The 115,963-nt window shown below is 46.7% G+C and overlaps 1 long non-coding RNA gene and 6 other non-coding genes across 7 annotated transcripts; 3 read left to right on the top strand and 4 right to left on the bottom strand.

Annotated features, from left to right (window-relative positions):
- Positions 1–15,386: 15,386 nt before the first annotated feature.
- On the top strand, positions 15,387–15,476 carry trnar-ucg (transfer RNA arginine (anticodon UCG)). Its single transcript is given in 2 exon segments — positions 15,387–15,423; positions 15,441–15,476. It is a non-coding gene; the product is annotated as a tRNA-Arg (tRNA).
- Positions 15,477–22,121: 6,645 nt separating this feature from the next.
- On the bottom strand, positions 22,122–22,213 carry trnap-agg (transfer RNA proline (anticodon AGG)). Its single transcript has 2 exons — positions 22,178–22,213; positions 22,122–22,157 (listed from the first exon to the last, which is right to left on the bottom strand). It is a non-coding gene; the product is annotated as a tRNA-Pro (tRNA).
- A 7,748-nt stretch (positions 22,214–29,961) lies between these two features.
- On the top strand, positions 29,962–30,032 carry trnak-cuu (transfer RNA lysine (anticodon CUU)). The gene has a single exon. It is a non-coding gene; the product is annotated as a tRNA-Lys (tRNA).
- A 7,698-nt stretch (positions 30,033–37,730) lies between these two features.
- trnak-cuu (transfer RNA lysine (anticodon CUU)) lies at positions 37,731–37,803 on the bottom strand. Its single transcript has one exon. It is a non-coding gene; the product is annotated as a tRNA-Lys (tRNA).
- A 9,958-nt stretch (positions 37,804–47,761) lies between these two features.
- trnap-agg (transfer RNA proline (anticodon AGG)) lies at positions 47,762–47,852 on the top strand. Its single transcript is given in 2 exon segments — positions 47,762–47,797; positions 47,817–47,852. It is a non-coding gene; the product is annotated as a tRNA-Pro (tRNA).
- Positions 47,853–53,796: 5,944 nt separating this feature from the next.
- trnag-ucc (transfer RNA glycine (anticodon UCC)) lies at positions 53,797–53,868 on the bottom strand. Its single transcript has one exon. It is a non-coding gene; the product is annotated as a tRNA-Gly (tRNA).
- Positions 53,869–56,198: 2,330 nt separating this feature from the next.
- LOC140400020 (uncharacterized) lies at positions 56,199–109,535 on the bottom strand. The gene is made up of 3 exons (XR_011937975.1): positions 109,459–109,535; positions 109,083–109,167; positions 56,199–57,079 (listed from the first exon to the last, which is right to left on the bottom strand). It is a non-coding gene; the product is annotated as an uncharacterized lncRNA (long non-coding RNA).
- Between the last annotated feature and the right edge of the window lie 6,428 nt (positions 109,536–115,963).

Genomic DNA, 115,963 nt, shown 5'->3' on the forward strand with positions numbered 1-115,963 from the left:
TCAATTAAAGGGAGAGGTTGGTTGAACTCCATGTTACATTTTGGGGTTCTGAAAACGCCTTGCCCATAACAATTGGGGGCTCGTCCGGAATAAAAGTCTGTCGATTGGATTGGCTTTTGTGAACTTAAAGACAGTGAAGGATTGTTGCTTTTCCGGTGTGGTACTTTAGTTTAAGTGGGGAGAGTGTTGTGAACAATGGCCCTTTCAGAAGCTCAGAAGTTTTTGGGGGTGGAGAATGTCACACGTAGTACTTTACGGACAGAAACGAAAAGCAGACTGTTAGATTTGGCAAGAATATTGCAGTTAACATTGCCTGACAAAATGCGGAAAAGATGCGGTGGTCAAGCATTTACAGTTGCCTGAGATAGGGTTTGACTCATTGGAAATGGCAAAAATTCAGTTGCAAATTAAACAAATGCAACATGAGAAAGAATTAAAGCGGCTTGCATACGAGAGTGAGAGAGAGGAGCAAGAAAGAGAAAGAGAGAGAGAGGAAAAAGAAAGAGAAAGAGAGAGAGGAAAAAGAAAAGGAGAGAGAAGAAAGGTGAAAAGCAAGAGTAGCCCTAGCAGAACAAAAAGAAAAAGAAAGGGAGATACAGATCAGGGAAAAAGATAAAGAGAGGGAGTTTGAACATCAGAAAATGGCCATGTAACATGACAATCAGTTAAAATTGGCAGACGTAAAGTGAAACGGACAGTTGGATGATAGCGATGAAGATAGTGAGTACGAGCGTCAGAGTCGAAGGCTTGGTAAGAATCTATTTAATTCTGTCCAAGCATTGGGAAGGCTTGGCGAGAAGGAAGTGGAAGCCTTTTTCATTTCATTTGAGAAGGTAGCTAAACAAATGAAATGGCTGCAGGACATCTGGGTGTTACTGATTCAAACAAAGCTGGTAGGCAGAGCGAGTGAAGTGTTTGCATCACTACCGGATGAGGTATCTGGAACGTATGAGGAGGTGAAGAAACCCATCTTGAGTGTATATGAGCTAATGCCTGAAGCTTACAGACAAAGGTTTAGAAATTTAAGGAAAGAATTTGGTCAAACATACATGGAGTTTGAAAGGCTCAAACAGAGTAATTTTGATTGGTGGATAAGGGGTTTGAAAATAGAACAAAAATATGAAGCTCTCAGAGAAATAATACTTTTGGAGGAGTTTAAAAATTCAATTCCTGATCTAGTGAGAACTCATGTGGAAGAACAGGGGGTTAAAACTGCGAGATTAGCAGCGGAAACGGCAGATGATTATGAATTAGTTCAAAAATCAAAGATTGGTTTCCGACATCAGTTTCAGACGGTGAGGGATAGAAACTGGGGACATGAGAAATACTCAAGTGGTAAAGGTAAAGGTGATCTGATGGGAGACAATAAAGAAAGTGTACCTCAAATTTAAAAATAAATCCAGGAAGTTGGAAAAGAAATGAAAAGTTTCAAATGTTTTCACTGTAATAAATTTGGCCATGTAAAGTCACAGTGTTGGTGGTTGAAGAAAAGCACTGAGAAGGCTGATGTGGTAAAGCAGGATAAGACGGTGTGGTTTGTTAGAGTGGTAAAGAAAAGCCCAAGGGAAGCGAAGGATGTGCAAACAATTGTACAGCCTGTTCAAGAAGTAATTGTTAAGAAGGTGCCAGATGTATTAAAACAATTTACTTGCGTGGGTAAAGTTTACTCATGTGTATCAGGAGGAGCAGGTAATGAAGTCACAATTTTAAGAGATACAGGGGCTAGTCAATCTTTAATGGTAAGAGATGAGGAATTATGTAGTTTGGGAAGAATGTTGCCAGAAAAGGTGGTGATATGTGGAATTCAGGGTGAGAGGAGTAGCGTTCCATTATATAGGTAATGTTGGAAAGTCCAATGAAGGGTGGTGAAGTGGTAGTAGGAGTAATAGATAAACTATCTTGTCCAGGAATACAGTTTATCTTGGGTAATGATATAGCTGGATCGCAGGTGGGAGTGATGCCTACTGTGGTTGATAAGCCAGTGGAAAATCAGTCAACTGAAGTGTTGACGGACGAATATCCTGGGAGTATTCCGGGTTGTGTAGTAACAAGGTCGCAAAGTCACAGGTTAAGACAAGAGGAGAAATCAAAGAGTGAAGATGAAGTTGAAATGCAATAATCAGAAACGATTTTTGATCAGATGGTTGAAAAAGAACAAGAACAGGTGGAGGATGAGGCGGATATTTTTAGTTCAGGAAAATTGGCGGAGTTACAACAGAAATCTGTAGAAATAAAACGGATATATCAGAAAGCATATACGGAAGAAGAATCTGAGAGTATACCAGAGTGTTATTACCGGAAAAATGATGTCCTGATGAGAAAATAGAGACCTTTACATATGCAGGCGGATGAAAAGTGGGCAGAAGTTCATCAAGTAGTATTGCCGGTAGGGTATACAGAGGAGGTGCTTCGAGTTGCACATGAGGTACCAGTGGGAGATCATTTGGGAATAAGGACAACTCAAGTTAAAATCCAGAAAGAAAATTTTGGCCTGGACTATATAAAGATGTAATTACATTTTCTCAATTATGTCGCACATGTCAAGTGACAGGGAAACCTCAAGCAGTGATGTAACCAGCGCCCTTAATACCCAGCCCAGCATTTGAGGAACCTTTTACAAGGGTCCTAATCGATTATGTAGGACCGCTTCCTAAAACAAAAAATGGGAATCAATATTTTTTGACTGTAATGGATGTGTCTACTATGTTTGCAGAGGCCATTCCAGTACGTAATATTACAGCTAAATGGATGAAAGTAAATGAAAATCGCTTATTGCCACAAGTAGGCTTCAATGAAGTTACTGTGAAAAGCCCCTTGTCGCAACATTCCGGCGCCTGTTCGGGTAGCCTGGTACGGGAATTGAACAGTGCTGCTGGCCTGCCTTGGTCTGCTTTAAAGGCCAGCTCTTTAGCGCTGTGCTAAACCAGCTCCTGGCTGATTGTGGAGGAGTTACTTAAATTCTTTACGAGATATGGACTACCCACAGGAATTCAATCGGATCAAGGAACGAATTTTACTTCAAAGTTATTCAAAGAAGTTGTGGATACCTTCGGAGTAAAACAATTTAAATCAACTGCGTACCATCCAGAATCGAAGGGAGCGTTAGAAAGGTGGCATCAGACATTAAAGACAACGTTGAGGGCGTATTATCAAGATTATCCAGAGGATTGGGGTAAAGGAATCCTATTCGTATTGTTTGCAATTAGGGATGCACCTAATGAGTCTACCAAATTTAGTCCTTTAGAACAAATTTTTGGTCATTACACTATTTGGAAATTACACTATTGGATTACGTGTCAAATTTTAGGGAACGATTAAATAGAGCAGGTGAATTGGCTGGACAACATTTGAAAGTTGCACAAAATGTGATGAAACGGGTAGCGGACAAGAAACCAAAGTTTGTAGTTTTGCCAGTGGGGATAAAGTTTTAGTGTTGTTACCAGTGGCAGGGGAGCCTTTAAAAGCTACGTTTTGTGGACAGTATCAGATTGAAAGGAAATTAAGTGAGGTGAATTATGTGGTAAAAACACCAGATAGAAGGAAGACTCACCGAGTGTGTCATGTGACTATGCTTAAAAGGTACTTTGAAAGGGAAGGAGAGAAAAAGGTTTTAATGATTCTAACTCAAAGTGACGAACCAAATCCAGATGACTGTGAATTTGACATACCTCAAATTCAATTGGAAAATGAGGATGTTCTTAAAAATTGGGATGAATTGTGAAGTTACCTGCCAGAGGAAAAACGAACTGACCAGAAAGAGTTATTGATATCACATGGGCAAGTTTGTAGAGATAAATTGGGAAGTACTAAAATGGCTATACATGATGTAGATGTGGGAAATGCTGTTCCTATCAAACAACATCCATATAGACTTAATCCTTTAAAATTGGCACAGGTTAACAGAGAGATTGAGGGTATGCTGAAGAATGGCATAATTGAAGTGGGGTGCAGCCAATGGAGCTCACCCATAGTGATGGTAACTAAACCAGATGGTACCCAACGGTTGGGTGTGGACTACAGAAAGATGAATGCAGTTACAGGAACGGACTCTTATCCTATCCCACCATTGAGGGATTGCATTGAGGAAGTGGGACAATCTGATTTTACTTCCAATTTCCAGACATGGAAAGAACATTTAAAGCATCGTATGGAGTTCTTCGATCGACTTCAGGAGGAAGGTTTGGCGATAAACCTAAGCGAAAGTGAATTTGGAGAAGCCAAAATCAATTTCCTTGCGGAGTTTCCGATACCCTCAAGACAAAGGGAAATAATGTGATTTCTTAGCATGGGTGGATTTGATTGAACAGCTGTGCAAAATTTTTGTAGCATGATTACTCCACTGATGGAATTACTGAAGAACCGTAAAAAAAATTCAATGGACAGCGAACTTTCAACAGGCATTTGGCTGCCTGAAAGCTGTGATCACCAATATTCCTGTATTGGAGAATTGTAAGGGACTCTGTGGTCAGATTGAACTAAAGTATCTGATTCTAAAGAGAAATGCCGAGGAGTAGAGGAATGGATGGATCGTGCAGAGACTTTTTTCAAAGAGACTGTCAATCGAGAAGGATTTCGGTTGGAGGAAGAAGAACAAAGAAAAATGGACTATGTTATTATACCTGTTTGAGTGTGTTGTTTTCTTTAAATGAAAATGTATATTTACTGTGTACATTTCTTAGTGGATGGTGCAAAAGTGAAAAATTAAACCATCTTGAAGTTGATGGGTTTTTTTTTCTTGGGAGGAGGTGTCATGCGAGAGTGCCTTTAATAACTGGATGTTTAAGCAATGTACCTTTAAGAAAACAGTGATGTCATAGAGTGGGTGGAGCTCAGCTCAGTTCAGCCATTTTGCAGTCTGTGTTTTGGCAGGTTTTTAGTTTCAGTTTAAAAGCTGTGTCTGTGTGTTTCCAGAGAGCTGCAGGTTTTGCAGTTTGGTTTTGCTGAGAGCAGCTAAAAAAGTGCCTGGCTGGTTTTGCTGAGGGCAGTTTAAAAATAGAAAGCAAGTTTGCGACAGTCTCTGCCATTCTACAAAATATATATATATCCTTTAACCTGATGTGATACTGTTTAAAAGTGTTAAGTCTCTTGGAAGTTTGAAGGAACATTTGAATGAATTATTTACTGTTGCAATATTTTCTGAGTTATCTTTCAAGTAAGGGGTGTTAAGAGATCCAATGTTTATTTAAGCTGTTAAGTTGAGTTCATGGAATAAACAGTGTTTTGTGTTTAAAAACCCACGTGTCCGTAATTGTTATATCACACCTATGGAATAAGCCGTGTACTCGGAAAAGAAACCCATTAAAGGGTGAGGTTGGTTGAACTCCATGAGACATTTTGGGGTTCTGAAAACCTCTCGCCCATAACACAAGAAATTTGGAAATGGTCAGAGACAGTTGGAATGAAATGGGATGAAAACAAATGGGTCGAGATGGGGTAGAGCCAATCATCTGAAGTTGTTGAATTCGATGTTGAGGCCGGAAGGCTGCAGCGTCCCTAACCGGAAGATGAACTTCCTGGAGTGATTCCAGGCTGGTTTTATAATGTATTCCATTGGACTCTGTTCAATTCCCCACTGAGTCGAAAATCAATCGCAATCCCGGTTGGTTGTCAGTAAATAGTTTCAATTTATCGAGTTCAGTCTGACATTTAACATTTTGTTGCGAAACTAAACGAAATATGAAGATGAATAAAAAGCTCACACTCAAAGCAACAATCACTAAATAATAACGTTAATAATAATAAATAATAAGTTCCATTCCTGGTTGTGAGGTGGCTCTGAGATAAAGGGATCGAGAGAGAATGAGGTGACTGCAGTCTGACTCTTACTCTGAAAACCAGTTAGTGCGCCCTTGTAGAAAGTGGATGTGTCTGAGAACAGGAGGAAAGCACATCATGGGCCTGTGATTGATTTTATTGAGCCGGATCTAGAAAAGTGAAGCAAACTTCTAACCAGTCGGCGCCTGTCTGAGTAACTGGCAAGGATTGACGGCTGACATTGAGACAGTTCAGAGGGAATTCGCTGCAGCAAATCCATTCTTTAGAGATGTTGGCATATTGTTTTCAGAGAGACTGTCATACTTTCTTTAATTATGATTTGTGCTTGTTTTTGTTTTGTTCAGTAATTTGGGGAATCTATTTGGGGCGGGTGCAGTTGGTCAATATCTGTACCTCTTGCTTGTCCAGCTCCCCGGGCAGCAGCCGCTCCATTCCTATCCAGATGTGTGGACAGAAAAGGCAAACCCACATTATTGTATCCCCGCGGAGGTTCGAACCCCGCTCGCAGCGGCTCTGCTCCGGAATATTTACTCAGCTCCATAAACAAACCACTGACCACACAAATGACCGGCGCTCCCTTTGCCTCTCATTGATGGTTTTCACCCAATTTCGCTGTTTGGGAATGAAAGTAACATTTTATCGCGTGTGATAATTTGCATATTTAAAAGAATTGCACTAAACATCTGAAACAATTCTTAATAAATGATAATTAATCAAAATTAAGCAAGTGTCCTGAAACGATTGGAAGGAAAGGCCCATCCCACCAGGACAGCAATGTTGGGAATGGACCGGGGTGAAACAATCCCAGACCATGTCCAACATGTTTCTCCTCAGCATGAAAACTCCCCGCGGAAAGACTGAAACAGACACACATTTGATCACATCACGATTAACATCACTCACACCTTAACCATGAGCCACTGATGACGTCATGATTAAACAGACAACATTTGCAGTGGTGTGTGAGTATTATTCCTGCCAATATCTCATCTCCACTGACTGGAATGGGTTCTGTTTATTATCACGGTGACGGCATTTGGTAACGTTAGAATCACAATATCCAGTAATACCCCACAGAGGGGCAATAAGGATATTTAACAATATCCATTAATACCCCACAGAGGGACAATAAGAAAATTTACAATATCCAGTAATACTCCACAGAGGGACAATAAGGATATTTAACAATATCCAGTAATACCCCACAGAGGGGCAATAAGAAAATTTACAATATCCAGTAATACCCCACAGAGGGGGAACAAGGATATTTAGCAATATCCAGTAATACCCCACAGAGGGGCAATGAGAATATTTAACAATATCCAGTAATACCCCACAGAGGGACAATAAGGATATTTAACAATATCCAGTAATACCCCACAGAGGGACAATGAGGATATTTAACAATATCCAGTAATACCCCACAGAGGGACAATAAGGAAATTTAACAATATCCAGTAATACCCCACAGAGGGACAATACGGATATTTAACAATATCCAGTAATACCCCACAGAGGGGCAAGAAGAAAATTTACGATATCCAGTAATACCCCACATAGGGGCAATAAAGATATTTAACAATATCCAGTAATGCCCCACGGAGGGGCAATAAGGATATTTAACAATAGAACATAGAACATTACAGCGCAGTTCAGGCCCTTCGGCCCTCGATGTTGCGCCGACCTGTGAAACCACTCTATAGCCCATCTACACTATTCCCTTACCGTCCATATGTCTATCCAATGACCATTTGAATGTCCTTAGTGTTGGCGAGTCCACTGCTGTTGCAGGCAGGGCATTCCACGCCCTTACTACTCTCTGAGTAAAGAACCTACCACTGACATCGGTCTTATATCTATCTCCCCTCAATTTAAAGCTATGTCCCCTCGTGCTAGACATCACCATCCGAGGAAAAAGGCTCTCGCTGTCCACCCTATCCAATCCTCTGATCATCTTTTGTGTCTCAATTAACTCACCTCTTAACCTTCTTCTCTCTAACGAAAACAGCCTCAAGTCCCTCAGCCTTTCCTCATACGATCTTCCCTCCATACCAGGCAACATTCTGGTAAATCTCCTCTGCACCCTTTCCAATGCTTCCACATCCTTCCTATAATGTGGCGACTAGAATTGCACGCAATACTCCAAATGCGGCCGCACTTTAGTTTTGTATAGCTGCAACATGACCTCATGGCTCCTAAACTCAATCCCTCTACCAATAAAAGCTAACACACCGTACGCCTTCTTAACAACCCTCGCAACCTGGGTGGCAACTGTCAGGGATCTATGTACATGGACACCGAGATCTCTCTGCTCATCCACACTGCCAAGAATCTTGCCATTAGCCCAGTACTCAGTCTTCCTGTCATTCCTTCCAAAATGAATCACCTCACACTTTTCTGCATTAAACTCCATTTGCCACCTCTCAGCCCAGCGCTGCAGCTTATCTATGTCCCTCTGTAATTTGTAACATCCTTCTGCACTGTCCACAACTCCACCGACGTTAGTGTCATCTTCAAATTTACTCACCCATCCTTATACGCCCTCCTCCAGGTCATTTATAAAAATGACAAACAGCAGTGGCCCCAAAACAGATCCTTGTGGTACAGCACTAGTAACTGGACTCTAGCCTGAACATTTCCCATCAACCACCACCCTTTGTCTTCTTCCAGCTAGCCAATTTCTGAGCCAAACTGCTAAATCTCCCTGAACCCCATGCCTCCGTATTTTCTGCAGTAGTCTGCAGTGCGGAACCTTATCAAACGCTTTATGAAATCCAGAGACACCACATCAACTGCTTTACCCTCATCCACCTGTTTGGTCACCTTCTCAAAGAACTCAATAAGGTTTGTGAGGCACGACCTACCCTTCACAAAACCGTGTTGACTATCTCTTATCAAATTATTCCTTTCCAGATGATTATACACCCTATCTCTTATAAAACTTTCCAATATTTTTCCTACAACAGAAGTAAGGCTCACTGGTCTATAGTTACCGGGGCTATCTCTCCTCCTCTTCTTGAACAAGGGGACAACATATGCTATCCTCCAGTCTTCTGGCACTATTCCTGTAGACAAAGATGACTTAAAGATCAAGGCCAAAGGCTCAGCAATCTCCTCCCTAGCTTCCCAGAGAATCCTAGGATAAATCCCATCCGGCCCACGTGACTTATCTATTTTCACACTTTCCAGAATTGCTAACACCCCCTCCTTATGAATCTCAAACCCCTCTAGTCTAATATTCTCCTCGACAACATTGTCTTTTTTCTGTGTGAATACTAACGAAAAATATTCATTTAGCAATACCCCACAGAGGGACAATAAGGATATTTAACAATATCCAGTAATACCCTACAGAGGGGCAATAAGGATATTTAACAATATCCAGTAATACCCCCACAGAGGGACAATGAGGATATTTAATAATATCTAGTAATACCCCACAGACGGTCAATAAGGATATTTAACAATATCCAGTAGTACCCCGCAGAGGGGCAATAAGGATATTTAACAATATCATGTAATACCCCACAGAGGGGCAATACGGATATTTAACAATCTCCAGTAATACACCACAGAGAGGCAATAAGGATGTTTAACAATATCTAGTAATACCCCACATAGAGGCAATAAGGATATTTCACAATATCCGGTAATGCCCCACAGAGGGACAATAAGGATATTTAACAACATCCAGTAATACCCCACAGAGGGACAATAAGGGTATTTAACAATATCAAGTTAAAAACCACAATAAAACTCGAGACACCAGTTTCCCCTCTCGGACGGATGTGAACAATCCAACCAGACTATTTACAACCAGAGAAGAGGAGATTTACCCGGAGTCCTGCCTGCAGCTGCCTTTCTTCCTCCAGCTCTCTCCCTCTGTTCCTTCTTCACTCTCACACATTGTGCCATCCTTCGATTTCCCTCCCTTTCCCCCTCCCTGTCTCTTCCTACCCCACTCCCTCTCTCTAATGTCTTTCTCTTTCTCTGGGCTCTCCCTTGTCTCCGGGCTCCCACTGACCCCGGGCTCGGGGACTCTCATCCCGGCCAGGGCTCTTTAACCGGCTCCATTCACAGGAAAAGTTTCCACAATAACATCCGCTGTCTCTGAAACCCCCAAACTGAAATTCAGACTCACCGTTAAGGTGAAGACTGCGGACTGCGGTTCCCGCTCCTGCTGTTTAATACAGATCACTATAACTGTGTACAGTGAGCAGAAAGAAATTGCTGTTGTTTGTAAACATTTCTTACTGACATCACTGTCATTCTGCTTTAACAGGACGAGGTTGTGTCTTCTGATATTTGAATCGATATAAAACTGTGCAAAGATATAAACTGAACGGGTAAATCTGAAACATCCTGAAAAGATTATTTATATTATGCTTCTAAACGGAGTCATTTCATTTCCACACAATGAACTTTGTCCAAATGTAAAATTGTGGAATCAGCTGTAGATAAACTCAGTCAGCCTGACGTGATTTGAACAAGCAACCTCCTGATGTGGCAAAGAGTCATTAGACTCAAACCATTAGATTTTACTCTCCCTACAGATGCTGCCAGACCTGCTGTGATTTTCCATCATTTTCTCTTTCGTATCAAGCAACCTTCTGATCTGGAGTCAGACGCGCTACCGTTGCGCGACACGCTCAAGTGCTGGTCACTGAACCTTTCTCCTCATAGATTTATTCATTATCAGTCAATGACTGGTACTGCACGTGAGGGTGGAATCCAGCCTCTGTCAGATATTGGTGCTGAATATCAGTGTGGAAATCTTTCTGTATCTACCAATCACAATTACTGTTTGGGAAAAGTGGGATTAATTCAGTATCGGTGGGTATGAGTGTTTTTTGGGCTGTTGGGGCACTCAACAGCGGATCAATGGTTTCCTGCTTGAACCAAGCATAGAATGCATTGAGTTCATCGGAGAGGGGTGCTCTGCTGCTGGAGACGCTGCTCGGCGTCGCTTTGTAGCCCGTTATGGTGTTTAAACCTTGCCACAACCGACGAGAGTCTGTAACACTAGGCTGTGACTCTAGCTTGGTCTGATATTCTCTCTTGGCATCCCGGATGGCTTTACCGAGGTTGTACCTGGATTTATTGTATAGGTCAGGGCCGCCTGACTTGAACACCTCAGATCTGTCCTTCTGTAGGGAGTCAATCTCCCGATTAAGCCATGGTTTCTGTCATGATATCCTCATTAACATATCTTGGTGCAATAACACACAAACACTGATGGGCAGGTAGATGGACCAACCAACACACACACAACATCGCAGCCAATCAGCAGTGAGAGCACACGCACTATAAAACAGGGAACACCACAGTTCCCGCTCATTCTACCAGGAGAGAGCTCAAAGCACAGAGCTCACAGCGTGCCACTCAGACATCCACCATGTGCTGAGTGTCTCACTAAGATAGTGCTAGGGCTGGGTCCACAGGCTTGCTGGTGAAGTACGAACCACAGCCAGAAGTTAATAGTTATTATTGTACAGAATAATAAAACAGAGTTGTACCATCTACAACCGTGTTGGTTTGTTTGTTTATCGGAACACCCAACACGACATGATACCAGGTCTGGATACTCGCCAGCAACTGTGAGACCTACCTGTACCTCTTCAGAAACCCGCCATCCTGCGCCATTGAAACCATCATCCCGCCACATCGGATCGCTGGAAACCTTCATATTCCGGATCGCTGGAAATCTTGGCGTCAACTGGAAGCTGTTTAAACAGAGCTTCCAACTCTTCCTAGAAGCCACAGGCAGGAAGAATGCATCGGACACCAGGAAGATCGCCCTCCTCCTCTCCACGGTAGAGCAACACGCCATCCACATCTACAACTCCCTAGCATTCACGGAAGGCGAGGACAAGTCGAAGTACAAGACGGTCCTTCTAAAATTTGAGCAACACTTCAGCGTGGAAGTAAATGAGAGCTTCAAGAAGTAGCTCTTCCAGCAGCGCCTGCAGGGTATGGATGAGCCTTTTCAGTCTTATTTGACATATCTCCATATCCTCGCGCAGTCCTGCGGCTATGAAGCCACCTCCGACTCCATGATTCGGGATCAGATAGTTTTTGGGGTCACCTCGGACACCCTACGCCAGCAGCTCCTCAACATAAAGCGCCTCACCCTAGCCACCGCCATCGAGACCTGTGTCCTCCACGAAGGCGCAACCAGCCGGTACTCCAAATTCCAGGCAGCCGAATCGGCACGGCAGGGTTCCTATGAGCCGAGCAGGTCCAGTCAATTGAGTTCCTCCCGGCCCGCGGCCCGGACGAGGGCGGCCATTTCGCGCGCTTTCCGAGGCCTCCCGCGCTTGTACACGCCAAAAGAGGGGACATCGACACAGAGAGACGGGATGCGCAGGCATGCTCTATGCAGGACCGCACCATGTATGCACGGTGGCGCGACGAACGCCATGACGTCACGACGTGCGGCAACTGTGGATTCGCACACTTAAAGCGGCAATGTCCAGCCAAAGCGCGACAATGCCTCTGCTGCAGCAGGGTGGGCCACTACGCTGCCTGCTGTCGAGCAGCTCAACGTGCCAACTCTCTGCAATTCTGCCAGCCTCGCAGGGACGTGCGGGCCATTTAGCCCCCATACACCGAATCATACCCTGACGACGTGCAGACCGGTGATACCGACGACCGGGAAGCCTTTTGTGTTGCGGTAATAAACAAGAACTGGATGTCCCCAAGTCGGACCCACCAGCCGATGCCAGTGCACAGCATTAATCCGGGCGATGAATGGTGTGCCACCCTAACGGCCAACCCAAATCCGTCGCCCACCTAATAGACTGGACTTATGAGCCTGTTTGCACATTGGACTCACTGAATTGTTTTGCAATACTGTTAACGTGTTTCTTTCTTGTTGTTCCAGAAGTTCTGTTTTGATATTTGCTGATTGCACTTGTTTTGTTTGTGCTACAACCTCGTTGCTCTGTTGCACCTGACACCTTCCGATGTATATAGTTTAGCCTCACGTACATGTTGTAAATATTGCACATATTCATATGCACTCAGTACACACCAATATTTATTACCATGTAGGCACATTACCTTGTGAAAAGGGGGGATGTCATGATATCCACATTAACATATCATAACATATTCTCTGAAGGTAAATTTGCAGGTTGAGTTCGTAATTAAGAAAGCAAATGCAATGTTGTCATTTATCTCAAGAGGCTTGGAATATAAAAGCAGGGATGTACTTCTGAAGCTTTATAAAGCACTAGTTATTCCCCATTTAGTCTTCTGTGAGCAATTCTGGGCCCCACACCTCAGGAAGGACATACTGGCAGTGGAGCGGGTCCAGTGGAGATTCACACAGATGATCCCAGGAATGGGAGGCCTAACATACGATGAACATCTGAGGATCCTGGGACTATATTCATTGGAGTTTAGGAGGTTGAGCGGAGATCTAATAGAAACTTACAAGATAATGAATGGCTTAGATAGGGTGGACGTAGGGAAGTTGTTTCCATTAGCAGGGGAGACTAGGACCCGGGGGCACAGCCTTAGAATAAAAGGGAGTCACTTTAGAACAGAGATGAGGAGGAATTTCTTCAGCCAGAGAGTGGTGGGTCTGTGGCATTCATTGCCACAGAGGGCGGTGGAGGCCGGGACGTTGAGTGTCTTTAAGACAGACGTTGATAAATTCTTGATTTCTCGAGGAATTAAGGGCTATGGAGAGAGAGCGGGTAAATTGAGTTGAAATCAGACATTATTGAATGGTGGAGGACTCGATGGGCCGAATGGTCTTACTTCCACTCCCATGTCTTATGGTGTTATGGTGCAATCACACACACACACTGATGGACAGGTAGTTGGACCAACCAACACACACACAACATCGCAGCGAATCACCAGTGAGGGCACACGCACTATAAAACAGGGCACACCACAGTTCCCGCTCATTCTACCAGGAGATAGCTCAGAGCACAGAGCTGACAGCGTGCCACTCAGACATACACCATGTGCTGAGTGCCTCACTAAGATAGTGCTAGGGCTGGGTCCACAGGTTTGCTGGTGAAGTACGAACCACAGCCAGAAGTTAATAGTTATTATTGTACAGAATAATAAAACAGAGTTGTACCATCTACACCCGTGTTGGTTCATTTGTGTATCACAACACCCAACACGACAGTTTCTGGTTGGGAAACGTACGTACTGCTTTCTTTGTCACGCAGTCGTCCACACAATTGCTGATGAAGTCTGTGACAGTGGTGACATACTCATTTCAGTTAGTTGCTGAGTTCTTAAATATGGACCAGTCCACTGTCTCCAACAGTCACGTCAGAGCTCTTCTGCTTCCTCGGACCAGCACTGCACGACCTTCTTAGCTGTATTCTCCCACTTAAGTTTCTGCTTGTATGCCGGGAGAAGGAGCACAGTCCTATGGTCTGATTTTCAAAAGTGCGGCCACGGGATGGAACGGTAGGTGCCCTTGATTTTTGAGGAGCAGTGGTCAATCGTGTTGTCTCCCCTGGTGGGACAGGAGATGTGCTGGTGGAATTTTGGCAGTACACTCTTGAGGTTGGCCTTGTGGAAGTTTCCGGCCACGATGAATGTGCTTTCAGTATGGACAGTGTTTGACTATTCACCACCCAAGGCCTCAAACAAAAGCTAAAAATCACAGCATTTTCACTTCACCCACATCAAGTTAACCAGAGACACAACAGACACGGTACAGACGAGGATGTGATATGAAGCCACCTGTACAGAGCACAATGGATTATTGTGCATCACCTTAACCACATGGTACAGCTGCTTTACTTCAGGGCCCTTTAGTATCCCTCAATCAGACTTCTTTGAGTTTCTTTCGCACAGGTGCTGATTTACAGTGTACCGTCAAAGTGTAAATAAAAAATAAATCTCTGAGGAGAAAGGTTCAGTTATTAGAACTTGGGCTTCTGGCGCTAAGGTTGCGCGTCCGACTCCACATCAGAAGGTTGCGTCCAAATCACGTCAGGCTCCCGGAGATTTTCTGCAGCTGGTTCCAGGAATTTCTCTCTGTGTTGGAATGTTTTTGAAATGACTCCGTTCAAAAGCGCAATTCAAATAATCTTTTCCGGATATTTCTGATTTACCTGCTCAGTTTATATTTTTGCAAGGTTTAATATCGGATCAAATATCACGAGACTCAAACTCGTCCTGTTAATGCAGAATGACAGTGAGTTCAGTAAGAAATGTTTACAAACAACTGCAATTTCTTTCTGCTCAATGTACACAGTTATAGTGATCTGTATTAAACAGCAGGGCGGGAACCGCAGTCCGCAGTCTTCACCTTAACGGTGAGACTGATTTTCAGTTTGGGGGTTTCAGAGAGAGTGGATGTTATTGCGGAAACTGAAGTCACTTTTCCTGTGAATGGAGCCGGATAAAGAGCCCTGGCCGGCCTGAGAGTCCCCGAGCCTCCATGAATCTTCACAGCTCACAGAGTGAAGGGCTTTTCCACTTTGAAAATGACCATGCCCGGCAGCTGGAGCTTTCCCTTGTATTTTCTGGGATCTGGGAAACAGCGGATCACCAAACAATAGAAATGAAACACATAGAATCGCAGTATTTATTAACAAGAGATACACATCAGCTCACGTATCATAACCAGTGGCCGCGTGGCATAATGGATAAGGCGTCTGACTTCGGTGAATTACAGTGATGATATCAGAAGATTGCAGGTTCGAGTCCTGCCGCGGTCGTTTTATACAGAAATCCGGTGCAACTTGCTGACAGCCGAGTTTTCCCTCCTCAGCTCAAACTTCCACCTGTCCATCCAAACACTGTTGTGGTTATTTGGAATGTAATTTCTTGTAACTTTGTTCATTCAATTGTCTCTCATATTTTGTTTACCCCCTAATGAATCCACAATATCTGTCTAAGTTAGATAAAGTGTAGAATAAATTATTATGTATCAATCGGTTCAATACAATTCTGTGGAGGAAATTCGAATGTCCTCAGGAAGATGGATAGAGTCATAGATGTTTACAGCATAAAAACAGGCCGTTCGGCCCAGCTTGATCATGCCGTTCAGTCTCTATCACTAAGCTAGTCCCACTTGCCCGTGTTTGGCCCTCTCTTATCCATCCTGCCCATGTAACTGTCCAACTGATTTTTTAAAGATTAAATTGTACACGCCCCTGCCTCTGGCAGCCCGTCCCAGATACTCACCACCCTCAGCGTGAAAAAATTTCCTGCCTGGTCTATTTAGTATCTCTCCCCTCTCACCTTATACAAATGCCCTCTAGTTCGAGATACATCTACCTTTGGGGAAATGTGTCGACTACCTACCTTATCTATGCTCCTCATTATTTTATAGATCGCTGTAAGATCACCCGTAAGCCTCTCAAGCTACAGGGGGAAAAGTCCCGGCCTATCCAGCCTCTCCTTATAACGCAGACTATCAAGTCCTGGTAGCATCCTCGTAAATTGCTTCTGCACTCTTTCTAGGTTAACAATATCCTTCCGATAGTAGGGTGACCATAACTGAACACAGCATACCGTGTGTGGTCTTACCAATGTCTTGCACAACTTCAACAAGACGTCCCAACTCCTGTATTCAATATTCTGACCAATAAAACCGAGCATGCTGAATGCCTTCTTCACCATTTTGTCCGACTACGACGCTATCTTCAAGGAGCTATGGACCTGTACACTCCTTGATCTTTTTGTTCTATAACTGTACCCAACTCCCTACTATTAATTGAACGAGTCCAGCTCTGATTGGATCAACCAAAATGCATCTCCCCACATTTATCCAAATTAAACACAATTTGCCATTCATAGGCCCACTGGCCCAAGATGTTAACAATGAGCTGAATCAACTGTTTTATGTCCAGAGGGATGAAAGATTATGTCACTGGATTGGGAATCCAGAGGCCTGAACTAAACTTTGGGACACGTAAGAAATCCCACCATTCAAATTCACCGATTTAATCGATTTACAAGGGGATTAACAGGGTGGATGCTGAGAGGTTGTTTCTTCATGTGGGAGAGTCTCGGACCAAAGGGAATGATCTCAGAGTAAGGGGCCGCCCATTCAAAGCAGGGATGATGAGTAATTTCTTCTCTCAGACTACAGTGTATCTGTGGAACCATTTTTGTAACCGAATAGGGCTGTCAGGCTGGGTCAGTTAATATGTTCAAGGCTGATACAGACAGATTTTTAATCAGTAAGGAAATCAAGGATTATGGGGATGATGTGGGAAAGTGGGTTTGAGGATTATATCAGATCAGTTAAAACCTATCTGAATGGTGGAGCAGACACGATTGGCCGAATGACCTACTTCTGCTCCTCCGTCTTACAGTGTAATGAGATCATCTGATGAACTTGTTTTCACGGCTGGGTGGCCGGTTCTGGAAAGACAAAATCTGCCAGCAGTGCCCCAGATGAAGCTGGCGTCTGTTTTAGAGATTCTGAAGCCGCATGTTTTCATGGTGCCAAACTCCTGCCCAAAGCTGGTGTCGTGATTTAAATCGATTATCAGACAGAGGATTAGGAATATTGGTATAGAGATTGGTGCAAGAAGATTCATTCCTCAGGCCTGTTGAACTCCGAATCTAACCTTCATCCTAGTTCCGTGTCGACGAGACTGGATTCAAACCCGCAGATGCAAAGCACAATGGATTAGCAGCGCATCACCGTCACCTCTCGGCCAACTCGCCATGTAACCTGACTTCACCAAACCTGACTTTTAACATCCCCAATAACTAACGGAAGAAGGTTGTCTAAATGCATTGGTCCAGATATGCAGCCAGATGTGAAGTGTTGGAAATGTTGTTCCTGTCAGCAAATTACATTTCCATCATGTCAGCTCAGGGATTGTTCTGATTGGACTGATGGGAAACACTTCAACACCATGTCCAACATGTTTCTACACATTGTAAATAAAACACCGCGGAAAGACTGAAAGATACAAACAATTGATCGCATCATGATGGACATCCCTCGGACGCCTCAAACATCCCGTCAATGTCGGAGTTCTGACGATTCTAATTTGTTATCCAGAGAAACCCTGCAGGACATTCGGCCTCTTGAGCCTGCACCGAACTTCAGAAAGCGCACTCGACCTGGACCCCCTCTTCCGCTTCTCCTCATAACCCCGCACTTGCTCATGACGAATCCACCCAACCTACACTGTGGGACGAAACAGGAACACACTGAAAAAACCCATGAAGACACGGGGTAAAGTGTAAACTCCACACAGATAGTCACACAAGCTGGAATCCAACTATAATGAAATGCGAACTGACAGGATGAATTGCTCTAACTCCACATGAGTTGAGTGAGTGGGAAAATGAATGGCAGATGAATGTATAATATGTATAAATGTGAGGTTATACACTTTGGGAGCAAAACCAGGAAGGCAGATTGTCATCTGAATGTCCATTAATAGGAGAGGGGAATGTGGAACGAGACCTGGCGGTCCTCGTACACCTGTTGCTGAGGGTGAGCTTGCAGGTGCAGCAGGCGGGAAAGGAGGTCAATAGTATGTTGGCCTTCATCGCGAGAGGATTTCAGTGCAGGAGCAGGAATATTCTTGGTGCAATTATCCAGGGCCCTGGTGAGGCCAGGTCTGGAATATCGTGTGCACATTTGGTCTCCTTCTCTGAGAAAGGGTGTTCTTGCTGTAGAGGGAGCGCAGCGGAGGTACAGCACACTGATTCCTGGGATTAAAGGTCTGACGTATGAGGAGAGACTGGGCGGTTGCGATTGTATTCGCTGGCGTTCAGAAGAACGAGGGGATTTCATAGAAAGCTGTCGAATTCCAAAAGGACTGGACAGAGTTGATGCAGGAAGAATGCTCCTGATGGTGGGATGTTCAGAACCAGGGGTCACAGTCTGAGGATATGGGGTAGACCGTGTTGGACGGAGAAGAGTATAAATGTCTTTACGCAGAGTTTGGTCAGATTGGAATTTGCTCCCACAGCAATTTGCTGAGGCAAAACCACTATATTTTCAAGAAACAGTTTGATGACGCACGTGGGGTGAAGGCAATCAACAATACGGGAGGGGAGGCGGGGGAAGGAGGGATCAGCCAATTGGGTTGGATGATCAGCCATGATCACAATGAATGGCAGAGAAGGCACGAAGGGCCGAAGGGCCTCCTTATGCTCCATTTGTTTATGTTTCTATGATTGGCGCAGAGCAACTTAAAGGCTGCTAGGCGGGAGGTGACGCTGATCTTCACAGGAACAGACAGCGAGACGGAACATTGATCATAAACAGACAGTGAGAGAATACAACACAATAAACACAGGGAGCAACAATGGGAAATAACAAATGCATTTGATTGGAATGTTCAATATCGTTTGGAATTGACAAAACACCGCCTGAAGAGGAAATTAAACTGGAATTCCCAACATTTTACCATCTCGGTGAGAAAGGAGAAACGGAGAGAACAATGTAGGAAGGAAGAAAAGAAAGGATGGAACTGCTCCCTTGTACTTGGGGAACTGCTGGTCCACAATTTGCAGCATCTCACCGATTAGAAACAAAAGGACATAAAACTCTATCATTCGTGGATTCAATCAGATTCAGATTCATTTTCAACTCTAAAGGCTAAAGTATTTCTCACTCACTCAATATATTGAGACATTTGAGAATAAATTGACCCCACAGGGTAATGTTGTGTTTCTGCTCTCTGGTTATTTATTTTTCCTGTTACTCTTCCATTCGATGTAAATCAACAGGAAGTAAAGAGGGAAAGGAGCGAGGGAGCGAATATTCTGTTTCCTTACATGATTCTCTTCTGATCGTCACTTTACAGAATATAATCAAGGTGTAAATGAGGAAATCTGTCAGCATTGAAATGTAATCTTCGACAGGAGGTCTTGTGGCGCCCGATAGCGCTTCTGAATGCCGATCCGAAGGCTGCGCGTTAAATCACGTCAGGATTCACGTCTGCTTGTTCCAGGATTTTATATCTGGACAAAGCCCATTGTGTGGGGAAGTTTTGAAAATCACACAACGATAGGGAGTGAAGTATGTTGTGAAGAGGACAGAAGCAGCTTACAGACGGATACAGAGAGGTTGAGTGAGTGACAGAAACCTGGCAGCTCCAAAACAATGTTTAAAAAGCGCAGGGTTTCGCTTTGGCAGGTAGAGTAAAAATAAACAGAGCTTTACTTCGATGTCCAACGGCTGCAGAATTACGAGGGATCTCGGTTTGCTGATGCATGAATCACGAAAACTGAGTGTGTCAGTGCAACAAGTAATTAAGAAGGTGAGTAGATTTCTATCCTTATTACGAGAGGAGTTGAACATAAAAGTAAGGGAGTTATTCTTGAGTGATACAGTGAATTGGTGAAACCACATCACAGGATCAGAGAATGGTTACAGCGCAGAAAGAGGTCATTTGGACAATCGTGTTTACACCGTCTCTCCAAACAAGCATTACGAGTTAGTGCTATTCCCCCGCCCTGTCCCCGAACTGTTGCAAGTTTTTTCTATTCAAGTAATCACCTGATGCCCTCTTGAACGCTTCAGTTGAACCTGCCTGCACCACACTTCCAGTCAGTGCATTCCAGACCCGAAGAACTCGTTGTGCAAAAGTGCTTCTTTTTCAAACATCACATCTGCTTCCTTTGCAAATCAACTGAAATCTGTGCCCTTTCATTCTTGCTCTTTTAACTCGGGGGAACTGTTTCGCTCTATTTACTTCGCCTCGCCCGCTCATGATTTTGAACATCTCGATCAAATCTACCCTCAGCCTGATTCTGTCCAAGGAGAACGTTCCCAACATCTCCAATCTAGCCTCATAAATGGAACCTATTCTATAAACCTCTTCTGCACGCTGCCCAATACGTCCACAGCCTTCCAATATTGTGGCTCCCAGAGCTGTGCAAAATATTCCATCTGATGTCTAACTGGCGCCTTGTACAGATTCAGCATAACCTCCTTCCTCTTGTTCTCTTTTCCATTCGTAATGAAGCCCAGAATAAGATCTGCTTTATTGTCTGTTCTCTCCACCTGTCCTGCTACCTTCAATGGTCTATCCACACATACACCCACTTCTCTCTGCTCCTTCATTCCATAAATATTTGAATGGCAGCACCGTAGCATAATGATTAGCACTATGGCTTCAGAGCGCTGGGTCTCAGGTTCGGATCGCGCTTGGATCAGTGTCTGTGTTCTCCCTGTGTCTGCGTGGGTTTCCTCCGGGTGCTCCGGTTTCCTTCCACACTCCAAAGATGTGCAGGTTAGGTGGATTGGCCATGCTAAATTGCCCTTAGGTTAGATGGGGTTGCTGGGATACGGGGACAGGGTGGAGGTGTGGTTTTCAGTGGGGTGCTCTTTGAAGAGCCGGTGCAGATTCCATGGTCCGAATGGCCACCTTCTGCACTGTAAATTCTATGATTCTATACTTCCCTACCAAAATGCATCATCTCACACGTCTCCAGATTGAAAATCTTTTTGAAGTTCTATCCAGATTGTCCACGTCTCAATTTACAAAATTTCCAAGTTTGTACCATCATCAAACTTTGAAACTGTTCCCTGTGCACCATGATCTAGCACATTGTTATATATCAGGGAAAGCAAATATTCCAGTAGGAACCCATGTGGAACACTACAAACCTTCTTCCAGTCCGAAAAGTCTCTAATTGACCATTACATTCTGTTCTTAATATTCAGCCACATTTATATCCTACTGTCCCTATTTCTACTGTCCCTTTTAAGCCAGGAGCTGTAACATTTCGCTAATGCTGTGCAGTTTTGGTCTCATTTGGGGAAAGATGTAAATACGTTGGAGACGGTTCAGAGGAGGTTTCCTCGATTGGTGCCAGGAATGAGCGGGGTTTCTAATGAGGAAAGGTTAGACAGACTGCACTTGTTTCCAGTGGAGATGTGAAGACTGACAGTTAATTTGATTGAAGTACATCAGATTTTGAATGGTCTTGACAAGGTGGACGTGGAAAGGATGTCACTGCTTGTGGGTGAGAGCAGAACTATTGGGCAGAGAAAAACAAGGATTTCGCCCTTTTCGGTCGGAGATTTGGAAATGTCTCCCTCTCAGAGAGTTGTGCGACTTTGGAACTCTGCCTCAGAAGGTGTGGAAGCGGGACATTGATTATTTTTAAGGCGGAGATTGAAAGATTCTTGTTCAGCAAATAAATCAAAGGTTACATACAACCATTGCATTCAGCCAGCTACCTGGATGCACAAGCGTTCGTTTGTTTTACTTGATATCTGAGGATAAATTCAGAGTCCGACACCATGGTGAAACGGTCTGTAAATGTCGTGTTCGTTTCTTCACATGTTCAGCACTGATATATTCTCTGCAGCTCAACCCTGCTCCCGATTTCAGTCAATGACACCATATCGATTGTCCTGATTTAAAAAAACAGGGCTCGTCCGGGATTTGAACCCGGGACCTCTCGCATTTTATCGCAAATGGAAGCTCCCTAAGCGAGAATCATACCCCTAGACCAACGAACCAACCGAAGATCACAGCTCACTCAAACCAGCTTCTCATTGCCTCCCGAAGCTTATTGTATCAGCTCAATGCGCTTCTATATTCCTGTTCAATTTGGTTTCGTTGTTAAAATAAAATCAAAAGAAAAATTGTTGTCCCTTGCTTTTCGTACTGGGATCATTGGGTAAATTGGGGTATTTTGGGTTTGTTGGCCTCCACTGCGAACAAAATAAAACAGAACCTGAGGAAGGAGCAGTGCTCCGAAAGCTAGTGTTTGAAACAAACCTGTTGGACTTTAACCTGTTGTTGTCAGACGTCTTACTGAACAGAATAAAAGACATACGGGCCCAGTCGTTGCTCTTGCTGAGTATTTCGCAAGCCCAGGCCAGATGGTGCGGGGCGAATGTAATGCGACATGAATCCAAGGACCCGGTTGAGGCCGCACTCATGGGTGCGGAACGTGGCTACATGTTTCTGTTTGTCGATTCTGCATTGTCGCGCGTCCTGAAGGCCGGCTTGGAGAACGCTGACCCGGTGGTCAGAGGCTGAATGTCCTTGACTGCTGAAGTGTTCTCCGGTGTGACATGTGAATATTCGATTAATTCTCTGTCTGCAGTCTCTGCTGCTGTGTGTGGCACACAACTAGCCAGCCGATGATTTGATCTCACTTAAAATAACTTTTAATTGCGTCCCAAAGCCCATCAGTTTCCCCACATAATAAATCAGAAATGTGAATGAACAATGTGACATTTATCTCTCTGTACTGGTGATGATCAGAAGCAGTGATGTCAGATTTCACCACTCGCCAAGTCAGCCTGTGGTTGCGTCTCGCCAATCACGTGGGTAATGTAATTCTGCCAGTCAGTGTGTTCAGTTGGCATTTTAGGAGAAATTCGAAGTCATCATGACTTCATCAGTGGCCTCATGGTTAAGGTGTGAGTGATAGAACATCGAAAATTACAGCACAGAACAGGCCCTTCAGCCCACGATGTTGTGCCGGCCCTTTGTCCTAGATTAATCATAGAATATACAGTGCAGAAGGAGGCCATTTGGCCAATCGAGTCTGCACCAGCCCCCGGAAAGAGCAGCCCACACTTGGACTGTAGGAGGAAAACGGAGCACCCGGATGAAACCCATGCAAACAAGGGGAGGATGTGCAGACTCCGCACAGACAGTGATCCAAGCCGGAATTGAACCTGGGACCCTGGAGCTGTGAAGCAATTGTGCTATCCACAATGCCACCGTGCTGCCCTTAAGAAGAAATTAATCTACACTATATCATTCTACCGTAATCCATGTACCTATCCAATAGCTGCTTGAAAGTCCATAATGTTTCCGACTCAACTACTTCCACAGGCAGTGCATTCCATGACCCCACTACAATCTGGGTAAAGAACCTACCTCTGACATCATCCCTATATTTTCCACCATTCACCTTAACTGTATGTCCCCTTGCAATGGTTTGTCCACCCGGGGGAAACGTCTCTGACTGTCTACTCTGTCTATTCCCCTGATCATCTATCAAGTAACCCCTCATCCTTCTCGGTTCTAATGAGAAAAGGCCAAGCACCCTCAATCTTTCCTCGTAAGACCTACTCTCCATTCCATGCAACATCCTGACAAATCTCCTTTGCACCTTTTCCAAAGCTTCCACATCCTTCCTAAAATGAGGAAACCAGAACTGTACACAGTACTCAAAATGTGGCCTTACCAGGGTTTTGTACAGCTGCATCATCACCTCACGGCTCTTAAATTCAATCCCTCTGCTAATGAATGCTAGCACACCATAGGCCTTCTTCACAGCTCTATCCACTTGAGTGGCAACTTTCAAAGATGTATGAACATAGACCCCAAGATCTCTCTGCTCCTCCACATTGCCAAGAACCCTACCGTTAACTCTGTATTCTGCATTCATATTTGTCCTTCCAAAATGGACAACCTCACACTTTTCAGGTTTAAACTCCATCTGCCACTTCTCAGCCCAGCTCTGCATCCTATCTATGTCTCTTTGCAGCCGACAACAGCCCTCCTCACTATCCACAACTCCACCAATCTTCGTATCGTCTGCAAATTTACTGACCCACCCTTCAGCTCCTTCATCCAAGTCATTAATGAAAATCACAAACAGCAGAGGACCCAGAACTGATCCCTGCGGTACGCCACTGGTAACTGGGATCCAGGCGAAATATTTGCCATCCACCACCACTCTCTGACTTCTATCGGTTAGCCAGTTCGTTATCCAACTGGCCAAATGTCCCACTATCCCATGCCTCATTACTTTCTGAATAAGCCTACCATGAGGAACCTTATCAAATGCCTTACTAAAATCCATGTACATGACATCCACTGCTTTACCTTCATCCACATGCTTGGTCACCTCCTCAAAGAATTCAATAAGACTTGTAAGGCAAGACCTACCCCTCACAAATCCGTGCTGACTATCCCTAATCAAGCAGTGTCTTTCCAGATGTTCAGAAATCCTATCCCTCAGTACTCTTTCCATTACTTTGCCTACCACCGAAGTAAGACTAACTTGGCTGTAATTCCAATGGTTATCCCTATTCCCTTTTTTGAACACGGGTACGACATTCGCCACTCTCCAATCCCCTGGTACCACCCCTGTTGACAGTGAGGACAAAAGGATAATTGCCAACGGCTCTGCAATTTCATCTCAGGCTTCCCATAGAATCCTTGGATATATCCCGTCAGGCCCGGGGTACTTGACTATCCTAAAGTTTTTCAAAATGACCAACACATCTTCCTTCCGAACAAGTATTTCATCGAGCTTACCAGTCTGTTTCACACTGTCCTCTCCAACAATATGGCCCCTCTCATTTGTAAATACTGAAGAAAAGTACTCGTTCAAGACCTCTCCTGTCTCTTCAGACTCAATACACAATCTCTCGCTACTGTCCTTGATCGGACCTACCCTCGCTCTAGTCATTCTCATATGTCTCACATGTGTGTAAAAGACCTTGGGGTTTTCCTTGATCCTACCCGCCAAAGATTTTTCATGCCCTCTCTTAGCTCTCCTAATCCCTTTCTTCAGTTCCCTCCTGGCTATCTTGTATCCCTCCAGCGCCCTGTCTGAACCTTGTTTCCTCAGCCTTACATAAGTCTCCTTGTCCTCTTAACAAGACATTCAACCTCTCTTGTCAACCATAGTTTCCTCACTCGACCATCTCGTCCCTGCCTGACAGGGACATACATATCAAGGGTATGTAGTACCTGTTCCTTGAACAAGTTCCACATTTCACTTGTGTCCTTCCCTGACAGCCAATGTTCCCAACTTATGCACTTGAATTCTTGTCTGACAACATCGTATTTACCCTTCCCCCAATTGTAAACCTTGCCCTGTTGCACGCACCTATCCCTCTCCTTTACTAAAGTGAAAGTCACAGAATTGTGGTCACTATCTCCAAAATGCTCCCCCACTAACAAATCTATCACTTGCCCTGGTTCATTACCCAGTACTAAATCCAATATTGCCCCTCCTCTGGTTGGACAATCTACATACTGTGTGAGAAAATCTTCCTGGACACACTGCACAAACACCACCCCATCCAAACGATTTGCTCGAAAGAGTTTCCACTCAATGTTTGGGAAGTTGAAGTCACCCATGTCTACTATCCTGTGACTTCTGCACCTTTCCAAAATCTGTTACCCAATCTGTTCCTCCACATCTCTGCTACTATTGGGTCGCCTATCGAAAACTCCCAACAAGGTGACTGCCCCTTTTCTATTTCTGACTTCAACCCATACTACCTCAGTAGGCAGATACTTCTCGAACTGCCTTTCTGCATCTGTTATCCTATCTCTAATTAAAAACGCCCCCCCCCCTCCACCTCTTTTACCACCCTCCCTAATCTTATTGAAACATCTACAACCAGGGACCTCCAACAGCCATTCCTGCCCCTCGTCTATCCAAGTGTCCGTGATGGCCACCACATCGTAGTCCCAAGTACCAATCCATGCCATAAGTTCACCCACCTTATTCCTGATGCTTCTTGCGTTGAAGTATACACACTTCAACCCAACTCCGTGCCTGCAAGTACTCTCCTTTGTCAGTGTTCCCTTCCCCACTGCCTCACTGCACACTTTGGAGTCCTGAATATCGGCTACCTTAGTTGCTGGACTACAAATCCGGTTCTTATTCCCCTCCAAATTAGTTTAAACCCTCCCGAAGAGTACTAGAAAACCTCCATCCCAGGATATGGGTGCCCCTCTGGTTCAAATGCAACCCATCCTGCTTGTACAGGTCCCACCTTCCCCAGAATGCATGCTAATGATCCAAATACCTGAAGCCCTCCCTCCTACAGCATTCCTGCAGCCACGTGCTCAGCTGCACTCTCTCCCTATTCCTAGCCTCGCTGTCATGTGGCACCGGCAACAAACCAGAGATGACAACTCTGTCTGTCCTGGCTTTTAACTTCCAGCCTAACTCCCTAAACGCGTTTATTACCTCCACACCCCTTTTACGACCAATGTCGTTGGTACCAATGTGCACCACAACTTCTGGCTGCTCACTCTCCCCCTTAAGGATCCTGAAGACACGATCCGATACATCCCTGTCCTTGGCACCCGGGAGGCAACATACCTTCCGGGAGTCTCGCTCGCGACCACATAATCTCCTATCTATTCCCCGAACCATTGAATCTCCTACTACTATTTCTTTTCTATACTCCCCCTTCCCTTCTGAGCCCCAGAGCCAGACTCAGTGCCAGAGACATGGCCGCTAGGACCTTCCCCCGGTAGTTCATCCCCCACCCCCCCCCCAACAGGATCCAAAACGTTATACTTGTTTTGAAACGGAACAGCCACGAGGGATCCCTGCACTGTCTGCCTGTTTGTTTTCTTTCCCCTGACTGTAACCCAACGACTCTTGTCCTGTACCTTGGGTGTGGTTACCTCCCGTTAACTCTTCTCTATAACCCCTTCTGCCTCCCAGATGATCCGAAGTTCATCCAGCTCCAGCTCCAGTTCCCTAACACGGTCTCCGAGGAGCTGGAGTTGGGTGCACTTCTCGCAGGTATAGTCTGTGGGGACACCTGTGGTATCCCTCACCACCTACATCCTACAGGAGGAGCATGCAACAGGCCTCGCCTCCATTCCCTCTTACCTTACAGAATATAGCTGCCCTGTGGACCAACTGGACCTCGCCCTCCGACTCTGCTCCCAGTCAGCTGCACTCTCTGTAAACTCCTGGATCCCTTCGCGCTCTTTGCGGAAATGTAGGAAACGAAATGAAAGGAGCACCTTACTACCTTCTCACCTAACTCCCTCAGTCACCAAACTCTCACTATAGCACTCAAATGCACCAAATTCAGCACTCAGTGCAAACCATGATGTTAATCATGATGTGATCAAATGAGCGTCTGTTTCAGTCTTTCTGCGGGGAGTTTTCATGCTGAGGAGAAACATGTTGGACATGGTCTGGGAATGTTTCACTCCGGTCCATTACCAACATATCCTGCCCGGATGGGATGGGCATTTCCTTCCAAACGTTGCAGGACACTTTATTAATATTGAATAATATTGGTTAAGTATCATTTATTAAGTATTGTTTCATATGTTTAGTGTAGTTTATTTAGAAATATTAATTATCAGACGCGATAATTTTTTACTTTCATTCCCCAAACAGCTAAATTGGGTGAAAACCATGAATGGGAGGCAAAGGGAGCCCCGATCATTTGTGTGGTCAGTGGTTTGTTTATGGAGCTGAGTAAATATTCCGGAGCAGAGCCGCTCCGAGCGGGGTTCTAACCTGCGCGGGGATACAATAATGTGGGTTTGCCGTTTCTGTCCACACATCTGGATAGGAATGGAGCTGCTGCTGCCCGGGGAGCTGGACAAGCAAGAGGCACAGATATTGACCAACTGCATCGCAACAAATAGATTCCCCAAATTACCGAACAAAACAAAAACAAGCGCTACTGATCTTTAAAGAAACTATGACAGTCTCTCTGAAATCAATATACCAACACCTCTTGAAGATTAGATTTGTTGTAACAATTCACTCTGAACTGTCTCAATATCAGCCTTAATTCCTTGCCAATTCTCAGACAGGCGCTGACTGGTTAGAAGTCTGCTTCACTTCTCAAGGTCCTGTTCAATAAAATCAATCACAGGCCCATGATCTGCTTTCCTCCTGTTCTCAGACACATCCACTTTCTACAAGGGCGCACTAACTGGTTTTCAGAGTAAGAGTCAGACTTCAGTCACCTCGTTCTCTCTCGATCCCTTTATCTCAGAGCCACCTCACAACCAGGAATGGAACTTCTCACAGAGCCAAGAATGGAATAGTTTGTCGATTCTTCCACTGATTCAGGCCCGTCCATCGCCACGATGTATTCGTCCAAAAGAGTTGGGGTGAGATGGGGCTGAGTTTCACTGTGTATCCAATCAGTCCCCGGAGAAGCACAAAAACAAGGTGTGAGGGAGAGAGAAAGAAACAAAGAAATAGATAGAGAGACAAAGGAAAGAAAACAAGAAAATAATTTTCAAATATGTTCCATTTCTGCCTCGATCATGTTCCCCAGAAATACATTCACCTGAATGAAACCAAACCACGTTTCCATTCGCTGCCGTTGCTGCTTCTCCTTCCAAACGTTGCAGGAAATGTTATTATTTATTGATTGTTGCTTTGAGTGTGAGTTCCTTATTTATCTTTATATTGAAAAATGAAATGAAAATCGCTTATTGTCACAAGTAGGCTTCAAATGAAGTTACTGTGAAAAGACCCTAGTCGCCACATTCCGGCGCCTGTTCGGGGAGGCTGGTACGGGAATTGAACCGTGCTGCTGGCCTGCTTTGGTCTGCTTTCAAAGCCAGCGATTTAGCCCTGTGCTAAACCAGCCCCGTCTAGTTTTTAAGAAGAACGTTTTTCGAAAAAACTGAATTCGATAAATGTTCATACCGTTAACAGACAACCAACCAAAATTCCGATTAATTGTCGACCGGCAGCTTCCCGGGGGAGTTAAACAAACATTTCGAATCACAGTCGCTGCGAGCAGGATTCGAATCTGCGCGGGGAAACACTATTTCATTTGAGGTCCAACCACTCGACCATCACAGCTGCGTCATTCAACATCAATTTGGTCGATAGAATACATTCTAAAACCAGCCTGGAATCACTCCAGGAAGTTGTTGCATTCAAGCGACCAACGGGGCCCCGGGGTTTATGTGAGGAGGGATTGAATTTTCGTTGAAAATGACCATTCGATTTGGAGAGACTCGGAAATCTCAGCTCCCGAAACGCACAATTCCACTGAATAAATATTTTGTGTAACAACATCAGTTAAATTGGAAATATATTAGAAATTCATGTTTCTTTTCAAATGCAGCAGCACTACACTTCCCAGTCTGGAAGAAAATTAAAATGATGAATCTAGAAATTACAGAGGGAGACCTGTGCAGACCGAATGGTCACATGATGACCTGATGACGCAACTAACATGATCACGTGTCTGGATTCCGGCAGTTCCCCGGATCGCGGTCAGAGCACAAGCCAGGAGCAGCTGCTCAATTATTAAATCAGTTATTTTTTATTACAAATCCTTGGTCGCCAGTCATTGAGAGACCAGCATTTCTACATGGTGTCAGGAGTGGGCAGTATGGCAGAAGGACTCCACCGCATCAACCTCCTTGTATCATCGAATCGTAGAATGTCCAGCACAGAAGGCCATTCGGCCCAACGTGTCAGCACTGACCCTCCGAATGAGCACCGCAGCTACTCTCCTCAAGAAGAGGTTTAATAACTAGCGCAGCATCAGCCCGGCTAGCTCAGTCGGTCGAGCATGGGACTCTTAATCCCAGCCGTGTGTTCGAGCCTCACGTTGGGCGCGTCTATATTATTATCTGAAAATATTGATGCTGAATGAACTGTCTTCCTAACAGGAACACAAGGTGATGTCGCTGGACTGGGAATCCAGAGGTCTGAACTAACCCTTGGTGATAAGATTTAATAAATCTGGAATTGAAATTTCGTCTCATGAATGGCGCAGAAAGGTTCTGCTTCAGACGGATCACATTTCCACAACAGGGATTGATTTGACTGAACCACACTGAAGATCTGTCACCGGCAGACTCACGGTTCCAGCAGTTGCATATCAGAGAGCTCAGTTACACAGCAGGGTATACATTTACAAACAGGGCCCTCTGCACCTCGGCACATTGTGTGTGCCCTGATAGTCTCTTCCTGCTTTTCTGTGTGTCTTTCTCTGTCTGTCACGGCCGTGCTGATGTTACGTATTAATCTCACTTTTCCCAAACAGTAATTGTGATTGATAGATACACACAGATTTCCGCACTGACGTTCAGTACCAATGTCTAATAGAGACTGAATCCCACCCTCACATACAGCACCAGACATTGAATCATAATGAAGGAATCCTGCTCTCACAAACTGTTGAGACTGAGTTGCAGAGTGTTCCCTCCACTCGCGAACACTACCTGTGATTTACAGATACAGAACAAATCTCAGTCAGGTGAGTAGCAGAGTTTGATGGGTACGACATGGATTCCACAATCACCTTCTCTGCGCCAGATAATCAGATGCAGACGACATGCGGTGTCTGTGTTGGTTTAACAAGGGTTTTACACAAGAACCGGAACACATTTACACATTATCAGGGTATAAGACGTAGGAGCAGAAGTAGGCCATTCAGCCCATCGTATATGCTCCGTATTTTAATGAGATTATGATTGATCTGATATATGCTGTGTTATGACCTCATACTGTGGCACGTTGTCACAGTGGCTACCTCGCAGCGCCCGCGATCCGGGTTCAATTCCAGCCTTTGGTCACTGACTGTGTGGAGTTTGCACTTTCTCTCCGTGTCTGTGTGGGTTTCTTCCGGGTGCTGCGATTTCCTCGCACAGTCCAAATATGTGCGGGTTAGGTGGACTGTCCATGCTAAATTGCTCCTTGGTGTTCAGAAAGTTGGGTGGTGTTACAGGGATGTGGTGGGGACACAGAAACTCTTTCAGAATATCGTTGCAGAGTCGATTGGCAGAATTGCCTCCTTTTACATTTTAATGATTTCATGATAATCCTCATGTCCACTTTCCCGGGTTTTTATCTCTAGATTTCATGATGAACCTTTAAAACCAACATTCCAACCAAGCCTCAGGTACCAGTAACTCCTCAATGGTCGTTAATTTCCCGGCTGTCAATCATTTGGTCAGTCATACCTCAGGCGAGGAGCAATAAAAATAATAATAATAATAATCTGTTATTGTCACAAGTTGGCTTCAATGAAGTTACTGTGAAAAGCCCGAGCCACCACATTCCGGCGTCTGTTCGGGGAGGCTGGAACGGGAATTGAGAGAAGGCGGGATTTTCATGATTCAGTTCTAGTATAACCGGGTGATCTGAATCTAATTCATCTGGTTTTCTCTCTGCTAATCTTGTCTCACAGTGAGGCAAACCTCACTGATTGGATAGACGAGTGATCGTTCTTCAGTCTTGTCATGGACGGACCCGCTGAATATGGAGGCATATCCTGTGTGGCAGGATTTAGCTCCAACTCAATCTATAAGTTTGTGGATGATACCACTGTGGTAGGTCGTATCGCAAACAATGACGAATCAGACACAGAAGGTAGATAAATCACTTGGTTGCATCGTGTACCTAAAACAGCCTGTCTCGAAATGTCGAAAAGATCGAGGAACTGATAATCGACGCCAGGAAGCGTTGCACAACACACACACCCCTCTACATCAATGGCTGCGAAGTGGGGATGGTGGATAGCATTACATTTCCGGGTGTCACCCTCACCAACAGTCTGTCCTGGTCCACTCATGTTGATGCAACAGTCTAGAAACCCAACATCGTCTCTACCTCCTACGGAAGGAGAGGAAATTCGTCATGTCTGCATCGACTCTCACAAACGTCTACAGATGTACCACAGAGAGCATCCTATCGGGCTGCATCACAGCTTGGGATCGCAACTGCTCGGCCCAAGGTCGCAAGAAACTGCAGTGTGGTGACATCAGCCCAACGTATCACACAAGCTTGCCACCCGCACAGTGATTCTGTCTACAACTCCCGCTGCCGCAGGACAGCAGACAACATTATCAGTGACCCTCCCACCCAGGTTTTACCTTTTTACTGATTATTCCATCAGGCAGAAGGTACAGAAGTCTGAAGACCCGCACATCCAGACATAGGAACAGCTTCTTCCCCACAGCTACTAGACTCCTCAACAACTCTCCCTCGGACTGATCTGTTCCCTGTAAGAACACGATTCACGGCGCCCTATGCTGCTCTTGCTCATGGGTTTCCTTTGTTTGGCCCCTTGTTCCGCACTGTAACCAATCACTGTTTGTCCATGTACCATTTGTCAATGTACTCTGTCGATTATTCTTTTTCTGTCTACTATCTATGTAATGTGTATGTTCCCTTGGTAGCAGAAAAATACTTTTCATGGGACAATAAATTAAATCAAAGTGGTTCCTCTCTCACTACCCAATCAATTCATCTCAATCAGAACAAGACTGAATTTTGAATGCTCGCTTTTCCAACACAAGTCGCTGCAATCTGGCCCGACAACTTGGACTGGATTGTCACATCAGTTATTGCAGACCCATCTTGGAAAAATGAGTCCCACTTCCGAGCAACCAGCGGATGAAAAATCGACGACGATGGGATCCGAACGCACAGAGAGCACAATGGATTAGCAGTCCAACGCCTTAACCACTCGGCCACCTCAACACACAAACCCATGCGTCAAAAAGTCTTAATTCGTGTTGCATCCATGAATTGATGGAAAATATGCGCCACTTTGTCTTCCGAGGTTGATTTAGCACAGGGCTAAATCACTGGCTTGGAAAGCAGACCAAGGCAGGCCAGCACCACGGTCCAATTCCCGTACCAGCCTCCCGAACAGGCGTCGGACTGTGGCGACTAGGGGCTTTCCACAGTAACTTCATTTGAAGCCTCCTTGTGACAATCACCGATTTTCATTTCATTTCAGCCCGGTGTTCAATGATGGAAATGCAGATTTTGTCAATAAAACGAATTCCCAGCATATTCAGGGACTTTTGTGAATGGACTGATGGAAAACACTTCAATATCATGTCCAAGATATTTCCATACAGTGTGAAAGGCCCCCGCTGAAAGACTGGAATCAACCATCATTTGACAGCAAAAACAAAACCTCCCGGCATCGCAGAGGAATCCGTCGATCATCGGAACACACACTTCACGATGGACATAGTCTGATCATGGAGTTACAGGTTTCTACTCCTGCCTGGCTTAATTCCACAGGAAATAGGGATTATATTCTTTCAGCGAGTCGTGAAAGTATACTTGGAGCAGATTAAAGATAAATTCTTGTGTTGGGATGAGACTATTCCTGGTAGAAAGGTAAACTTTTCAGAAAGTGCCTCAATATTCAGCGGGTCCGTCCATGACAAGACTGAAGAACGATCACTCGTCTATTCAATCGGCGACGTTTGCCTCACTGTGAGACAATATTAACAGAGACAACACCAGGTTAATTAGATTCTGATCACACGGTTATAATAGAACTGAATCATGAAAACCCAGCCTTCACAACCTTGCCCCTCGCCTGAGGTATGGAGATAATGAATGGCTTAGATAGGGTGGACGTAGGGAATTTGTTTCCATTCGCAGAGGAGACTAGGACCCGGGGGCACAGCCTTAGAATAAAAGGGAGTCACTTTAGAACAGAGATGAGGAGACATTTCTTCAGCCAGAGAGTGGTGGGTCTGTGGAATTCATTGCCACAGAGGACGGTGGAGGTCGGGACGTTGAGTGTCTTTAAGACAGAAGTTGATAAATTCTTGATTTCTCGAGGAATAGAGCGGGTAAATGGATTTGAAATCAGCCATGATTGAATGGTGGAGTGGACTCGATGGGCCGAATGGCCTTACTTCCATTCCTATGTCTTATGGTCTTATGATCCTCAGGTTAAATCAGCACCAGCCAGATCTCACCCTCAAAGGGGAAAGCAGCCTATGGTCATCAGGAACTAGAGCGACTTAATTTACTTTAGAACTGGATCAATGTATGACATTTCCAGGATGTGACTTCCTCAGACTGACCAAATGATTGACAGCGTGGAAATTAACGACCATTGAGGAGTTACTGCTACCTGAGGCTTGGCTGGAACGTTGGTTTTAAAGGTTCATCATGAAATCTAGAGATAAAAAGCCGGGTTATCACGAAATCATTAAAATGTAAAAGGAGGCCATTCTGCCAATCGACTCTGCAACGATATTCGGAAAGAGCCTCTGTGTCCCCACCACATCCCTGCAACACCACCCAACTTTCTGAACACCAAGGAACAATTTAGCATGGGCACTCCACCTAACCCGCACACATTTGGACTGTGCGAGGAAATCGCAGCACCCGGAGGAAACCCACACAGACATGGAGAGAAAGTGCAAACTCCACACAGTCAGTGACCAAAGGCTGGAATTGAACCGGATCGCTGGCGCTGTGAGGTAGCCACTGTGATAACGTGCCACCGTATGAGGTCATAACACGTCATATATCAGATAAAGCATGATCTCATTGCAATACGGAGCATATTCGATGGGCTGAATGGCTTACTTATGCTCCTACGTCTTATACCCTGACATTGTGCAATGTTCTGCTATTTGTCTCTAAAATCCTTGTTAAAACAATGTTTAGCGAGTTGGTCACACCGCAGGTGAAAGGTACTGAAGGAGATAGAAAATGGGTGACCAAAAGACAGAGCAAGAGTAGGAAGGCAGTGCAGGTGTCCCCTGCGGTCATCTCCCTGCAAAACAGATATACCGCTTTGGATACTGTTGAGGGAGATGGCTCACCAGGGAAGGCAGCAGCAGCCAGGTTCATGGCACCGTGGCTGACTCAGCTGCGCAGCCGGGCAGGAAGAAGAATGGCAGGGCTGTAGTGACAGGAGACTCAATCGTAAGGGGAATAGACAGGCGGTTCTGCGGACACAATCGAGGCTCCAGGATGGTATGTTGCCTCTCTGGTGCAAGGGTCAAGGATGTCTCGGAGTGGCTGCAGGACATTCTGGGGGGGGGGGGGGGGCGGGGTGAAAAGCCAGCTGTCGTGGTTCACATAGGCACCAATGATATGGGTTAAAAAAACGGGATGAGGTCCTACAAGCTGAATTCAGGGATTTAGGAGTTAAACTAAAAAGTACGACCTCAAAAGGTAGTAATCTCAGGATTGTTACCAGTGCCACGAGCTAGTCAGAGTAAAACAGGGACAGAAACAAAAGGCAGTAAGGGGGAAAGTGTAAGGCAGAGAAGCCATAGTCAAAAATCAAAAAGAGCGACAGTACAAGGTACAGTGACTGAGGGGAGCTCCATGAATAGGACCAGGAATACTAAAAGGAATAAAACGGGAAGTAAAAACATTAATGGTAAGCGACGCCTCAGGTTGTTACATGACTTTATGGGTTCAACCACAAGGAAAATCAGGAGAAAGGTTAAGAGGAAATATAACTTAGGAGAGGCTACTGATCGAGGTGTTAAGATTCAGAACAGAGGTAAAAAAGCCAACATAAGTGTACTTTACCTGAATGCTCGTAGTATTCGGAATAAGGTAAATGAGTTGATGGTGCAAATCATCGTGAATGACTATGATTTAGTGGCCATTACTGAAACATGGTTAAAGGATGGTCACGACTGGGAGTTAAATATCCGAGTATATCAAACTATTCGGAAGGGCAGAGTGGATGGTAAGTGAGGTGGTGTAGCTCTGTTATTTAAGGATGACATCCGGGCAATAGTAAGGGATGACATCGGTGCTATGGAGGACAAGGTTGAATCCATTTGGGTGGAAATCAGGATAGTAAGGCAAAAAAGTCACTGATAGGAGTCATCTATAGGCGAACAAATAGTAACATTATGGTGGGGCAGGCAATAAACAAAGAAATAACTGGTGCATGTAGAAATTGTACAGCAGTTAACATGGGGGATTTTAATCTACATGTCGATTGGTTTAACCAGGTTGGTCAAGGCAGCCTTGAGGAGGAGTTGAAAGAATGTATCCACGACAGTTTCCTAGAACAGTATGTAATGGAACCTACGAGGGAACAAGCGGTCGTAGATCTGGTCCTATGTAATGAGACAGGATTGATTCAGGATCTCATAGTTAGCGATCCTCTCGGAAGGAGCAATCACAATATGGTGGAATGTAAAATACAGATGGAGACTGAGAAAGTAAAATCAAACACTAGTGTTTTGTGCTTATAGAAAGGAGTTTACAGTGGGATGAGAAAAGAACTAGCTAAGGTAGACTGGGAGCCAAGACTTTATGGTGAAACAGTTGAGGAACAGTGGAGAACCTTCCGAGCTATTTTTCACAGTGCTCAGCAAAGGTATATACCAACAAAAAGGAAGGACGGTACAAAGAGGGAAAATCGACCGTGGATATCTAAAGAAATAAGGGAGAGTATCAAATTGAAGGAAAAAGCATACAAAGTAGCAAAGATTAGTGGGAGACTAGAGGACTGGGAAATCTTTAGGGGGCAACAGAAAGCTACTAAAAAAGCTATAAAGAAGAGTAAGATAGATTATGAGAGTAAACTTGCTCAGAATATATAAACAGAAAGTAAAATTTTCTACAAACATATATTTTTTTTTATAGAGTGGCTGAGGTAAATATTGGTCCTTTAGAGGATGAGAAGGGAGATTTAATAATGGGAGATCAGGAAATGGCTGAGGTACTGAACAGGTTTTTTGGGTCGGTCTTCACAGTGGAAGACACAAATAACATGCCAGTGACTGATGGAAATGAGGCTATGACAGGTGAGGACCTTGAGAGGATTGTTATCAATAAGGAGGTAGTGATGGGCAAGCTAATGGGGCTAAAGGTAGACAAATCTCCTGGCCCTGATGGAATGCATCCCAGAGTGCTAAAAGTGATGGCTAGGGAAATTGCAAATGCACTAGTGATAATTTACCAAAATTCACTAGACTCTGGGGTGGTCCCGGCGGATTGGAAATTAGCAAACGTGACACCACTGATTAAAAAAGGAGGTAGGCAGAAAGCGGGTAATTATAGGCCTGTGAGCTTAATTTTGGTAGTAGGGAGATGCTGGAATCTATCGTGAAGGAAGAAATAGCGAGGCATCTGGATGGAAATTGTCCCATTGGGCAGACGCAGCATGGGTTCATAAAGGGCAGGTCGTGCCTAACTAATTTAGTGGAATTTTTTGACGACAGTACCAGTGCGGTAGATAACGGGGAGCCAATGGATGTGGTCTATCTGGGTTTCCAGAAAGCCTTTGACAAGGTGCCACACAAATGGTTGCTGCATAAGATAAAGATGCAGCAAATTGTGTCAAATCATTCCCTATTGTGCAAATGTGTTTCCGGTTGTGGAAATATGGCCCCTCTGAAGCAGAACCTTTCTGCGCCATTACTGAGACGAAATTTAAATTCCAGATTTATTAAGTCTTGCCACCAAGGGTTAGTTCAGACCTCTCTATTCCCAGTCCAGCGACAGAACCTGGTGTTCCTGTTGTCAAAACAGTTCGTTCAGCATCAATATTTTCAGATCATAATATAGACCGCCCAATGTGGGGCTCGAACCCACGACCCTGGGATTAAGAGTCTCATGCTCTGCCGACTGAGCTAGCCGGGCTGGTGCTGCATTAAACTAGCTATTAAACCTCTTCCTGTAGAGAGTAGCTGCGGTGCTCATTCGGAGGGGCAGTGCTAACACAGAATCATAGAAGTTTACAGCATGGAAACAGGCCCTTCGGCCCAACCAGTCCATGCCGCCCAGTTTTTACCATTAAGCTAGTCCCAGTTGCCCGCACTTGGCCCATAACCCTCTATACCCATCTTACCCATGTAACTATCTAAATGTTTTTTAAAAGACACAATTGTACCCGCCTCTACTACTACCTCTGGCAGCCCATTCCAGACATTCACTACCCTCTTGAGTGAAGAAATTGCCCCTCTGGGCCCTTCTGAATCTCTCCCCTCTCACCTTAAACCTATGCCCTCTAGTTTTAGACACCCCTACCTTTGGGAAAAGATGTTGACTATCTACCTTATCTATGCCCCTCATTATTTTATAGACCTCTATAAGATCACCCCTAAGCCTCCTACGCTCCAGGGAAAAAAGTCCCAGTCTATCCAGCCTCTCCTTATAACTCAAGCCATCAAGTCCCGGCAACATCCTAGTAAATCTTTTCTGCACTCTTTCCAGTTTAATAATATCCTTTCTATAATAGGGTGACCAGAACTGCACACAGTATTCCAAGTGTGGCCGTACCAATGTCTTGTACAACTTCAACAAGACGTCCCAACTCCTGTATTCAATGATCTGACCAATGAAACCAAGCATGCCGAATGCCTTCTTCACCACCCTGTCCACCTGCGACTCCACCTTCAAGGAGCTATGAACCTGTACTCCTAGATCTCTTTCTTCTATAACTCTCCCCAACGCCATACCAATAACTGAGTAGGTCCTGGCCTGATTCGATCTGCCAAAATGCATCACCTCACATTTATCTAAATTAAACTCCATCTGCCATTCGTCGGCCCACTGGCCTAATTGATCAAGATCCCGTTGCAATCCTAGATAACCTTCTTCACTATCCACTGTGCCACCAATCTTGGTGTCATCTGCAAACTTGCTAACCATGCCTCCTAAATTCTCATCCAAATCATTAATATAAATCACAAATAACAGTGGACCCAGCACCGATCCCTGAGGCACACCACTGGTCACAGGCCTCCAGTTTGAAAAACAACCCTCTACAACCACTCTCTGCCTTCTGTCGTCCAGCCAATTTTGAATCCAATTGGCAACCTTACCCTGGATCCCGTGAGCTTTAACCTTCTGCAACAACCTACCATGCGGTACCTTGTCAAAGGCTTTGCTAAAGTCCATGTAGACAACGTCTACTGCACTGCCCTCATCTACCTTCTTGGTCACCCCCTCAAAAAACTCAATCAAATTTGTGAGACATGATTTTCCACGCACAAAGCCATGCTGACTGCCCCGAATCAGTCCTTGCCTCTCTAAATGCGTGTAGATCCTGTCTCTCAGAATACCTTCTAGCAACTTACCTACTACAGACGTTAGGCTCACCGGTCTGTAGTTCCCAGGCTTTTCCCTGCTGCCCTTCTTAAACAAGGGCACAACATTCGCCACTCTCCATTCTTCAGGCACCTCACCTGTGGCTGCCGATGATTCAAATATCTCTGTTAGGGGACCCGCAATTTCCTCCCTAGCCTCCCACAACATCCTGGGATACATTTCATCAGGTCCCGGGGATTTATCTACCTTGATGTGCTTTAAGACTTCCAGCACCTCCTCCTCTGTAATATGCACACTTCTCAAGACATCACTATTTATTTCCCTTAGTTTCCTAACATCCATGCCTTTCTCCACCGTGAATACCGATGAGAAATATTCATTCAAGATCTCACCCAACTCTTGTGGCTCTGCACATAGATGTCCTTGTTGATCCTTAAGATGTCCTTGTTGATCCTTAAGAGGCCCTAGTCTGTCCCTAGTTACTCTTTTCCCCTTTATGTATCTGTAGAATCTCTTTGGATTCTCCCTTGCATTATTTGCCAAAGCAATTTCATGTCCCCTTTTTGCCCTCCTGATTTCCCTCTTAACTCTATTTCGACAATCTCTATACTCTTCAAGGGATCTACTTGATCCCAGTTGCTTATGTACGTCATATGCCTCCTTCTTCTTTTTGACCAGAGACTCAATATCTCGAGTCATCCAGGGTTCCCTACTTCTACCAGCGTTGCACTTCACTCTAAAGGGAATGTGCTTACCCTGCACCCTGGTTAACACATTTTTAAAAGCCTCCCATTTACCAGCCGTCCCTTTGCCTGCCAACAGTCTCCCCCAATCTACCTCTGCAAGTTCCTGTCTGATACCATCAAAATTGGCCTTGCCCCAATTAAGAATTTTAACTCTTGGGCCAGACCTATCATTCTCCATAGCTATCTTAAAACTAATGGAGTTATGGTCACTTGTCCCAAAGTGATCCCTCACTAGCACTTCTGTCACTTGCCCTTCCTTATTTCCCAAGACGAGGTCAAGTTTTGCCCCCTCTCTAGTCGGTCCATCCACATACTGAATGAGAAATTCCTCCTGAATACACTCAACAAATTTCCCTCCATCCAAGCCCCTAATGCTATGGCTGTCCCAGTCAATGTTGGGAAAGTTAAAGTCCCCTACTACTACCACCCTATTATTCTTGCAGATATCTGTAATCTCCTTACATATTTGCTCCTCAATTTCCCGCTGACTATTTGGGGGCCTGTAGTACAGTCCTACCAAGGTGATCTCTCCCTTCTTATTTTTCAGTTCCACCCATATAGACTCAGTGGGCGAACCCTCGGATATATCCCCTCTAAGTACTGCCGTGATGTTCTCCCTAATCAAAAACGCCACTCCCCCTCCTCTCTTACCTCCTGTTCTATCCTTGCTATAGCATCTGTACCCCGGAACATTGAGCTGCCAGTCCTGCCCCTCCCTTAGCCATGTTTCAGTCATAGCTATAATATCCCAGTCCCATGTGCCCATCCATGCCCTGAGTTCATCTGCTTTGCCCGTCAGGCCCGTTGCATTGAAATAAATGCAGTTTAATGTAAACCTTCCTTGCTCTCTGCCCTGCTTTCTCTGGTCATGCTTTACACACTCTCCCTTCCTGCCTTTTGTTTCTGTCCCCACTGACTTCCTACATCGGTTCCCATCCCCCTGCCACATTAGTTTAAACCCTCCCCAACTGCACTAGCAAACACACCCCCGAGAACATTGGTTCCAGTCCCACCCAGATGCAGACCGTCCGATTTGTACAGGTCCCACCTCCCCCAGAACCGGTCCCAATGTCCCAGGAATTTGAAACCCTCCCTCTTGCCCCATCTCTCAAGCCACGTATTCATCCTAGCTATCCTGTCATTCCTACTCTGACTATCATGTGGCACTGGTAGCAATCCTGAGATTACTACCTTTGAGGTCCTACTTTTTAGTTTAACTCCTAACTCCCTAAATTCAGCTTGTAGGACCTCATCCCGTTTTGTACCTATATCGTTGGTGCCTATATACACCACAACAGCTGGCTGTTCACCCTCCCCCTCCAGAATGCCCTGCAGCCGCTCCGAGACATCCTTGACCCTTGCACCAGGGAGGCAACACACCAACCTGGATTCTCGTTTACGTCCACAGAAACGCCTGTCTATTCCCCTTACAATTGAATCCCCTATCACTATAGCTCTGCCACTCTTTTTACCGCCCTTCTGTGCAGCAGAGCCAGCCACGGTGCCATGAACCTGGTTGCTGCCACCTTCCCCAAAACGGTAAATCTGTTTTGGAGGGAGATGACCGCAGGGGATCCCTGCACTGCCTTCCTACTCTTCCTCTGTCTGTTGGTCACCCATTCCCTATTTGCCTCAGTAATTTTAATCTGCGGTGTGACCAACTCACTGAATGTGCTATCCACAACTTCCTCAGCATCGCGGTTGCTCCAAAGTGAGTCCATCCGCAGCTCCAGAGCCGTCAAGCGGTCTAACAGGAGCTGCAGTTGGACACACTTCTTGCAGATGAAGGAGTCAGGGACACCAGAAGGGTCCCTGACTTGCCACATCTCACAAGAGGAGCATGACACGGGTCTGAGCTCTCCTGCCATGACCTCAACCTGAAGTTAAATTTGAACTACACTACACAGCTAAGAGAAAGTCAAAGAGAGAGAAATCACTTACCAGCTACAAGCCAATCACTTACCTGCTGGCTGTGATGTAATTGCTCCCGAGGCTCCCTCACAGGTCTGCTTCTCTGCACCTCCTTTAGATGAGCACCAAATTCCCTTAACTAGTTAATTAATTTACTTAATTAATTGGATTTTTTGGGGGGGGGGAACTCAACCCCAAACATCAAACTCCAAAAATAAAACACAGCCCTCACTCACCTCTTACCCGAACTCAGTCTTACCCAAACTCAGATACACTCTGTTTGCCTCCAGGACTCTGTTTCGAAAGGCACTTCAGCCACACCCTTTGTATCCTTCCTGATATACAGTCGGCCAATAGGCCTGCTCCCGAAACTGATCTCCCGAAACTAACAGCTGACCTGCAAGGTCTGGAAGTTGTTAAGCAGTACTTACCTCACCCACGCCGCGACCTTTTAAACTCTCCGCTCCGACTCGCAGCTCCCGCGCTTTTTCAAACTCCCGCGCTGTTTCCAAGGTCCCGGCTCTCTCTCTCTCCCGAACAGCTGACCTGCAAGGTAAGGAAGTGGTTAAGCAGTCCACGTTGGGCCGAATGGCCTCCTTCTGCGCTGGATATTCTACGATTCTATGATCCAAGGATGTTGATGCGGTGGAGACCTTCTGCCAAACTGCCCACTGCTGACACCATGTAGAAATGCTGGTCTCTCAATGACTGGCGACCAAGGAGTTGGAATAAAAATAACTGATTTAATAGTTGAGCAGCGGCTCCTGGCTTGTGCTCTGACCGCGATCCGGGGAACTGCCGGAATCCCGACACGTGATCATGTTAGTTGCGTCATCACGTGACCTTTCGGTCTGCACAGGTCTCCCTCTGTAATTTCTTGATTCATCATTTTAATTTTCTTCCAGACTCGGAAGTGTAGTGCTGCTGCATTTGAATTTCTAATATATTTCCAATGTAACTGATGTTGTTCCACAAACTATTTAATCAGTGGAATTGTGCGTTTAGGGAGCTGAGGTTTTCGAGTCTCTCAAGGATTCTCTCCAAATCCAAAGGTCATTTCCCACGAAGATTCAACCCCTCCTCACATAAACCCCGGGGCCCCGTTGATCGTTTGAATGCAATAACTTCCTGGAGTTATTCCAGGCTGGTTTTAGAATGTATTCTATCGACCAAATTACTAACGAATGGCATACCAGACACAGCTGCGATGGCCAAGTGGTTAAGGCGTTGGGATTGAAATCCAATGGGCGTTTCCCGCGCAGGTTCGAGTTTTGTTCGCAGCGACTGTGATTCGAAATGTTTGTTCAACTCGGCGGACAAGCCGCTGACTCCGGAATGAATCGGAATTCTGATTGGCTGCAAATAAACAGTTGGAACTTTCATCGAGTTCAGTCCGATATTTAACATTTTTTGGGGGAAACTGAACGAAATATAAAGATGGAAACGTGGTTTGATTTCATTCAGCTGCATGTATATCTCTGTAAAAAGATCGTGGCAGAAATAGAACATATTTTACCTCTCTATCTGTTTCGTTGTTTCTTTCTCTCTCCCTCACTCACTGTTTTTGTGCTTCTCCGGGGACTGATTGGATACACAGTGAAACTCAGCCCCATCTCACCCCAACTCTTTTGGACAAACACGTCCTGGTGATGGACGGTCCTGAATCAGTGGAAGAATCGACAAACTATTCCATTCTTGGCTCAGTGAGAAGTTCCATTCCTGGTTGTGAGGTGGCTCTGAGATAAAGGGATCGAGAGAGAACGAGGTGACTGCAGTCTGACTCTTACTCTGAAAACCAGTTAGTGCGCCCTTGTACAAAGTGGATGTGTCTGAGAACGGGAGGAAAGCAGATCATGGGCCTGTGATTGATTTTATTGAGCCGGACCTGGAAAAGTGAAGCAGACTTTTAACCAGTCAGCGCCTGTGTGTGAGCTGGGAAGGAATGACGGCTGACATTGAGACAGTTCAGAGTGAATTGTTACAGCAAATCAAATCTTCAAGAGGTGTTGGTATATTGTTTTCAGAGAAAATGTCATAATTTCTTAAAAGATCAGTTGCGCGTGTTTTTGTTTTGTTCGGTAATTTGGGGAATCTGTTTGCAGCGGGTGCAGTTTGGAAGGAAAAGCCCATCCCATCAGGGCAGGAAATGTTGGGAATGGACCGGAGTGAAACATTCCCAGACCATGTCCAACATGTTTCTCCTCAGCATGAAAACTCCCCGCGGAAAGACTGAAACAGACACTCATTTGATCACATCATGATTAACATCACTCACACCTTAACCATGAGACCACTGGGGAAGTCATGATGGCTTCGAATTTCTCCTAAAATGCCAACTGAACCCACTGACTGGCAGAATGACATAAACACGATATTGCCGACGCGCAACCACAGGCCGACTTGTCGAGTGGTGAAATCTGACATCACTGCTTCTGATCATCACCAGAACAGAGAGATAAATGTCACATTGTTCATTCACATTTCTGATTTATAATTGTGGGGAAACTGATGGGCTTTGGGACGCAATTAAAAGTTGTTTTAAGTGAGATCAAATCAGCGGCTGGCTCGTTGGTCTGGGGAGACCTGAGCCACACACAGCAGCAGAGACTGCAGGTAGAGAATGACTCGAATATTCACATGTCACACCAGAGAACACATCGGAGAACACTTCAGCAGTCAAGGGCATCCAGCTTCTGATCTCGGGGAAAGCGTTCTCCAAGGCAGCCTTCAGGACGCGCGACAACGCAGAATCGCCGAGCAGAAACTTATAGCCAAGTTCCGCACACATGAGTACGGCCTCAACCGGGACCTTGGATTCATGTCGCATTACATTCGCCCCGCACCATCTGGCCTGGGATTGCGGAATCCTACCAACTGTCCCGACTTGAGACAATTCCCACCTCTCTAACCTGGGGTTACCCCTATCTACGGATCTGTAAAGATTTAATTACCTGCAAATGCTCACATTCAAAGCATTCTCTTACATCTTTGACTTTGTCTATATACATGTTTCCGGAACATATCTCTTCATACACCTGAGGAGGGAGCAGCGCTCCGAAAGCTAGTGTTTGAAACACACCTGTTGGACTTTAACCTGGTGTTGTCAGACTTCTTACTGCGCACATCAGAGACTGACAGATAAAGATTCATTCACCACCCAAATGCCTATATGGCCCTCCCCCAACGGACACACAAGCGCAACGCCACTGAAAGTTTTGTCATGATTCTGATATGCAGACGTTTTACGGAAATTGGCAAACAACAGAATGATTTTCTCCACTCAATAACAATATCAGAGATTGATCATTACAGATTTAGTTCCACCTTCACACAGAATTTCAGAGAATGAAAGATACTGAATGAATGACAGACTCTCATACAGTCCCAGAGACACTCACAACGCGATTTAACTGAATCCCAAAGACAGAGTGTTACAGTAGATGTGCAACAATCCTAGGAATTACCGGAATATTACAAATATGGAATAAATCTGACTCTGTCATACAGTGTCAGAGACTGAAATATACATGAATTATATTTCAAAATTGATTGCATTTAGCAGGGTGGTAGTGTCAAATAACCCAATGGAGCGAATCCTCAATGTGAAGATGGGGCCTTGTCTCCACAAGGACTGTGCAATGGTCACTCTGAACATATAGTGTATGGGACACAGAGTTCCACAGACTGAATCCTACTTTCCACACAACACCACTGACTGGATTGGATTGGATTGGATTTGTTTATTGTCACGTGTACCGAGGTACAGTGAAAAGTATTTTTCTGCGAGCATCTCAACAGATCAAAATCGTGCATGAGAAGAAAAGGGAATTTTAAAAAATACATAATAGGGCAACACAACATATACAATGTAACTACAAAAGCACTGGCATCGGATGAAGCATACAGGGTGTAGTGTTAATGAGGTCAATCCATAAGAGGGTTATTTAGGAGTCTGGTGACAGTGGGGAAGAAGCTGTTTTTGTGTCTGTTCGTGCGTGTTCTCAGACTTCTGTATCTCCTGCTCGATGGAAGAAGTTGGAAGAGTGAGTAAGCTGGTGGGAGGGATCTTTGATTATGCTGCCTGCTTTCCCCAGGCAGCGGGAGGTGTAGATGGAGTCAATGGATGGGAGGCAGGTTTGTGTGATGGACTGGGCGGTGTTCACGACTCTCTGAAGTTTTTTGCGGTCCTGGGCCGAGCAGTTGCCATACCAGGCTGTGATGCAGCCCGATAGGATGCTTTCTTTCGTGCATCTGTAAAAGTTGGTAAGGGTTAATGTGGACATGCCGAATTTCCTTAGTTTCTGAGGAAGTATAGGGGCTGTTGTGCTTTCTTGGTAGTAGCATCGGAGTGGGTCGACCAGGACAGATTTTTGGAGATGTGCACCCCTAGGAATTTGAAACTGCTAACCATCTCCACCTCGGCCCCGTTGATGCTGACAGTGGTGTGTACAGTACTTTCCTTCCTGAAGTCAATGACCAGCTCTTAAGTTTTGCTGGCATTGAGGGAGAGATTGTTGTCACGACACCACTCCACTAGGTTCTCTATCTCCCTCCTGTATTCGGACTCATCGTTATTCGAGATCCGGCCCACTATGGTCGTATCGTCAGCAAACTTGTAGATGGTGTTGGAACCAAGTTTTGCCACACAGTCGTGTGTGTACAGGGTGTAGAGTAGGGGGCTAAGTACGCAGCCTTGCAGAGGCCCGGTGTTGAGGACTATTGTGGAGGAGGTGTTGTTATTCTTTCTTACTGATTGTGGTCTGTTGATCAGAAAATTGTGAATCCAGTTGCAGAGTGGGGAGCCAAGTCCTCGATTTTGGAGCTTTGATATGAGCTTGGCTGGGATTATGGTGTTGAAGGCGGAGCTGGAGTCAATAAATAGGAGTCTGATGTAGGAGTCCTTGTTTTCGAGATGCTCCAGGGATGAGTGTCGGGCCAGGGAAACAGTTAGGGGCAGCACGGTAGCATAGTGGTTAGCACAATTGCTTCACAGCTCCAGGGTCCCAGGTTCGATTCCTGGCTTGGGTCAACATCTGTGCAGAGCCTGCACATTCTCCCCTTGTTTGCGTGGGTTTCCTCCGGGTGCTCTGGTTTCATCCCCCAGTCCAAAGATGTGCAGATTAGGTGGATTGGCCATGCTCAATTGCCCTCAGTGTCCAAAATTGCCATTAGTGTTTGGTGGGGTTACTGGGTTATGGGGATAGGGTGCATGTGTGGGCTTGGGTAGGGTGCTCTTTCAAAGAGCCGGTGCAAACTCGATGGGACGAATGGCCTCCTTCTGCACTGTAAATTCTATGAAATGTCGTCTGATGTGGACCGGTTGCAGAGGTATGTGAATTGCAGTGGATCGAGGCGTTCTGGGAGTATGGAGGTGTTGCGCTTCGTGGTGAATCCTGGTGAATACCAAGAGCTGAATTATGTTGTGAACACTCACATAGAATGGCACACAGAATAAAATGGCGAGATCGTGGAAAATGTGGACCATTTTCCATGACCGGAAGCCACCACTGGAAAAAGGCAGATCCAGCAGACAGGATTCGCCCTCACCTCCAATGTGTCAGCTCAGCCTTCAGCAGATTGAGAAAGAGAATACTTGAAGAGCAGCTTCATGACAGAATCGTTCGGAGTGACCATTGCACAGTGCTTACTCAGCAACGGCAAAGACTGGTCCCGTATGTTTTTTATTCTGTTCGCAGTGGAGGCCAACTAACCAAAATTAACCAATTTACCCAATGATCCCAGTACGAAAAGCAAGGGACAAAAATTGTTTCTTTTGAATTTATTTTAACAGCGAAACGAAATTGAACAGGAATTCAGAAGCGCATTGAGCTGATACAATAAGCTTCGGGAGACAATGATAAGCTGGTTTGAGTAAGTCTTAACTGTGATTTGGCTCGTTGGTCTAGGGGTATGATTCTCGCTTAGGGGCTTCCATTTGCGATAAAATGCGAGAGGTCCTGGGTTCAAATCCCGGATGAGCCCTGTTTATTTTTATCACGACGATCATTGAAGTCGGGAGCAGGTTTGAGCCCCAGAGAACACGTGAAGAAACGAACACGTTATTTAAAGACCGTTTCACCATGGTGTTGGACGCTGAATGTATCCTCAAATTAGTAAAACAAACGAACGCCTGTGCATCCAGGTAGCTGGCTGAATGCAATGGGTGTATGTAACCCCGATAAACCTTTGATTTATTTGCTGAATGTCCGCCTTAAAAGTAATCAATGTCCCGCTTCCGCCGCTTTCTGAGGCAGAGGTCCAAAGTCGCACAACTCTCTGAGAGGGAGAAATTTCCACATCTCCATCCGAAAAGGGCGACATCCTTGTTTTTAACTGCCCAGTAGTTCTGCTCTCACCCACAAGCAGTGACATCCTTTCCACGTCCACCTTGTCAAGACCATTCAAAATCTGATGCACTTCAATCAAATCAACTGTCACTCTTCACATCTCCACTGGAAACAAGTGCAGTCTGTGTAACCTTTCCTCAATAGCAAACCCGCTCAAAGAACAACAAAGAACAAAGAAAAGTACAGCACAGGAACAGGCCCTTCGGCCCGTCAAGCCCGTGCCGACCATGCTGCCTGACCAATGACGAGTCTAAAATGTTTTCCACTTCCTGGGTCGGGGTATCCCTCGATTCCCATCCTATTCATGTATCTGTCAAGATACCGCTTAAATGTCACTATCGTCGCTGCTTCCACCACCTTCTCCAGCAGCGAGTTCCAGGCACCCACTACCCTCTCTGTAAAAAACTTGCCTTGTACATCTCCTCTAAACCTTGCCCTCGCACCTTAAATCTATGTAATTGATTAGTAATTGACCCCTCTACCCTGGGGAAAAGCCTCTGTCTATCCACTCTGTCTATGCCCCTCATAATTTTGTAGACCTCTATCAGGTCGCCCCTCAACGTCCGTCATTCCAGTGAGAACAAACAGAGTTTATTCAACCGATCCTCATAGCTAATTCCCTCCATAACAGGCAGCATCCTGGTAAATCTCTTCTGCACCCTCTCTAAAGCCTCCACATCCTTCTGGTAGTGTGGCGACCAGAATTGAACACGATACTCCAAGTGTGGCCTAACTAAGGTTCCAGACAGCTGCAACATGATTTGCCAATTTTGTACTCAATGCCCTGGCCAATGAAGGCAAGCATGCCGTATGTCTTGACTACCTTCTCCACCTGTGTTGCCCCTTTCAGTGACCTGTGGACCTGTAGACATAGATCTCTCTGACTTTCAATACTCTTGAGGGTTCTACCATTCACTGTATATTCCCTACGTGCATTAGACCTTCCAAAATGCATTAACTCACATTTGTCCGGATTAAACTCCATCTGCCATCTCTCCGCCCAAATCTCCAAAAGATCTAAATCCTGCTGTATCCTCTGACAACCCTCATCGCTATCCGCAATTCCACCAACCTTTGTGTCATCTGCAAACTTACTAATCAGACCAGTTACATTTTCCTCCAAATCATTTGTATATACTACGAACTGCAAAGGTCCCAGCACTGATCACTGCAGAACACCTCTAGTCCCAGCCCTCCAATTAGAAAAGCACCCTTCCATTGCTACTCTCTGCCTTCTATGATCTAGCCAGTTCTGTATCCACCTTGCCAGCTCACCCCTGATCCTTTTGTACCAGTCTACCATGAGGGACCTGGTCAAAAGCCTTACTGAAGTCCATATAGACAACATCCGCTGCCCTACCTGCATCAATCATCTTTGTGACCTCTTCGAAAAACTCTATCAAGTGAGTGAGACACAAAACCATTCTGCCTCTCACTAATACGTCCATTTGCTTCCAAATGGGAGTAGATTCTGTCTCGAATGATTCTCTCCAGTAATTTCCCTACCACTGACGAAAGGCTCATTCCTGGCACCAATCGAGGAAACCTTCTCTGAACCATCTCCAACATATTTACATCTTTCCCTAAATAAGGAAACCAAAACTGCACAGAATTAGCGAAATGTGTAGCTCCTGGAATAAAAGGGACAGTAGCAATATGGATATAAATGTGGTTGAATAATCAGAAACAGAATATAATGGTCAATAGAGACTTTTCGGACTGGAAGAAGGTTTGTAGTGTTCCACATGGGTTCCTACTGGAACATTTGCTGTCCCTGATATATAACAATGTGCTAGATCATGGTGTACAGGGAACAGTTTCAAAGTTTGGGGATGGTACAATCTTGGAAATTTTGGAAAGTGAGACGCGGACAGTCTAGAACTTCAAACGACAAAAGATGATTTTCAGTCTGGAGACGTGTGAGATGATGCATTTTGGTCGGGAAGTATAGAATCATAGAATTTACAGTGCAGAAGGTGGCCATTCGGACCATGGAATCTGCACCGGCTCTTCAAAGAGCACCCCCATGAAGCCCACACCTCCACCATTTCCCCGTATCCCAGCAACCCCATCTAACCTAAGGGCAATTTAGCCTGGCCAATCCACCTAACCTGCACATCTTTAGAGTGTGGGAGGAAACCGGAGCACCCGGACGAAACCCACGGAGAACACAGACAGTGATCCAAGCGGGAATCGAACCTGAGGCACGGCGCTGTGAAGCCATAGTGCTCACCACTATGTTACCGTGCTGCCCCTTAACTATTTATGGGGTGAAGGAGCAGACAGAGCTGGGTGTATATGTGGATAGATCATTGAAGGTGGACGGGTGGAGAGAGCAGGCAATAAAGCATATCTTATTCTGGGCTTTATAACGAATGGAAAAGAGAACAAGAGCAAGGAGGTTATGCTGAATCTGTACAAGGCGCCAGTTAGACATCAGATGGAATATTTTGCACAGCTCTGGGAGCCACAATATTGGAAGGCTGTGGACGTATTGGGCAGCGTGCAGAAGAGGTTTACAGGATTGATTCCATTTATGAGGCTAGATTGGAGATAGTGGGAACGTTCTCCTTGGAGAGGATAAGGCTGAGAGGAGATATGATCGAGATGTTCAAAATCATAATATCAACATATTAACTGACCCACCCTTTACAGCCCCTATTCGGTTCATACAAACATTTCTCCAGATACACTATACTCCGAGAGAAGAAACTACTCATCATTTCTGTTTGAAATGGGCGGCCACTTATTCTGAGATTATTCCTTCTGGTCCAAGACTCTCCCACATGGTGAACCAGCTTCTCAGCATCTATTCTGTCAAGCCCCGCCCCCCGCCCCTGAAAATCTATTATATCAGTGAATTTGAATGGTGGGATTTATTCCGTGTTCCAAAGATTCGTTCTGGCCTCTGGATTCCCAATCCAGTAACATAATCTCACATCCCTCTGAACAAAAAAACAGTTGATTCAGCTCATTATTAAACATCTTGGGCCAGTGGGCCGATGAATGGCAAATAGAGTTTAATTTGGATAAGTGCGATGTTATGCATTTGGGTCGATCAAATCAGGGCAGGGCCTACTCAGTTAATGGTAGGGAGTTGGGGAGAGTTACAGAACAAAGAGATTTAGGAGTACAGGTTCACAGCTCCTTGAAGCTGGAGTCGCAAGTGGACAGGATGGTGAAGAAGCCATTCAGTATGCTCGGTTTTATTGGACAGAATATTGAATACAGGAGTTGGAACGTCTTGCTGGAGTTTATAGACCATATAATTTACAGTGCAGAAGGAGGCCATTCGGCCCACCGAGTCTGCACCGGCACTTGGAAAGAGCACCCGACCCAAGGTCAACCCCTCCTCCCTAACCCAGTAACCCCACCCAACACTAAGTGCAATTTTGGACACTAAGGGCAATTTACCATGGCCAATCCACCTAACCTGCACATCTTTGGACTGTGGGAGGAAACCGGAGCACACGGAGATAACCCACACACACACGGGGAGGATGTGCAGACTCCGCACAGACAGTGACCCAAGCTGGAATCGAACCTGGGACCCTGGAGCTGTGAAGCAATTGTGCTATCCACAATGCTACCGTGCTACCAAGTTGTACAATGCATTGGTAAGACCACACACGGTATGCTGTGTTCAGTTATGCTCACCCTATTATAGGAAGCATATTGTTAAACTAGAAAGAGTGCAGAAGAGATTTACGAGGGTGTTCCCAGGACTTGATGGTGATTTATAAGGAGAGGCTAGTTAGGCTGGGACTTTCCCCCCTGGACCGTATGAGTCTTGGGGGTGAACTTACAGATGTCTATACAATAATGAAGAGCATAGCTAAGGTAGTCGGCATCTTTTCCCAAAGGTAGAGAAGTCTAGAAGGAGAGGGCATAGGTTTAAGGTGAGAATGGAGAGATACAAAAGAGACCAGAAGGGAAATTTCCTCACACAGAGGGTGATGGGCATCTGGAACGGGCTTCGTGAGGCAGTGGCAGTGGGGAGGAAGCGGGCACGATTTTATCTTTTGAAAACCAGTTGGACAGTTACATGGGCAGGGTGGGTAGAAAGGGATATGGGCGAAATGCGGGCAAGTGGGACTAGCTTAGTGATAGAAACCGGGCGGCATGGTCAAGCTGGGCCGAAGGGCCTGTTTCCATGCTGTCAACATCTATGACTCTATGACTCTAACCATCTTCCTGAGGACATTAGAATTCCCTCCACAGAATTGTATTGAACCGCTTGATACATAATCATTTCTTTATCCAAATCAAACAGATATTGTGGATTAATTAGGGGGCAAACGAAATACTGAGATGAGAGAGAATTGAATGAACTGAGCTGAGGAAGGAAAACTGGATTGTCAGCAAGTTATACCGGATTTCTGTATAAAACGACCGCGACAGGACCTCGAACCTGCAATCTTCTGATATCATCACTAGATTCCCCAAAGTCAGACTCCTTATCCATTAGGCCATGCGCACTGATGTTCAGCCCACGTAAATAAATACTGCGATTATATGTGTTTCATTTCTGTTTTTTGATGATCCGCTCTTTCCCAGATCCCAGAAAATACAAGGGAAAGCTCCAGCTGCCGGACATGGTCATTTTCAAAGTGGAAAAGCCCTTCACTCTGTGAGCTGTGAAGATTCATGGAGGCTCGGGGACTTTCAGGCCGGCCAGGGCTCTTTAACCGGCTCCATTCACAGGAAAAGTGACTTCAGTTTCCACAATAACATCCGCTCTCTCTGAAACCCCCAAACTGAAATTCAGACTCACCGTTAAGGTGAAGACTGCGGACTGCGGTTCCCGCTCCTGCTGTTTAATACAGATCACTATAACTGTGTACATTGAGCAGAAAGAAATTGCTGTTGTTTGTAAACATTTCTTACTGAACTCACTGTCATTCTGCTTCAACAGGACGAGATGAATTTCCTGCTATTTGACAAATTTGCTCAACCGGGTAAATATGAAATATATTATTTGCATCGTGGAATGGAGTCATTTCGAGAACATTCCCACACAGAGAGAAATTCCTGGAACCAGCTGCAGAAAGGCTCCGTGCGCCTGACGTGATTTCAACGCAACCTTCTGATCTGGAGTCAGGCGCGCTCCCGTTGCGCCGCAAGCGCAAATTAACTCAGAGATTATTTTTATTTATTTACACTTTGACTGTGTTCTGTACATCAGCAACTGTGCGAAACAAACTCAAAGAAGTTAGATTGAGGGATACTAAAGGGCCCTGAAGTAAAGCAGCTGTACCACGTGGTTAAGGTGATGCACAATAATCCATTGTGCTCTGTACACGTGGCTTCAAATCCCATCCTCGTCTGTAACGTGTCTGTTGTGTCTCTGTTTGGTCCACTTCATGAGGGTGAAGTGAAAAAGCTGCGGCTTTTAGCTGTTGTTTGACGGCTTGTGGGTGAATAGTGGAACACTGTCCATATTGAAACCACATTAAAAAATGATGAGAAAGTTACTTATTTCACTCCCCAATTGCGCCCAAATTCTGAGTTCGGAACTGTTTCTCGTTCTCAGTTTGAAACTCACGAAGTGGCGCAAAAATATACAACCAGCTTTTTATTGCGATGGCCGGGAATCGAACCCGGGTCAACTGCTTGGAAGGCAGCTATGCTCACCACTATACCACCATCGCTCACTGAAAGAATCAGATTCCAATTGGTACTTTAGATTAGCTTGATAAACTGTTTTGGAACACATTCATACTCAGCGTAAGTTATTTCGCTCCTGAATGAGAGTGTCCGTGTCGCACGGCTCCCGTTCTGCCAGGAGATGGCACCAGTCGACAATAAATGTATTTATCTCATTGATTTCTAATGTTGTGTGTATCATTACTTTGGACACTTGCTCTGGCCTGAGACCGTAACTTGTCCTTGTGTCCTGATGCTGCCGTTTTCACCCTATCGTAGAATGGCTCCAGTGCGGAAGGAGGCCATACGGCCCATCGAGTCGGTACTGACCCACGGAAAGACCACCCGACTTCGGCCCAATCGCACCTAACCTTTCGAATACGTCAGGATGGCTGAGCGCAGGTCGCAGTCTCCTCTGGAGGTCGCATCACACAACTGACATTGACCTTTACTCCGCGAGGCACCATCCAAACCTGGAACCCCTCCCTAACAGCACTGTGTGTGTACATACACCATGTGGACTTGCAGCGGTTCCAGAATCCCCTCACCGCCCATTCTCACGGTCAATTAATGATAGATTGTAAATGTTTGGCCGAATCAGCGACAATCACAGCCAGAGAGACCTGCAATAACCCTCAGGGCAGGAAAGGCAACTCATTGTCCTTTGGCCCAACAGCAAAATACTGCGGATGCTGCAAACTCGAGACAAAAACAGAAAATGCTGCAAATATTCAGCTGATCCGGCAGCTTCTGTGGAGAGAGAAACAGGTCGTTCCAATGAAAGGTCAGGTTGTGAAATGTTAACTATTTCGCTTTTCACAGATACTACAGATCCGTACAGTATTTCCAGCATTCCCTTGCGATTAGCTGAACATCCTCACGCTCTGTAGCTTAATCTGTTCAAGCGCCTGTTCCCCTGTTGAGTCCTGATCCCAGAGGATCTGTTCAGTATTTCCAATAATGTTTCATTTCGAATACTCTATTTCCACAGAATTGTGACGCTGAAATTGCGCACACTTCTCTCCATTGTTATCTACTCTGCAGGTATTGACTGCACCGTCTAATGGAGACATGCTCACAGGGCTGTGAGAGAGGCTTTCTTTCAGGTTTTAGGCCTCTTTTGGTCCATCAACAGCACCCGGGTGTATGCAGAGGAACTCGGAATACGGAGCACCGCTTCCCAGGATGGACTTAATCAGGGACAAGATGTTGGTTTAAGAGAGAATCAATGGTCTGAGGATTTGGGTTGAGATTCCTGGCATTTTGTGAATAGAACAAGGTGGTGGAGCAATGTGACAATAGCAGGATATGAGTTTGGGATATTATCCAGTCTGTGCTGGGGGGCTGCGGGAAGGACGTCGTCTTGTCTGCCCACCCAAGCTGAATGTTGGGATTGAGGTGGTGATCAGATTCCGAGAGGAGGGTGAAATCCTTTCACTGAGTTTCAAGCTCAGAGTGCGGTTGAGTGTCTTGAGTTACAGGAAGATACAGACGGGATGGTCAAATGGGCAGAAAAGTGGCTGATGGAATTTAAAGCTGTAAAATGAGATGTGATCCACTTGGTAGGGGGGTTTCACAGTAACTTCATTGCAGTGTTAATATAAGCCTACTTGTGACAATAAAGAATATTATATTATTATTATAGGATTAATGTGAATGGCCTGACACTAGGAAGTCCTGAGGAACAAAGGGACCTTGGAGTGTTTGTCCAGAGATCTCTGAAGGCAGGTGCGCAGGTTAATAGGGTGCTGGAAAGGCATATGAAATACTTTATCAATCCGGGCACAGATTACAGAAACAGAGAGGTCATGGTGGAGTTGTATAGAATGTTGGGGAGGTCACAGCTGGAGTACCGTGTGCAATTCTGGTCACCACATTTTGGAAATACGTGACTGCACTGGATGGGTTGCAGTGGTGATTCGGCAGGATGTTGCTTGGGATGGAACATTTAAGGTATGAAGAGAGGTTGGATAGGCTTGATTTTTTTTGCTGGAACAGAGAAGACGGAGGGGTGACCTGATCGAAGAGTACAAGTTTATAATGGGTATAGACAGGGCGGTTAGGGAGCACCTGTTCAACTCAGTAGAAGGGCATGTCACGAGGGGACACTGTGTTATTCTGCGAGTCTGAAACTGTTACAGATCAGGTCTTGGAGGTATGGCTGCTGTAACTTACTCTGAACATGTGTTTGAGAATAATCCTGTATCTGTCAGGCTTCGTGACTCACTGTGAGGATGGGATTGAGGATGTGACCTTCAATCTCTGGGACTGTTTATAAATTTGCATTCATTCCACGTAAATTTCCAGCACAGAAAGAGACAACTGATGTGGGAGGTTTTAAGCAAACAACGTGAGCATTTAATATCAGAACACAATAGTGAAAAATAATGTAACCTTCAATCTGATACTGGATTGCTCTGGAAGTTTAACTCAGGTTGTACACATTGATTTGATCTCTGACACTCCGTCTGATTCGGAGTCAGAATTTTGACATGAATGTAAAATGGACCACAGTCTGGAATCGCTACAGTGTCTTCCATCTGGAACAGAGTGAGTGAGGATTTTGTAATAGTTTGCAAGTTACAGCTCAGTTCATAGACATCGAAGTGAGATTGTATCTTTTATTTTCATAAATTGGGTGAGTTTTAAACGAGAATCAGAGTTTGTATCTTTGTCGCTTTCAACATATCTCAATCTGAGAATGTAGCAGATATTTGGGTTTGCAGCTAATGTATTTGTGAGGACACACTCTGGGGATTTGTGCAGCCACTTCTAAACCCCCTATTGCGCGATGTGACTGGTATTTAACTCGAATCTCAGAGTACATTATTAAGGTTAATTGTGTAACTTTTAACCGGCAATCACGTGTCAGTTTTCTCTGATATTTATTATTTCACTAAGGCTGTGCTATTGTGGATCTGATACAGTGATGATGAGAGTGGGTGAGAATTTGGACTGGGATTTATGGTGCCCCGGTAGGGTGACATGGACACAGCGTCTGTCTCTCCTGCTCTGTTAGATTGATGGGTTGAAAATATGTCTCTGGAACTGTTTCTGCTGCCTGAGACTGTGCAACTGATGACCTGTCTCTGTCTCTTTCCTCTGTCAGTGACAATGTATGGACTGTGTGTGGGAAGGAGCTGGCGACACGCTTCCCTGTAACTTGTGTGGAGGAAACACCACATTTATTCATCTTCAGAATATTCTGGTATTTGTCTGTGGAAACAAATTATATTTTAAATCTCAAGTACAGTCCGGAGGAAGTTACAGATTTCATCAGTTTAATCCCAATTAATAATCATTGAAACCGCTTTCAGTATCAACAGCAAGTCTCCAGCTTTGATTGGTTAACACTTGTCAATTCAATAACTAACCAATCACAGGGCCAAGGGAGACGACATAGTAGGATTTGATTGGCTGATGTTTTCAAATTCCAAAATCCCGCCAATTTCACTGCAGTGGAATGTTCAGGAAACGATTTGAATCTCACTTTGTGATCGGTTTATTATATTTTGCAGTCCCAGTTTCCAGGCGCTATATTAGGAACAGTTTGAATTTGTCAACCTCTTATCTGTAACCGGCGGTAATAACACCCCGTTCATCAATTTAAAACGCAGCAAATCTCAGCTCACTGGGAAAACAGGATTCATGAAGCGGCGCCCAGATCACCCCAGAGGAAACATAAAAAAACAATTTGATTAATTTAACTCACCAGTTGTGAAATCTGAATATGGTTATTAAACTTAAATAATTCCCTCCTGAAATTGTATTTCTCCTCATTGTCCGTCACAAATGCCAGACTGGGTTTAAAATCCGCCCTCAATTCAGTTTGATTCTCTTCTGTGTGAAAGTGACTGTGACGGGCGGGTATGAAGCCACATTCACAACATTCTGGAACGGGACAAATCTCTATCCTCCACAAAGAGATTTCTCATCAAGTCAATGCGGGAAAAGATGGTGCAGCTTTTTCAAAGAGATTGTGGGTGGCTCTTAAAAGAGCCGTTGTGTTTGGGGTGGTTTTGAGTCCATTGTGGAGTTTTACTTGGAGCTGGTGTACTTGGTCACCGCCTTTGTCCCTTCCGACACGGCGTGCTTGGCCAGTTCCCCGGGCAGCAGCAGGCGCACGGCGGTCTGGATCTCCCGGGAGCTGATGGTGCTGCGCTTGTTGTAATGGGCCAGGCGGGAAGCCTCACCCGCGATGCGCTCGAAAATATCGTTGACGAAGGAGTTCATGATGCTCATGGCCTTGGAGGAGATGCCGGTGTCGGGGTGAACCTGCTTCATCACTTTGTAGATGTAGATGGAGTAACTCTCCTTCCTCGACCTTCGCCGCTTCTTGCCGCCCTTTACTGCCGGTTTCTTAATGACTTTCTTGGCTCCCTTCTTGGAAGCTGGTTTCGATGTTGGTTTCTTCTCGTCAGCCATCGTCAATTTCACCCAGAAATAAAGCAAACCCGTTGCGAGAGCTGATTAAATAGACAGAGCCTCACATCTATGCTAATGAGGAATGGGGAAAGGAATGATTGTGATTGGACATTGTGAAAATGAGGACAGCCAGTTATGTTCTGTTTATTTGACTGGAGATGTAAACAGACCAATCACATTTAGGATTTTCCACCAATCACAAACCTCATATTGCAATATTACAAACCGGAAACACATTTCAGAAAGAGTGTCTCCAGTCCCAGTTTGTCAGTGTGTAAAAATCCACCGGGAAATGACACCTAGCTGTCGGTGAGCGGGGCCCTTCACCACAGAGGGACTTTGCGGGAGGGTGGGATTCATTCAGGAACTGTGAGTGTCTTGTAATATGTGAGTGTGGGATTTACTCACTGGTAGTGTGGGATTTACTCACTCTCTGATACAGTGTAAGTGTGGGATTTACTCACTCTCTGATACAGTGTGAGTGTGGGATTTACTCACTCTCTGATACAGTGTGAGTGTGGGATTTACTCACTGTCTGATACAGTGTGAGACTGTGGGATTTACTCACTCTCTGACACTAAGTGTGAGTGTGGGATTTACTCACTCTCTGATACAGTGTGGGATTTACTCACTCTCTGATACAGTGTGAGACTGTGGGATTTACTCACTCTGATACAGTGTGACTGTGGGATTTCTTCAATCTCTGATGTAGTGTGTGTGTGGAATACACTTACTCTCCGATACAGTGTGAGTGTGGGATTTACTCACTCTGTGATACAGTGTGCGTGTGGGATTTACTCAACTCTCTGATACAGTGTGAGTGTGGGATTTACTCACTCTCTGATACAGTGTGTGACTGTGGGATTTACTCACTCTGTGATACAGTGTGTGAGTGTGGGATTTACTCACTCACTGATACAGTGTGAGTGTGGGATTTACTCACTCTCTGATACAGTTGTGAGTGTGGGATTTACTCACTCTGATACAGTGTGTGAGTGTGGGATTTACTCACTCTCTGATACAGTGTGTGAGTGTGGGATTTACTCACTCTCTGATAGTGTGTGTGCGTGGGATTAACTCACTCTCTGATACAGTGTGGGATTTACTCACACTCTGATACAGTGTAAGTGTGGGATTTACTCACTCTCTGATACAGTGTGAGTGTGGGATTTACTCACTCTCTGATACAGTGTGAGTGTGGGATTTACTCACTGTCTGATACAGTGTGAGACTGTGGGATTTACTCACTCTCTGACACTAAGTGTGAGTGTGGGATTTACTCACTCTCTGATACAGTGTGGGATTTACTCACTCTCTGATACAGTGTGAGACTGTGGGATTTACTCACTCTGATACAGTGTGACTGTGGGATTTCTTCAATCTCTGATGTAGTGTGTGTGTGGAATACACTTACTCTCCGATACAGTGTGAGTGTGGGATTTACTCACTCTGTGATACAGTGTGCGTGTGGGATTTACTCAACTCTCTGATACAGTGTGAGTGTGGGATTTACTCACTCTCTGATACAGTGTGTGACTGTGGGATTTACTCACTCTGTGATACAGTGTGTGAGTGTGGGATTTACTCACTCACTGATACAGTGTGAGTGTGGGATTTACTCACTCTCTGATACAGTTGTGAGTGTGGGATTTACTCACTCTGATACAGTGTGTGAGTGTGGGATTTACTCACTCTCTGATACAGTGTGTGAGTGTGGGATTTACTCACTCTCTGATAGTGTGTGTGCGTGGGATTAACTCACTCTCTGATACAGTGTGGGATTTACTCACACTCTGATACAGTGTGTGAGTGTGGGATTTACTCACACTCTGATACAGTGTGTGAGTGTGGGATTTACTCTCTCTGATACAGTGTGTGTGTGGGATTTACTCACTCTCTGATACAGTGTGGGAGTGTGGGTTTTACTCACTGTCTGATACAGTGTGAGACTGTGGGATTTACTCACTCTGATACAGTGTGAGTGTGGGATTTCTTCCATCTCTGACGTAGTGTGTGAGTGTGGAATACACTTACTCTCCGATACAGTGTGAGTGTGGGATTTACTCACTCTCTGACACATTTTCTGAGTGTGGGATTTACTCACTCTGTGATACAGTGTGCATGTGGGATTTACTCAACTCTCTGATACAGTGTGAGTGTGGGATTTACTCACTCTCTGATACAGTGTGTGTCTGTGGGGTTTACTCACTCTGTGATACAGTGTGTGAGTGTGGGATTTACTCACTGATACAGTGTGTGTGTGGGACTTACTCACTCTCTGATACAGTGTGTGAGTGTGGGATTTACTCACTCTGATACAGTGTGTGAGTGTGGGATTTACTCACGCTCAGATACTGTGTGTGAGTGTGGGATTTACTCACTCTCTGATAGTGTGTGTGCGTGGGATTTACTCACTCTCTGATACAGTGTGTGAGTGTGGGATTTACGCACAGTGATACAGTATGAGAGTGTTGGATTTACTCACTCTCCGATAGTGTGAGTGTGGGATTTGAAAACGAAATGAAAATCGCTTATTGTCACAAGTAGGCTTCAAATGAAGTTACTGTGAAAAGCCCCTAGTCGCCACATGCCGGCGCCTGTTCGGGGAGGCTGGTACGGGAATTGAACCGTGCTGCTGGCCTGCCTTGGTCTGCTTTCAAAGCCAGCAATTTAGCCCTGTGCTAGGATTTACTCACTCACAGGTACAGTGTGTGAATGTGGGATTTACTCACTCTCTGATACAGTGTGTGTGTGGGATCTATTCACTCTCTGATACAGTGTGTGTGTGGGATTTACTCACTCTCTGATACAGTGTGTGAGTGTGGGATTTACTCACACTCTGATACACTGTGTGAGATTTACTCTCTCTCTGATACAGTGTGGGATTTATTCACTCTCTGATACAGTTTGAGAGTGTGGGATTCACTCTCTCTCTGATACAGTGTGTGAGTGTGGGATTTACTCACTCACAGGTAAAGTGTTTGAATGTGGGATTTACTCACTCTGATACAGTATGTGAGTGTGTGATTTCTTCACGCTCTGATAGTCTGAGTGTGAGATTTACTCACTCTGTGACAGTGTGCAAATGTGGGATTTACTCTCTCTGATACAGTGTGTGAGTGTGGGATTTATTCACTCTCTGATACAGTGTGTGAGTGTGGGATTCACTCACTCCCTGATACAGTGTGTGTGTGGGATTTACTCACTCTCTGATACAGTGTGTGAGTGTGAGATTTACTCACTCTCTGACACAGTGTGTGAGTGTGGGATTTACTCACTCTCTGATACAGTGTGTGAGTGTGGGATTTACTCACTCTCTGATACAGTGTGTGAGTGTGGGATTTACTCACTCTCTGATACAGTGTGTGACTGAGATTTACTCACTCTCTGATACAGTGTGTGAGTGTTGGATTTACTCACTTTCTGATACAGTGTGTGAGTGTGGGATTTACTCACTCTCTGATACAGTGTGTGAGTGTGGGGTTTACTCACTTTCTGATACAGTGTGTGAGTGTGGGATTTACTCACTCTCTGATACAGTGTGTGAGAGTGTGGGATTTCCTCACTCTCTGATACAGTGTGTGAGTGTGGGATTTACTCACTCTCCGATACAGTGTGTGAGTGTGGGATTTACTCACTCTCTGATACAGTGTGTGAGTGTGGGATTTCCTCACTCTCTGATACAGTGTGTGAGTGTGGGATTTACTCACTCTCTGATACAGTGTGTGAGTGTGGGATTTACTCACTCTCTGATACAGTGTGAGAATGTGGGATTTACTCACTCTCTGATACAGTGTGAGTGTTGGATTTACTCACTCTGATATTGTGTGTGTGTCAGGGATTTACTCAATCTCTGATACAGTGTGAATGTGGGATTTACTCACTCTCTGATACAGTGTGTGTGTGGGATTTACTAACTCTCTGAAACATTGTGTGTGTGTAGGATTTACTCACTCTCTGATACAGTGTGTGTGGGAGTTACTCACTCTCTGATACAGTGTGAGAGTGTGGGATTTACTCATTCTCTCATACAGTGTGAGAGTGTGGGATTTACTCACTCTGATACAGTGTGTGAGTGTGGGATTTACTCACTCTCTGATACAGTGTGTGAGTGTGGGATTTACTCACTCTCTGATAGTGTGTGTGCGTGGGATTAACTCACTCTCTGATACAGTGTGGGATTTACTCACACTCTGATACAGTGTGTGAGTGTGGGATTTACTCACACTCTGATACAGTGTGTGAGTGTGGGATTTACTCTCTCTGATACAGTGTGTGTGTGGGATTTACTCACTCTCTGATACAGTGTGGGAGTGTGGGTTTTACTCACTGTCTGATACAGTGTGAGACTGTGGGATTTACTCACTCTGATACAGTGTGAGTGTGGGATTTCTTCCATCTCTGACGTAGTGTGTGAGTGTGGAATACACTTACTCTCCGATACAGTGTGAGTGTGGGATTTACTCACTCTCTGACACATTTTCTGAGTGTGGGATTTACTCACTCTGTGATACAGTGTGCATGTGGGATTTACTCAACTCTCTGATACAGTGTGAGTGTGGGATTTACTCACTCTCTGATACAGTGTGTGAGTGTGGGATTTACTCACTCTCTGATACAGTGTGTGAGTGTGGGATTTACGCACAGTGATACAGTATGAGAGTGTTGGATTTACTCACTCTCCGATAGTGTGAGTGTGGGATTTGAAAACGAAATGAAAATCGCTTATTGTCACAAGTAGGCTTCAAATGAAGTTACTGTGAAAAGCCCCTAGTCGCCACATGCCGGCGCCTGTTCGGGGAGGCTGGTACGGGAATTGAACCGTGCTGCTGGCCTGCCTTGGTCTGCTTTCAAAGCCAGCAATTTAGCCCTGTGCTAGGATTTACTCACTCACAGGTACAGTGTGTGAATGTGGGATTTACTCACTCTCTGATACAGTGTGTGTGTGGGATCTATTCACTCTCTGATACAGTGTGTGTGTGGGATTTACTCACTCTCTGATACAGTGTGTGAGTGTGGGATTTACTCACACTCTGATACACTGTGTGAGATTTACTCTCTCTCTGATACAGTGTGGGATTTATTCACTCTCTGATACAGTTTGAGAGTGTGGGATTCACTCTCTCTCTGATACAGTGTGTGAGTGTGGGATTTACTCACTCACAGGTAAAGTGTTTGAATGTGGGATTTACTCACTCTGATACAGTATGTGAGTGTGTGATTTCTTCACGCTCTGATAGTCTGAGTGTGAGATTTACTCACTCTGTGACAGTGTGCAAATGTGGGATTTACTCTCTCTGATACAGTGTGTGAGTGTGGGATTTATTCACTCCCTGATACAGTGTGTGAGTGTGGGATTCACTCACTCCCTGATACAGTGTGTGTGTGGGATTTACTCACTCTCTGATACAGTGTGTGAGTGTGAGATTTACTCACTCTCTGACACAGTGTGTGAGTGTGGGATTTACTCACTCTCTGATACAGTGTGTGAGTGTGGGATTTACTCACTCTCTGATACAGTGTGTGAGTGTGGGATTTACTCACTCTCTGATACAGTGTGTGACTGAGATTTACTCACTCTCTGATACAGTGTGTGAGTGTTGGATTTACTCACTTTCTGATACAGTGTGTGAGTGTGGGATTTACTCACTCACTGATACAGTGTGTGAGTGTGGGGTTTACTCACTTTCTGATACAGTGTGTGAGTGTGGGATTTACTCACTCTCTGATACAGTGTGTGAGAGTGTGGGATTTACTCACTCTCTGATACAGTGTGAGTGTGGGATTCACTCACTCTGACAGTGTGTGAGTGAGATTTACTCACTCTGATACAGTGTGTGAGTGTGGGATTTACTCACTCTCCGATACAGTGTGTGAGTGTGGGATTTACTCACTCTCTGATACAGTGTGTGAGTGTGGGATTTACTCACTCTGATACAGTGTGAGAGTGTGGGATTTACTCACTCTCTGATACAGTGTGTGAGTGTGGGATTTACTCACTCTCTGATACAGTCTGTGAGTGTGGGATTTACTCACTCTCTGATACAATGTGTGAGTGTGGGATTTCCTCACTCTCTGATACAGTGTGTGAGTGTGGGATTTACTCACTCTCTGATACAGTGTGTGAGTGTGGGATTTACTCACTCTCTGATACAGTGTGTGAGTGTGGGATTTCCTCACTCTCTGATACAGTGTGTGAGTGTGGGATTTACTCACTCTCTGATACAGTGTGTGAGTGTGGGATTTACTCACTCTCTGATACAGTGTGAGAATGTGGGATTTACTCACTCTCTGATACAGTGTGAGTGTTGGATTTACTCACTCTGATATTGTGTGTGTGTCAGGGATTTACTCAATCTCTGATACAGTGTGAGTGTGGGATTTACTCACTCTCTGATACAGTGTGAATGTGGGATTTACTCACTCTCTGATACAGTGTGTGTGTGGGATTTACTCACTCTCTGAAACATTGTGTGTGTGTAGGATTTACTCACTCTCTGATACAGTGTGTGTGGGAGTTACTCACTCTCTGATACAGTGTGAGAGTGTGGGATTTACTCATTCTCTCATACAGTGTGAGAGTGTGGGATTTACTCACTCTGATACAGTGTGTGAGTGTGGGATTGACTCACTCTCTGATACAGTGTGAGTGTGGGATTTACTCACTCTCTGATACATTGTGTGTGTGTAGGATTTACTCACTCTCTGATACAGTGTGTGTGGGAGTTACTCACTCTCTGATAAAGTGTGAGAGTGTGGGATTTACTCACTCTGATACAGTGTGTGAGTGTGGGATTTACTCACTCTCTGATAAAGTGTGAGAGTGTGGGATTTACTCACTCTCTGATACATTGTGTGTGTGTAGGATTTACTCACTCTCTGATACAGTGTGAGAGTGTGGGATTTACTCACTCTCTCATACAGCGTGAGAGTGTGGGATTTACTCACTCTCTGATACAGTGTGTGAGTGTGGGATTTACTCACTCTCTGATACAGTGTGTGACTGTGGGATTTACTCACTCTCTGATACAGTGTGTGAGTGTGGGATTTACTCACTCTCTGATACAGTGTGTGAGTGTGGGATTTACTCAATCTCTGCTGCAGTGTGTGAGTGTGGGATTTACTCACCCTCTGATACAGTGTGTGACTGAGATTTACTCACTCTCTGATACAGTGTGTGAGTGTTGGATTTACTCACTTTCTGATACAGTGTGTGAGTGTGGGATTTATTCACTCTCTGATACAGTGTGTGAGTGTGGGATTTACTCACTTTCTGATACGGTGTGTGAGTGTGGGATTTACTCACTCTCTGATACAGTGTGTGAGAGTGTGGGATTTACTCACTCTCTGATACAGTGTGTGAGTGAGATTTACTCACTCTCTGATACAGTGTGTGTGTGGGATTTACTCACTCTCTCATACAGTGTGTGAGTGTGGGATTTACTCACTCTCTGATACAGTGTGAGTGTGGGATTTACACACTCTCTGATACAGTGTGTGAGTGTGGGATTTACTCACTCTGATACAGTGTGTGAGTATGGGATTTACTCACTCTGATACAGTGTGTGAGTGGGATTTACTCACTCTCTGATACAGTGTGTGAGTGTGGGATTTACTCACTCTCCGATACAGTGTGTGAGTGTGGGATTTACTCACTCTCTGATACAGTGTGTGACTGTGGGATTTACTCACTCTGATACAGTATGTGAGTGTTAGATTTACTCACTCTCTGATACAGTGTGTGAGTGTGGGATTTACTCACTCTCTGATAGTTTGTGACTCTCTGATACAGTGTGTGAGTGTGGGATTTACTCACTCTCTGATACAGTGTGTGAGTGTGGGATTTACTCACTCACAGGTACAGTGTGTGAATGTGGGATTTACTCACTCTGATACAGTATGTGAGTGTGTGATTTCTTCACGCTCTGATAGTGTGAGTGTGAGATTTACTCACTCTGTGACAGTGTGCAAATGTGGGATTTACTCTCTCTGATACAGTGTGTGAGTTAGGGATTTATTCACTCTCTGATACAGTGTGAGAGTGTGGGATTTACTCAATCTCTGATACAGTGTGTGAGTGTGTGATTTACTCACTCTCTGATAAAGTGTGTGTGTGGGGGATTTACTCACTCTCTGATACAGTGTGTGAGTGTGGGATTTACTCACTCTCTGATACAGTGGGAGTGTAGGATTTACTCACTCTCTGATACAGTGTGTGTGTGTGGTATTTACTCACTCTCTGATACAGTGTGAGAGTTTGGGATTTACTCACTCTCTGATAAAGTGTGTGTGTGGGGGATTAACTCACTCTCTGATACAGTGTGTGAGTGTGGGATTACTCACTCTCTGATAATGTGTGTGTGGGGGGGATTTACTCACTCTCTGATACAGTGGGAGTGTAGGATTTACTCACTCTCTGATACAGTGTGTGTTTGTGGTATTTACTCACTCTCTGATACAGTGTGTGAGTGTGGGATTTACTCACTCTCTGATACAGTTGTGAGTGTGGGATTTACTCACTCTGATACAGTGTGTGAGTGTGGGATTTACTCACTCTCTGATACAGTGTGTGAGTGTGGGATTTACTCACTCTCTGATAGTGTGTGTGCGTTTGAATAACTCACTCTCTGATACAGTGTGAGAGTGTGGGATTTACTCACACTCTGATACAGTGTGTGAGTGTGGGATTTACTCTCTCTGATACAGTGTGTGAGTGTGGGATTTACTTACTCTCTGATACAGTGTGGGAGTGTGGGTTTTACTCACTGTCTGATACAGTGTGAGACTGTGGGATTTACTCACTCTGATACAGTGTGAGTGTGGGATTTCTTCAATCTCTGACGTAGTGTGTGAGTGTGGAATACACTTACTCTCCGATACAGTGTGAGTGTGGGATTTACTCACTCTCTGACACAGTTTCTGAGTGTGGGATTTACTCACTCTGTGATACAGTGTGCATGTGGGATTTACTCAACTCTCTGATACAGTGTGAGTGTGGGATTTACTCACTCTCTGATACAGTGTGTGACTGTGGGGTTTACTCACTCTGTGATACAGTGTGTGAGTGTGGGATTTACTCACTGATACAGTGTGTGTGTGGGATTTACTCACTCTCTGATACAGTGTGTGAGTGTGGGATTTACTCACTCTGATACAGTGTGTGAGTGTGGGATTTACTCACGCTCAGATACTGTGTGTGAGTGTGGGATTTACTCACTCTCTGATAGTGTGTGTGCGTGGGATTTACTCACTCTCTGATACAGTGTGTGAGTGTGGGATTTACTCACTCTCTGATAGTGTGTGTGCGTGGGATTTACTCACTCTCTGATACAGTGTGTGAGTGTGGGATTTACGCACAGCGATACAGTATGAGAGTGTTGGATTTACTCACTCTCCGATAGTGTGAGTGTGGGATTTGAAAACGAAATGAAAATCGCTTATTGTCACAAGTAGCCTTCAAATGAAGTTACTGTGAAAAGCCCCTAGTCGCCACATGCCGGCGCCTGTTCGGGGAGGCTGGTGCGGGAATCGAACCGTGCTGCTGGCCTGCCTTGGTCTGCTTTCAAAGACAGCAATTTAGCCCTGTGCTAGGATTTACTCACTCACAGGTACAGTGTGTGAATGTGGGATTTACTCACTCTCTGATACAGTGTGTGTGTGGGATTTACTCACTCTCTGATACAGTGTGTTTGTGGGATTTATTCACTCTCTGATACAGTGTGTGTGTGGGATTTACTCACTCTCTGATACAGTGTGTGAGTGTGGGATTTACTCACTCTCTGATACAGTGTGTGAGTGTGGGATTTACTCACTCTCTGATACAGTGTGTGAGTGTGGGATTTACTCACTCTCTGATACAGTGTGTGAGTGTGGGATTTACTCACTCTCTGATACAGTGTGTGAGTTTGGGATTTACTCTCTCTGATACAGTGTGTGAGTGTGGGATTTACTCACTCTCTGATACAGTGTGTGAGTGTGGGATTTACTCACTCTCTGATACAGTGTGTGAGTGTGGGATTTACTCACTCTCTGATACAGTGTTTGAGTGTGGGATTTACTCACTCTCTGATACAGTGTGTGAGTGTGGGATTTACTCACTCTCTGATACAGTGTGAGAGTGTGGGATTTACTCACTCTCTGACACAGTGTGTGTGTGGGATTTACTCACTCTCTGATACACTGTGTGAGTGTGGGATTTACTCACTCTCTGATACAGTGTGTGAGTGTGGGATTTACTCACTCTCTGATACAGTGTGTGAGTGTGGGATTTACTCACTCTCTGATACAGTGTGTGAGTGTGGGATTTACTCACTCTCTGATACAGTGTGTGAATGTGGGATTTACTCACTCTCTGATACAGTGTGTGTGTGGGATTTACTCACTCTGATACAGTGTGTGAGTGTGGGATTTACTCACTCTCTGATACAGTGTGTGAGTGTGGGATTTACTCACTCTCTGATACAGTGTGTGAGTGCGGGATTTACTCACTTTCTGATACAGTGTGTGAGTGTGGGATTTATTCACTCTCTGATACAGTGTGTGAGTGTGGGATTTACTCACTTTCTGATACGGTGTGTGAGTGTGGGATTTACTCACTCTCTGATACAGTGTGTGAGAGTGTGGGATTTACTCACTCTCTGATACAGTGTGTGAGTGAGATTTACTCACTCTCTGATACAGTGTGTGTGTGGGATTTACTCACTCTCTCATACAGTGTGTGAGTGTGGGATTTACTCACTCTCTGATACAGTGTGAGTGTGGGATTTACACACTCTCTGATACAGTGTGTGAGTGTGGGATTTACTCACTCTGATACAGTGTGTGAGTATGGGATTTACTCACTCTGATACAGTGTGTGAGTGGGATTTACTCACTCTCTGATACAGTGTGTGAGTGTGGGATTTACTCACTCTCCGATACAGTGTGTGAGTGTGGGATTTACTCACTCTCTGATACAGTGTGTGACTGTGGGATTTACTCACTCTGATACAGTATGTGAGTGTTAGATTTACTCACTCTCTGATACAGTGTGTGAGTGTGGGATTTACTCACTCTCTGATAGTTTGTGACTCTCTGATACAGTGTGTGAGTGTGGGATTTACTCACTCTCTGATACAGTGTGTGAGTGTGGGATTTACTCACTCACAGGTACAGTGTGTGAATGTGGGATTTACTCACTCTGATACAGTATGTGAGTGTGTGATTTCTTCACGCTCTGATAGTGTGAGTGTGAGATTTACTCACTCTGTGACAGTGTGCAAATGTGGGATTTACTCTCTCTGATACAGTGTGTGAGTTAGGGATTTATTCACTCTCTGATACAGTGTGAGAGTGTGGGATTTACTCAATCTCTGATACAGTGTGTGAGTGTGTGATTTACTCACTCTCTGATAAAGTGTGTGTGTGGGGGATTTACTCACTCTCTGATACAGTGTGTGAGTGTGGGATTTACTCACTCTCTGATACAGTGGGAGTGTAGGATTTACTCACTCTCTGATACAGTGTGTGTGTGTGGTATTTACTCACTCTCTGATACAGTGTGAGAGTTTGGGATTTACTCACTCTCTGATAAAGTGTGTGTGTGGGGGATTAACTCACTCTCTGATACAGTGTGTGAGTGTGGGATTACTCACTCTCTGATAATGTGTGTGTGGGGGGGATTTACTCACTCTCTGATACAGTGGGAGTGTAGGATTTACTCACTCTCTGATACAGTGTGTGTTTGTGGTATTTACTCACTCTCTGATACAGTGTGTGAGTGTGGGATTTACTCACTCTCTGATACAGTTGTGAGTGTGGGATTTACTCACTCTGATACAGTGTGTGAGTGTGGGATTTACTCACTCTCTGATACAGTGTGTGAGTGTGGGATTTACTCACTCTCTGATAGTGTGTGTGCGTTTGAATAACTCACTCTCTGATACAGTGTGAGAGTGTGGGATTTACTCACACTCTGATACAGTGTGTGAGTGTGGGATTTACTCTCTCTGATACAGTGTGTGAGTGTGGGATTTACTTACTCTCTGATACAGTGTGGGAGTGTGGGTTTTACTCACTGTCTGATACAGTGTGAGACTGTGGGATTTACTCACTCTGATACAGTGTGAGTGTGGGATTTCTTCAATCTCTGACGTAGTGTGTGAGTGTGGAATACACTTACTCTCCGATACAGTGTGAGTGTGGGATTTACTCACTCTCTGACACAGTTTCTGAGTGTGGGATTTACTCACTCTGTGATACAGTGTGCATGTGGGATTTACTCAACTCTCTGATACAGTGTGAGTGTGGGATTTACTCACTCTCTGATACAGTGTGTGACTGTGGGGTTTACTCACTCTGTGATACAGTGTGTGAGTGTGGGATTTACTCACTGATACAGTGTGTGTGTGGGATTTACTCACTCTCTGATACAGTGTGTGAGTGTGAGATTTACTCACTCTCTGACACAGTGTGTGAGTGTGGGATTTACTCACTCTCTGATACAGTGTGTGAGTGTGGGATTTACTCACTCTCTGATACAGTGTGTGAGTGTGGGATTTACTCACTCTCTGATACAGTGTGTGACTGAGATTTACTCACTCTCTGATACAGTGTGTGAGTGTTGGATTTACTCACTTTCTGATACAGTGTGTGAGTGTGGGATTTACTCACTCACTGATACAGTGTGTGAGTGTGGGGTTTACTCACTTTCTGATACAGTGTGTGAGTGTGGGATTTACTCACGCTCAGATACTGTGTGTGAGTGTGGGATTTACTCACTCTCTGATAGTGTGTGTGCGTGGGATTTACTCACTCTCTGATACAGTGTGTGAGTGTGGGATTTACTCACTCTCTGATAGTGTGTGTGCGTGGGATTTACTCACTCTCTGATACAGTGTGTGAGTGTGGGATTTACGCACAGCGATACAGTATGAGAGTGTTGGATTTACTCACTCTCCGATAGTGTGAGTGTGGGATTTGAAAACGAAATGAAAATCGCTTATTGTCACAAGTAGCCTTCAAATGAAGTTACTGTGAAAAGCCCCTAGTCGCCACATGCCGGCGCCTGTTCGGGGAGGCTGGTGCGGGAATCGAACCGTGCTGCTGGCCTGCCTTGGTCTGCTTTCAAAGACAGCAATTTAGCCCTGTGCTAGGATTTACTCACTCACAGGTACAGTGTGTGAATGTGGGATTTACTCACTCTCTGATACAGTGTGTGTGTGGGATTTACTCACTCTCTGATACAGTGTGTTTGTGGGATTTATTCACTCTCTGATACAGTGTGTGTGTGGGATTTACTCACTCTCTGATACAGTGTGTGAGTGTGGGATTTACTCACTCTCTGATACAGTGTGTGAGTGTGGGATTTACTCACTCTCTGATACAGTGTGTGAGTGTGGGATTTACTCACTCTCTGATACAGTGTGTGAGTGTGGGATTTACTCACTCTCTGATACAGTGTGTGAGTTTGGGATTTACTCTCTCTGATACAGTGTGTGAGTGTGGGATTTACTCACTCTCTGATACAGTGTGTGAGTGTGGGATTTACTCACTCTCTGATACAGTGTGTGAGTGTGGGATTTACTCACTCTCTGATACAGTGTTTGAGTGTGGGATTTACTCACTCTCTGATACAGTGTGTGAGTGTGGGATTTACTCACTCTCTGATACAGTGTGAGAGTGTGGGATTTACTCACTCTCTGACACAGTGTGTGTGTGGGATTTACTCACTCTCTGATACACTGTGTGAGTGTGGGATTTACTCACTCTCTGATACAGTGTGTGAGTGTGGGATTTACTCACTCTCTGATACAGTGTGTGAGTGTGGGATTTACTCACTCTCTGATACAGTGTGTGAGTGTGGGATTTACTCACTCTCTGATACAGTGTGTGAATGTGGGATTTACTCACTCTCTGATACAGTGTGTGTGTGGGATTTACTCACTCTGATACAGTGTGTGAGTGTGGGATTTACTCACTCTCTGATACAGTGTGTGAGTGTGGGATTTACTCACTCTCTGATACAGTGTGTGAGTGCGGGATTTACTCACTTTCTGATACAGTGTGTGAGTGTGGGATTTATTCACTCTCTGATACAGTGTGTGAGTGTGGGATTTACTCACTTTCTGATACGGTGTGTGAGTGTGGGATTTACTCACTCTCTGATACAGTGTGTGAGAGTGTGGGATTTACTCACTCTCTGATACAGTGTGTGAGTGAGATTTACTCACTCTCTGATACAGTGTGTGTGTGGGATTTACTCACTCTCTCATACAGTGTGTGAGTGTGGGATTTACTCACTCTCTGATACAGTGTGAGTGTGGGATTTACACACTCTCTGATACAGTGTGTGAGTGTGGGATTTACTCACTCTGATACAGTGTGTGAGTATGGGATTTACTCACTCTGATACAGTGTGTGAGTGGGATTTACTCACTCTCTGATACAGTGTGTGAGTGTGGGATTTACTCACTCTCCGATACAGTGTGTGAGTGTGGGATTTACTCACTCTCTGATACAGTGTGTGACTGTGGGATTTACTCACTCTGATACAGTATGTGAGTGTTAGATTTACTCACTCTCTGATACAGTGTGTGAGTGTGGGATTTACTCACTCTCTGATAGTTTGTGACTCTCTGATACAGTGTGTGAGTGTGGGATTTACTCACTCTCTGATACAGTGTGTGAGTGTGGGATTTACTCACTCACAGGTACAGTGTGTGAATGTGGGATTTACTCACTCTGATACAGTATGTGAGTGTGTGATTTCTTCACGCTCTGATAGTGTGAGTGTGAGATTTACTCACTCTGTGACAGTGTGCAAATGTGGGATTTACTCTCTCTGATACAGTGTGTGAGTTAGGGATTTATTCACTCTCTGATACAGTGTGAGAGTGTGGGATTTACTCAATCTCTGATACAGTGTGTGAGTGTGTGATTTACTCACTCTCTGATAAAGTGTGTGTGTGGGGGATTTACTCACTCTCTGATACAGTGTGTGAGTGTGGGATTTACTCACTCTCTGATACAGTGGGAGTGTAGGATTTACTCACTCTCTGATACAGTGTGTGTGTGTGGTATTTACTCACTCTCTGATACAGTGTGAGAGTTTGGGATTTACTCACTCTCTGATAAAGTGTGTGTGTGGGGGATTAACTCACTCTCTGATACAGTGTGTGAGTGTGGGATTACTCACTCTCTGATAATGTGTGTGTGGGGGGGATTTACTCACTCTCTGATACAGTGGGAGTGTAGGATTTACTCACTCTCTGATACAGTGTGTGTTTGTGGTATTTACTCACTCTCTGATACAGTGTGTGAGTGTGGGATTTACTCACTCTCTGATACAGTTGTGAGTGTGGGATTTACTCACTCTGATACAGTGTGTGAGTGTGGGATTTACTCACTCTCTGATACAGTGTGTGAGTGTGGGATTTACTCACTCTCTGATAGTGTGTGTGCGTTTGAATAACTCACTCTCTGATACAGTGTGAGAGTGTGGGATTTACTCACACTCTGATACAGTGTGTGAGTGTGGGATTTACTCTCTCTGATACAGTGTGTGAGTGTGGGATTTACTTACTCTCTGATACAGTGTGGGAGTGTGGGTTTTACTCACTGTCTGATACAGTGTGAGACTGTGGGATTTACTCACTCTGATACAGTGTGAGTGTGGGATTTCTTCAATCTCTGACGTAGTGTGTGAGTGTGGAATACACTTACTCTCCGATACAGTGTGAGTGTGGGATTTACTCACTCTCTGACACAGTTTCTGAGTGTGGGATTTACTCACTCTGTGATACAGTGTGCATGTGGGATTTACTCAACTCTCTGATACAGTGTGAGTGTGGGATTTACTCACTCTCTGATACAGTGTGTGACTGTGGGGTTTACTCACTCTGTGATACAGTGTGTGAGTGTGGGATTTACTCACTGATACAGTGTGTGTGTGGGATTTACTCACTCTCTGATACAGTGTGTGAGTGTGGGATTTACTCACTCTGATACAGTGTGTGAGTGTGGGATTTACTCACGCTCAGATACTGTGTGTGAGTGTGGGATTTACTCACTCTCTGATAGTGTGTGTGCGTGGGATTTACTCACTCTCTGATACAGTGTGTGAGTGTGGGATTTACTCACTCTCTGATAGTGTGTGTGCGTGGGATTTACTCACTCTCTGATACAGTGTGTGAGTGTGGGATTTACGCACAGCGATACAGTATGAGAGTGTTGGATTTACTCACTCTCCGATAGTGTGAGTGTGGGATTTGAAAACGAAATGAAAATCGCTTATTGTCACAAGTAGCCTTCAAATGAAGTTACTGTGAAAAGCCCCTAGTCGCCACATGCCGGCGCCTGTTCGGGGAGGCTGGTGCGGGAATCGAACCGTGCTGCTGGCCTGCCTTGGTCTGCTTTCAAAGACAGCAATTTAGCCCTGTGCTAGGATTTACTCACTCACAGGTACAGTGTGTGAATGTGGGATTTACTCACTCTCTGATACAGTGTGTGTGTGGGATTTACTCACTCTCTGATACAGTGTGTTTGTGGGATTTATTCACTCTCTGATACAGTGTGTGTGTGGGATTTACTCACTCTCTGATACAGTGTGTGAGTGTGGGATTTACTCACTCTCTGATACAGTGTGTGAGTGTGGGATTTACTCACTCTCTGATACAGTGTGTGAGTGTGGGATTTACTCACTCTCTGATACAGTGTGTGAGTGTGGGATTTACTCACTCTCTGATACAGTGTGTGAGTTTGGGATTTACTCTCTCTGATACAGTGTGTGAGTGTGGGATTTACTCACTCTCTGATACAGTGTGTGAGTGTGGGATTTACTCACTCTCTGATACAGTGTGTGAGTGTGGGATTTACTCACTCTCTGATACAGTGTTTGAGTGTGGGATTTACTCACTCTCTGATACAGTGTGTGAGTGTGGGATTTACTCACTCTCTGATACAGTGTGAGAGTGTGGGATTTACTCACTCTCTGACACAGTGTGTGTGTGGGATTTACTCACTCTCTGATACACTGTGTGAGTGTGGGATTTACTCACTCTCTGATACAGTGTGTGAGTGTGGGATTTACTCACTCTCTGATACAGTGTGTGAGTGTGGGATTTACTCACTCTCTGATACAGTGTGTGAGTGTGGGATTTACTCACTCTCTGATACAGTGTGTGAATGTGGGATTTACTCACTCTCTGATACAGTGTGTGTGTGGGATTTACTCACTCTGATACAGTGTGTGAGTGTGGGATTTACTCACTCTCTGATACAGTGTGTGAGTGTGGGATTTACTCACTCTCTGATACAGTGTGTGAGTGCGGGATTTACTCACTCTGATACAGTGTGTGAGTGTGGGATTTACTCACTCTCCAAATTTTGCACTGAGTGCTGAATTTGGTACATTTGAGTGCTATAGTGAGAGTTTGGTGACTGAGGGAGATAGGTGAGGAGGGAGTAAGGTGCTCCTTTCATTTTGTTTCCGACATTTCCGCAAAGAGTGCAAAGAGAGCCAGGAGTTTACAGGAAGTGTTGCTGACTGGGAGCAGAGTCGGAGGGCGGAGATCTAGTTAGTCCACAGGGCAGCTATATTCTGTCAGGTAAGAGGGGATGGAGGCTCGGCCAGTTACATGCTCCTCCTGTAGGATGTGGGTGGTGAGGGATACCACCGGTGTCCCCACTGACTATACCTGCGGGAAGTGCACCCAACTTCAGCTCCTCAAAGACCGTGTTAGGGAACTGGAGCTGAAGCTGGATGAACTTTGGATCATCCGGGAGGCAGAGGGGGTGATTGAGAAGAGTTACAGGGAGGTAACCACATCCAAGGTACAGGACAAGAATAGCTGGGTTACAGTCAGGGGGAAAAAAACAAACAGGCAGACAGTGCAGGGATCCCTCGTGGCCGTTCCCCTTCAAAACAAGTATACCATTTTGGATGCTGTTGGTGGGGATGACCTACCGGGGGAAGGCCCTAGCGGCCAGTTCTCTGGCACTGAGTCTGGCTCTGGGGCTCAGAAGGGAAGGGGGGAAAATAGAAAAGCAATAATTGTAGGAGATTCAATGGTTAGGGGAATAGATAGGAGATTCTGTGGTCGCGAGCGAGACTTCCGGAAGGTATGTTGCCTCCCGGGTGCCAGGGCCAGGGATGTCTCGGATCGTGTCTTCAGGATCCTTAAGGGGGAGGGGGAGCAGCCAGAAGTCGTGGTGCACATTGGTACCAACGACATAGGTAGGAAAAGGGGTGTGGAGGTAATAAACAAGTTTAGGGAGTTAGGCTGGAAGTTGAAAGCCAGGACAGACAGAGTTGTCATCTCTGGTTTGTTGCCGGTGCCACGTGATAGCGAGGCTAGGAATAGGGAGAGAGTGCAGTTGAACACGTGGCTGCAGGAATGGTGTAGGAGGGAGGGCTTCAGGTATTTGGATAATTGGAGCGCATTCTGGGGAAGGTGGGACGTGTACAAGCAGGACGGGTTGCATCTGAACCAGAGGGGCACCAATATCCTGGGAGGGAGGTTTGCTAGTACTCTTCGGGAGGGTTTAAACTAATTTGGCAGGGGAATGGGAACCGGATTTGTAGTCCAGCAACTAAGGTAGCCGATATTCAGGATGCCAAAGCATGTAATGAGGCAGTGGGGAAGGGAACACTGACAAAGGAGAGTATTTGCAGGCACGGAGATGGGTTGAAGTGTGTATACTTCAACGCAAGAAGCAACAGGAATAAGGTGGGTGAACTTAAGGCATGGATCGGTACTTGGGACTACGATGTGGTGGCCATCACGGAAACTTGGATAGAAGAGGGGCAGAAATGGTTGTTGGAGGTCCCTGGTTATAGATGTTTCAATAAGATTAGGGAGGGTGGTAAAAGAGGTGGGGGGATGGCATTATTAATTAGAGATAGTATAACAGCTGCATAAAGGCAGTTCGAGGAGTATCACCCTATTGAGGTAGTATGGGTTGAAGTCAGAAATAGGAAAGGAGCAGTCACCTTGTTAGGAGTTTTCTATAGGCCCCCCAATAGTAGCAGAGATGTGGAGGAACAGATTGGGAAACAGATTTTGGAAAGGTGCAGAAGTTATAGGGTAGTAGTCATGGGCGACTTTAACTTCCCAAATATTGAGTGGAAACTCTTTAGATCAAATAGTTTGGATGGGGTGGTGTTTGTGCAGTGTGTCCAGGAAGCTTTTCTCACACAGTATGTAGATTGTCCAACCAGAGGAGGGGCAATATTGGATTTAGTACTGGGTAATGAACCAGGGCAAGTGATAGATTTGTTAGTGGGGGAGCATTTTGGAGATAGTGACCACAATTCTGTGACTTTCACTTTAGTAATGGAGAGGGATAGATACGTGCAACAGGGCAAGGTTTACAATTGGGGGAAGGGTAAATACGATGTCAGACAAGAATTGAAGTGCATAAGTTGGGAACATAGGCTGGCAGGGAAGGACACAAGTGAAATGTGGAACTTGTTCAAGGAACAGGTGCTACGTGTCCTTGATATGTATGTCCCTGTCAGGCAGGGAAGAGATGGTCGAGTGAGGGAACCATGGTTGACAAGAGAGGTTGAATGTCTTGTTAAGAGGAAAAAGGAGACCAATGTAAGGCTGAGGAAACAAGGTACAGACAGGGCGTTGGAGGGATACAAGATAGCCAGGAGGGAACTGAAGAAAGGGATTAGGAGAGCTAAGAGAGGGCATGAACAGTCTTTGGCGGGTAGGATCAAGGAAAACCCTAAGGCCTTTTACACATATGTGAGAAATATGAGAATGACTAGAGCGAGGGTAGGTCCGATCAAGGACAGTAGCGGGAGATTGTGTATTGAGTCTGAAGAGATAGGAGAGGTCTTGAATGAGTACTTTTCTTCTGTATTTACAAATGAGAGGGGCGATATTGTTGGAGAGGACAGTGTGAAACAGATTGGTAAGCTCGAGGAAATACTTGTTAGGAAGGAAGATGTGTTGGGCATTTTGAAAAACTTGAGGATAGACAAGTCCCCCGGGCCTGACGGGATATATCCAAGGATTCTATGGGAAGCAAGAGATGAAATTGCAGAGCCGTTGGCAATTATCTTTTCGTCCTCACTGTCAACAGGGGTGGTACCAGGGGATTGGAGAGTGGTGAATGTCGTGCCCCTGTTCAAAAAAGGAACTAGGGATAACCCTGGGAATTACAGGCCAGTTAGTCTTACTTCGGTGGTAGGCAAAGTAATGGAAAGGGTACTGAAGGATAGGATTTCTGAGCATCTGGAAAGACACTGCTTGATTAGGGATAGTCAGCACGGATTTGTGAGGGGTAGGTCTTGCCTTACAAATCTTATTGAATTCTTTGAGGAGGTGACCAAGCATGTGGATGAAGGTAAAGCAGTGGATGTAGTGTACATGGATTTTAGTAAGGCATTTGATAAAGTTCCCCATGGTAGGCTTCTGCACAAAGTAAGGAGGCATTGGATAGTGGGAAATTTGGCCAGTTGGATAACGAACTGGCTAACCGATAGAAGTCAGAGAGTGGTGGTGGATGGCAAATATTCAGCCTGGATCCCAGTTACCAGTGGTGTACCGCAGGGATCAGTTCTGGGTCCTCTGCTGTTTGTGATTTTCATTAATGACTTGGATGAGGGAGTTGAAGGGTGGGTCAGTAAATTTGCAGACGATACGAAGATTGGTGGAGTTGTGTATAGTAAGGAGGGCTGTTGTCGGCTGCAAAGAGACATAGATAGGATGCAGAGCTGGGCTGAGAAGTGGCAGATGGAGTTCAACCCTGAAAAGTGTGAGGTTCTCCATTTTGGAAGGACAAATATGAATGCGGAATACAGGGTTAACGGTAGAGTTCTTGGCATTGTGGAGGAGCAGAGAGACCTTGGGGTCTATGTTCATACATCTTTGAACGTTGCCACTCAAGTGGATAGAGCTGTGAAGAAGGCCTATGGTGTGCTCGCGTTCATTAACAGAGGTATTGAATTTAAGAGCCGTGAGGTGATGATGCAGCTGTACAAAACTTTGGTAAGGCCACATTTGGAGTACTGTGTACAGTTCTGGTCGCCTCATTTTAGGAAGGATGTGGAAGCTCTGGAAAAGGTGCAAAGAAGATTTACCAGGATGTTGCCTGGAATGGAGAGTAGGTCTTACGATGAAAGGTTGAGGGTGCTAGGCCTTTTCTCATTAGAGCGGAGAAGGATGAGGGGCGACTTGATAGAGGTTTATCAGATGATCAGGGGAATAGATAGAGTAGACAGTCAGAGACTTTTTCCCCAGGTGGAACACACCATTACAAGGGGACATAAATTTAAGGTGAAAGGTGGAAGATATAGGAGGGATATCAGAGGTAGGTTCTTTACCCAGAGAGTAGTGGGGGCATGGAATGCACTGCCTGTGGAAGTAGTTGAGTCGGAAACATTAGTGACCTTTAAGCAGCTGTTGGATAGGTACATGGATTACGGGAAAATGATATAGTGTAGATTTATTTGTTCTTAAGGGCAGCACGGTAGCATTGTGGATAGCACAATTGCTTCACAGATCCATGGTCCCAGGTTCGATTCCGGCTTGGGTCATTGTCTGTGCGGAGTCTGCACGTCCTCCCCGTGTCTGCGTGGGTTTCCTCCGGGTGCTCCGGTTTCCTCCCACAGTCCAAAGATGTGCGGGTTAGGTGAATTGGCCAATGATAAATTGCCCTTAATGTCCAAATTGCCCTTGGCGTTGGGTGGAGGTGTTGAGTTTGGGTAGGGTGCTCTTTCCAAGAGCTGGTGCAGACTCAGGGGGCCGAGTGGCCTCCTTCTGCACTGTAAATTCAATGATAATCTATGATTAATCTAGGACAAAGGTTCGGCACAACATCGTGGGCCGAAGGGCCTGTTCTGTGCTGTATTTTCTATGTTCTATGATACAGTATGAGAGTGTGTGATTTACTCACTCTCTGATACAGTGTGTGAGTGTGGGATTTACTCACTCTCTGATGCAGTGTGTGAGTGTGGGATTTACTCACTCTCTGATACAGTGTGTGAGTGTGGGATTTACTCACTCTCTGATACAGTGTGTGTGTGTGGGATTTACTCACTCTCTGATACAGTGTGTGAGTGTGTGATTTACTCACTCTCTGATACAGTGTGTGAGTGTGCGATTTACTCACTCTCTGATGCAGTGTGTGAGTGTGGGATTTACTCACTCTCTGATACAGTGTGTGAGTGTGGGATTTACTCACTCTCTGATACAGTGTGTGTGTGTGGGATTTACTCACTCTCTGATACAGTGTGTGAGTGTGTGATTTACTCACTCTCTGATACAGTGCGTGAGTGTGTGATTTACTCACTCTCTGATACAGTGTGAGTGGGATTTACTCACTCTCTGATACAGTGTGAGTGTGGGATTTACTCACTCTCTGATACAGTGTGAGTGGGATTTACTCACTCTCTGATACAGTGTGTGAGTGTGGGATTTACTCACTCTCTGATACAGTGTGTGTGGGGGATTTACTCACTCTCTGATACTGTGTGAGTGGGATTTACTCACTCTCTGATACAGTGTGTGAGTGTGGGATTTACTCACTCTCTGATACAGTGTGTGTGGGGGATTTACTCACTCTCTGATACAGTGTGTGAGTGTGGGATTTACTCACTCTCTGATACATTGTGAGTGTGGGATTTACTCACTCTCTGATACAGTGTGTGAGTGTGGGATTTACTCATTCTCTGATACAGTGTGTGAGTGTGGGATTTACTCACTCTCTGATACAGTGTGTGTGTGGGATTTACTCACTCTCTGATACAGTGTGTGAGTGTGGGATTTACTCACTCTCTGATACAGTGTGTCAGTGCGGGATTCACTCACTCTCAGATACAGTGTGTGACTGTGGGATTTACTCACTCTCTGATACAGTGTGTGAGTGGGGGATTCACTCACTCTCTGATACAGTGTGTGAGTGTGGGATTTACTCACTCTCCGATACAGTGTGAGAGTGTGGGATTTACTCACTCTCTGATACAGTGTGTGACTGTGGGATTTACTCACTCTCTGATACAGTGTGTGAGTGTGGGATTTACTCACTCTCTGATACAGTGTGAGAGTGTGGGATTTACTCACTCTCTGATACATTGTGAGTGTGATTGTATTACTCTAGCTGAGGCCTAACCAACGTTTTTATAGTTCCAGCAGAACCTGCCTGTTCTTAAACTCTGTGCATCGGCAAACTGTCGGCTATTAGAGACAAGGGCCTGGCATTTTTAAGCTCACGGTCGTGACCTGTGGGTGGATCTCGGGAACGTTTCAGGAGGGTGGCGGTAATCCAGATTGCGGGGGGAATGGCCAATGGTCACGACCAGCTTTTAAAAGTGCCGGCTGTGATGGCCGTTTGAGATTAACGGCCATCCCGCGCGTTCCTGCCTTATCATCTAGCGCGCAAGGTGGACAGGCTCCTCCTGATGTCAGTGCACAGTCCCAGGCCAGTTATATTCAGCAAATTCTCGAGTCCTCCCACCGGAGGCGGCGTCAGCGAGCAGGTCACACGCCCCGTACGCTGACATCACGTGTTCTGGGCGCGAGAGAGATTCCTCCATTTTGCAGCTGCCAGCAGTGCTGGAGTGAACTCCAGGGCCTCTGGTGAACAACCCATGAAGAAGCTGAAAACAGGAACAAAGCAGCACAATGATGATTATTTGAGGGGTGGGTTTATAAATTGTGCCACTGCAATCAGGAGTCAAATTTCATGGGTGTTACATGCAGGGAATTACTGGCAAATGAATGTTTAAACCTCAAATTGTCAAAGACATTTGAAGACTAAGCAGGGCGAGTTCGAGAACAAACCTCTGTAATATTTTTTCAGTGAATGCAGTGAGATCTTCAATCATCAGCTGAAGTCATTATCAGAAATGTAACATTGAATAACAAAGCAAGTGAGATCGTGGGGACCAAGCAGGCCCACCTGTCACATTAAAGTCAAGTGAAAATGGTGGGTCGCGAAGATCAGCCGCGATGGTCGCAAAGGCCGCCCAGTGAGGGTTCCGAAGGATGGCCGGTTGGTAAAAATGGGACCCCAGTTAAAAAGTTTGATCCACACTGCCATAGGCTTCCTTACCCATTGTATCCAGCTGCTCTGCCACCTTAAGGTACTGGTGTACATGCACACCAAGATCCCTCCGGTCCTTTGAGCCTCCCAGCGTCCTGCCATTTATCATGTATTCTCTTGTCTTGTTTGTCCTGCCCAAGTGCATCTCTTCCAGATTGAATTCCGTTTGCCACTGATCAGTCCATCTGTGTCGTCCTGTATTCGGAGGCTATCCTCCTCAATATTTACCACCCCACCAAATTTCATATTTGCAGCAAACTTACTGATCAACCCTCGTATATTCATATCTAAAGCATTTGTATCAACCACAAACAGCAAGGGGCTCAACACTGATCCCTGTGGGAACCCACTGGACACAATTTTCCAATCAGAGGCTATGGGCTGGTTTAGCACAGTGGACTAAACAGCAGAACAATGCCAGCAGCGCGGGTTCAATTCCCGTACCGGCCTCCCCGAACTGATGCCGGAATGTGGAGACTTGGTGCTTTTCACAGTAACTTCACTGAAGCCTACTTGTGAAATAAGCAATTATTATTATGATTAGAAAGACACTCCTCCACCAACAGCCTCTGCTTCCTGCCACTCAGCAATTTTGGATCCAATTTGCCAAATTTCCTTCAGTCCCTGGGGCATGTGTCTTCGCATCAGTCACCCATGTGGGACCTGATGAAAAGCCTTGCTGAAGTCCAAGTAATGCATTTCACTCATCTACACACCTGTTCACCTCTTCGAAAAATTCAATCAAGTTGGTCAGACATCTCCTCCCCTTAACCAAATCACGTTGACCTATTAATATCTGCCTCTACAAATGCAGATTAATTCCGTGTCTCAGATTTGCTTCCAATAGTTTCCCCACCACACAGGTTAGACTGACTGGCCTGTCGTTTCCTGGTTTATCCTTTCCTCCCTTCTTCAATAATGGTACCACATTGGCGATCCTCCAGTCCGCCAGCGCCTCTCCTGTGGCCAGAGAGGAATTGAAAATTATTGCCAGTGTCCCTGCTATGTCCTCGCTTGCCTCACTCATCAGCCTGGGATACATTTCATCTGGCCCTGGAGCTTTGTCTACTTTGAAGCCTCCCACTCAGAACCTCCTCTCTGTCTATATTAATCTCTTTAGTTTTATTACAATCCTTCTCCCTGATTTCTATACCCACACTGTCCTTCTCACGGGTGAACACTGACACAAAGTACCCATTTCGAACCCCACCTACATCCCGCGGCTCCACACACAAGTTACCACTGTGATCCGTCATGGGCCTTACTCTGCCCCAAGTTATCATTTTACCCTTAATGTACTTGTAGAACAATTTAACAACTTTATTTTACCTGCCAGTATCCTTTCAGTATCTGGTGCGACTGCATTTGGAGTATTGCGTGCAATTTTGGTCGTCGCATTATCGGAAGGATGTGGAAGCATTGGAAAGGGTGCAGAGGAGATTCACCAGCATGTTGCCTGGTATGGAGGGAAGATCTTATGAGGAAAGGCTGAGGAACAGCTGAGGCTGTTTTCGTTTGAGACAAGAAGGTTAAGAGGTGACTTAATTGAGGCATACAATAGGGCAGCACGGTGGTGCAGTGGGTTAGCCCTGCTGCCTCACGGCGCTGAGGTCCCAGGTTCGATCCTGGCTCTGGGTCACTGTCCGTGTGGAGTTTGCACATTCTCCCCATGTTTGCGTGGGTTTCGCGCCCACAACCCAAAGATGTGCAGGGTAGGTGGATTGGCCCCACCAAATTGCCCCTTAATTGGAAAAAATGAATATGGTACACAAAAATAAAAAATTTGGTTTTTTTTTAAAATTGAGGCATACAAGATGATCAGAGGATTGGATAGGGTGGACAGTGAGAGCCTCTTTCCTTGGATGGTGATGTCTCGCACGAGGGGACTTAGATTTGAATTGAGGGGAGATAGATATAGGACAGATGTCAGAGGTAGGTTCTTTACTCAGAGGGTAGTAAGGGCGTGGAGTGCCCTGCCTGCAACAGTAGTGGACTCGCCAACACTAAGGGCATTCAAATGGTCATTGGATAGACTTATGGACGATAAGGGAATAGTGTAGATGGGCTTTAGAGTGGTTTCACAGGTTGGCACAACATCGAGGGCCGAAAGGCCTGTACTGCGCTGTAATGTTCATGTCTCCTTTTTGCTCTCCTCATTTCCGTTTTAAGTCCCCTCTTGCACATTCTGTACACCTCTAGCACTTCTGCTGTTTTGAGCCCTTGATATCTGCGACAAGTCTCCCTTTTAGACCATAAGACCACAAGACATAGGAGTGGAAGTAACGCCGTTCGGCCCATCGAGTACACTCCACCATTCAATCATTTCAACTCCATTTACCCGCACTCTTTCCATACCCCTTAATTCCTTGCGAAATCAAGAATTTATCAACTTCTGTCTTAAAGACACTCAACGTCCCGGCCTCCACCGCCCTCTGTGGCAATGAATTCCACAGACCCACCACTCTCTGGCTGAAGAAATTTCTCCTCATCTCTGTTCTAAAGTGACTCCCTTTTATTCTAAGGCTGTGCCCCCGGGTCCTAGTCTCCCCTGCTAATGGAAACAACTTCCCTACATCCACCCTATCTAAGCCATTCATTATCTTGTAAGTTTCTATTAGATCTCCCCTCAACCTCCTAAACTCCAATGAATATAATCCCAGGATCCTCAGACGTTCATCGTATGTTAGGCCTACCATTCCTGGGATCATCCGTGTGAATCTCTGCTTGACCCGTTCCAGTGCCAGTATGTCCTTCCTGAGGTGTGGGGCCCTAAATTGCTCACAGTATTCTAAATGGGGCCTAACTAATGCTTTATAAAGCTTCAGAAGTACATCCCTGCTTTTATATTCCAAGCCTCTTGAGATGAATGACAACATTGCATTTGCTTTCTTAATTACGGACTCAACCTGCAACCTTTCTACTTATCCAACGCTGTATATCCCTCAATATACATGGTTGACTGGATTTGTTGGTCTCACCCGTTTCTTGATTGGAACATGTTGGCCCTGTACTCTCCCTATTTCCTTGTTGAATGTGACCCACTGTTCTGTCACAGATTTACCTAATGGTGTCTGCTCCCTATCAACTCTGGCCAAATCATATCTGATCTTATTAAAATCAGCCTTCCTCCATTTGTGAACTTTGATCTCAGGTCCATCCATCTCCTTTTCCAGAACTATCTTGAATCTAATGCAGATATGATCACTGTCTGTAAAATGCTCCCCCAACGATACTTCAACCACTTGTCCAGCTTTGTTACTGAAAGTGAAGCCCAAGACCGCTCCTCTCTTGTCTGTCCGTCCCTCTACGTACTGGCTTAAAAAGTTCTCATGGATGTATTTTAAGAATTACGCTCCCTCTGAACCGTTCACACTATGACTACCCCAGTTCATATTGAGGAAGTTGCGATCCCCCACTGTTCCCACTATCACACCCCTATTACTTTTCCACTTCTCTGAAATTTGCCTCCATATTCACTCTTCTATTTCTCTCGGATGGTTAGGGGGCCTATGGAACACTCCAGCAATGTGATTGCTCCTTTTTGGTTTTTAAGTTCTACCCATTTGGCTTCAGTATATTTCTAATATCTGGGCCCCGCAAGGCTGCCTACTTAGCCCCTTACTATCCTCCTTGTACACACATGACTGCGTGGCAAAATTTTGTTCCAACCCCATCCACAAGTTTGCTGACGATGCGATCATAGTGGGCCAGATCAGTGGAATGACGAGTCAGAATACAGGATGGAGATCGAGAACCTAGTGGAGTGGTGTAGCGACAACAACCTCTCCCTCAATGCCAGCAAAACTAAAGAGCCAGTCATTGACTTCAGAAAGCTAAGAACTGGACACACCACTGTCAGCATCTATGAGGCCGAGGTGGAGATTGTTCGCAGTTTCAAATTCCTAGTGGTTCACATCTCCAAAAATCTGTCCTGGTCCACCCACGTCGACGCTACCACCAAGAAATCTCAACAGGGCCTTTACTTCCTCAGCAAACTAAGGAAATTCGGCATGTCCACATTAACTCTTCCCAACTTTTACAGATGCACCATAGAAAGCATCCTAGCTGCTGCATCACGGCCTGGTATGGCAACCGCTCGGCCCAAAACCGCAAGACACTTCAGAGAGTCGTGAACACAGCCCAGTCCATCACACGAACCTGCCTCCCATCCATTGACTCCATCTACACCTCCCACTGCCTGGGGAAAGCGGCAAGCACAATCAAAGACCCCTCCCACCCGGCTGACTCACTCTTCCAACTTCTTCCATCGGGCAGGAGATACAAAAGTCTGGGAACACGCACAAACAGACTCAAAAACAGCTTCTTCCCCACTGTTACCAGACTCCTAAATGACCCTCTTATGGACTGACCTCATTCACACTACACCCTGTATGCTTCACCCGATGCCGGTGTCTATGTAGTTACATTGTGTAACTTGTGTTGCCCTATTATGTATTTTCTTTTATTTCCTTTTCTTTTCATGTACTTGGTGATCTGTTTAGCTGCTCGCAGAAAAATATTTTTCACTGTACCTCGGTACACGTTACAATGAACAAAATCCAATCCAATTGAAGAGCTTTCTAAGATGTCATCTCTCCTTACTGCTGTAATTCATTCTCTGATCAAAATTGTGACAGTGCCTCTTCTTTTACCTCCTGCCCTATCTCTGCTGGAGACCCTGTATGCTGGAATATTGAGCTTCCAATCCTTCCCCTCTCCCAACCGTGATTCAGTGACAGCAAATACATCATAACCCCATGTTCTCACTTCATCTGCCTTGTTCGTCTGACTCGCAATCTCGCTGTGATATAGAACGCATACTTACTGTTTACTGCTAAGTTAGTGTGTGTGAGTTTTACCCTCAATTTCCCTGTGATATATAATGCATATTTTACTGCGTCCTGCTCAGTTACTGGTGTGTCAGAGTGAGAGAATGTGAGTGTGTGTGCGCGTGTTTTATTTTCAATATGATTCTATGATATATAACACATATTTTCCTGCTTACTGGTCAGTTATTGATGAGTGAGTGTGTGTTCCTGTGTGTGAGAGAGTGTGAGTGACCACATTAATGTGTGCGAAAGTGTGTATTACCCTCACTGTCTCTCTTTGATACAGAACACATATTTTACTGCTTCCTGCGCAGGTACTGGTGTGAGTGTGCGTGAGAGAATGTGTGTGAGAGAGAGGGCATGTGTGAGACGGCTAGTGCGCATGCATGAGGCCTAGTGCGCATGCATGAGGCCTAGTGCGCGTGCGTGAGGCCTAATGCGCGTGCGTGAGGGCCAGTGCGCGTGCGTGAGGGCCAGTGCGCGTGCGTGAGGCCCAGTGCGCGTGCGTGAGGGCCAGTGCGCGTGCGTGAGGGCCAGTGCGCGTGCGTGAGGGCCAGTGCGGTGCGTGAGGCCCAGTGCGCGTGCGTGAGGGCTAGTGCGCGTGTGAGAGGGAGCGCGCGTGTGAGAGGTAGCGCGCGTGCGAGAGGGAGCGCGTGTGCGAGAGGGAGCGCGTGTGCGAGAGGGAGCGCGTGTGCGAGTGGGAGCGCGTGTGCGAGTGGGAGAGCGTTTGTGAGAGGGACCGCGGGGGTGAGAGGGAGCGCGGGTGTGAGAGTGGGAGCGCGGGTGAGAGTGGGAGCGCGGGTGAGAGTGGGAACGCGGGTGAGAGTGGGAGCGCGGGTGAGAGTGGGAGCGCGGGTGAGAGTGGGAGCGCGGGTGAGAGTGGGAGCGTGGGTGAGAGTGGGAGCGCGGGTGAGAGTGGGAGCGCGGGTGAGAGTGGGAGCGCGGGTGAGAGTGGGAGCGCGGGTGAGAGTGGGAGCGCGGGTGAGAGTGGGAGCGCGGGTGAGAGTGGGAGCGCGGGTGAGAGTGGGAGCGCGGGTGAGAGTGGGAGCGCGGGTGAGAGTGGGAGCGCGGGTGTGTGTGGGAGCGCGGGTGTGTGTGGGAGCGCGGGTGCGGGATTGAGCGCGGGTGCGGGATTGAGCGCGTGTGCGAGAGGGAGCGCGTGTGCGAGAGGGAGCGCGTGTGCGAGCGGGAGCGCGTGTGCGAGAGGGAGCGCGTGTGCGAGAGGGAGCGCGTGTGCGAGAGGGAGCGCGTGTGCGAGAGGGAGCGCGTGCGAGAGAGGGAGCGCGTGCGAGAGAGGGAGCGCGTGCGAGAGAGGGAGCGCGTGTGCGAGGGAGCACGTGTGTGAGGGAGCGCGTGTGCGAGGGCGAGCGTGTGTGCGAGGGCTTGTAAGAGAGCGCGCGTGTGAGAGAGCGCGTGTGTGTGTGGGAGCGTGTGTGTGTGGGAGCGTGTGTGTGTGGGAGCGTGTGTGTGTGGGAGCGTGTGTGTGTGGGAGCGTGTGTGTGTGGGAGCGTGTGTGTGTGGGAGCGTGTGTGTGTGGGAGCGTGTGTGTGTGGGAGCGTGTGTGTGTGGGAGCGTGTGTGTGTGGGAGCGTGTGTGTGTGGGAGCGTGTGTGTGTGGGAGCGTGTGTGTGTGAGAGCGTGTGTGTGTGGGAGCGTGTGTGTGTGGGAGCGTGTGTGTGTGTGGGAGCGTGTGTGTGTGGGAGCGTGTGTGTGTGTGGGAGCGTGTGTGTGTGTGGGAGCGTGTGTGTGTGTGGGAGCGTGTGTGTGTGTGGGAGCGTGTGTGTGTGTGGGAGCGTGTGTGTGTGTGGGAGCGTGTGTGTGTGGGGGGGCGTGTGTGTGTGTGGGGGGGGGGCGTGTGTGTGTGTGAGCATCTGTGTGTGTGAGCATGTTTGCATTTTATCCTCATTATCTCTCTTTGATATATTACACATATTTTACTGTTCCTGCCCAGTTACTGGTGTGTGTGAGAGAGAGAGTGAGCGTGTGTTTTACCATCATTGTCTCTCTATGATAGATGATGCATATTTTACTGCTTATTACTCAGTAACTGTTGTGTCAGAGAGTGTGAGTATCAGGTGTGTGAATATGAAAGAGTGCGAGTGTGTGAGGGAGCGTGTGCAAGTGAGTGTCAGTCTGTGTGAGGGAGTGTGAGAAATAGTCAGCATGAGTGTGAGTGTGTGGGGAGAGAGTGTGTGTTTTACCTTCATTGTCTCTCTGTGATATATAACATATTTTACTGCTCAGTCACAGGTGTGTGAGTGTTTTATCCTCACTGTCTGTCTATCAGAAATAACATATTTTGCTGCTTACTGCTCAGTAACTGGTGTGTGTGTGTGAGAGAGAGATTGTGTGGGGAGAGCGCATGTGAGCGTGTTTTGTACCCTCACTGTCCCTCTGTGAAATCAGCAAGAAGTCTTGCTGGAGAGGGATAGGGCCATACGGCAGGGCAAGGTTTATAATTGGGGGAGGGGGGAACTTCCGGTTGCGGCTATGTGGAGCTAAGTCGCACATTCGGCGGCTCCCGCAAAAACGGACTTTTGGGTTCTTTTCAGGGCCCCCAATTTGCGGATTCTGGGCCTCCCGGAGGGGACGGACGTGGGGGCCTATGTGGTCACCATGTTGAACTCGCTGATGGGAGCGGGGTCCTTCCAGGAGCCCCTGGAGCTGGAAGGGGCCCATAGAGTTCTGGCGAGGAGGCCCAAGGCTAACGAGCCTCCGCGGGCGGTGCTGGTGAGGTTCCATCGGTTCGTCGATCGGGAGTGTGTGTTTAGGTGGGCCAAGAAGGAGAGGAGCAGCAGGTGGGAGAACGTGGAGGTTCGGATATATCAGGACTGGAGAGCGGAGGTGGCGAAGAGGAGGGCCGGGTACAATCGAGCGAAGGCGGTGCTGCACAGGAAGGGGGTGAAGTTTGGCATGTTACAGCCGGAGCGACTGTGGGTTACCTACAAGGACCGGCACCACTAAATGAAATGAAATGAAAATCGCTTATTGTCACAAGTAGGCTTCAAATGAAGTTACTGTGAAAAGCCCCTAGTCGCCACATTCCGGCGCCTGTTCGGGGTGGCTGTTACTGGAATTGAACAGTGCTGCTGGCCTGCTTTCAAAGCCAGCGATTTAGCCCTGTGCTAAACAGCCCCATTGAGTCTCCGGAGGAGGTGTGGGCCTTTGTTCAGGCCGAGAAGTTGGACACAGATTGAGGGTCGGGACGAGCGATTGGGGACTACGGTTGATATGCTATGTTTCTTTTTGTTTCGAGGGGGGCGCTTTTGTATTGCTCCAGGTTTCTTTTTCTTTGTGTTTTTTCTCTTTTGGGTCGGAGAAGGTGGCTGGGGCGGGTTGGGCACTGTTTTGGTTGGGTTGGTCGGGGGGGCTCTTGAAGGTGAGATGGGGCCCCGCGGGGGTGGGGGAGTCCCGAGTCAGGGGTGAGGGGACAGGGCCTGTAAAAGGAGCTGCGTCAGAGGTGGCGGGGCCTGGTAGGTGGAAAGCGTGAGCTTTTTCCCGCGCTGAAGACTGGAGGGGCCGGGGCCGGGGCAGGGAAGCGAGGGTTGTTTTCCGCGCTTAGAACAGAAGGGGGAGGGGGAGAGCCTATGGATGGGGACGGGAGGAGGGTGTGCCACACAATGGGAGGAGTCGAAGGAGAGGCGGGAGTGGCCGGGGTCAGCAGGCATCAGGTGACTTGCGGAAGTGCAATGGGGGGAGTAAATCGGCTAGGATGGGTCCTAGCCGGGGGGTGTGGGGGGTTGTGTGTGGGGGGAATCGAGTTGCTGCTGCTATGGTCAAGGAGGAGCTGGAGCGAGTGGGGGGGGGGTTGAAGTGGGGGTATGCCACTGTGGGGAACGGGCCGGGTGTGGGGTGCGGGCGTGTGGCTGGCCGAGGAGGGGTCATGGCTAGTCGGCGGGGGAGGGTGGGGGAGGTGTAGCCCCCTGATCCGGCTGATAACCTGGAATATAAGGGGACTGAATGGGCCGGTTAAGCGGGCCCGCGTGTTCACGCACCTGAAGGGGCTGAAGGCGGATGTGGTTATGCTTCAGGAGACACACCTGAAGGTGGCAGACCAAGTAAGATTGAGGAAAGGGTGGGTAGGTCAGGTGTTTCACTCGGGGCTGGATGCCAAAAATCGAGCGGTGGCGATCTTGGTGGGAAAGAAGGCGTCGTTTGAGACGTCGAGCATTGTGGCAGATAATGGCGGCAGGTACATGATGGTAAGTGGTAAGTTGCAGGGAGAGAGGGTGGTACTGGTCAATGTGTATGCCCCAAACTGGGACGATGCGGGTTTTATGCGGCGTATGTTGGGTCGGATCCCAGACTTGGAAGTGGGGGGCCTGATAATGGGGGGAGACTTTAACACGGTGCTGGACCCGACACTGGATCGCTCCAGGTCTAGGACGGGTAGGTAGTCGGCGGCGGCTAGAGTGCTGAGGGGGTTTATGAACCAGATGGGAGGGGTGGACCCTTGGGGATTTGCAAGGCCGGGGGCTAGGGAATTTTCATTCTTCTCACATGTCCATAAGGGTTATTCCCGAATCGACTTTTTCACCTTGAGTAGGGCGTTGATAGCGAGAGTAGAGGATACTCAGTATTCGGCAATAGCCATTTCGGACCACGCCCCGCATTGGGTGGACTTGGAGATGGGGGAGGAGAGGGACCAGTGCCCACTGTGCCGCTTGGAGGTGGGGCTGTTGGCGGACGAGGAGGTGAGCGAGCGGGTCCGAGGAAGTATAGAGAGGTACCTGGAGACCAACGCCAATGGGGAGGTCCGAGTGGGGATGGTATGGGAGGCACTGAAGGCGGTGGTGAGGGGAGAGCTGATCTCCATTCGGGTCCACAAGGAGCAGAGGGAGTGGGGGGAGAGGCTGGTGGGGGAGATGGTGAGGGTGGACAGGAGGTATGCGGAGGAGCCCGAGGAAGGATTGTTGAGGAAGAGACGTAGCCTCCAGGCCGAATTTGACCTGGTGACCACCAGGAGGTGCAGTGGAGGAAGGCCCAGGGGACGATTTACGAGTATGGGGAAAAGACAAGACGGATGCTGGCGCATCAGCTTCAGAAGCGGGACGCAGCTAGGGAGATCGGGGAAGTTAAGGTCCGGGGGAGGGGGGGGTGCGGAGTGGAGCTGGCATCACTGGGGGACTTCAGGGACTTCTACGAGGAATTGTACCAACCAGAGCCCCCACGGGAGGAGGGAGGGATGGGCCTCTTCCTGGACCAATTGTGGTTTCCAAAGGTGGAAGAGGGACTGGTGGCGGGATTGGGGGCCCCGATTGGGCTGGAGGAGCTGATCAAAGGGATAGGAAGCATGCAGGCGGGGTAGGCACCGGGGCCGGACGGTTTCCCGGTCCAATTCCATAAAAAATAGATGGACCTGTTGGGCCCGCTGTTAGTTAGGACCTTCAGTGAGGCAAGGGAGGGGGGGCTTTGCCCCCTACGATGTCCCGGGCACTGATCTCCTTGATCCTGAAGCGGGACAAGGATCCCCTGCAGTGTGGGTCTTACAGACCGATTTCCTTGCTAAATGTAGATGCCAAGGTGCTGGTGAAGGTCTTAGCCATGAGGATTGAGGATTGTGTGCTGCAGATAATCCATGAAGACCAGACGGGGTTTGTGAAAGGGAGACAGTTGAACGCGAATGTGCGGAGGCTTTTGAACGTTATCATGATGCCGGCGAGGGAGGGGGAGGCGGAGATAGTGGTCGCGATGGACGCTGAGAAAGCCTTCGATAGGGTAGAGTGGGGGTATCTGTGGGAGGTGCTGAAGAGGTTCGGGTTTGGGGAGGGGTTTGTCAGGTGGGTTAGGCTGTTGTATGAGGTCCCGATGGCGAGTGTGGCTACAAACAGGAGGAGGTCCGAGTACGTTAGGTTGCACCGAGGGACGAGACAGGGGTGTCCCATATCCCCCCTGCTCTTCGCACTGGCGATTGAACCCCTGGCTATGGCACTGAGGGAGTCAAGGAACTGGAGGGAGTTGGTGCGGGGTGGGGAGGAGCATCGGGTGTCACTTTATGCGGACGACCTGCTGCTGTATGTGGTGGACCCGGTGGGAGGAATGCCGGAGATAATGAGGATTCTTAGGGAATTCAGGGACTTTTCGGGGTACAACCTCAACATGGGGAAGAGCGAGCTGTTCGTAGTTCATCCAGGGGACCAGGAGAGGGGGATTGGCGAGCTCCCACTAAAAAAGGCGGAGAGGAGCTTCAGGTATCTGGGAGTCCAGGTGGCCACGAGCTGGGGGGCCCTGCATAGGCTTAACTTTACAAGGCTGGTGGAGCAAATGGAGGAGGAGTTCAAGAGGTGGGACACGTTGCCGCTGTCCTTGGCGGGTGGGGTGCAGTCAATCAAAATGACGGTGCTCCCAAGGTTTTCGTTCCTGTTCCAGTGCCTCCCCGTGTTTATCCTGAAGGCTTTTTTCAGGCGGGTTAACAGGAGTATAATGGGGTTTGTGTGGGCGCGAGAGATTCCGAGGGTGAGAAGGGTGTTCCTGGAGTGGAGTAGAGATAGGGGGGGACTGGCGCTGCCCAACCTCTGTGGATACGACTGGGCCGCCAATGCGACAATGGTGCACAAGTGGGTGATGGAGGGGGAGGGGGCCGCATGGAAGAGGCTGGAGACGGCACCTTGTGTGGGTACGAGTCTGGGGGCGCTGGCAACGGCACCGCTGCCGCTCCCTCCAAGGAGGTATACCACGAGCCCAGTGGTGGTGGCTGCCCTCAAAATTTGGGGGCAGTGGAGGCAGCACAGGGGGAAAGTGGGGGCCTCGGTGGGGACCCCATTACGGGGGAACCACTGGTTCGCCCCAGGAAGAACAGGTGGAGGGTTTGCGGGGTGGCACAGGGCAGGGATACGAAAGTTGGGGGACCTGTTTGTGGGCGGGAAGTTCGCGAGCCTGGGTGAGCTGGAGGAGACGTACGGGCTCCCCCTGGGGAACATCTTCAGGTACTTACAGGTAAGGGTGTTTGCCAGACGGCAGGTGGTGGAATTCCCGCGGCTACGGCCACACACAGTATTGGACAGGGTGCTCTCGGGGGGGGTGGGGGGGGGGAAGATCTCGGAAACTTACCAGGTGATGCAGGAGGAGGAAGAGGCCTCGGTGGTGGAGGTAAAAGGTAAGTGGGAGGAGGAGTTGGGAGAGGAAATTGAGGCAGGGACGTGGGCAGACGCCCTGGGGAGGGTGAACTGTTCCTCATCGTGCGCGAGGCTCAGCCTCTTACAGTTTAAGGTGCTGCACAGGGCACACACACCGGGACAAGGATGAGTCGGTTTTTTGGGGGTGAGGACAGGTGTGTTAGGTCCTCAGGGAGCCCAGCAAACCACACCCATATGTTCTGGCCATGCCCAGTGCTGGAGGAATTTTGGAAGGGCATAGCAAGGACGGTGTCGAGGGTGGTAGGATCCAGGGTCACGCCGGGCTGGGGGCCCGCAATATTTGGGGCGGCAGAGGAGCCGGGAATGCAGGAGGAGAAAGATGCCGGAATTCTGGCCTTTGTGTCCCTCGTAGCCCGGCGAAGGATTCTTCTTCAGTGGAACGATGCGAGGCCGCCAAGCGTGGAATCCTGGATCGACGATATGGCGGGGTTTATTAAGTTGGAGAGGGTGAAATTCGCCTTGAGAGTGTCGGTACAAGGGTTCTTTAGGCGGTGGTAACCGTCCTTAGACTTGCTGGCAGAGCGGGAGACATTGGTCAATGGCAGCAGCAACTCGCGGGGGGTCACTTTATTTTTTTGTTTTTGTTATTTACACTGGAGGTTCTGAGGGGTTGTATATACTTGTTGTATTAAGTCAGAGTGTTAATGTTAATTTATTATTCATATACAGGGGGGGGAGGTGGATATGGAGGGTTGTTTTTCTGGACTGTGTTTTGTACTTAACCCTGTTGGGTTTCTTTTTCATTTTGTTATTATTATTTTATGAAAACCTTTAACAAAATTTTTTATTTTTAAAAAATAATTGTGGGAGGGTTAATGATGATGTGATTAGGCAAGAATTAGGAAGCATAAGATGGGAACAGAAACTGTCAGGGAAAAGCACAAATGAAAAGTGGAGCTTGGTCAAGGAACAAATACTGCGTGTCCTTGATAGGTATGTCCCTGTCTGGCAGGGAGCAAATGCCCGTGAGAGGGGACCATGGTTCACAAAAGAGGTTGAATGTCTTGTCAAGAGGAAAAAGGAAGCGTATGTAAGGATGAGAAAACAAGGTTCAGTAGGGTCGCTTGAGGGTTAGAAGGTAGCAAGGAATGAGCTTAAAAAAGGGCTCAGGAGAGCTAGGAGGGGGCATGAGAAGTCTTTGGCGGGTCGGATCAAGGAAAACCCCAAGGTTTTTACTCTTATGTGAGAAATAAAAGAATGACCAGGGTGAGGTTAGGGCCGGTCAAGGACAGTAGTGGAAACTTCTGCCTGGCGTCATAAGAGATAGGAGAGGGCAGCACAGTAGCATTGTGGGTCGCACAATTGCTTCACAGCTCCAGGGTCCCAGGTTTGATTCCAGCTTGGGTCACTGTCTGTGCGGAGTCTGCACATCCTCCCCGTGTGTGCGTGGGTTTCCTCCGGGTGCTCCGGTTTCCTCCCACAGTCCAAAGATGTGCAGGTTAGGTGGATTGGCCATAATAAATTGCCCTTAGTGTCCAAAATTGCCCTTAGTGTTGGGTGGGGTTACTGGGTTATGGGGATAGGGTGGAGGTGTTGACATTGGATGGGGTGCCCATTCCAAGAGCCGGTGCGGACTCGATGGGCCGAATGGCCTCCTTCTGCACTGTAAATTCTATGAGAGGCGTTGAATGAATACTTTTCTTCAGTGTTCACCGAGGAGAGGGGCTGTGTTTTTGAGGATGTGTGTGTGAGACAGGCGGGTAGGCTGGAGGAGGTAGATGTTCTGAGAGAAGATTTATGAGCAATTTTGAAAAATCTGAGGGGCGACATGTCCCCTGGGCCAGATGGGATATATCCTCGGTTTCTTTGGGAGGCAAGGGGTGAGATTGCAGAGCCTTTGGCTTTGATCTTTGGGTCCTCACTGTCCACGGGGATAGTGCCAGAGGACCGGAGAGTGGCGAACGTTGTTCCTCTGTTCAAAAAAGGCAATAGGAATGACCCGAGTAATTATAGGCCGGTTAGTCTTACTTCGGTTTTCAATCAGCTTTGAACAAAGCTTCTACTTGTAGGCACTTGCAGCTGGAGCTTGTTAATTAGTTAATTGGATTAGGCCAGTTTTCAGAGGCTAGATTCACAGTATAAAAGTGATCCCCGACAGTGCAGACTTTGTTTGCATTCAGTGCTGAATTTGGTGCATTTGAGTGCAATAGTCAGAGTTTGGTGACTGAGGGAGTGCTGAATTTGGTGCATTTGAGTGCAATAGTCAGAGTTTGGTGACTGAGGGAGTGCTGAATTTGGTGCATTTGAGTGCTATAGTGAGAGTTTGGTGACTGAGGGAGTTAGGTGAGGAGGGAGTAAAGTGCTCCTTTCATTTTGTTTCCGACATTTCCACAAAGAGTGAGAAGAGAGCCAGGAGTTTACAGAGAGTGCAGCTGACTGGAAGCAGAGTCGGAGGGCGGAGATCCAGTTGGTCCACAGGGCAGCTATATTCTGTAAGGTAAGAGGGGATGGAGGTTAGGCCAGTTGCATGCTCCTCCTGTAGGATGTGGGTGGTGAGGGATACCAGCGGTGTCCCCGCTGACTAAAACTGCGGGAAGTGCACCCAACTCCAGCTCCTCAAAGACCGTGTTAGGGAACTGGAGCTGAAGCTGGATGAACTTTGGATCGTCTGGGAGGCAGAGGGGGTGATTGAGAAGAGTTACAGGGAGGTAACCACACCCAAGGTACAGGACAAGAATAGCTGGGTTACAGTCAGGGGGAAAAAAACAAACAGGCAGACAGTGCAGGGATCCCTTGTGGCCGTTCCCCTTCAAAACAAGTATACCGTTTTGGATGCTGTTGGGGGGGGATGACCTACCGGGGGAAGGCCCTAGCGGCCAGTTCTCTGGCACTGAGTCTGGCTCTGGGGCTCAGAAGGGAAGGGGGGAGAATAGAAAAGCAATAGTTGTAGGAGATTCAATGGTTAGGGGAATAGATAGGAGATTCTGTGGTCGCGAGCGAGACTCCCAGAAGGTATGTTGCCTCCCGGGTGCCAGGGCCAGGGATGTCTCGGATCATGTCTTCAGGATCCTTAAGGGGGAGGGGGAGAAGCCAGAAGTCGTGGTGCACATTGGTACCAACGACGTAGGTAGGAAAAGGGGTGTGGAGGTAATGAATGAGTTAAAAGCCAGGACAGACAGAGTTGTCATCTCTGGTTTGTTGCCGGTGCCACGTGATAGCGAGGCTAGGAATAGGGAGAACACGTGGCTGCAGGAAATGTGTAGGAGGGAGGGCTTCGGGTATTTGGATAATTGGAGCGCATTCTGGGGAAGTTGGGACCTGTCCAAGCAGGACGGGTTGCATCTGAACCAGAGGGCACCAATATCCTGGGAGGGAGGTTTTCTAGTACTCTTCGGGAAGGTTTAAACTAATTTGGCAGGGGAATGGGAACCGAATTTGTAGTCCAGCAACTAAGGTAGCCGATATTCAGGACGCCAAAGCGTGTAATGAGGCAGTGGGGAAGGGAACACTGACAAAGGAGAGTACTTGCAGGCACGGAGATGGGTTGAAGTGTGTATACTTGAACGCAAGAAGCATCAGGAATAAGGTGGGTGAACTTAAGTCATGGAACGGTACTTGGGAGTACGATGTGGTGGCCATCACAGAAACTTGGATAGAAGATGGGCAGAAATGGTTGTTGGAGGTCCCTGGTTATAGATGTTTCAATACGATTAGGGAGGGTGGTAAAAGAGGTGTGGGGGGGTGGCATTGTTAATTAGAGATAGTATAACAGCTGCAGAAAGGCAGTTCGAGGCGTATCAGCCCACTGAGGTAGTATGGGTTGAAGTCAGAAATAGGAAAGGAGCAGTCACCTTGTTAGGAGTTTTCTATAGGCCACGCATTAGTATCAGAGATGTGGAGGAACAGATTTTGGAAAGGTGCAGAAGTCACAGGGCAGTAGTCATGGGTGACGTTAACTTCCCAAACATTGAGTGGAAACTCTTTAGATCAAATAGTTTGGATGGGGTGGTGTTTGTGCAGTGTGTCCAGGAAGCTTTTCTAACACAGTATGTAGATTGTCCGACCAGAGGAGGGGCAATATTGGATTTAGTACTTGGTAATGAACCAGGGCAAGTGATAGATCTGTTAGTGGGGGAGCATTTTGGAGATAGTGACCACAATTCTGTGACTTTCACTTTAGTAATGGAGAGGGATAGGTGCGTGCAACGGGGCAAGGTTTACAATTGGGGGAAGGGTAAATACGATGTTGTCAGACAAGAATTGAAGTGCATAAGTTGGGAACATAGGCTGGCAGGGAAGGACACAAGTGAAATGTGGAACTTGTTCAAGGAACAGGTACTACGTGTCCTTGATATGTGTCAGATAATTAAAGGTGCTATATTTAAATGCGCACAGTGTACGGAACAAGGTAGATGAGCTTGTGTCCCAGATTGTGACTGGCAGGTATGATGTGGTAAGCATCACAGAGACATGGTTGCAGGGGGTTCAGGACTGGCATTTAAACATCCAGGGATTCACAACCTATTGAAAAGACAGAGGTGGGCAGAGGGGGCGGGATTGCCTTGTTAATTAGGAATGAAATTAAATCAATAGCACTAAACGACATAGTGTCAGATGATGTGGAGTCTGTGTGGGTAGAGTTGAGGAACCACAAAGGCAAAAAAAACATAATGGGAGTTATGTACAGGCCTCCTAACAGTGGTCAGGACCGGGGGCACAAAATGCACCACAAAATAGAAAGTGCATGTCAGAAAAGCAAGGTCACAGTGATCATGGGGGACTTCAATATGCAGGTGGACTGGGTAAATAATGCTGCCAGTGGACCCAAGGAAAGGGAATGTTTACAGGAGGGCTTTTTGGAACAGCTTGTGATGGAGCACACGAGGGAACAGGCCATTCTGGGCTTAGTGTTATGTAATGAGCCAGACTTGATTAAAGATCTTAAAGTAAGGGGGCACTTAGGAGGCAGTGATCATAATATGGTAGGATTCAATCTCCAGTTTGAAAGAAAGAAGGTAGAATCAGATGTAAAGGTGTTACAGTTAAATAAAGGTAACTACAGGGGCATGAGGGAGGAACTGACGAAAATCGACTGGGAGCAGAGCCTAGTGGGAAAGACAGTAGAACAGCAATGGCAGGAGTTTCTGGGAGTAATTGAGGACACAGTACAGAGGTTCATCCCAAAGAAAAGAAAGGTTATCAGAGGGGGGATTAGGCAGCCATGGCTGACAAAGGAAGTTAGGGAATGCATCAAAGCAAAAGAGAAAGCCTATAATGTGGTACAGAGTAGTGGGAAGTCAGAAGATTGGGAAGGCTACAAAAACAAACCGAGGATAACAAAGAGAGAAATAAGGAAAGAGAGAATCAAATATGAAGGTCTGCTAGCCAGTAACATCAGGAATGATAGTAAAAGTTTCTTTAAATACATTAAAAACAAACGGGAGGCAAAAGTTGACATTGGGCCACTCCAAAATGACGCTGGTAATTTTGTGATGGGAGACAAGGAAATAGCTGAGGAACTAAATAAGTACTTAACGTCAGTCTTCACAGTAGAAGACATGAGTAATATCCCAACAAATCTGGAGAGTCAGGGGGCAGAGTTGAATATGGTAGCCATCACAAATGAGAAAGTGCTAGAGAAACTAAGAGGTCTAAAAATTGATAAATCTCCGGGCCCAGATGGGCTACATCCTAGAGTTCTAAAGGAGATAGCTGAAGAAATAGTGGAGGCGTTAGTTAAGATATTTCAAAAGTCACTGGAGTCAGGGAAAGTCCCAGAGGATTGGAAAATCGCAGTTGTAACCCCCCTGTTCATGAAGGGAACAAGGAAAAAGATAGAAAATTATAGGCCAATTAGCCTAACCTCGGTTGTTAGCAAGTTTCTAAAATCCATTGTTAAGGATGAGATTTCTAAATTCTTGGAAGTGCAGGGTCGGATTAGGACAAGTCAGCATGGATTTACTAAGGGGAGGTCGTGCCTGACAAACCTGTTAGAGTTCTTTGAAGAGATAACAAATAGGTTAAACCAAGGAGAGCCAATGGATGTTATCTATCTTGACTTCCAAAAGGCCTTTGATAAGGTGCCTCACGGGAGACTGCTGAGTAAAATAAGGGCCCATGGTATTTGAGGCAAGGTACTAACATGGATTGACGATTGGCTGTCAGGCAGAAGGCAGAGCGTTGGGATAAAAGGTTCTTTTTCGGAATGGCAACCGGTGACTAGTGGTGTCCCGCAGGGTTCAGTGTTGGGGCCACAGCTGTTCTCTTTATATATTAACGATCTAGATGATGGGACTGAGGGCAGTCTGGCTAAGTTTGCTGATGATATAAAGATAGGTGGAGGGGCAGGTAGTATGGAGGAGGTGGGGAGGCTGCAGAAAGATTTAGACAGTTTAGGAGAGTGGTCCAAGAAACGGCTGATGAAATTCAACGTGGGCAAGTGCGAGGTCTTGCATTTTGGAAAAAAGAATAGAGGCATGGACTATTTTCTAAACGGTGACAAAATTCACGATGCTGAAGTGCAGAGGGACTTGGGAGTCCTAGTCCAGGATTCTCTAAAGGTAAACTTGCAGGTTGAGTACGTAATTAAGAAAGCAAATGCAATGTTGTCATTCATCTCAAAGCAGGGAAAGCTTTATAAAGCATTAGTTAGGCCCCATTTAGAATACTGTGAACAATTTTGGGCCCCACACCTCAGGAAGGACATACTGGCACTGGAGCGGGTCCAGCGGAGATTCACACGGATGATCCCAGGAATGGTAGGCCTAACATACGATGAACGTCTGAGGATCCTGGGATTATATTCATTGGAGTTTAGGAGGTTGAGGGGAGATCTAATAGAAACTTACAAGACAATGAATGGCTTAGATAGGGTGGATCTAGGGAAGTTGTTTCCATTAGCAGGGGAGACTAGGACCCAGGGGCACAGCCTTAGAATAAAAGGGAGTCACTTTAGAACAGAGATGAGGAGAAATTTCTTCAGCCAGAGAGTGGTGGGTCTGTGGAATTCATTGCCACAGAGGGCGGTGGAGGCCGGGACGTTGAATGTCTTGAAGACAGAAGTTGATAAATTCTTGATTTCTCAAGGAATTAAGGGCTATGGAGAGAGAGCGGATAAATGGAGTTGAAATCAGCCATGATTGAATGGTGGAGTAGACTCGATGGGCCGAATGACCTTACTTCCGCTCCTATGACTTATGGTCTTATGTCCCTGTCAGACAGGGAAGAGGTGGTCGAGTGAGGGAACCATGGTTGACAAGAGAGGTTGAATGTCTTGTTCAGAGGAAAAAGGAGACTTATGTAAGGCTGAGGAAACAAGGAGAGGGCGTTGGAGGGATACAAGATAGCCAGGAGGGAACTGAAGAAAGGGATTAGTAGAGCTAAGAGAGGGCATGAACAATCTTTGGCATGTAGGATCAAGGAAAACCCCAAGGCCTTTTACACATATGTGAGAAATATGAGAATGACTAGAGCGAGGGTAGGTCCGATCAAGGACAGTAAAGGGAGATTGTGTATTGAGTCTGAAAAGATAGGAGAGGTCTTGAATGAGTACTTTTCTTCTGTATTTACAAATGAGAGGGGCCATATTGTTGGAGAGGACAGTGTGAAACAGACTGGTAAGCTCAAGGGAATACTTGTTCGGAAGGAAGATGTGTTGGGCATTTTGAAAAACGTGAGGATAGACAAGTCCCCCGGGCCTGACGGGATATATATGGGAAGCAAGAGATGAAATTGCAGCGCCATTGGCAATGATCTTTTCATCCTCACTGTCAACAGGGGTGGTACCAGGGGATTGGAGAGTGGCGAATGTCGTGCCCCTGTTCAAAAAAGGAATAGGGATAACCCTGGGAATTACAGGCCAGTTAGTTTTACTTCGGTGGTAGGCAAAGTCATTGAAAAGGTACTGAAGGATAGGATATCTGAGCATCTGGAAAGACACTGCTTGATTAGGGATAGTCAGCACGGACTTGTGAGGGGTAGGTCTTGCCTTACAAGGCTTATTGAATTCTTTGAGGAGGTGACCAAGCATGTGGATGAAGGTAAAGTAGTGGATGTAGTGTACATGGATTTTAGTAAGGCATTTGATAAGGTTCCCTATGGTAGGCTTCTGCAGAAAGTAAGGAGGCATGGGATAGTGGGAAATTTGGCCAGTTGGATAACGAACTGACTAACCGATAGAAGTCAGAGAGTGGTGGTGGATGGCACATATTCAGCCTGGATCCCAGTTACCAGTGGCGTATCGCAGTTCTGTGTCCTCTGCTGTTTGTGATTTTCATTAATGACTTGGATGAGGGAGTTGAAGGGTGGGTCAGTAAATTTGCAGATGATACGAAGATTGGTGGAGTTGTGGATAGTGAGGAGGGCAGTTGTCGGCTGCAATGAGACATAGATAGGATGCAGAGCTGGGCTGAGAAGTGGCAGATGGAGTTTAACACTGAAAAGTGTGAGGTTATCCATTTTGGAAGGACAAATATGAATGCGGAATACAGGGTTAACGGTAGAGTTCTTGGCAATGTGGAGGAGCAGAGAGATCTTGGGGTCTATGTTCATACATCTTTGAAAGTTGCCACTCAAGTGGATAGAGCTGTGAAGAAGGCCTATGGTGTGCTAGCGTTCATTAACCGAGGGATTGAATTTAAGAGCCGTGAGGTGATGATGCAGCTGTACAAAACTTTGGTAAGGCCACATTTGGAGTACTGTGTACAGTTCTGGTCCCCTCATTTTAGGAAGGATGTGGAAGCTTTGGAAAAGGTGCAAAGGAGATTTACCAGGATGTTTCCTGGAATGGAGAGTAGGTCTTACGAGGAAAGGTTGAGGGTGCTAGGCCTTTTCTCATTAGAACGGAGAAGGATGAGGGGCAACTTGATAGAGGTTTATAAGATGATCAGGGGAATAGATAGAGTAGACAGTCAGAGACTTTTTCCCCGGGTGGAACAAACCATTACAAGGAGACATTAATTTAAGGTGAATGGTGGAAGATATAGGGGGGATGTCAGAGGTAGGTTCTTTACCCAGAGAGTAGTGGGGACATGGAATGCACTGCCTGTGGAAGTAGTTGAGTCAGAAACATTAGGGACCTTCAAGCAGCTATTGGATAGGTACATGGATTACAGTAAAATGATATAGTGTAGATTTATTTGTTCTTAAGGGCAGCACGGTAGCATTGTGGATAGCACAATTGCTTCACAGCTCCAGGGTCCCAGGTTCAATTCCGGCTTGGGTCACTGTCTGTGCAGAGTATACACATCCTCCCCGTGTCTGCGTAGGCAGCAATGCTAACCACTGTGCCACCGTGCTGCCCTCGGTGGTCGATCAGTTCATGGAAAGTGTCCTGAGGGGTAGGATTAATGACCATGTGGAAAGATGCAGCTTAATCCGGGATTGTCAACATGGATTTCAGTCAGGTTTTTGATGAGGTTCCCCATGGTCAGCTCATGAAGAAAGTAAGGAGGTATGGGATCGAGGGAAATTTGGCCAATTCGATAAGTAACTGGCTATCACATAGAAGACAGAAGGTGGTGGTGGATGGAAAATTTTCAGACTGGAGGCCAGTTACCAGCAGTGTACCACAGGGAGCAGTGCTGGGTCCTCTGCTATTTGTGATTTTTATAAATGACTTGGAGGAGGGGGCTGAAGGGTGGGTCAGTAAATTTGCTGATGACACCAAGATTGATGGAGTAGTGGATGAGGTGGAGGGCTGTTGTAGGCTGCAAAGAGACATTGATAAGATGCAGAGCTGGGCCGCAAAATGGCAGATGGAGTTTAACCCCTGATAAGTGCGAGGTGATTCATTTTGGTCGGACAAATTTGAATGCGGATTACAGGGTCAACGGCAGGGTTCTGAGGAATGTGAAGGAACAGAGAGATCTTGGGGTTCATGTCCACAGATCTCTGAAGGTTGCCACTCAAGTGGACAGAGCCGTGAAGAAGACCTATAGTGTGTTAGTGTTTATTAACAGGGGGCTTGAGTTGAAGAGCCGTTGGGTTATGCTGCAGCTGTACAGGACCCTGATGAGACCACATTTAGAGTATTGTATGCAGTTCTGGTCACCTCATTATAGGAAGGATGTGGAAGTATTGGAAAGGGTGCAGAGGAGATTTACCAGGATACTGCCTGGATTGGAGGGTAGGTTTATGAGGAAAGGTTGATGGATCTAGAGCTTTTCTCATAGGAGCGAAGGAGGATGAGAGGCGACTTAATAGAGGTTTATAAGATGATGAGGGGGATAGATAGAGCGGACGTTCAGAGACTATTTCCTCGGGAGGATGTAGCTGTTACAAGGGGGCATAACTATAAGGTTTGCGGTGGGAGATATAGGAGGGATGTCCGAGGTAGTTTCTTTACTCAGAGAGTGGTTAGAGTGTGGAATGGACTGCCTGCTGTGATAGTGGAGTCGGACATTTAGGAACTTTCAAGCGGTTATTGGATAGGCACATGGAGCACACCAGAATGACAGGGAGTGGGATAGCTCGATCTTGGTTTCGGACAAAGCCTGGCACAACATCGAGGGCCGAAGGGCCTGTTCTGTGCTGTACTGTTCTATGTTCTAACAACACCAGGTTCAAGTCCCACAGGTGGTGCTTCGAAACAAACCTTTTGGACTTTAACCTGGTGTTGTAAGACTTCTTACTGTGCTCACCCTAGTCCAACGGTGGCATCTCCACATCATCTCTGTGATATATAACACATTTTACTGCTCAGTAACAGGTGTTGGAGAGTGTGCGAGTGTGTGTTTTATCCTCACTGTCTGTCTATCACATACAACATATTTTGCTGCTGACTGCTCAGTTGCTGGAGTGTGTGAGTATGTGAGAGTGGCGAGAGTGTGTTTTACCCTCACTGTCCCCCTGAGACATACAATGCATATTTAACTGCTTACTGCTCAGTGACTGGTGTGTGTGAGAGAGCATGAGTGTGTGTGAGAGACAGTGTCTGTATGAGAGTGTGAAGGTGTGATTTGCCCTCATTGTTTCTCCGTGATATATGATGCTTACTGGTGTGTGTGAGTGAGAGAGTGTGTGAGTGAGTGTGTGCTTTATCCTCACTATCACTCTATGATACATACCAAAAATTTAACTGCTTACTGCTCAGTTAATGGTGTATGAGTGTGTGTGTGAGTGCGAGAGTGTGTGACAGAGCGAGTGTGAGCAGAAGTGTGTGTGTGGGTGTCAGTTTTCTCCTCACTGTCTCTGTGATATAGCATATATTAGTGTCTGCTGCTCAGTTACTGATATGTTTGAGAGTGGGTGTGCGTGCGTGAGAGAGAGTGGGTGTGCGTGCGTGAGAGAGAGCGGGTGTGCGTGAGAGAGAGCGGGTGTGCGTGAGAGAGAGCGGGTGTGCGTGAGAGAGAGCGGGTGTGCGTGAGAGAGAGCGGGTGTGCGTGAGAGAGAGCGGGTGTGCGTGAGAGAGAGCGGGTGTGCGTGAGAGAGAGCGGGTGTGCGTGAGAGAGAGCGGGTGTGCGTGAGAGAGAGCGGGTGTGCGTGAGAGAGAGCGGGTGTGCGTGAGAGAGAGCGGGTGTGCGTGAGAGAGAGCGGGTGTGCGTGAGAGAGAGCGGGTGTGCGTGAGAGAGAGCGGGTGTGCGTGAGAGAGAGCGGGTGTGCGTGAGAGAGAGCGGGTGTGCGAGAGAGAGAGCGGGTGTGAGAGAGAGAGAGCGGGTGTGAGAGAGAGAGAGCGGGTGTGTGAGAGAGAGAGCGGGTGTGTGAGAGAGAGAGCGGGTGTGTGAGAGAGAGAGCGGGTGTGCGAGAGAGAGAGCGGGTGTGCGAGAGAGAGAGCGGGTGTGCGAGAGAGAGAGCGGGTGTGCGAGAGAGAGAGCGGGTGTGCGAGAGAGAGAGCGGGTGTGCGAGAGAGAGAGCGGGTGTGCGAGAGAGAGAGCGGGTGTGCGAGAGAGAGAGCGGGTGTGCGTGAGAGAGAGCGGGTGTGCGTGAGAGAGAGCGGGTGTGCGTGAGAGAGAGCGGGTGTGCGTGAGAGAGAGCGGGTGTGCGTGAGAGAGAGCGGGTGTGCGTGAGAGAGAGCGGGTGTGCGTGAGAGAGAGCGGGTGTGCGTGAGAGAGAGCGGGTGTGCGTGAGAGAGAGCGGGTGTGCGTGAGAGAGAGCGGGTGTGCGTGAGAGAGAGCGGGTGTGCGTGAGAGAGAGCGGGTGTGCGTGAGAGAGAGCGGGTGTGCGTGAGAGAGAGCGGGTGTGCGTGAGAGAGAGCGGGTGTGCGTGAGAGAGAGCGGGTGTGCGTGAGAGAGAGCGGGTGTGCGTGAGAGAGAGCGGGTGTGCGTGAGAGAGAGCGGGTGTGCGTGAGAGAGAGCGGGTGTGCGTGAGAGAGAGCGGGTGTGCGTGAGAGAGAGCGGGTGTGCGTGAGAGAGAGCGGGTGTGCGTGAGAGAGAGCGGGTGTGCGTGAGAGAGAGCGGGTGTGCGTGAGAGAGAGCGGGTGTGCGTGAGAGAGAGCGGGTGTGCGTGAGAGAGAGCGGGTGTGCGTGAGAGAGAGCGGGTGTGCGTGAGAGAGAGCGGGTGTGCGTGAGAGAGAGCGGGTGTGCGTGAGAGAGAGCGGGTGTGCGTGAGAGAGAGCGGGTGTGCGTGAGAGAGAGCGGGTGTGCGTGAGAGAGAGCGGGTGTGCGTGAGAGAGAGCGGGTGTGCGTGAGAGAGAGCGGGTGTGCGTGAGAGAGAGCGGGTGTGCGTGAGAGAGAGCGGGTGTGCGTGAGAGAGAGCGGGTGTGCGTGAGAGAGAGCGGGTGTGCGTGAGAGAGAGCGGGTGTGCGTGAGAGAGAGCGGGTGTGCGTGAGAGAGAGCGGGTGTGCGTGAGAGAGAGCGGGTGTGCGTGAGAGAGAGCGGGTGTGCGTGAGAGAGAGCGGGTGTGCGTGAGAGAGAGCGGGTGTGCGTGAGAGAGAGCGGGTGTGCGTGAGAGAGAGCGGGTGTGCGTGAGAGAGAGCGGGTGTGCGTGAGAGAGAGCGGGTGTGCGTGAGAGAGAGCGGGTGTGCGTGAGAGAGAGCGGGTGTGCGTGAGAGAGAGCGGGTGTGCGTGAGAGAGAGCGGGTGTGCGTGAGAGAGAGCGGGTGTGCGTGAGAGAGAGCGGGTGTGCGTGAGAGAGAGCGGGTGTGCGTGAGAGAGAGCGGGTGTGCGTGAGAGAGAGCGGGTGTGCGTGAGAGAGAGCGGGTGTGCGTGAGAGAGAGCGGGTGTGCGTGAGAGAGAGCGGGTGTGCGTGAGAGAGAGCGGGCGTGCGTGAGAGAGAGCGGGCGTGCGTGAGAGAGAGCGGGCGTGCGTGAGAGAGAGCGGGCGTGCGTGCGTGAGAGCGGGCGTGCGTGCGAGAGAGCGGGCGCGCGAGAGAGAGAGCGGGCGCGCGAGAGAGAGAGCGGGCGCGCGAGAGAGAGAGCGGGCGCGCGAGAGAGAGAGCGGGCGCGCGAGAGAGAGAGCGGGCGCGCGAGAGAGAGAGCGGGTGCGCGAGAGAGAGAGCGGGTGTGCGAGAGAGAGTGTGAGTGAGTGTGTATTATCCTCACAGTCTCTCTGTGATATACAATTAATATATTCTTGATTACTGCTCAGTTATTGATTTGTGAGTGTGTGGGAGAGACAGTGCGTGGGTGTGTGTGAGAGAGTGTGTGAGAGACAGAGTGTGAGTGTGTCTAAACCTCTCTGTTTCTGTGTGCGATATATGACATATTTTACTGCTTAATGCTCAGTTATTGGTGTGTGTGTTTCACCCTCAGACTCCCTGTGATATTCACTGCATATATAGTGCTTCCTGCTAAGTTACTTGTGAGTGAGCATGTGCATGAGAAAACGTGAGTGTGTGTTTTACCCTCACTGTCTATTTATGATATATGGCATATTTTACTGCTTCTTGCTCAGTTGTTGGTGTCTGAATGTGAGAGTGTGTTTTCCACGTTAGCTGTCTGTCTCTGTTATGGGTCAAGTGTTAGGGGGGAAATTAATTTGATTCCCTAACTCCTGTCTCTGTGCTTGCATTTGTAGCTGTCTGTCCCTTATGGGATTCTGGGTTTAATCTCTATCTGTAATATTATTTACATTTACACGAGAGGACAGGTAATCTCAGTCTGTCCACCTCTCTGATGTGCAAGATTTTATTGTGTTTTCTGTACTTGTCAATATCTGTTTTGTGAGTTAAGGGTGAACATTCTGTTCAGTATTGACCTTCCATTATTACTTTTAGTGATAACATTGATATGTTAAATGATCTATTTCCATGTCTGTTTCATGAGAATGACACTGTACCATTATATCTGAGATTGTGTGAGATATTTGGATTGGAATTTTATATTTTGTTTTGGGAGGTGGCTCGGTAATTATATTTAATTATGATTAATTCGGCACTTTTCAATCAGCTGTACTATCCGACCTTTCACTTGTACCAAAGGTTCACAAATGGTGAGATGAAAGGATGGCCTGACAATTTGATAAGTGTCCCTTTGGAGAACAATTTAAATGAATAATTTTTCTGTTAATGCCTTATTCAAGTGCTTTGCTTCTGATATATTTTAAACTAAGAAAGTTACAAAAAAGTGCCAATGGATACTTGCACATTGATTGCTGAATCTATAGCCTAATTAATACTATACTGATTACTTTACAGATGAAACGCTGTTGTCAAAAGTTGATCCAACATTCCATGAGAGAGTAGGGGTGAATTGTGGAAAATTATGCCACCTGTCCTCTCGTGTATCTGTAAATAATATTTACATTTTCTCCAGAAGTCCAGATTTACTTGAATTTCTTCAATTGGATAATGAGGACTGTTGGATTGGACATGTTCATCTGGGACTTGAGGTCTCTGCGAGTCTGTCTGCTTCTGCTCTGTGACGGTGGAGCTGATGTTGTGTCTGTGTCTCTGCAATGTTGGATTAATATTGTACTTACAGTCAGTTAGAAGGAGACAGCTGCACATTCATGTTGCTGAGGAATCATCATCATCATCTTGGAACTCATCATTTCATCTGTTGAACTAGGAAGAAGAAAACAAATTTCATGTAAGTTAGGGTCAGGTGAGGCCAATGATAGATCAATCTATTCTTTCAACTGATAATCAGTAAAAGAAAGAAAATACTCTCCAAATCCTAACCCAGAATCAGACAAATAAGCCAGGCCCAGAAAGAGCTCTCCCCTCCCTCCCCCCCCCCCCCCCCCCCCAAAGTCCCGGAACAAGATCGTGCTCCGCTGCGCCTCTTGCAAACAGCCCCCGATTCTCCCTGAACACCCCCCGAGTCAGTAATGATCTCTGAGCCTCTTTGCTCACACTCCCAGATGGAGGTGCTGCTGCAATGAGAACGCTGTTTCCTCGCTGTCCTGGGCCCTGACATTGACATTTCCCTCAGCTTCAACAAAGCGATTCAGTGACCAAATGGAGAGTGTGTGGGGGAGGGGTTGCGCATGCGCTCCCAATCTCAGAATGACGAGCGGCAAGCGGTTACCCCGGGCGTGCGCAGATCCCCGCAGCAATTTCGCATTGAGAATCAATGGGAGTATTCCCCATTTCACTGTCATTACAAACGGAGCAGAACCTCCTACAGAGCCCGTGTTGGGGGGACTGTGTGTGTGGCTGCAAGTGGCCCTGCGCCCTCGGGCTTAACCAATCACCTTTGTAGCTGTGTGTTTGTCCCAATGAGATGTTCAATTTGCAGTCATTGCCTGCAGCTTGTTTGTTATTACTCTGTCACTCAGCCCCTCAAACTCACACTTTCTGCAAACTACCATTTCGCTGACTGACTTCATTTTTCATAGAAGCACACAATTTATTTTCAAAAATATACTTCATTTATAAAATCCCTTGAAATAAACATGGTCAAACATTTCAAATTGTCATCACAATAACATCGTTTCGTACAATAATATTTACATTTTCTCCAGAGCTCCAGATTTACTTGAATTTCTTCAGTTGGATAATGAGGACATTACACACATTTCAATATTTACATTACAATTCTTCTCAAAATATTTACATCGGTCATGTTCCACCCTGTAAAGCTTCAATAATTTTAAACATTTAGTGTTAATCACACAGACCGGGGTTTTACACAGTTGTTACCAGCCCCTCTTTAGTGTTACTCACACAGGCCGGGGTTTTACACGGTCAGCAGCCCCTCTTTGGAGTTAATCACACAGACCGGGGTTTTACACAGTTACCAGCCCCTCTTTAGTGTTACTCACACAGGCCGAGGGGTTTTACACAGTTAACAGCCCCTCTTTAGTGTTACTCACACAGACCCGGGGGTTTTACCCGGTTACCAGCCCCTCGGTGTACATTTGCTGGAAGAACTTACACAGTGGCCTTTCCCCATTGTGCCTTGGTGCTGGGTACCCCAAGCTTGAGTGCGTCCCTCAGCACGTAGCCCTGGACTTTGGAATGTGCCAGTCTGCAACACTCAGTCGAGGCCAATTCTTTACCCTGGAAGATCAACAGGTTACGGGCAGACCAAAGAGAGTCTTTCACCGAGTTTATGATCCTCCAGCAGCAGTTGATGTTTGTCTCAGTGTGTCCCCTGGGAATAGCCCGTAGAGCACAGAGTCCAGTGTCACAGAGCTGCTTGGGATGGAAGCTGGACAAATCCCACTGCATCTCTCAAAAAAGAACAATACAGCACAGGAGCAGGACCTTCGGCCGTCCAAACCTGTACCGGTCATGATACCAAACTTTGCCAAAACCCTCAGCACTTCCTTGTGCCGTATCCCTCTCTACCCATCCTATCCACGTGTTTGTCCAAATGATTTTTGACCGCCGTAATGTATCTGCTTCTACAACCTCCCCTGGCAACGCAGTCCATGCCCTCCCCACTGTCTGTGTAAAAAAACCTGCCTCGTACATCCTCTCTAAACCTTACCCCGTGCACCTTAAATCTATGCCCCCTGGTGACTGACCCCTCCACCCTGAGAAAAATTGCCTGCCCATTCACTCTGTCCATGCCCCTCATTTTGTAGGCCTTTATCGTATCACACCTCAAACTCCGTCTTTCTATGCTTTGTAGAGTCTATTTAGCCTCTCCATACAGCTGTAGCATGACTTGCCAGTTTTTATACTTAATGCCCGGCCAATGAAAGCTGGCATTCCGTCTGCTTTGTTGATGACCTTGTCCACTTGCATTGCCACCTTCAAAGATCTGTGGACCTGCGTGCCCAGATCTCTCCGACTTTCTATATTCCTAAGAGTTTTGCCATTTACGGTATATTTCCCCTCTTATGTTAAACCTACCAAAATGCATTACCTCCAGTTTGTCCAGATTAAACTCCATTTGCCATTTCTCTGCCCAAGTCTCCATCCTATGTATGTCCTGCTGTATCCTCTGATAATCCTCAACACTCTCTGCCGCTCCCACCAACCTTGGTGTCATCCATGAACTTTCACTCTCCAGACCTTCTTTGGAAAGGCACATTCCACATGGATGTGAGTGAACGTTTCATCCCCCAGCCACTTTGAGGGCAGCGTGTGACGGCGTTAAGACTTTGGGTGTGCATGAAGGATCTGACGGGGAGGACCGTTCTCACCACCAGCCAAGCTTGGTGCTTGTTTGAAAGTTCTGGTGATGCGATATTCTGCCAGATGCCTCTGAGAGTCTGCTCAGGGGAACCATCTGACATGATCCACCGTCTCCTTTCCCTAAGGGCCTCGAGGACATTACGTGCAGACCACTGCTTGATCGCCTTGTGGTCAAAGGTGTTTTCCTGAACAAATGTCTCCATGAGGGACAGGTACTACGACACGGTCCAACTACCAGAGCATCCTGCGGCAATGAAGCCAGACCCATCCTTCGTAACACCGGGGACAGGTAGAACCTCAGTACGTAGTGACACTTGGTGTTTGTGTACAATCACGCACAGCTTGATGTAGCCACACACAAAGGTGGACATCAGGGGGAGGACAGCCTTATCCAGAGATTTGTACATGCTGTGCCGTCTGTTTGTATATGGGTCTCTGTGATCTCCAGATGAACTTGACGATGGCTCGGGTGACTGCTGCGCGCAGGACTGGGGAATGGGCCAGACCTGCGCCACGTCCAGCAACACCTAGATCCTTCCCATATAATTACTACAGTGCAGGAGGCCAATCAGTCCATTGAGTCCACAGCGACTCTCTGAAAGAGCAAACCTACCCAGGCACACTCCCTCGCAACTCCACCGAACATACACACGCTTAGATACAAAGAGTTCATTTAGCATGGCCAATCCACCGAACCTGCGTATCTTTGACTGTGGGAGGAAACCCCCACAGACACAGAATGTCAGGGTCAGAGTGAACCCGGGTCCCTGGCGCTGTGAGGCAGCAGTGCTGACCACTGTGCAGCCCATCATGTTGCAGTTTGTACGTGTTGTTCAGCGCGCTCTTTTCACTTCTGTTTGGAATATAAAATGTGGGTTGGAGCAGGCAGAAGGAGGAGCTGGATGATCAAAGACATTTCACTGCTCTGTCTGTCACTCAGTCTGCTCCCCGCCTCTCTCTCTCAGTCAGGTCGGGGCGGGCTGGATATAAAGGAAAGTGCAGCAGCTCGTCTCTCATTCGGCAGCGATTTGACTGAACAAGCATCATGTCTGGCAGAGGGAAAGGAGGCAAAGGACTGGGCAAAGGCGGAGCAAAGCGGCACCGCAAAGTGCTTCGTGATAACATCCAGGGCATCACCAAACCAGCAATCCGCCGCCTGGCTCGCCGTGGCGGCGTCAAGCGCATCTCGGGTTTGATCTATGAGGAGACTCGCGGGGTGCTGAAGGTTTTCCTGGAGAATGTGATCAGGGACGCCGTCACCTACACTGAACACGCCAAGCGCAAGACCGTCACCGCCATGGATGTGGTTTACGCTCTCAAACGCCAGGGCCGCACTCTCTATGGATTCGGCGGCTGAGGAAATCCATTTGACAATTTAACAAAACCCAAAGGCTCTTTTAAGAGCCGCCCAAATCCTCACATTGAGAGCACTGACCTTAGAATGGCAGCAGCATAACTCATCGAGCTGGTTTAGCGACTCCTAGCTTGGGAACCTCGATTTCCTGTTAAAACGGGTGGCGTTGGAGCAGGAAATCCTTTCCGAGCATTGATTTCTGTTTTCACTCTTGAAGAGCCGGTGCAGATTCGATGGGCCGAATGGTCTCCTGCAGTATAAATTGTATAATTCGGCGACACAGTTGTACAGTCTGAAACACAAAACCATTCTCCGAGGTCAAACCTGTAACCGCGCACAATGAACACTGACATTGATCAGAGACACTATTTACATAACTGATCTGTAAACACCGCCTCCTCCTTCCATCTCCCCCAGAACAGTCGCTGAACGAATCAGCCAATTTTCCCTTTAATACCTATCGCTCTTTGCATTGAAAGAACCGATATCGCTGATCAGATAAAAATGAGACAGAATTCCGCCCCTCAATAGGAGCTTTATCCCAGTCTGTTGTAGAACAATCAGGGAGTGAATCTGAATTTAATCCGGGTGCTCAGGCAGTGGGTCGAATCTGAGACAAAAATGGGACCAGGAATCATTGAGACGTTTTTCACATTTACAACTTGAGATTGAGTTTTGATTTTTTCGGTTTTGTCAAATATCCGTTCCTGGTCCCTGTGAAATTGGCGGGCTTTTTGAAATTGATGGGGTGTCAGTTGCAGGTCCACCAATCAGGGCCCTGATATCCTTGCCGCTCATCGCTCTTTTCAAACTTGTCCACGGGTTCGGGCTGCATCCAATGAGGAGAAGTGGGCGGTCACTATAATGTCTTAAATAGGCAGCGAGAGAGCGGCGCCAGCATTCTCAGCGTGTGCGTTTCACCCAGTTTCACATCATGGCCAGGACCAAGCAGACAGCGCGCAAATCGACCGGAGGCAAAGCTCCTCGCAAACAGCTGGCTACCAAAGCGGCCCGCAAGAGCGCTCCAGCCACGGGCGGAGTGAAGAAGCCCCATCGCTACAGACCCGGCACTGTGGCTCTGAGGGAGATCCGCCGCTACCAGAAATCCACCGAGCTGCTGATCCGCAAACTGCCCTTCCAGCGCCTGGTGCGAGAGATCGCTCAGGACTTCAAGACAGACCTGCGCTTCCAGAGCTCCGCCGTCATGGCCCTGCAGGAGGCCAGCGAGGCTTACCTGGTGGGGCTCTTTGAGGACACCAACCTGTGCGCCATCCACGCCAAGCGAGTCACCATCATGCCCAAAGACATCCAGCTGGCCCGCCGCATCCGCGGGGAACGCGCCTAAAGCCCGGATTCAGCACCAACAAAAACAAAGGCTCTTTTAAGGGCCACCAAGTCTGTCAGGAAGGGAGCTTCACCCCCCAATACTTCTCATTTGACGTGATTTCGAATATAAGCATCGGCTTTAGGAAGCTTTATTGAAATTATCACATACCCGAATTAATAGGATGGAATGAATTTATGAAATGAACATCGCTTATTGTCACTAGTAGGCTTCAAATAAAGTTACTGTGGATAGACCACATTCCGCCGCACGTTCGGGGACGCTGGAAGGGAATTGAACCGTCCTGCTGGCCTTTCGTCTGCTTTAAAAACCAACTCTTTAGCCCTGTGTTGAACCAGCCCGGATTAGATTCTTCCCGGTCCTGGCGCTGGTTAAGAGTCCCTAAATCGACAAATAAAAGCTGCGATCTCCTGTTACTGGTTCCAATGCTCAAGCCTCTCAAAATTACAATTAACTCTCCATTGCAATGGAGTTTATCTTCTCTCCGTATCTCTGAAGGAGAATTTATGTTAATATGAGGCTCCGAGTTAGAAACGAGTCACATAGTAACCCACTTACAGATAGCCATTGCAGAAACATCTACACATTAAATAGCAGAGCAGAAACGACAGGATAGATTGGATCGCAGGCTTCCTTATTTGAGCAATATTATTGGAACGCGCTACGGATTGATACCATAATATGAAATATTTTCATATTAAGAAGCAGAGCAGAATCTCGAGTGGCAAAAAATAATTCGCTCTTTTTCAGATGAAGTGAGTGGCTCTGAAAAGAGCCTTTGGGTTATTAGAATAAAGAATGGTCGCTTCACTTCTTGCCGGCGCCAGCGCTGCTTTTCTTGGGCAGCAGCACGGCCTGGATATTAGGCAGCACCCCGCCCTGAGCGATGGTTACCCCTCCCAGCAGCTTGTTGAGCTCCTCGTCGTTGCGGACGGCCAGCTGCAGGTGCCTGGGGATGATGCGGGTCTTCTTGTTGTCCCGGGCCGCGTTGCCGGCCAGCTCGAGGATTTCAGCGGTCAGATACTCGAGCACAGCAGCCAGATAGACCGGGGCTCCGGCCCCCACACGCTGGGCATAGTTGCCCTTTCTCAGGTGCCTGTGAACACGGCCCACCGGGAACTGCAGTCCAGCCCGGGAGGAGCGAGACTTGGCCTTGGCCCGAGCTTTACCGCTGGTCTTTCCTCTTCCAGACATTGTCACAATCTCACAAACGCTTTCACACAGAATGAGGAAACCCGCCCACATTCACTTCTCTTATAGCTTCAGGAGGAATGGCGGTGCACACATTGCTGATTGGTTATCTGAACAACATTGTGCAGCCTGGTACAAACTGACCAATCAGATGTCTGTTTGAAGCACCAATCAGGATGATCCAGGGTACTGAGGGCGGAAAGTTTGGGCGCCAAATGTTCAGATTCCAACCGAAGATTGATTTCAAAGCTTAAAAGAGCGCGAAAAGATTTAAAAAAGAGAAAATTGAATAGGGACCGTAAAAAATGTGAATAAATCGATGAATATTGAGTGTAAGAATGTTGGATTCTCTCTCTATCCCTAGTCCACAGTTTCCGCTC

The sequence above is a fragment of the Scyliorhinus torazame genome, chromosome 24 (assembly GCF_047496885.1).
Source record: "Scyliorhinus torazame isolate Kashiwa2021f chromosome 24, sScyTor2.1, whole genome shotgun sequence".
Lineage (NCBI taxonomy): Eukaryota > Metazoa > Chordata > Chondrichthyes > Carcharhiniformes > Scyliorhinidae > Scyliorhinus > Scyliorhinus torazame.